At 36.3% G+C, this 140,656-nt stretch overlaps 2 protein-coding genes and 1 long non-coding RNA gene across 3 annotated transcripts; 1 reads left to right on the forward strand and 2 right to left on the reverse strand.

Annotated features, from left to right (window-relative positions):
* Window positions 1–500: 500 nt before the first annotated feature.
* On the reverse strand, window positions 501–18,484 carry LOC145673491 (uncharacterized). The gene is made up of 4 exons (XM_081743242.1): window positions 18,060–18,484; window positions 12,520–12,727; window positions 5,728–5,880; window positions 501–1,023 (listed from the first exon to the last, which is right to left on the reverse strand). Exons 1-4 carry the CDS (start codon window positions 18,231–18,233, stop codon window positions 731–733), a joined length of 828 nt encoding a protein of 275 aa, XP_081599368.1. The 5' UTR covers window positions 18,234–18,484; the 3' UTR covers window positions 501–730.
* A 32,926-nt stretch (window positions 18,485–51,410) lies between these two features.
* LOC145672828 (uncharacterized) lies at window positions 51,411–91,114 on the forward strand. Its single transcript, XM_081741976.1, has 3 exons — window positions 51,411–51,506; window positions 73,959–74,417; window positions 90,860–91,114. The coding sequence occupies exons 2-3, from the start codon at window positions 73,965–73,967 to the stop codon at window positions 90,941–90,943; spliced, it is 537 nt and encodes a 178-aa protein (XP_081598102.1). The 5' UTR covers window positions 51,411–51,506; window positions 73,959–73,964; the 3' UTR covers window positions 90,944–91,114.
* Window positions 91,115–91,542: 428 nt separating this feature from the next.
* LOC145672829 (uncharacterized) lies at window positions 91,543–121,519 on the reverse strand. Its single transcript, XR_014128684.1, has 3 exons — window positions 121,451–121,519; window positions 93,947–94,218; window positions 91,543–93,105 (listed from the first exon to the last, which is right to left on the reverse strand). It is a non-coding gene; the product is annotated as an uncharacterized LOC145672829 (long non-coding RNA).
* Window positions 121,520–140,656: the final 19,137 nt, after the last annotated feature.

Here is a 140,656-nt window from a genome sequence, read left to right on the forward strand (position 1 = left end):
ATTCATTTCACCAGCGATTATCTGCTTAATAATTTATTCCTATTTATTTATTTATTTATCCATAATTTTACAGCTTCCTCGGTGTAGACACAAGAAAAACAACATATAAGACATTCTCTTGTAACGCATACATAAAAATATTAACATAAGTTTTTGAAACAGATTGTTGGATCGTGATCAAAACAAAACTTCGAAGAAAAATATGAGGAAGGTGGAGAACATTAAAAACCATGTCGATCTAGATCGCAGTATCGAATCTTTTTTCAAAAAAAAATTCTATATTTTTATTCTCTTGTGCTTCGTGCTGAGAATAATACCGTTTCGATGTTCTCAGCATTACCTCGTTGCTGTTACATCTGTATATTCAAGAATGTAATACAAACGCACGTTGATATAAATATGGCATTGATTGCTATCATACTTTTAATATAATACCCTTGTAAGCTCGGAAATGCTGGTCATTTTACATGTAAAGATTCATATAATAATGTTTAGTATAGATATTTGGTGTAATATTATAAAGAAACGACAACCTCTAACATCATTACATGTCCTGTAATACTTAAAATTTACATTCACTCTTATTGGTTTCTCTCAATAAGTAATTGTTTTAGCGAAATGATGTGTTGGTTCATCGTTTAAGCACTCAATGCAGAAAATATATAACAAATGATGTGATGTTTTAATATTATAATATTTGTACATGTATGAGAAATCCTGTAGAAAAACTTCACTTATTTGAGTCAAGAAGTCTTTTTAGTTCAAATTCTGCTATCTGAGCTCTAGCCATAGCCTCGCGTGCTTTGGCCTCTGCCTGTCGTAACTCTGCAGCCTTGATTTTCATATTTATGTCTTGAAATAGGATCCTTTCTCGAAATTCTTGATCCAAGAGTTTCAGCCTTCTCTTTGCTTCCTGTTTCAAAAGTGGCAGAATTACTAAGTCACCTTTATCCTTACAACTTTCCTGACATTTTGATTTTGGTACAGAATCATGATCATATCTATCAAGAATTGAACTAACACCTGCAAAATAAATAATAGAAGTCAATTAATCACTGAAAGAAGAAAGCTTCTGCTATTCTGTATACAGATGCTAAATTTCTCTTTGAATATGGTATTCCACGCTCACAGCCGATATTTGACGCAACTGAGCCAGTACTCATTGTCAAACCCTCGATAAAGCCTGTGTCCGTAGATCTAATAGGCCAGGATGCAACACTTATACATAGTAGAGAGAATGCTTAGTTACTTAGGCGGAATTGGAACGTGCGTTATCATGCTGGAAAATAAAGCTCCCACAAAATTATGTGCAAATACGGACAGGGTTGAGAATATCATGAACTATGACATTAATATACTACTCTTAATGAAGACGAGACGAAAGGCCATATTACCCCGTCACGAGGGCTGTTGCGGCCCTCGACGAGTGCAAACACATGCTGGAATTTCAGTTCACTTGGATGCCTACAGACTTATACGCGGCAGTCACTCTGAGTCAGAAACGATTCTAATCGGTGAATACTACTGCTCTCCATTCGCTTCCCACTGGAATGTCTCTCAACACAACCGAAAGATGTTTTCAGTAATGAACAGGCTATGGGTAATCGTCTGAGACTAATATCGGAAAAACGACTTACTTCCACCTATCGATTATTTAGTGTTCACTTCTTCAGATGGGAAGGGGCTATGATTAAGCCCACCGTCAGTCACCATTTTGTCATTTTTTCCAAAGAGCCCCTTTGTCCAGATGCTCGCTGGGAAATCGCAAAAGACATGTCTGCTGTGGAAGCCCTTTTACTCCTATCGTGCACACAATCGCTGAACCACTGGTACACAAAGACCCACACGACCTCCGATGATTCAGAATAACAACCCTGCTTCCCGCAGCGCACCAAACGTTCACGTTCATAGTTACTTGGCTGCAAAATAGGCATTTCTAGTCGTTGTTCTAGCGTTCTAAACAGACTGACTCCAAACATCTATAGTTGTCATATTGCCCAACGATCTCCAAACTATTAACACACATTTTGAGGTGTGAGTTTCGACAGAATAATTTTATACGTTGTTTTTAAAAGCATTTCAATCAGTATGAAGATCGACACAATGATATGCTGTTATATCAATTTAAGTATATAAACTTAATCTGATCTGAGTGAAATTTACAGATTTTTGTTTTAATATCTCGCCACAACGGGCTTCGTAGAAGCTTGGCAAAGGTAGTGAATGTTGAGGGCATGTTATTTGTGGTTTAAAAGTTGTCACAGACAACACAACGAGTTGTATGTGTGAGTCCGTTGTGTGTGGATAACAGTATGTACGAGACGGCAGGGAGGCACCAGAAAATTCTGTTTTACAATTTAATGACATCGTATTGCTTGGAGCCGTGTGCTCGTTTCATGGAACTGACACTTGCATGGGTTGTAAATTTTAAGTGATCCACTGGTGGTCACACGATGAAAGAGAAAGGAATTCTATAGCAGACGTACCACTAGTGTCCCAGGGCACAGATCACCTTAGAGCACCTGGATAGACCAATCGTTCAGGCAAGTCGAATAAGGCGGTAAGCCTACAGTGCGATCAGAGGTACTACGGCCATCCCATATCAGTATATGAACGCTAAAATAAAATTTATTCTTGGAGCCAACCTACGCTTCTGTGTTAATCTCGCACATTACTTTTGACACCAGTCCATTGCAAAGTATAAATTCAAAGGTATCAGGAGAGATGTAATGGTGAGACGAATAAAGAGCAAAATATTCAGGAGAGGAGAGCAGTTTATGCCTTGTGCTTTTTCCTAGACATACAGTTGAGTGGATAAGACTCAGCCTTATGTTCGCAGTCGCCATACAGCCAAACGTATCGTTGTTTTATGGGTGCAATAAACTACACATTTTAAATGTTTCTGATGTCCCCCGTACATTCGTGACACCTTCAATTACGTCCTTCGATTCTAGATACTTTATGGCCTCCTCATATAGCTAGAATTCGCACTGCGGTGTACTCGGTACCTTGTCCTAATAGTTAGTATGTCTCTGAGATAGGCCTATCGAGGACGTGTGGAAGATTGTGAAATGGTGCCTGACCGTCACATGAGGTTCTACGACGTTTGTTGTCTAGGAACGCCACGATCTACACCGAGCATGGGATACCACATACCAAACTGGCACTCAGCATCTACGCGACTGGCTACATGTTGAGAAGCTAGGGTTGGTTACACGTGCAACTAAAGTAAGTACTGTATGCTTCCGAATACAGTGTATAAAATTATCAAGACGTTTTACGTATGAGATATTGTGATTACTAGCTTTTACCATCACTTTCTTATGTACCAAGCTTTTTGAAAAATTTTGAAAAGTTATGTTGATGCTCTCAAATAAGCTGTACAATTATATAAAATATCACAAAATAGGCGAAAACTCCGTTAAGATTTGATATCATACGATAATTGTTTCCTAGCTTACAAGAAATGTTCGCCAACTGTAAGATGCGTTGACACTAAGTAAGAAAATGTGGCTTTATAGATCTCTTCAAAATATATTTTTTCCGAAGCTGTAAATGTTAATGGTCATAAAGTGGAAAATTATGATGCATTAAAATGAAAGGATCGTGAACTAAGAACAGTCAAATTTTGTAGATAAATTAAACTATATTCAAATCTATTTTGCCCCTTAACTTATGATTTATTTTTGAAATGTCGGTAAAAATTAAAATATTTCTGTTATCGACAAAATGTTAATAGTTTATGTCAATGTATGTTATTTCTTATTGTGATTTTCAAAGTTATGCTTAGGAATGCCAGCATTAGTGCTTAAAAATAAGTCACTTTCAAATACGGAACGCTTTCGTTTTGTCAAAATGTTAATATAGAGTCTGAAAAATTATTCCTGATATGAAGATTTCACAGCAAATTACCGTCAAAAACTCTTAAAAGCTAAGCAGGAAAGTACAATATGAAAACAGCACATTTCACGCTATTTACAATGATTTGAGATAAAACACTTTAAAATCCCGAGAATATTCGCCGCTGAGAGTGCTCTAACTTTCTGATTCACTGCGCTCGGTCCACATCAACAAAATGAGAATTCTTCCAAACAATCGAGAAAAATAAATTCAGGAATACATCTAACACTGAGTTGTCGATAATTTACTTCCGCTCTTAACGTTTGAATTTAGTAACATCCAGCTCATTGTGAAACCGAACACCATTAGAATGGCACTATGCTTCCATCTTGAAGCTATAAACATAATTAGCGCTACCATACAACAAAACGTGCTAATTCGTGGTTTAAACAAAATTTACAGGATATTTCACAATATCCATATATTCTCTGAATTTTATTTATTTTTGTAAGATTTATAAACCCGAGATAAATGCGGATTTTAAATTAAGGTACTCCGTTCTTTGAGAAAAATGTTTGAAAACAGAGGATATATTACACTACATAAGCTATCTACAGGTGCTACCACCAACCCCAGTAAGAGTTGCAATCTGGTATGCTCTTTCAAAAAGTACTACGTTAAGTTATGACAAATTCAGAACGGTTCCATAATAATAAACGAAATATATATGCCTTACCTGAAAGAGAACTGTCAAGTTTGAAAGAGACACAAGAAGACAGATCGTTCACAGAATAATCATGATTACATAGTATACGAGAAAATCTGATTGGTTTTGATGAAAGTAATACCAAAGATTACCTTAGCTCTGCTTATAAAAATAGGGTGTCTAAACAACGTTGTCAAACGCAAAATTGTATTTCAGTAATTTTACTTCCAATTACTTCTTCGGAATATTCTAATTGAACACTACAATAAAGTACTTTGATATGACGAATGTATAGTTTGGAATGATAAAGTTTATATTATTTAATTTTTGTTAGTCTCAAACAGGGGCGTCATTTAGAGGGGGCAGGGAGGGGCAATTGCCCCCCTCTGAGTTTGAGATTTATATAGATTTTATCAATAGAATAGTAGTAAAGCAGTGAAAAACACGAGATTTTACTTATATCAAGGGGTCTTGCCCCCCCCCCCAAGCAAAATCTGAAATGACGCTCCTGGTCTCAAAGTGTGCAATATCCTTCGTATGATACATGTATTTTTTCTACTGCAACGCAGGCATTCTGAGTCAGTTGTAATTTGAGGTAATATCATTCCTGAGAACAAATTTCTACCGAGCTAGCAACATTTCCTTATATACATTTGTAATAACACTTCCGGTAGCCTGTGTAGTGCCAAAGTGTCTCAAATGTTGCTTATATACATTTCAAGATATTTTAATTCAATCGTCATGTTTAAAAAAAAGCAATAAATCCAAACACAAAAATGTGCAGAAAAGACTGTACAAGTGGTAAGAGTTTAATTTAATAACCACCATGTGCGTATTGGAACTTGAGAACTATACACTATACCACTCACGTGTAGAGTGGAACTTGGAAATAATGTAGGTGTTAATATGGTATAGGTTAACAAATACTCATTTTACCATTTTTGGTCTTCATTCCCTTCTTAAAACTGACGATTCAATTAACCTTTTTACCATTGTCTGGATTCACGATCTTCGAATTTTATTGCATCATAATTTTGATTTTTACTGCTATTAGCAACTACAACTTCGCAAAAGGCCACAACTGCAAGCGAGCTTTCCAGTTATTGTAACCTCTTTTACAAAGTATTCGTGTAAGTACAGTAATGCCGTCATATTTCAAATTTTTAAAGTTGAACACACACCTGATGTACTAGTATTTTCCTCTATTTCTCCAATATTTACTTCTGTAACTACATAATCTCCGTCCCCATCTTCATCATCCTCATCGTTACCATCCCCGTCATCTTCGTTGGATTCTGAATATGAGCTACGATCTGAAGGTTTCTTCGCAATGTCTGTAAGAATCCAAGGAGAAAAGTCAGTGATGTTTGTTACTGTAGTACATTCCGCCAACAATGAATACTGTAAAATCTAACTTAAAGCAAGGATACATTTTTAACAGCTTTATTTAACATGATAAAATCTAGAAGTAATGCAAGCGGAGCATTTTCTTGTAAATCGAGAACGGCTAATTAACCTTTTTTTTGTTTGTTTGTTTCATTTCAGATTTCCTTACTTTCCTCGGGAACCCTCATGCGCAATTGTCACAGAGTCCTCAGTATGGGACGTTCGGAAACTACAGATACGCCTTTCTTTGCAAATTTCACAATTGCCTTTCCTATTGTTATAATTTATGCGATAGAACTTAAGTTTTGCACGATTTCTGACGGTCATAATGCAGGAAAGAAACCACTTTCGGCTCTTATCCACGTAGACTTTCTTGTTTTGTTTCGTGCATAGTCACTAATTAGACGTTGTAATAGCAGTATCAAGTATATATCTATATCTATATCTATCTATCTATCTATCTATATATATATATATATATATATATATATATATATATATATATATATATATATATATACTTTCAAAAATTCAAAAAATAAAATACATTACTATTTATATATGATTTGAACAAAACTATAGTAAACAAACGAGTAGTGTAACAAAGAACATGTCAAAAAGTACACTTGTGAGTTCTTTGCTCATCGCAAGTGTCTCATGTAGTTGCATATATGGTCACTAGGTGGTGTATAAATCAAGATGGCGCTTTCTGGAACCGAGAAAGCTTTTTGTGTGGTGGAATTAAAAAAAGTCAAAGAGTGTAACGAATGCCCAACGAAAATTTAGGATGAAGATAGGGAGAATAGTACTAATCAGCAAGGCAATCTCCAACTGGCATAGGTTTATTGCAATGGGATCTTTGTGTGTGATAAAGAGAAGTGGTGGTGTAGGTGAGTGCAAGACCCATGACATGGGAGACAGACGCCCATGAAAACGAGTCTCAGAAAATCTACACACTGGTGCACGTTAGCTACAAATGACAAAAACTACTATGTGGAGTATTTTGAGTGAAAGAACAATTAAACACGAAACTGCATAGACTATACTTAAAGCGAAAGCGTATATTTTCAAGAAAGAGACACACGATTCCAGTTTTCTTGTGTATTGCAGCGGAAACAAGATGAGTTTGTGAATTTCATATTATTTATGACTAGGCAACTCTATACATATGGCAAAGTTAAAAGGCACAATTGTAGAGTTTGGGGAACAGAAAACGTTCATGACAGTGTTGAACACGAGCGAGATTCTACAAAGGCCAATATGTTTTGTCATGTCCCCTAGTAAATTTTATGAGCCTTTCTTCTTTGAAGAACTAAATGTAATAGAACATTTTTGTTCACTGAGATGTTGGAGAACTATCAAATACTGTTGTTTAATAGTGACTCTTGTAACTTTGTGTTTCAGTTAGATTAGGTTCATATAAATTTTCGCTGCGGTGTTAGCGCATATCTAATATAGATTAACCCAACTATTGGATTGGTCGTGATCCGGATCATGTATCCTAAAACGGCTTCTGTGTTTTCAGATATCATTACCTGAGATATTTTCTTGGAGTTTGTAAATGATTTTGTATACGCTTCTCCTGTTTCACACGATATTGCGGAAAATAGAAAGAGAATTAAACGTGCAACAACCACAGTCCTGGAGGACATGTTGGTTGTCTTTAGCAAGAGTTCGGTTATCGGGTTGACATTTCTCCTGTCACAGATAGCTTCATATACAATGATTTGTAAAGTGAATGCTATACAAAGGAAAGTGCAACTTCACAGTTGGAAATGATGCAGTTTGGTGCTTTGTAACGCTACTACTTTTTCTGCAATGAAGTTTGCTCAAACTTCATGTACCTCTGTATATACAGGGTTACATGAAGGTATATCTAGAAACGCACTTGCACCTTATAAACTAATAGATAACATAGCGTGAAACTTTGATAATAAAACAGACAAGGAAAACGTCTGACATTCTGCAATACCAAGAAATCGAAGGTACTGCAACCGAACATTAAGTTATATTTCTCAACTCTTATAGGCTAAAAAAAAATTCAATACCTCATTTATTATTAAGCATTACAAAATAAAGATACTACAATATTTCGAACATCCAAATTGTGGAGACCTCTAGAGCAATAATAACGAGAGTTAGACTAGGAGGCAATGTCATTCAAAGTATTCTTGTGTGCAATATAGTGATTATGGTGAGACGGGTTTCGAATAAATAGGAGTAAAGTTACAAAGGATTTTGAATCTCTTGTAGCTTTGTGCCTATTTATTTGAAATGTATTATATGCATATGATTCGATTCAATGGCACTTTGGATGTGCATTGCCCCGTCTGATTCACTTATGTTATTACTTATTAAGACGATTCCAAAATTTGAATGCTTCCGGTACTGTATCGCCTTAGCTCGTAACACGAAATAATAGATGTAATATCGTAAGTTTTCCTATAACATATAAATTTAAAATATATAATAACCTGACGCAGTTCAATTTAAAAATAACATCGTTGGTAACCCTGTTAACTTGGTTGCATTGCAGAATATGTACAATAAATTTCCCATGTAATTTCTATCATGAATAACTTCTGTGACTTTTACGTGCTAGTTTAAAAGTTAGAAGGGCGTTTTATAAGAAACTATCCACTTTGTAGTGGTTTCCATAATTTAGTAAGTAACGATGTTATGCTTTTTGATTCCTGTGGGAAAATTTTCATGCCACCTAATTTGCTTTAAGTCGCTTTGAGGTTTGTTGAAGAGTCGAAGGGTAGGTGGTAACCTTGGAGTTACGCTGCAGTAATACAAGTAATTGTAGTACAAGCATATCCAATAAAACTGAAGTACTGTATTGGATATACAAAGTGACAGTAAATTTGTTCTAATTATAAGCATAATTTTCTGAGAACTCACGGAATGAATGTGACTAAGCTTTATTCTCATTTATTTCATTAGTAAGGAAACTTTGAAACGAAAGGTAACTACTATTTCTTCAAGAACTATAACGAATCACTGCGTTTACATTCATTAAAAGAAGTAGGGCGAGTATTTTTCATCACTCAACTATAGGTTCGATTTATGCTCGGATCATCCTGCTGATTCATTTTAGTAATAAAGAACATTACATCCAGACAATGGCATGAATATAGTTTCATTCCCTTTTTAAATTCATAACAGAATTTTATGATACTATCCGTAGTTCCGCGTTCAATTATTTTGTAATGCAAATTTTAATATATATTTTGTTCATGTCATGCGTGCAAAAATTATCATTTATCCTAAAGCAAATACGAAAATATATTTACATCAAATAAACAGTGAATTTTCTATCGAACATATGTATGTAATTTTCTATCGAATGTTATACCTGGTATATTTTCTAAACTATTTTGACACTAACATGAAGTGTTTTCTTTATAGCAATGAAAATTTTTCCTTATATAAATGATAATTAAACTAATAATCACAATTTCATTTAAGCTAAAATTTTATACTGGAAAAGCGGATATCGGAAATAAATTTACAATAACAAACATATTCTTATTATTCTCAAATTTAGACTATTTTACTTTAAAAAATCAGAAAAACTTCATTTAACGCAAGTAAACGTACTCAAAACATTGAAACATCCCCATTTTTGTTTTCAATTTTTGCCATACCAATGACGTTTTGTCATTGATTTGCCAAAGGAGGTTGCAAGCTCATCCTACAATCTTAAAACTCTTCCTGTACAAACTTGTAGGCCTAATAATCGTGCCCAGACATGTCCTTTATATGTCACTTATTCTTAATCCAATTAAAACAATCAGTTTCATGTTTTCCAATAGTACTTTTGTTTCTTATTACTTCCAATGACTTATTTTATTTGTGGTTGGTTATCAGTTTTATTTAATTTTCAAGCTGAACTCCGTTCTTTAAATAATGTAAGAGTATACTACGGTGTAAGTTATTCAACATTACAATATAAATAAAAAAATAAAACAATGTGTTCAATGGTAACTTTGTGAAGTATTTAGTTCTAAAATAAATGACCGAGAGTAGCGTAAACATGAATTTTCCATGCAACTTTGAAAATTCATTACTTGGTTTATAATCAAATATTAAAGTTAAAAATTTAATTATAGTGTTCTCTTATATAGATGTATACTCTGTAAAAAGAAAAGAAAATATATATTTTTACTCCGTATCCCACCAGAGTTACCATACCTCAGATTTCGCAAATATTTCAAATTTTTTTAAAAAAGGTAGAAAGCACTTATCAATGTTGTTACTCTACCTATTGTGAGTCCAGTACCATTTATAATAATTAACTACCTCACTCTAACCTATGGAACGAAAGCTCTCCATTGACCTCTGTCCTTAACCATCTGGATCCAGTTTCTGCTTTGTACCCCTATTTCTGCAAGATCCATCCGAATATTATCCACTTATCTGCGCTTAGGTCTTCCTAAGGGACATTTTCCGATTAGACTCCCAGTAAAAACATTTTAAAAGCGTTCCTACTTTCTTCTATTGTGGCTACATGACCTACCCCCTGAGCCTCCTAGACTTGATAACCCTAAAAATGTTTGATAACTATATGAATTATATACAATAATAAATTAATAAACTTTGGCATTTCACCTCTTCATTACAAACTTCAGCTCTAAAGAGTAGAATTTCTTATATTTTTATATTAAGCTTAGGCAGTAATTTTCACCAATTAGGATTCAATTAAGTTTTTTTTTCATTCTAAGAGAAAATTGAAGAAGAAAAAATGGTGAAGAAACTGTTTTGAATTCTTCAGTCCTAAGGTACAGAAGATTACGCTGCAAAGTCACTTATTGCAACGCGCTGCTCAACACAACTGCTCAAAGCTCACAAACAGGTTGGAGTTACAATTTTGAAAAGCCAGTTTTGTGCTGGTAATATATACGGTAATAGCATATAAGGAAATTAAAAATGACCAAGAAACCCTACTTCATATGGATTAACCCGGTACTAATGTAAGTACATTTGGATGTTTGAATTAATATTGCTCGTAAGGGTCGAAGCTAGATGAGACGGGACTTACTGCTTAGAACGGCATCCCATTCACTACTACTTTCTATCGAGACAAGTACTTTCATCTGAAATAGAAATCGGGACCTACTCTCACGAAGTACTAATTTAGTCAGTTGTTCATGAACAACATGCAAATACATTTCAATACGTCATATTATCTGTATTAAGAAAACTTACAATCAAACGACAATTACTAGTTCCTCAAGATGTATCAGGAATTACAACTTCATTTACTCTTACTAACAGAAGTAGGGCGGGCATCTCTAATTGTATTCCTTGTCACATATGTGAATGAAGTGCAGTGCAAGTGAAGCAGTAATATGCAATGGAACATTATTATTATAAGGAGACCATAATTTAATTTTCTCATTAATTAGTTATTATACTTAATTCTTGTAAGTGCAAATGTAGTTATATAGATATGTTTTAATCATATTTCGTCTACTTAGAGCAAATAATTTTTAAGGAGATAAGAATTGTATTTGATTTGCACCGAACGGGAGGTAAATTCTGAGAGACAAACGCAACAGCAATAATATGTTACGCAACTTTGACATTTGATAAGCTCGGTTATATTTGTCTTCTGTAAATTTTGTATTGAAAGGCGGTGCATCAAGTTTAATATTTTAATTACTGAAGACACTAATTACCTTGCTTAGGAGTGCAAAGTTAATTCGCAAGTAAAATTTGCATACACAAGACTGGATTCGCTGATTCATTACATACTATTCAGCGTTAGTAGAACATGTGAGTCGAGTAAGTTCCAAACAATATGGATGAATATATGAAGCACAAAGTCGCGACGGTACCTCTCACGTCGTGTCGCGATCCAAACAGTAACAAAATAGCACGCAATTACTATTAGATATACATCTCAAAAACAAGGATCTAGACCCACCGAGAGGTTAGCAGTTTTAAAGTCTGGGGTATTTTACACACGAATCGATATTACACCTCCCAGCGTATTACTTCACCATCACCAAATATAGTAGTAAAGAAGAAGTCGTAGTTCAGTTTTGCTAACTCATAAATTAACATATCATCTGTAACTGGAATTTACTCAGGAATTCATATCTGTGGTAGATTTTTGTCTAGCTTTAAGAGTTTTCCTGATTTTCAATGGCTTTTTCTTAGTCTTTTTAGATCTCCCTGTTTAGGGCTGTGTTCAGCATCACCTACATTTCTCAATTTGAATAATAGGAGATTAACAATTATGGTGGGTGAGATAAGATTTATTTTTAGGATGGGGATCGATTAAGATGACTCTCACACTTCATTTTCATATATTTTCAATGTGGATGAACATATATTTTCAATGTTCTGTCACTCTGAATAATGTGCACAAGGAAACTTCCCCACTTTCCCTTCTTGACGGAAGCTACTCATTTTACTTTCCTCGCTCATCTTAAGCGTCCACATTAAATCTCTCATCTGTAGATTATTTCAGTTAAAAATAGATAATTATGACAGCTATCGTGGAAAACAGTTTTAAAATTATGCCAAATTTTTTCTAGTGTTATATCGTTTAAGATTGCATTGTACTTTATACTTACCATAATTTTGAATTGAAACAGTATCCCCATTTGATGTTGCTGGGAGGTTAACAACTAGATCTGGAACAAGAGTTTGTACTTCCTGGTCTAATGATGTGTCTGATGGTAGGACAGAATTTGTTGTTTCTGTTATTCTCTGACGAAGTTTTCTCCTCTTTTCATCGAACTTTAAATTCGACCACAGTTTCATTAACTGTTTTGTTTGTGCCTAAAAATACACAATATATAGGATCTAACTAGGCAATATTCAAATAAATTATGCAATACAAAGACTAGGCATTCGTTTAGGCCATCAAAACACTCGATACCGATACATAAAAGTAATTCATTTCATTTTTCAATTCGTTTCCACCAAATCCTAATAAACTATTATGACAAAGTTTGTTATAATAACTATTATAACAAACAAAATATAATATTATGTGGGGAATCTAATCTTGACTATAAAAATAAACATTAATCTAGTTTGTCTGTTATGAATAACATGAATGACGATGTCATTCCTACTTTGACACTCACCTCCGGGATTTAAAAAACAACGTTTCTCTTACCTACTCTCGTCAGAGCAAAAAACAAATTAAAAAAAAAAAAGTAATTCTTTTCGGGACTTCCTCGAATGGCCCAAGATTAACAGTGCTTAAAAGCAATTTTCTTGTGAAATTGATATATCACAATTATTATGGACGTACGGAAAGTTACAATTAATTTTATTCCAATTAGTCTGGATTTCGAAAAGAATGGAAAGTGAGTATATGTGAATTTCCCTTCTTAATGATACGGTACCTAACTCTTCTCTCTCCCGTTCTGTCCTGTATAGTCCGCTGAAGATGAGCAATTCAACGGAAGAAGAAAACAAAGAGACTACAATATAGACGTTTAAATAGGCAGGGTGTAGTTAAATATTGAAATGCCTTTCACTGGGGCTGCAGTTTACAATATCAGTTTCCGTATGTATAAATGTAATATTTGAGATACAGGAAACATATTCATCACCTAATTTACTCAAAATTTAGCTTCTTTGCAGTACAGAACTACAACAATCAAATATATTTAAGTGCGAATATTATAAAATGGTTAACATGGTGCTGTGCATACGAATATCTAATCATGATGCGTAATTAAGAATATCTTCAAGCGTCCTATCTCCGAATTATTCCAAGTTATAATTATCATATATGGCAAACAGCAGAAATAAGGAGCAAACTAAAGGTAGTGTCATTTGGGATTATATTGTTATTTAGCGTCCGTGACTCGAACTCGACAATTAATGGGGTTATACATAAAAAGATAGAAAAATATTAATGTGCAGTTGTGTAAAATTGTCAACAAATTCTCAATTTAGTGGTTCTGTAATGTACAGCAAGTTTTATATTTCAGTTATAACATGTTCCTTCCAATTTCCAATCAATATTTATTAATATTACTACATATTTTAGCGCCACTAAATATCATATTTGCTATGTTAAATATGTGAAATATATACATATATATGGGTGTTTCAAAGCAACACCGACAACGTTGGGAAGTGATTCCTGACACGACGATAAGACAAAGTATAGACCTGCCTGGGAGCAGAAATTCGTAATTCCGGAGCTATATGCTGCAGAAAACATCAAAGAATGAACTTTAAAGGTCTATAGTTCCAATACCATGGGAGCTACCTTAGTCGGGTCGACTTCACATAGAAACTGATGTGTGTCCTATCCAAATATTCATGTTTCTGAATCCTGCGGTACTTCCGCAAGAATTTTTATAGAGGTAATTGATGAATACTTCAAACTATATGCCCTAGCTAAACCCACTCTATAAAAATTGTTGCGCGAGTACACCAGCATTCTGAAACATGTATTTTTGGATAGTGCACATACCAGTTCCTAGCTGAAGTCTTGATCCGACTATTGTAGGTTCCATAATATTGGAGCTATGTACCTCTAAAGTCCTTTATTTTATGCTTTCAACAGCCTATAAATCCGAAATGACAGATTTCTGCACTCAGGTTGGTCTATACTTTTTGTTTTACCTTCATGTCACAAATTACCTCCCAAACGTTGTTTTTTGTTGTTTTGAAACACACTGTCTTTCACGTTTATATTTAGCAGTGTACAAGATATTAACTTCACCATTATTAACTTGCACTTGTACAAAAATGTGTTCTTGCAGCCAGCCAGTGACTATAGTTTCGTTATGTTCAGTGATTCGAACCACAGTCCTCTAATCATTAGGACAGTAAAGACTAATAAAACCCTTCTAAGCACCCCACTAAAACCAGCACTATTATATACGTACTGTCCCAAATAGCAACTAAAAATTACGGATGCACAAAACCGGTTTTTATTTTTAAAAACCGGAAACCGGTTTCTAAAAATACCGAAATCCCAAAACTGACATTTCGGTTTTCTCCAAAACCGGTTTGCTTTTTCACCGGAATCGGTTTTCTCCTAAACCTGTTTCGGTGGACTGGTTTCGGTGAAAACTTTTGGAAAACGCATAAAACTACTTCTCTGCAAACGGAATCGGTTTCCGGAGAACAACGAAACACTATTCTGGTCACAAATAGAACAAATTTTGGAAAAAGCCGATAACCGGTTTCGGTGAAAATCGAATCCGTTTTAAAGAGAACCGAAATCGGGTTTTTGTGCCCACCACTACTAAAAATAAAGTTTAAACGGTTAGCTAGTTCGAGCAATATATATTTTTACAACTACAGTTAAGAAAGAAGGTAGCATATTTCTGAAATTGTGGACATGGCTCAATTGAATTCAGATATTTACAGAGGCTCACAAAGATAATTAAGCAATGGATATGAAGGAATAAAAATATAAACAAATTCTTTCCGCGTATCCTTAATATTGCTTTATTTTTTCAAATAAATATAATCTAAGAAAAGGAAAAAAGCAGAGGGCGTGATCATACTTCAAATAAGAATACGACAAATTGTGTTATTTTATTCCAACATTAATTTCACTCAGGAAATGTATTTGTTTAATGTACGAGATACAAATTTAAGTAATTAACATACCATTAATTGCTATGTAACATACCTTGCTGCTTCAGAAATAGGATGTGATGTGTGATACCCAAACCATGAACGAAATACTATCTCGCCCCACATTTGGTTGTAGAGAGTTAGCATTTTTGTCTTACTGTACTAGCAAATAGTTTTACTTAGGACCCATCAAATAAGTTCATCCCAAACAATTGTGTTTTCTCTTTATTTTCCTTTTACCAGCTTTAGTGATCCTTTGAATCAGCTAACCAGATGGTCAGCGTTGATATAACATAATCTGAGTATCATTTATATAGCTTCAAAGAGAGCTGAAATGTCTGAAATGCCATAATCTTAAAGATGAGCTCAAACTTCTGGCACTTCTCTGGTCATTTTCTCTCACTGCAAAACTCTCTCTTCTGGTATTGTAACAATAAATAATTTGAGCCTGTCATTTACCTAATGTGTACACTTTACACACAAATGTATTATTCCAACTTTCGAGTGGTCAAAACTGTTACAATTCATTTTTCATCACTTCATTGGGCAATAATTGTTGCTTGTTTTCCATCTGGGGGTCAGTAGATAAAATACTTCAACATCATAATCTACTGGTGTAATAGTATCCTAATGGATTCCACACTGTTTATTATCTTGGCGAAAGCATAATCTTACGTGCAAATTTAAAACATTACTGAAAATTGATACGCTGTGAAGACAATTATTTTCAAATGTACTGCCTAATTTAAAGAGAAATACCCTGTAGCCTATAGTGGAGTAAGAAGGCACGATAAACACCCGCTGTCTTACGTCATAAAAACGATGTTTGCAGCTGTACTGTTCACTTCTATTACATATGCGTGCACGAGGAGCTGAAGTTTCTTGTGCTAATGGAAAGCTTAATTGTCAGAGATAGCGAAGACAAGCGGATAGTATTGAAGGTTACGGAACAAGAGGGCAGTATTGGCTGTTACTGGGTAGATAGAAACGTAAGGGCTTAATCTTCATCGTACATTTTTTCTGTACGTAACACACATTTCTTAATTATATGTATATGTTGATTTATGACCTACATAAATACGATTCTTAAACATTAGAGTTCATCCGTGAATTAATATATTCTACGTGTAACCATAAGCGGATCCGATATTCTTAGGATGGGCCATTTTGTTTAATCTCTTCTGATTTTTATGAGTTGCTACCGCGATGTGTATTTATCACGCTTTAGGCACAATGGATAAAGGCTGACTTAAATATGAGACTTATTTAAACATTTTAGTCATCACTATTAATTAACGTTCAATTTAGTTGTCTGTCGAAATTTCTCCTTTTGAAACATGTCCTGCGATGCTCTGTACTAAATTTTACGTGCAAATTTTCGAACTATACACGCAGATCACTTTATAGGCATTTGAATTACGTATGTTAAAGCCAGTGACCTAACCTTTTACTCTACTCGCCTGCCTATTCACTCTCTGAGTGTAATAGGTGCCAACAGTTTGTTATCCGTACGATTTAAATCTTGTAATATGAGCATATATAGGAAAATTAAATCTGTACCTATAATACGTGTATTGAAGGAACCAAACGAATTTTTGCCAAGGTTTAATATATGTGCTGGGCTATTGTGAATCTTTACGCAGAAAACACTACATTTCTTGTTATTATATATGTGCGTCTAATTCTGATATTTCTTACATTCGCCTAACTCAAAAGCATTAAAATGTAAGAATGTAGACATATATTAAGGGTACGCGATTTATTTAAGTAGACATATAACTACCCTCATGCATCGCAAAAAAAAATCCAATTTTCAAGGCAACCATTAAGTTCGTAAAATAAATTTTAATGAATTTCTGGAACGCTCCTTGAGGTGGGGTATATTATATATATATATATATATGTCGTAACTATGAACGAATTAAGTAAAATTCATACGTGAAGCTTATTTTGGTAAATGTTATCAGAAGGGGCCCAGAAGTACGTAAACAATACAAAACTTCCAAGAGAAATGGAAGATGCAAATACTTAGGTCTAACAGTCTAACATAACGTAACAGAATCTAACATAACACAAGCTTCTGAACTAATCTAAACTAACCTGATATTAATAGAAAGAAGCGAAATTCTATCATTGTTTTCAAAAATTATGCTGGACCCTTACACTAATATAATCTAACACAAACTACCGAAATTATAAATTGCGTACAGTTTTATTATATGGATTCATTGTAGTAGTAGTAGGAACCGGTTAGAAACCATGCAGGGTTTGTACATTTCACAATCTTGAGATTCGTATAGTAAAACTGCGCCATTCTTTTAAGAAAAAAATATCTGAACTCCTTTTGCTAAACATTGTTTCTTATTTTCAATGAAGATGTTTTGTTTCTCAGACAACATATTGCTGAATTTTCTTAACTTTACATTTATGTACAAATTAACATTTCTTATGTACCAGTAGTGTTACAAAAAGATCTTCAGCTTTATGAATTATTTCGCTATGAATACGCAAACAGCATCTTACATTATTCTTAATACCTAATTCATTCACTTACGTAGGCTTCTATTCTTGAATCAGCATTGAATTGCTCTGCTATTTTCTCCCAAGCTGCCCGTTTCTTTCGATTGGAAACAACATCGCTTTTTTTGTCTTCAATTACGGCGTAATTTTCTGCTACGAGTTTGATAACTAACTTTTTTTCGTATTTAGTGAACGGTCTCCTCGCCATGTTTCAAATAATGAAAACAAAACACTTCTCTGCCTCGAAGATTCTTCTTACGAAAGTCCGACTTAGATCAGTGTTCCTATGTAGTCAAACACTTATCATACATCCAAAGGGACATCATACATCCAAATTACTTGGAAAATGGAGGACATTTTAATAAATATATAATTCGTATATATTCATGTATCATTCAAATTTAATTATTTACGTAAATACTAGCAAATGAATTAGAGTATATTATAATATTACATCGTATAGAAATAACAACATTACGATGATATAAGTGATGCACACCTGAAACATTGTTAATATTTTGAACTGGAAAATACCGAACTGCAGTGATTAAGAATCAATCGATCAATGTTTTGCGCCAACACAACAAAAAAATCTCTATTTTCATTTCGTTAATAAACATAACAATTTTGCATTTATATGTTTCGTATTGCTTCACAAATTTTACGAAGTTCAATATATAATGAGAGTTGAGACGCGTTCATATTCTATAACGTTTAGTGTCAACGTAACGCAAAACCTGTTTTATTTTTTTGTAAAAGGCGTAGGAGTTTCATTTGATTTTTGTATGTTTTCTAGGCATTACTCGAGCAGATGTTTCTTTCAAATTTTGCCACATTTGTTACACGTTCAGGTTAGGTTAGAACTTCGTATTTCTTTTAGTAGAACATGCACTCAATAAGGAAATCCATTACTACTTGCAGATTGGCTTCAGGAGGGTCAGTATAAATACAATGTGGACGTATGGCATAAAATTGCAGTGCATAAAACACGAACTTACTTGTTCTAGTTGGCCATTAAAAGCACAAATGCTATCTAATTTAGTCAGGGCAGGAGCCTACGCGAGAGGTCCGAGCGGAAGCGAGAGGGTGCGTTCATAAGGAGCAGGCACGTCAGTGACAGTGGGTATAGGCACAAACGAGGATAGCTGAAGAGAACATTTACACATACATTACCTTCACTATCACTCAAAATTCATTTCAATATGCTATGTACTGATAGTAATTACTTATATTTGCACTCTCATTCCTTCACGAAAAATGTATCACACCATATTTTACCTACAAATTTTCTATTTGGTAGAAACGTCTGGTCGAGTGATCTCGTTTTGTATTGCGTTGCGCTGCAATTTTTGCGAAAGTTTTAATGGAAGAAGTGAGAAGAAAATTTGACAATCAATAAAAATGTTCACCAATGAAATGAAATCTTTGAGTTTTACGTCCCACGGTTATGCCGGTTAGGCTAAAGGAGACGGTGATTATGAGAGATGAGTGAAATGGTGGAATGAAGAAAGTGGGAGGAAACGGGAGAACCCCGAGAAAACCCACGAGCACGGTGTTTGTCCACCACAAAGTTCACTTGGCGGGGGCTGGGATCGAACCCGGGACCCCAAGCACCAGAGGTGAACGCTCTACCACTGAGCCACCGCGCCCCCAATGTTCACCAATGATACGCGGTTCAGGAATATATTTAGTTTTAAATATTGCGTTACTCCATTACCGAGTTTTAGATCTTTTTTCTCTTCTGGCACATTACGTCTTATTATAAAGAACAAATAAAACTATATACATAAAACGTTCTTAGTTTAGAATTAGCTCTAGGAGTAAATATCCTCCGGGGTTACGATATTCCCTCCCGGAGATATCTCCGATCGTTCTCAATGTCATATACCAGTATTCCAGCAGTAGGCTTCTCTTCCTTCTACTCCGTATAATGAAATTACAGCACATAAACAGGGGCGTCATTTGAGACTTCGCTTGAGGAGGGCAAGAGAACCATGGACATATGACTTTCACGTTTTGTATTAGCATATCAATAGACAATCGATTATAGTATATGCGTTCCTCAAACTCTTGGGGGGCAATTGCCCCCTCCTACCCCTCCTAAATGACGCCTCTGCACATAAAGATAGTTAATGAACGGTGCAGTCTTCGAAAATATAATTTCTGTACCCATTTTACCTAAACGTTTTACAAATTAACAGTTGTCTACTTGTTTGTCAGGCACCCCATTTCGTACTTACAGGATCTGATCTAGATTGCTGCGAACAACGCTTTCGCAGGAGGTGCCAAGTAAAGAGAGCGCCAAACTGGAAAATGAATTTTGTGTTTTAAATGTTGGCCGAAATATTTATTAAAGAAAATGTTATGAAAAAATTCCAAATAGCTTCAATTAAATATTGTGCAGACTAAGATACAGGTTAAATCAAAAGTAAAGGACAATGAAGTATCTTAGAGGTGTTTGCTGTAAAACACAACTTTACAATTTCATCGACTCGTACATCAATTGGCTCCAATGCCATTCTCACAAGTGATGGAGAATTTTCCGCGGCGCAGGGAGATTTAGGAAATATTTTTTTTAAAAGAGGGGGAAAAAGGAGATTGTACGAAAATGAGATAAAATGTAGGGAAATTTTGCTTTTCAGTTAAGCACCACGGCAGTATGAATAAAAAGAGTGGCCTTCTTTCCACAATCCAGCCCTGTGCATAAAATACATAGGCCTATATAACAGACTCTTAATTCCTCTCAGTGTAAATGAAAATGAAATCTTTGAGTTTTTCGTCCCACGTTTATGCCGGTTAGGCTAAAAGAGACGGTGATTATGAGTAATGAATAAAAAGGTGGAATGAAGAAAGTGGGAGGAAACGGGAGAACCCCGAGGAAATCCACGCACATGGTGTTTGTCCACCACAAAGTTCACTTGGTGTGGCAGTGTAAATGAAATGCACAATATTGAAGTTCAAGCGATTAGGCTTTTACTGTCCATTGTTCCAGGGAGGGGGAACAAATACTAAGTAAAGACGGGCGGTACAATTGGAATTTTCCATTATTTCTGAGGGAAATTAACTGAAGTTCCTAATATCAGTGGCTTACAATCGCTGCCTACTGCTTAATGTTCACTTTGTTTTGTCTGTTAGTCCATTTGTCATCATTCGTCAACATTTTTGATTCTATTCCGAGTCGTTTCGTTATTTATTTATTTATTTATAATGAGTGTTTTCACTTTTCAATAGTACTTTGTTTTTCATGTAGAGCTACTAATAATAGCCAACGAGAAAAAAACAAGTGAGCATTTTATCACAAAAGAAAACTACGAAACTTGAAAGAAGATGAGAGGCAAGTGAAGGATCAAAAAAGTTTCTTCCGACTTCTGGACAAAATTTCGAAAGTGATAATCATACAAATGTTGAGGCGGGAAAGTTGTCAGTACCTTACTGTGAACGAAACAGTTGCAAGTCTACAAGCTTATGAAACTGTAAGTTATGGGACGTTTCATGTCGAACAGATTTTTATAACAATTTGTGCACAGCTTTATTACAGTGAGAGGTGAAAAAATCCCAAATATTATTTCTCTCCTCCAGAAAGTATCCCCTTACAGGGCGTTAAAAATATCAAGAAAGGGCATTTTTGAGTTACAGTTTTTATTAAAAATTGTCATAAAATGGTTAATATGTGCACTAGAGACGTGGAGCAATCACCATTGGAAAGCTTAAAGATTACTCTACAAGTTATACTATGTTGAAGAAACTTGTACGATAAAAATAGCACTTCAAAAATTGAAATTAAAATTTGAATTTTGAATTTCGCATAGAAATGTCCCTGTGAATTTGTTCTAAATTGTCCAGATTGTAGTCTCATGTGAGTGTCACTTTGCTTCATAACACATTTGATAGAAATATTGTGAAAGGGAGGGAAATATATCCCTCCGTTTCATAATAAGTTCTGTAACAGCAATCCTGAAACAAAGGAATGCAAATAACACGTATCAATGTAGCAGACCCGTATCCATGGAGTCTAGGGGGCCGCCCGCCCTAAATTTTTGGCTGGCCCCCTATAACTTTCACGGTAGGCTTACAAATGAACTATAATATGGTGATATACTATTATATGGTTGCATCGGGCTCCCCCTAACTTCTACCGGGCTAGTGATGGGCAGTGGGAATATTCCCGGTGAGAAGGAATTTAAAACTGGGAATATTCCCGGGTTTTTTCCCTGGCCTATAAATTCCCGGGAAGGAATTTATTTTCATTTCTTTACTTTATCCTCCAAATTATAAGAACCATATGATTAATTACTTTATTTTAATATATTATGATTTACTTCTAGGTTTTAAAAAATTTTGAGGTTAAAAAATTTAAAATTATTTGCCTGTAGGGGAGAGGGGGGTACATTTGAACATCTGTTTTCGAATATTCGTTTTTGCTTCCAAACACCCAGTAAATTTCCTTATAGAACTGTAACAAAAGCTAAATATAATATACATTATATTTGCCATAAAATAGAGTACTTTGTTTGATCTTGTCATTCTGTGCAAGGGCGCAGGGGGTGTCGTTCAAATGTACCCCCTTGGGGGGTAGATTTAAACAAGCATGGGGTAGATTTGAACATACGTGGGGCAGTTTTGAACATACCATTATTTTACTACAATAATCGTTATTTTCAGGATGAATTCGTTTACGAACAACAAGGCTAATGTAACAAAGCAGCATTAACGGTTTAAGGCACAAGAATTAACCAATTGCGTATGGCAAGGAAATAATAATAATAGTAATAATTGCTGAAACATATATGCAGGCCCGTATTTGTATATTGTGCGCCTCTGTGCTCTAAATAATTTGCCTTCTCTTCGGAAACACATCTGAATTGAGTTGAATTCATAGTTTTTGGGGTCACTGAGATGAATAGTGACAGTTATAATCCAATTCAACTTCAAGGTCATACTCAACTCCCAAGTAAGGCGGGCGAGAGTTTAAAAGTAATCGAAAACGACAGACAAGAATTAGAAAGACCACACATAATATCAGCAGTTGGTACTGAACATTTGTCTTCATTGTCTGAGAACACAAACATGTTGCTGGTACTTATAACTTTCAGAAAAGCATAGGTAGAACAATGTTCAAATGTGCCCCCTAATTTTTGTTCAAAGCTGCCCCAACCGGCATGATCAAGCAGAATTTGATAATACCCAGATAGTACAAGCTATTGTGAAATACAAAGGGCAACATTGGATAAGTAAATTAATGTACTTGCTTCTGCAATGAATGGCAGATAATATCAAAACACAGGCTTCTGTCAAAAATCTTACAAAACTTCACAAAAATTCCAACTTTTCACCCCACAAATGTAACAAAGTACTGCTGTTCATCAACATTTACATTAAAATTGCAGATAACAGTTGACCGTCATGCAACGCAGTTTTACCAAACTAAAAATTTTGAAACCATCAGATATGCTATTATTTCTAGCCTGTTATCTTAAATGTTCAAAGGTACCCCCTGTTCAAATGTACCCCCCTCTCCCCTACTTTATATAACTAATAATATGATATTTTAAGTTCCATTTCCATTTGCACTAAAAAGTAGGGTAATTGTTAAATATTTGAGGCCAAAACTAGCAAAAAGTAGGATGATTTGCGGAAGAAATGAGTTGATAGTGATGTTCAAGTAGTCAAGAAAGTATCGAACGTATTTTTTAAGGCAGTAGGGGATTTATACAAAACGAAAAGGTAAGTGGAAGTGATTTATGTGAGAAAAGAAAGTCAATTGTTGGTAACGAAGATAGAAAACAACACGCCATGCGGGTCTCTAACCCGTCTTCATTCGCTGACGCTCGCTCCGCAATGCTGTCTGAATTTAATGCTGATAACGTAATTTAACGTATGAAACCATAAAACAACCGCATCGGAATAGAATATCGCAAAAAAGTAGGTGCAAAAGCTGGCCCCCAATGCTAAAGAACAGCCAAAATTAGCAAAGTACTAATTTACAAGTGATGAAAAGGAACCATTTTGTAAAGAAATTTAGAATTATGTACAAATAGAGATGAAGTACTATCAATAAACCCTGAACCACCATTAGTAATAGACGTCGGGCTGTCTCCTCTCTCTCACTCGAATTTCTGAAGAGGTACTCGGACTTATTTTACATGTGAATTAACGTATGGAATTTCAAGAAATAGGTAGAATGTAAGGTCATGTATGACAATGTTACGTGCTAAAATATAAAGATAAGTAAGTATCTTGCAAATTTTGTGAACATAAATATGTATGCGCAAATGTTGATAAATTGGTGAGACATGTATCTTCTAGCATTTATCCAATCTAATTGGCTTATAACATTTATAAATTTAATGTGTTTATAATATCTGTAATAGAGTCAAGTTGAGCAAATACACTTACATATAAATTTAAACCGTTACTATATAATTTTTTCGCACATATTTAATTGATAGAACATATTGTAAATAAATATGCATTTATGCGTACTCTCTAAATATAATAAAGTGTTAATAAAGTAATATAGTACCGTTCAGAATATATATTTTAAAGAGTCCTCTGTGGACAACAGTAATAATAGGCTATGCTGTGATATAAAAATTAATTCAACTTTGAAATCATAATATAGTAATAGAATGCAATTTTCTTTCTGATTGTACATAAATTCCCGGATAAATTCTCATTTTGGGAATATTCCCGAAAAATATCTTCCCGGGAATTTACCCATCACTATACTGGGCCCCCCTAAATTTTTGGGCTGGCTACCGGTGTCACAGGGATTTTTTACTCCTGGAAACTTTTACCTCCTGGAAAGTTTTACCCCCTGGAAATCTTTAGCCCCTTGTCGATTTCTGGTAATTTCAAAGGAAAAGTCAGAAGTTACATTAAAAATTCATATTATTGAATGTGATCTCTCACTGCATACACTCACTTTGGGCAAGATAGCTTTAAATCCGAAGATTTGGTAGGGGAGTAAAACTTTCCTAGGAAATTATTGCCCCCCTGTCGGTTATCGGTTACTTCAAAGACAACCTCAAATGTTACATTATAAATTGATAGTCACTTTGGGCAATATGGCTTTAAATCAGAAGATTTGGTAGGGGGTAAAAATTTGCTAGGAAATTATTACCCCCCTGTCGGTTACTGGTTACTTCAAAGAAAAAGTCAAATGTTTCATAATAAATTGATAGCACTCTGTAGTATCTCTTAACAGACACAGTCACTTTGGGCAAGATAGCTTTCCGAAAATTTGGTAGGGGTAAAAATTTCCTAGGAAATTATTACCCCCTTGTAAGTTATTGATTACTTCAAAGACAAACTCAAATGTTACATTATAAATTGATACCACTCCGTAATAGAATATCTTTTAACAGACATAGGCACTTTGGGCAAGATGGCTTTCAATCCGAAGATGTGGTAGGGGGGGGGTATAATTTCTTAGGAAATTATACCCCATGTCGATTTTTGGTTACTTCAAAGACATGAAATGTTACTATTACAATTATGTGTTGTTTGTTAGCGGAGGCAGTCACTTTGGTCAATATGACTTTATGTCCGAAAATTTGATAGTGGGTAATTTTTTCCTAAGATATTTATACCGCCTGTCGGTTCTTGGTTACTTCAAAGACAATATCAAATGTTACATTATATTGTGACATTAAAGTGACTGACTAACGAAACATATTACTATTTTTTCTTAATTTAACCCAGCGAAGCGGGTAGGCTACTTGATGCTAGTACTTTAATATAAATGAACTTGAAGTATATAAAATTCCCCTTAATGTAGGTATTATTGGACATTCACATAGTATTAATATATCATTTTTTACTGCCTTGCACGTTCACCATCACATATGAAGTAATCTGCAAACTGTCTCGTAGTGCATGCGCTTCTTTGGAATGAAGATTTCTTGATATTTATAACTTCACTTCTGGCCAGACTCCTTTCCATCTCCCGTGATTCAATGTTCTGTGGTCAGAAGTTCTTCTTCTATATTTATTCCGCATAAGTAATCTGTAGAAATTTCCCTATAGTACAGTATCAGAGGGGGATGTGTGGAAAAAAAATACCGGAGCTGATCTCTTTTGATTTGTGGAGTGGTTGATATGTCGTAAAGTTCATAGGTGGTGCATAACCAAGAAGGCGGCCAAATTCCAATATGGTCGCCGTTAGGTCATATAGTTTAGCGTTTCCTGCACATACAAATGCATTATATTCCCCCCCCAAAAAAAACCTCAGATATGCTGAATCAACCAGGGAGCAGCTCATATAATGATTGATTACATGGGCACCCTAATGGGAGGCGGGGGACGCTCGGGCCCCCCAGGCTTACGGAGGCGTAATATATTTTTATATACTACGATATTTTCTTTCTTTTGATCCGATCCTCCTGAACTGAAAATTTGTAATCCTCTTTTCCTTATGTGTTATATATATATATATATATATATATATATATATATATATATATATATATATATATATATATATATATATATATATATTTACATCAGCTAATGCTTCTGGCAACAAGTACTATTCGAAGCTTTCTTGCACCCACTGGAAAACGTGAAGTATATTAATATTTATTTGCATATATTGTTATTGTAGACTGTTCCCATAATGCCCACCGACTTCGATTTTACAAAATTTGAGAAATAAATTTCACTTTTTATTTAGTGGTCAATTTGAAGGCATTTTGTTATACTACCATTAAGAAACCCATATACATCATATTACGAATCAATCATTATGGAACAATCTCATGTGTGACACGCAGCAGTGGTACCAATCTTTGAAAGTTTCATTTACAACTTTTTTCTTTTTTCTTTTTTAACTAATTTTGTGAGTAATGGTGCATTCAGTATAAAGGTACAACAAGATATTCTCTTTCTCTCTCTCTGTCCCTGTGTGTGTGTGTGTGTGTGTGTGTGTGTGTGTGTGTGTGTGTGTGTGTGTGTGTGTGTGTGTGTGTGTGTGTGTGTTTGTTTGTTTGTTTCTAGTTTCCGGCGTAAGCGTGTGGATACTACCAGGTATACTTTCGTGTGTACAAATGCTACTGTGTGTGTGTGTGGCGCGGGTATATGAACTATTAATTGGGATCGCGTAGTGGAACTTATCAATATTAGTACGTACATACAAACGGCTGTTACTTCACACGATAACTTTGGACGAATGGGAATTTTTAAATTCTGCTTTTTGCAATAAATAAGTAGAGTGATTCCTCTCGAGGGAGTTCCCCTAAATGGTAGCCCCTACCATGTCCAATTAAATCACAAATTGCCGCAATCGTTTGTACATTGTTTGTACAGAAATGTACAGGCCAAATTTTCGTTTGTACACTATTAGGGGCGCCGCCAGAACGAAAACAAATTGGAGCTGTTTAACTGGTACCCCCCCCAACATGTTCTATTCAATCACTTAATTATCGCAATCGTTTGTACTTCGTTTGTACAGAAATGTGCACCCGAAATTTTCGTTTGTACATAATTAAGGGCGCCGCCAGAACAGAAAAAATGGGGGCTGTCTAAGTTGTAGCCCCCCCCCAAAACCAATTCAATGACAAGTTGTCGCATTCGTTTGTGCATCGTTTGTACAGAAATGTGCAGGCGAAATGTTTGTTTGAACAAACTTAGGGGCGCCGCCAGAACGAAAACAAAGTGGGGAGCTGTCTGAGTGGTAGCTCCCCCCACGATGTCCAATTGAATCACAAAGTATCGCAATCGTTTGTACATTGTTTGTACAGAAATGTGCAGACCAAATTTTCGTTTGTACACTATTAGGGGCGACGCCAGAACGAAAACAAATTGGGGGCTGTCTAGCTGGTAGCCCCCCACCAACATGTCCTATTCAATCACAAATTATAGCAATCGTTTGTACTTCGTTTGTACAGAAACGTGCAGGCGAAATTTTTGTTTGTACACAATTAGGGGCGCCGCCAGAACAGAAAAAAATGGGGGCTGTCTAAGTGGTAGCCCCCCCACCATGTCCAATTGAATCACAAATTGTCGCAATTGTTTGTACTTCATTTGTTCAGAAATGTGCAAGCGAAATGTATGTTTGCACGCAATTAGGGGCGCCGCCAGAACGAAAAAAATTGGGGGCTAACTAAGTGGTAGCCCCCGACCATGTCCTATTCAATCACAAATTGTCGCAATCGTTTGTACTTCGTTTGTACAGAAATGTGCACGCGAAATTTTCGTTTGTACATAATTAAGGGCGCCGCCAGAACAGAAAAAAATGGGGGCTGTCTAAGTGGTAGCCCCCCCTCACCATGTCCAATTCAATCACAAGTTGTCGCATTCTTTTGTGCATCGTTTGTACAGAAATGTGCAGGCGAAATGTTTGTTTGAACAAACTTAGGGGCGCCGCCAGAACGAAAACAAAGTGGGGGCTGTCTAAGTGGTAGCCCTTTCCCCACATCATATCCAATTGAATCACAAATTGTCACAATCGTTTGTACTTCGTTTGTACAGAAATGTGCAGGCAAATGTATGTTCGTACACAATCAGGGGCGCCGCTAGAACGAAAACAAAGTGGGGGACTGTCTAACTGGTAGCCCCCCACCAACATCTTCTATTCTATCACAAATTATCGCAATCGTTTCTACTTCGTGTGTACAGAAATGTGCAGGCAAAAGTTTCGTTTGTACACAATTAGGGGCGCCGCCAGAACAGAGAAAAGGGTGCTGTCTAAGTGGTAGCCCCCCCACCATGTCCAATTCAATCACAAATTATCGCAATTTTGTACTTCGTTTGTACAGAAACGAGCAGGCGAAATGTTTGTTTGTTCACAATTAGGGGCGCCGCCAGAACGAAAACAAAGTGGTGGCTGTCTAAATGGTAGCCCCCGACCATGTCCAATTCAATCAGAAATAGTCGCATTCGTTTGTACGTCGTTTGTACATAAATGTGCAGGCGAAATGTTTGTTTGTACACAATTAGGGACGCCGCCAGAACGGAAACAAAGTAGGGTGCTTTCTAAGTAATACCTCCCCACCATGTCCAATTGAATCACAAATTGTCGGAATCGTTTGTACTTCGTTTGTACAGAAACGAGCAGGCGAAATGTTTGTTTGTACACAATTAGGGGCGCCGCCAGAACGAAAACTAAGTGGGGCTGTCTAAGTGGTAGCCCCCGACCATGTCCAATTCAATCACAAATTGTCGCAATCGTTTGTACGTCGTTTTTACAGAAATGTTCTGGCAAAATTTTCGTTTGTACACAATTAGGGGCGCCGCCAGAACGAAAACAAACTGGGGGCTCTCTAAGTGGTAGCTTCCCACCAACATGTCCAATTGAATCACAAATTTTCGTAATCGTTTGTACATCGTTTGTACAGAAATATGCATGCGTAATTTTCCTTTGTACACAATTAATGGCGCCGCCAGAACGAAAACAAAGTGGGGCTGTCTAAATGGTAGCCCCCACCATATCCAATTCAATCACAAATTATATCAATCGCTTGTACATCATTTGCACAGAAATGTGCAGGCGAAATTTTCGTTTGTACTCTATTAGGGGCGCCGCCAGAACGAAAACAATGTGAGGGTTTGTATAAATGGTAGAAGCATTAAAAAAATGTGTCACATTTATGGAGTATTTTTCTAACAGGACTTTGTTCACACTATTGTGTGGTTTGGTTTGTTCACACTATCGTGTGATTCACTATATTGATCTTATCCTAACGATGATGGAATTAAATGTTTTTTTTATATATATATTTATATTTATACTTACAATCATTATTGCTGAGTTAGTTTTTCACTCCTCGGCTCTTATTATTAAACTTATTCATTATTTCTTACGTGAACTGAATCCTTATGAGAAAAATGTCTTTTTTTCTTTCTATCTTGCGCAGAAACCGTTATTCTCATCTCGTACAGGAAATTGATAAGTGGAAGATATAACAAATTCACAAAGTAGACTGTTAAAGGGAAAATTATAACACAGTATTTTGTTTTATTTGATCATCTTCATTAAACTCATTTTGCAGAAACTATAGAATGCATGGTGAAGTATTTTGGTGCATTCAGCATTCTGATTTACGAGTAGAGTTGCTAACTGGCCGGTATTTGCTGTAATTTTGATTAAGGCCGGTAACCGGTACAAACTTCTTATTAGACCCCTTCTGACCGGTATTTTGGAATCTGCAATCCAGAATATAACATTGAACATCGAAATTTTTCAACAGTGCCTTTACAAACACAAATTTCCGTTGTATTATACATTATCGATATTTTTTTAACGTATGGCAGTTTTTTTTATTTATTTAATAACAAATTTGATAACACTTATATTTTATTGTAAAAGAATTTTATTCATTTATTGAGAGTAGAAAATGACTTTTTAAAGCAATTTCCTTTGTTTGAAGTGAAGTTTATAGAATAAATTTCATTTTATGAATCAACTATTGTTACATAAAGATTAATATCCAGTATTATTCATCTGTTTCGATAATTTTAAACAAGTGGCAATTGCTGGTAAATACAATAACGATCAATACAGTCTTCAGTTTCTCATTTGTACAGATAATTTTGAGGGTGTGCCGGTAATTTTGTTTTCCTGAGTTGGCAACCTATTTACGAGGTTTTGTTTCAACTCTGCTACGTAGTGGCTCCGTACTGACACTCCGCATGCAAATAAGTATGTAAGGCTACCATACGCCCCAGTTTCTTAAAATTTGTCCCGGTGTGCAGAAATTTTCCTTCTTGTCCTGTTTTTTTCTTTATTATTATTATTAATTACATATCAAAATTTCTGAAAAGATAATAAAATCGACTTATTCCTTTTGCTTTCAATTCCGACAATACTATAGGAACAATTTCATTCTAATCTTTATTATTATTGCAATCGCTTTTTCCCCGGATATAACATGCAATGTTTAAATCCTCCTAAGTAACACTCTTATCACTAAAAGTAAGAATGTATACCCCGAGGTGGCAACAAATTCTTGTGACGTTGCAGACCAGCCCCGAAAACACTTTTTTTTTCTGCTTCAGAAAAACAATTATGCAAATTGCTTTCTTTTAGTTCGCATTTTAGGTTAACAAAAATAAATCAGCCTATTGAAATTTTGAAACAACTTCATAAATCTGGATATTTTTCTTTATAGACATGTAGAGCATGTAAAGGTGGTATGCGTAATAATATTGAAAATATAATTTTTGCCTAAATATTGTATGTTCACTGATTGCGTTTATATTGTATAACAGCTTCTAGCTTCTATAATAATTTTTAGCACTGTTGATTAAGTATGGACAGTGGCGTATTTACGATTTTGTTTCGGGAGGGGCTTTGCTAACTTCCGGGGGTGCTTTGCCTGAAAATATGAGAATTTTGCAAGATATTTCATATACTTTACTATAGTAAGTAAGATTTCGGTGGGGGGCTTGAGCCCGGAAGCCCTCCCCCTAAATACGCCACTGAGTATGGACTATATTAATACATTATTTTAAGTTGTATAACTAGTGCGATACTGTAGTAAAATTCGAAAGATAAAATTAATACAAAATGCAATATTTACTACTAATTTGTAAGATGTCCCGTTTTTTCTGTTTTCAAAAAGTATGGTAGCCTTAAAGTATGCTAAACCATACAAAATAAATTGTACTGTAAATAGTACCCCTCTGATAATGCTCTCAAACGGGTCGGGTTACGGGTCGGGTTGTCGGGTCGGGTCAGTCGGGTTAGCTCGTGTCGGGTCACTCGGGTCGGGTCGTCACATTCTTCACTTATTTTCTATACGGAATACTATAAAGAGCTTTGTTGTGGAATTCAATTCGAAGTTGGTGAATGAATGATAAATGTGACTAATTGAAGGTGAAATAGTAATAAAATTTTAATTTTACCCTATATTAACTAATTGGTATTGTAATTGTAATTAATATTACTACTGACTTTTTTCCTTTCTGCGTTTCTATGTCAAGTTAAATGTCACATTAAGTGAAATTGAAAGAAAATATCTAGTTAACGTCCCACGTTATGCACCAACGCTAAGAGAGACAGTGATGATGAGAAATAATTGAAGTCGTTGAATGAAGAAAGTGGGAGGAAATGGGAGAACACCGAGAAAACCCATGCACATGGGGTTTGTCCACCAGAAAACTTACTTGGTACGAGCTGGAATCAATACCCATGGACCTTCGGGTCAAACATCTACCTTTGGGCAGGACACATTATTATTATTATTATTATTATTATTATTATTATTATTATTATTATTATTATTATTATTATTATTATTATTATTATTATTATTATTATTATTATTATTATTATTATTATAACTTTAAAAGTGCCCAAGAAAGATCCGCCGCCTTTTCACCAACACCTTCGAACATTGGTATGTAACCTAAGACGTACCTGGAATATCAAAAATCGTCTCCATCAGCCTCGACGACCTTCTGAAAACGTTCTGGAAGGCCATGGATTCCATCGCAGTCGAACGTGGTGGGACGTGTAGTGAAGAAGGTATCAAGTGCATATTGAACCTCTACTAGCTGTTTGAATTGGCGTTCTCTAAGGTGATTGTCCAAGGAATGGAACAGGTGATAATCGGACGGTACAATGTCCGTGGAGTATGGCGGATCCAATAGTGTTTTCCATCCAAGGCGTAGAATGATGTACTGGGTCATTTTAGCCACGTGGGGCTTAGCGTTGCCTTGTAACAAGAGGACCCCTTTGCGATTCAGAACTGCTGGATCCAGACAGTACACAGTGACAGTACACAGTTGCATTGATGATCTGACCAGCTGGTAGCAGTTCCCGATGGACGATGCCTCGAGCAGTCCACAAAATGCACAGGAGAACCTTATTCTGGCGTAGTGCTGGCTTGGGCTGTTTTTGAACCGGTTCATGGGATGCTAACCAACAATGACGGCGCCGTGGAGCTTCGTACAGGACCCACTTCCCATCACATGTCAACACCCTGTTCAGAAATTGCTCCTTCCTCAGACGAGACACCAAAGAAACACAGGTGTCTGCTCGCGTTGCTTTGTGGCTCCAAGTCAAATCATGTAGGACCTATCAACCCAACTTGCAGTGCTTCCCAAGTTGATGGTGGTGGTGCCGAATGGTTTCTCCACTTACACTGAAAGGTAGTACCAGTTCCTCACATGTCTGTCTTCGCCTCAATTGCTGCCCGAAGATCTTTATTTTGAACATCTGTTTGTCTTCCGGCACGTGGTGCGTCTTCGAGTGTTTCGTCACCGTCCTTAAACCGTCATACCACTGCACTCTCCGCGTAGTCACGGCACCCTCACCAAAGGCCTGTCATATCTTCCGCTCCGCGGAGCAGCAATTTGAACTCGTACAGCAAACAAGCCCTTATGACGCTCTGTGAAGGCCCCATGTTCACTCAGTCCTTACGCACGTTCACGGTGTATCTGAACAGCCACAACCAAGTAGTATGTTGGATATACTTACTAGTGTTGCTCACGAGACCTGGTTTGGGGCATTCTCGTTTCGAAAATGTGTCGTGAAGGTAGTCTCGTCTGGAAAAGTGCATATGTTTCTATTGAAAGAGCTCTGTCTCATCTCGTACCCTTTCATGAAAATTCTGTCTCGTCTCGTCTCGTCCAACAACTGACCTTCACCTTATATCCATTCGCATTCAACTCACGGTGTGAGGGCCAATTGAACACAGACCTCCACAAAGAGACAGAACTTTCTTGGTCACTTTCAGATTATTATTATTATTATTATTATTATTATTATTATTATTATTATTATTATTATTATTATTATTATTGCTGGGGTAGTGATTTGACTTTCTCCGCAATAAAATACTTGCTAATTTTATATAACGTTGCAAATATCTTCTAGATAAATTAATCAAGAAAAAATAAAAGGTAATTCCCTACAGAATGATATTTCAGTGCAATTAGTTCCTTATGATTCTATCAGACAGCAACGCTGTTTTTAAATAGAAAAATCGGAATGTTAACGTGATGAAATTGTTTGTTACACAGCAAAAAATATTAAAAGAAGTTCTATATACATTCCTTACTAGAAAATAATGTTGTCTTCAAAACTTTTATTCTTTTAGCCTTCAGAACTCAGTCAAATTTTATTTTGACTTTTGAACTTGATTGCCTAAATTTTAACCTTGAAAATTTGGATGTGGAGTAAAATAAAGAAGGTTAGCAGGGTAGAGAGGAAAACGAATAAGGAAATGCTGAAAAAATGCAAGAGACGAGAGCAATATTAGACGATATAAGGAAGCGAAAAATGGACGGATCACAAGTTTTGATCTTGCTAAGGGATTGCATTCTGAGGGATGTAGTAAAGGGGGTGATATCAGGAGAGCGAGAGTGTGTAAGAAGGTTGGAATTGATAGATTGTAATAAGGAGGGTGGTACTTTATGTTGGGTTGCGAGGCAGATATTAGCGGGAAATCGCAAAAATGGAAGCTTCTTACCTAATTCACGGAAACTGGCCTGTTTATTAATGGGAGAACACTGAGGAGGATGAGGAGGATAATTATACTACAAGTAAAAAAAGCCGAAACAATGGTTTATGCATAAGAATTGGTCAGCATTTTTTTTCTGGTGGCAGTTTTGTAAAGTTCTAGCTCTCTCAAACTGGTTAGATTGTAAGGTCAAGTCACTCGGGTCGGTTCTCGGGTTAAGCCACCTCGGGTTGGTTCACTCGGGTCACTTTGGGTCGGGCCAATCGGGTCAGCTCGGGTCGTTTTGTCGGGTCGGGTCAGTCAATTTGGGTCACGGGTGGGGTCGGGTCGGTCTTCAACACATATAATTTCCACGAAAATTACAATATACCACGGTTTATACCTCATTGGACTTCCAATAAAACGTTTTCAATGATGTGTACACCATGTCACCATTTTTGTATGAGGGAATGTCTAGAGGGATTTTGTCGGAATTTGATGGAGTGTAGGTTCCTGTGTGTGTGTGTGTGTGTGTGTGTGTGTGTGAGTGTGTGTGTGTATGTATGTATGTGTGTGATACCTTACAGGATACAAGATGTCGAGGAAGTGTGTAAATAAACCGGACAATTTCTGTTATGTATGTGGGGAGCTGATATTTAAATCACAACGTCGATGTTTTACTCCACTTGTGAGGAAGTGTTATCAGTTATATTTTGGTTGCTGTGTAGGAGACCAGGATAAGAACTGGGTTCCTCACTACATTTGTTGTACTTGCGTGAAACGTCTGACTGGGTGGGCAAATGGTGGACGAAACATGAACTTCGCAGTACCGATGATCTGGAGGGAACTAAAAGATCATTCTTCAGACTGCTACTTTTGTATGACACAGATAAAAGAAATAAGCAGTAAATCTAACCACACAGTACAGTACCCTAATTTGCATCAGCAATTAGGCCAGTTCCACACAGTACAGAATTACCTGTACCGGTACCTCCTCCTCATCTTACGGTAAATGAGGATTACGTACTTGAGGCAACTATTGAAGTTCCAAATGAAGATGATGATCCTACTTATATAGGAAGCACATCTACATTGGATTCCCATCTGATAACTCCGGGTGAACTAAATGACCTCATACGGGATTTAAAACTCTCCAATACACAGACAGAACTTCTTGATTCTAAACTTAAGGCTGGAATCTGCTCCATCGTGACACTAAAGTGTGTATTTTTCGAAACCTTCATACAGAGTTTCAAAACTACTATTCTCAAGAAAATGATTTAGTGTATTGTAATAATGTCTGTGCTGTGATGGATAGACTTGGACATGCACATATAAGTACAGAGTGGAGATTGCTTATTGACTCTTTGAAAACTAGTTTTAAGGCTGTCCTTTTGCACAATAGCAACAAATTTCCTTCAGTGCCTTTGGCTTATGCAACTAATATGAAGGAAACTTATGAAAACATCGAAATAGTGTTAGAAAAAATTCAGTATGAGAAATACAAGTGGACCGTTTGCTGTGATTTACAAGTCATTTCTTTGTTAATGGGTTTGCAGCTTGGTTATACGAAATATTGTTGTTTCCTCTGCGAATGGGACAGCAGGAACAAAGCGGAACATTACATCAAGAAGGAATGGCCAACGCATGTATTAACTCCTGGACAGAAGAATGCTGTTTATTCCTCACTGGTGAGCCCTGATTAGATAATTCTACCTCCTCTTCACATAAAGTTGGGGCTCTTCAAAAACTTTGTTAGGACAATGGACAAAAGTAATGCAGGATCTTGTTACCTCAAGGAAAAAATTCCTCGGGTTAGTGACGCTAGGGATTTTTGTAGACCCCCAAATAAGATGTTTGATTCGTGACCAAAAATTTGAGGATCTCTTAACTCTGGTTGAGAAAGCAGCTTGGTGTCCATTTAAATGTTTAACAGAGTTTTTTTAGGAAACAAGAAAGCCACAAATTACCGTGAAATTGTGAGTGATTTCCGGCAATCATTCAATGAAATGGGTTGCAACATGTCCCTTAAAGTTCACTTTCTAGACTCCCACCTGCATTTCTTTCCTGAAAAGCTTGGTGCTGTTAGTGATGAGTATGGGGAACATTTTCATCAGGACATTCCCTCCATGGAGAAGAGGTACCAGTGACAGTGTAGTTCAAAAATGCTAGCTGATTACTGTTGGACACTTAAAAGAGATGTACCAGAAACCAAACACAGAAGAAAGTCGACAACTAAAACATATTAGTTGAGGTAAGTAAGTGTCCATTTATTAAGAAGATACCACTCACTTCTTTTGTATTATTTATTAAGTAGATATAAAATGGTGACACGGTGTATACATCATTGAAAATATGTTTTATTTCAAATCCAATAAGATAAAAAACGTGCTTATATTGTAATTTTCGTGGAAGTTATATGTGATTTTATCTGCACTAATGAATATTGTAAAATGAACAGTACACATAGCATATTTTTTATATAAATATGTTTATTTCTCTAGATAGAATAATGTTATTCTTATGAAACTTAGAGGGCTTACTAAGTATAAATTAGGCTAACATACAATATAATTTGTGCGTTTATATACCTAAGGTACCCAAGCTACAAGTATGAAAATGTTTTTTTTTAAAAAAAGAAAAAGAACAGAAATTTGAGGGGAAATTTTCCGAAAACACCTCTGTCACGGGAAAACTGAGGGTGATGGAGAAAAACTGATTGCAGATTCGAATTCTACGTGAAAAGTTCTATTAGAATCAGGCACTTTCTTCCGTGTGCCAGAGAAAAAGAATTTTTTTTCAACTAGTGCAATAGGAACCATTTTCAAACTCATCAACCGTTATTCAAACCGGTTAATGTTGATCGCAGATATTAAAAATACTCACATCCGTATATTATTTAATACAAACGAAAATTTTACCTGCACATTTCTGCACAAACGATGTATAAACGATCGCGACAATTTGTGGTTCAATCGAACATGGTGGGGCTAGCACTTAGACAACTCCCCTTTTTTTTCGTTCTGTCCACGCATCTGATAGCTTAGAAAAAAAATTTCGCCTGCGCATTACTGCTCAAACGATGTGCAAACAATTGAGATGATTTTCTTTTGAATCGGACGTAGGGGGTGCTACCAATTAGGTAGCCTATACTTTGTTATCGTTTTGGCGTTCCCGCAATTGTGTACAAACGAAAATTTCGCCTGCAAATTTCTGTACAAAACCGTAACAAACAAGTGCGACAGTTTGTGGTTGAATTCGACATGGTGAGAGGCCTATCAATTAGAGAGCCCATAGTTTGTTATCGTTTTGGCGGGGCCACATTTATATGCAAACGAAAATTTCAGCTGCACATTTATGTACAAAGGCGTACAAACAAGTGCGACAGTTTGTGGTTGAATTGAACATGGTGGGAGGGCTAACATTTAGACAGCCCCCCACTTTGTTTTCGTTCTGGCGGCGCCCCTAATTGTGTACAAACGAAAATCTCGCCTGCACATTTCTTTATAACTATATTCAAACGATTGCGACAATTTGTGATTCAATTGCACATGGTGGGAGGGCTACCATTTAGACCCCCCCTTTGTTTTCGTTCTGAGCTCGCCCCTAATTGTGTACAAACGAAAATTTTGCCTGCATATTTCTGTACAAACGATGTACAAACGATTGCGACAATTTGTGATTGAATTGAACATGGTGATTGGGCTATTACTTAGAAATCCCCCCACTTTGTTTTCGCCCTGGCGGCGCCCCTAATTATGTACAAACGAAAATTTTGCATGCACATTTCTGTACAAACGATGTAGAAACGATTGCGACAATTTGTGATTGAATTGGACATGGTGGGGGGCTATCACTTAAACAGCCCCCACTTTGTTTTCGTTCTGGCGGCGCCCTTAATTATGTACAAACAATAATTTAGCCTGCACATTTCTGTACAAACGATAGAGAAACGATTGTGACAATTTGTGATTGAATTGGACATGGTGGGGGGCTACCACTTAGACAGCCCCCCCTTTGTTTTCGTTCTGAGCTCGCCCCTAATTGTGTACAAACGAAAATTTTGCATGCATATTTCTGTACAAACGATGTACAAACGATTGTGACAATTTGTGATTGAATTGAACATGGTGATTGGGCTATCACTTAGAAAGCCTCCCACTTTGTTTTCGTTCTGGCGGCGCCCCTAATAGTGTACAAACAAAAATTTGGCCTGCACATTTCTGTACAAACAATGTACAAACGATTGCGATACTTTGTGATTCAATTGGACATCGTGGGGGGAGCTACCACTCAGACAGCTCCCCACTTTGTTTTCGTTCTGGCGGCGCCCCTAAGTTTGTTCAAACAAACATTTCGCCTGCACATTTCTGTACAAACGATGCACAAACGAATGCGACAACTTGTGATTGAATTGGACATGGTGGGGGGCTACCACTAAGACAGCCCCCATTTTTTCTGTTCTGGCGGCGCCCTTAATTATGTACAAACGAAAATTTCGCGTGCACATTTCTGTACAAACGAAGTACAAACTATTGCGACAATTTGTGATTGAATAGGACATGGTCGGGGGCTACCACTTAGACAGCCCCCAATTTTTTTCGTTCTGGCGGCGCCCCTAATAGTGTACAAACGAAAATTTTGCATGCATATTTCTGTACAAACGATGTACAAACGATTGTGACAATTTGTGATTGAATTGAACATGGTGATTGGGCTATCACTTAGAAAGCCTCCCACTTTGTTTTCGTTCTGGCGGCGCCCCTAATAGTGTACAAACGAAAATTTGGCCTGCACATTTCTGTACAAACAATGTACAAACGATTGCGATACTTTGTGATTCAATTGGACATCGTGGGGGGAGCTACCACTCAGACAGCTCCCCACTTTGTTTTCGTTCTGGCGGCGCCCCTAAGTTTGTTCAAACAAACATTTCGCCTGCACATTTCTGTACAAACGATGCACAAACGAATGCGACAACTTGTGATTGAATTGGACATGGTGGGGGGCTACCACTTAGACAGCCCCCATTTTTTCTGTTCTGGCGGCGCCCTTAATTATGTACAAACGAAAATTTCGCGTGCACATTTCTGTACAAACGAAGTACAAACTATTGCGACAATTTGTGATTGAATAGGACATGGTCGGGGGCTACCACTTAGACAGCCCCCAATTTTTTTCGTTCTGGCGGCGCCCCTAATTGTGTACAAACGAAAATTTCGCCTTCACATTTCTGTAGAAACGATGTACAAATGATTGCGACAATTTGTGCTTGAATAGGACTTGTTGGTGGGGGGCTACCATTAGACAGCCCCCACTTTGTTTTCGTTCTGACGGCGCCCTTAATTGTGTACAAACGAAAATTTCGCCTGCACATTTGTGTACAAACGATTGAGACCATTTCCGATTGAGTCTGATAAGGGGGGGGGGCTGTCTAAATAGACGTCTCCTTTTCACCTCTACTGTAATTAAATTCTTCCTCGAGAAAATCTGTAATCAACACTGTCAGTAGCTACGTCCTCGACTAATATACCTTAACAAGTACAGCTTTATTTTCGTATATTTTTCAACAGTTAACCAATTTAAAACTATCGCAAACAAGAATATGTAGTCAACTTCTTAAATACTTCGCTCGCCGAAACCCGTTCAGCGCGTGCAACAAGCAAAAACAACATGTTTGGCGTCTCACAAATGGAAAAGGGGGAAAAAAGAGAAGGAAAAGCAGCACGGCAGTGCCTTATCGCAGTCAGAGCTGACAACATAGTTTCGGTCGTCACTAACGCGAATAGACCTACTAGCGGTGTACAAGAGTTATACAGTTACAATATACGTCGTGCCACAGTAGCGCTACAGGCGGAATGTGCACGAACTACAAATGAATATGTTCCCTTACAAGCATCAGTCACTGTTGCACCCTCTTTACATTCTACACATCCTTTTTTCTCCCATTTTTTGACCTTGACAAGCAGAAGTACCAGGCTTTCCGAGTTCACAACCATAAACTGTTTGTGTACAGAGTACGTTTTCAGTTCTTCGAATGACTGTGCGCGCGAAGAACAAGGGTGATGATCGGGCTACCGTATACGGAAGTCAGTAACACCCGGTTGCAATAATAAATGTAAAATACAAATATAGAGCCTTGACAATGCCGTGAGGATGAATATATATATATATATATATATATATATATATATATATATATATATATGGGAGGTCGAGCCCTCTCACTGGAAAACTTTCTTCGTGCGCCCATGAGTGATTACGATTGAATAGTGAACCCAAACTAATATATTTTTTTTATCTTATTACCTTCAAGTTACCTCAGTGTGCTCGACAGATGTAAAACGGAAGTAAAAATATTTTACATAACATATGAGACAAGGCAAAGATTTTTAAAAGCATCATTTATTCTTCTATTCAGCACATATGGTTATAGCAATTTTATACATTTGTATACAACTTATAATTTGAACTTACTTTCAAGTTTTTGCTTTGTATTGTTTTAATTCACGGAACAAATGAATTTTTGAATTTTGTACTCATGTACAATACTGGCAGCACTTGACTTTACTACATCGGCACGATCACGTCGATTTAACACAAGTTATGCATTTACAAGGATCTGCGAGATCGGGAGGGTGTGGGGGCTGTATCATAAACAGGGGCTGCAGCACACTGCCTTCCATTTGAAACCCATAAGCTGTTGGATCTAGCACTTCCGGGAAAAGGATTCATCCAGTTGAACCAGTGGTGAGTCTGAAAAATACTGGGCAGTACGTGTAGCATGAAGCAGTGAGAAATGGCAGGTAGTGACGATAGCTCACAAGCAGCTGATTGTTTATGTACGATTTCCTCACGCCGACATTCATCAGTGCTGATCCCTTTTTTCTTCACAAGTTGAAGATATATAGTTTCCAGACGGCTGGTTTCGTCCTAATTGGGTTTAGTTGCTTTACACAGTATCGACATAGCGTGTTGCACATTAACAAGTGCTGCAGCTTTCAAAGCAGTCTGTTTTGTGGCAACCTTGCTAGTAATATCACAACCAGTGAAGGAGTGAAGAGCTGGAAGTATACTACTGATATTGCTTCCGAGACATTCGGCTGCTGTGTGAAGTGCTAAAAGGTGTTTATTTCTTCCGGAGCCAGTTTTCATCCACAACGATAAACAACCTGCTTGTTTTAATTCACGTCACACGTGAATGCCTATAACCAATACATCTGTATCTGGACTGTGGACGACGACAGCTTGGTGTGCCGGGTTTCGCACAGCATGCAGCGAATGAAGAAAGATCGCGTGTGGGCTTCAGCATGGTTACTGATCCGACGTTTGTCTAGTATCTTTCTCTCTGGGAATCTAACAATACAGTCAAGCCCGTTATCACCAACACCGCCTAGTACAAACGTTTTGCTTTCTTTCAAAGATATGTGCTGTAACCAGTATTCACTGAAAAATTGCATTAGAGACCATTTATTAGTGCTGCTGGTTAGAAAGCATCCCCACTGTTTGAAAAAAAAAATGTTGCAGCGCTATTTATGACGAGCTGTATTGGTTCAACTCCTTTAGCCCTTTTTTTCGGTTTCAATCATTTTTGGATAATTTATGTCATAACGATCAAACACGACATCTATGCGCGTAACATTATTGTTCTTGAATGGAGATGTCACAATCTGGAGGAGAAATTGAGCAAACTGTTCGAACGTTGGAAACTTCGATACACGCGACACACTTTGGATTAGCGCCATACTTTCAAATATGTGACAGGTTTCTGTATTGCCTGTCTGCTGAAGAAATATGTCGATACTGGACTGACAATTTGTGACATCTTCAACTGCATGCATTAAAAGGGTTTTGTTTGTCTTCTTCAAGGACTTGCACAAAGCCGATGGATACGACAGCAATTCATATTTTAGAAGAGTTCTCAGGTCATATTGCAGAGCAGTAGCGATGGATACTATTGAATGTATTGTCCTCGTATCACCTTTCATGTCCGATTTTAGCTTTATTCTTTTGCATACTGAGAAAATTATGCACAGGGACGCGCTTGATTTTATCAAAGAATTTAACATTCTCGGGTTTGGTTCACCTGAATTGGCTACATTTTATCATATATTTCAATCTCCAATGAGAGAGCAAAAAGCCTTCCCTGTGCTCATCCAACCGAGAAATGTCTTTGGAAGAAATCAGATAAGGAATTTTGCAGGTGTCCACTCAGCCGTGGACCCAACACCTCTCGTTATCTTTCGATCAAAGTTTTCCTAAGTGATTCCTTGTCACGCATTAAAAATAACAGAAAATCACTAACTAGTTCGTTTTTAAAATACTGGTTCCATCTCGCAGGTAGTGAGGTACATTAAGGCACAATTATACGTATTATATTCCTTCTTTAATTTTCTTAATACTGACCATTGGGAATAGTTTCTACAAGTATACAAATGTATTACCGTTCAAGTTAGACTTTTATGTTCTGTTTCTTAGTCCGATTGAAAGTTTAACTTCTCTTTTCAGCACTGACGATATATGTGAGACGGGACCTTAGTGGAATCCGAACCACTACTCAGGTTTGCATTTTCCTGGTTAACAATTTTAGACATCCAAACTATACTATGCATAAATATCGGAAGTCGTATAGAAAGGTTATGTCCGTCCGTCTGTCATTTCAACGTTGATCTGCATTGGAACAAAAACGATAATATATAGCAGTGATCGAAACGATAATACGTATATACTAGTAGCTCCCGGGGACATTTTCAGTAGATCACGTTAACGCTCTGGTTGCTAATCTTGATTTTATTTATTTATTTATTTATTTATTTTTCCTGTTTTGACTTGCAATATGGAGAGTATCTCCTATAAGTTCTACAGTTGTCATATGTATATAAATGCAAATTGTAATTACAACTTATTACACCATTTGAATTACTAAATTAAAAGAAACATCACATGTTAAATTTGTTACATCATTACATCATATTCATTCATCGTTATCATTTGCAAATTCCTGAACTGAATAATATGCTTCCTTCACTGAGCTGACGCAACAAAGATAAGAGTTTTTTTTTTTTTTTTTTTTTTTTTTGTTTAAAAAAAGTCGGTAGTTCTTTTGGTTATAGCTCATAGTAGGATTTAAAAACGGTAGGTCAGAAGCTTCATATCCTTGGCGACCACTGATATATAGCGACAAGCTTTTTTTTTTTTATTTAAAGAATTGATTTAGGTTTTCAAGAAAATATGTCATTTTTGCTTTTAACATTCCGCTAAAACCAGAAATGGTTGAAGTTTACTAGTACTTCTGGTTTCAATATTGATTTTCATAGAGCAACGACGGTAAGAGATATCGAGAATCGTTTTCCTGTAATCGATTAAGCGTACCAGAAATATGTTCCATCTACTCTGTTAACTCTATTCAAATCTGAAGTGGTTAAAATCAACAATTTCTGATTTCGACGTTGATAGCCATAGAATAAAAACCGTAATAAATAGGACGTGCGTTTTTGGAAATCGATTCAGTGTTTCAAGGTATCGAAGGATTTGCACTTGTAGCAATCTTAGAAACCGGAAGTGGTTATTTTTCCTAGTTCTTCCGGTTTTAATTCGATCACCATAGATTAGAAGCGGCAAAATATCATGAGTAATGCCTCTCTAATACAGGGTCCTGATTTCAAGAGGGCAGAGGAGCAATTGTTTTCCGTTAAGTTTGAGAAACACTTTTTTTTTAAAAAAAAAAAAAGAATTGTATACTAATATATTAACAAAGAAAGTCAAACTCTTGTTGGTGGACATTCTTGCCTTCTTGACAAAATCTGAAATGACTCTATTGTTTTCACATGGATTCAATGTTCCGAGAATAAGTTTTATATGCATTGAAACCAGAAGTGGATGAAATCTACTTTTCTGATTTCAGCGCTGATCATCATACTGAAAATCAATGATAACAAGAAACAGGTTTTCATATATATGAATTGAGTGCCACCAGAATAGCTTTTATCTCCGACTTTACTTCTACTCGTATATTGCAGGGGGCGCGGTGGCTCAGTGGTAGAGCGTTCACCTCCGGTGCTTGGGGTCCCTGGTTCGATCCCAGCTCGCGCTGTGCGAACTTTGTGGTGGACAAACACCGTGCTCGTGGTTTTTTTCGGGGTTCTCCCGTTTCCTCCCACTTTCATCATTTCACTCATCTCTCATCATCACCGTCTCCTTTAGCCTAACCGGCATATTCGTGGGTCGTAAAACTTAAAGATTTCATTTCATTTTTTTTTTCGTATATTGCAATCTGAAATGTTAGAAATATACTATTACTTCATGTTGTAATATTGATTGCGATAGAGCGATAGAAGGTGACTTACTATTTTTATCTGGATTCAGTATCCTAAGAATAGATTTTATGTCAGATGTATTATTCTGCTTAAACCCGAATTAGTAGAAAGTAGTAGAACTTTCGGGTTTCAATATTGATTTGTATACGGTAATAATTGTAAGACATAGCAAGAAACTGTTTTATACCTATATTGAGCGTCACATGAACAAGTTTCATCTCTCACTATGCCGAAATTGCGGCCGGAAGTTGCACATCTGTTTCAATATTGCATTCTTATAGTTTAGAAGTTTAGTATGGCTTCACAACTATGAAATGAAACTCCTTTGTCCAGAACTGTATCCGGTTGAATTGGTAGGTACACTCATGTCCAAAATGATTGTCGCAAATGTATAACTGTCTTCTTGTAAGAATATATTTTGATAATGATTTTGCAGGGTACTTTTAATACTGACACTATGTGTATAATCGGGAAATGTATATTTGTGGTAAATTTCATAGGAAAAGAATTATAAATACGAAAATTAGAATGAGTAAAACAAAATATTACTAAATGGAGAAGAAAGTTTTATTTTCATATTATTGTTCCTATTTATTGCTCTTTTGACATGAAATTTGACACATACATGTCTTTGCCGATTATACACATACTAACATTATAAGAAATACCGGGCGAATTCGTTATCAAATTATATTCCTACAACAACATATCTATAGACATGCGATATCATTTTGGACATGAGTGTACATAGTTCATCATACAATGGGAAATTTCTCGTGACGGGGAACAAATGCTTCAATTATGATGTGCCCATTAACCCCATCACTAAATTAAAGAATAAATCAAGAATCATATTATAAGTGGCAGACCCATGGTGGAAAGACTACAAGGTGGTTGCATGCGCATGTCGCCTAAAGCGCTGTCGTGGCTGTGACGTCATGTGGTTTGCAAGAGAGAACGGGAAAAGGCACGGCTCTAAGTGACAAGTGGAAATTCTTTGTTACTTTGTTCTTTTAAATGATATCGAGAATGCCTAACTGTGCAGTGTACGGCTGTAATTATTATTACAGAAAAACTAAGGGAACTAATATAAAATACTTTAGATTTCCTCAAAAAGAGGGGGAAAGTCTTCAGAAATGGATTTTAGCTTGCAGGCGACAGGACAAAATAAACCTAAAACATGGTAAGTTTTACATAAAAGTAATAAATAAATGCAATGCTAAATGAAATTATAAAATTGCGATTTCATTATCTAGTTTCTTTTTAGTATTAATAGTATGTAATAATAGTATAAAGGGCTACAGTAGCTTGTGTTGATTCTGCATACAAAAATCCAATAATACGATTTAAAAAGACGAACTTTGAGACAAGACCCAGATTCGAAATCATGAGGGAGGGGAACCGACATAAGATATTGAGACCAAATTTTCCCCACAGAGGCTGACATGTAACTCGAGAAGGGAGGCATGATGATCTAGGAGGCTTACAGGCCCGTAGTCAGGGGGGGCTAGGGCGGGCTCAGCCCCCCCCTAAATTTTTTGCAGCCCCCTTACTAAAATCATAGTTCGAATTAACGGGGAATGCCGGGGAAATTCCCCTGCGGTAAAAATTTATATCCGGCTCGTATCACAGAAGTATCCCTGTCTGTGATAAATTTTCGCCTTCTACATTTACAGCAACAATACATAAACATCACCCTCTCGTTCGAAAGTTTAATTCGAACACTGACTGAAATGTTGGAAGAAATTGTATTTCCAAATGTACTTTAGAGTGCTAAATTAAAATTTACTTTTATTATCCTCATTTAAAGTATTGGCCTATTTATACGCTACGCTTCTTTGAATTGCTAATATTTCTTTGAGCGTGAGACTGTTTTAAAGCTTCATGTGCAAACGACCCTCGCTGCAGGAGGAAAATAATTTATGGTTATTCTATCGGCAAACATGAATTTGTGTTCACTTTTTCCTGTCCTTTTTTGGAATTTGCAACTGAAAACATCCTTTTGCTGTGAGTCATTGGCTTTCGGTCAATATGCGAGAGATTGACAGTATCCCTCAAAGGGGGGTCGCAACTCTCGCTCTAAATCACACAGGCGATTTTGACTACGTTTTGTCACGTGATAACGGAGTAAGAAAAGTATCCTTTTCTGAATTGTATTTACTCTTGTTCTGTTGAGTTGAACATGGTTGTAATTGAAAGTTGATCGATGCTGGTTTCTGAAGATGCACCGAAGTTGAATTGAAGAATGAGAATTGTAGTGTAGCAGCAATTTGATTATTTGTTAAATAACTTGGAATATGTAAGCAATATTGTTAATATATCTTTAAGCTAAAGATAAGTTCGATTCACTTAATCTTTATCGGGGATGAATTATTAGATACTTATATTAAAATAATTTAATAATTGTTGCCAATCTTTGGTGCCAGAATCAAATGTTCATGCAGATCATCAGACGTAAGCGTAATCATCCAAAGTTACTATTTTGTAAAAGAATACCTTGCAGTTTTCTGGTATGTAAACAAAAAATGCAGCGGACTAAACGGAGGTAGTAGCTGCACTTATACGAAAAACAGAATTTTCAATTAAAAATATAACCTTATTGGATGATAATATGTATAATTCTTTATAAATTTGAAATTTGACCTTTGAATTAAAACAGGGTGCGTTGGGGAGTTTAGCGTCTCTCTTCAGCAAGGAGGCTATATAGACACGGGACTTATAGCTTAAAGTAACATCCAAATCACTATCGGTTTGACTCCGAGGACTCCCAGTACGGTTTGAACCCGAAGCCAGACGCGCCGAAGGCAAGCGCTGTACCCACGAGGCTACGAGGTAGCCCACAAAAGTAACAATTTGTTAATGTAGTTTCATTTTGAAGAAGAGATATCTTCAATAGAAATAAGTAAATAGCTGTTTAAATCATTAACTCTTAACTTAAACTTTTTTAGTACCTACGAAAGCAACTGATCTGGAATTCTTATTTGTACAATGTAAAGAAGAATTTCATGTATATTTTGATATGAACTGTACTATACAAAGAAAATTTAATGAACTGTTACTTCTCTTATCAATTTCGTTTCGAGAAAGAAGGTAACTGCGCTAGAACAGGGAACTTTTTTGGAGTTATTTCATATTTGAATGCTCGAGTACCAAAACATAACAGATTACTTTTACTTAAACATGACTTTAGTAGCAATCCTCCTAAATGATTGTTAATAGTATGTTCCAAAGAGTCTAGAGCAGTGGTTCTCAAATTGGAGTCCGCGGACCCCGGGGTTCCGCGTGACCTGCCTATGGGATCCACGACGTCTAAAAATTGAAATGTGTTGTGATAAAATGGAACTCATGGCTTTTATGCCAAAAGTATTTTTTCAGTTAGTAAAAAGAGAGCAATTAGAAATTATACGTTTGTAAATTTGAATATTTTCTTTACTAAATTTCTACCCTGAAGCCGGTCAACTGTTATATAGGACTACTTCAGGTGAGAGAAATTCCTTCTTTGTTAGGGCATTTTCTAAAAAGGGGTTGTACATTAACTGCACCGTGCCGATCTTGTTTTGTTGAGTTACAACAAGGACATCACCAGAAACCTCGATCTGGACTCAATTATTCTAAGATTGGCAGCATCCAAAACAAGGAGACTTATACTGTGATTGTGTTGTTAGTGATTGTTCAAATGTTCAACTTGTTTCTACTATAGTGTGCCAACATGAGGAATGTATATATGCGTGTTGTGTTCGTGTTTCTTAATCTTACGAAATTTATAAATTTGTAGATAGCAAAAACCCATAAACAAATCATTATTTCTTTCGAACATCACCATAAAAAACTGATCAAAAAATGTTTAGAAGTACAAGTGTAAAATAAAGCGCGTGATATTTGAAGAAATATAAAGTTTCATATTTAAGGAGATGTAAATAATAATACAGGTAAGATGTTAATTTCATTTTTCCAATATGCATATATTTGTTTAGGCCACATGCATTTCAAAATATTGATTTAAGATTTTGAGACCCTTCTCTGTAGAATCTCCTTGAAGGTAGTATTAAATGTCATTACTCTCTACATGTCATTTCTTCAAGTTTCACAAATATTTTTTTAGTCGATCAAAAATTAAAAAACGTATTTCCTGTACTAATTCTTTGGAAATTTTAATGATTGGTTCGTTCGGCCAACTATTTTTTAAAAAAATATTTTTTTATTTCCTAGAAGATGAGAAAACGGAAAAAAATTGTTGCCATAATAAATAAATAAAAAGGAAACACATAGTATTCTAGCTTTCAGGTACAGTTGTACTAACGCTATAGGGGAAAATTTTAATAATAATTCCTTCACGCTGTAGTTTTAGTTTTAAGAGCATAAGAAATTACTCATCATCATACACGGAGACAGACATTATATATATATATATATATATATATATATATATATATATATATATATATATATATATATATATATAATGTCTGTCTCTGTGTGTGTGTGTGTGTGCCCACCCTAATTTACATTTAGCCCCCCCTAAATTTGGAGGCTGGCTACGGGCCTGGAGGCTTACCTTCCTCGAGTTACGCAAATGGAGAGCATTGAACGCGTTAAAATAGTTCAGGTCCCATTTCATTCTGGAGGTCTGCATTCCCTGTAGCCTCGGTGCTACAACGGGACGTTGCACTTCAAATTAACTAATGAATGGAAGGTTCGTAATAACGATTAACGGTTACAAAGATATATAACAATGTATCAGATCAAGAGAATAAAGTATCCACCTATCATGTCAGGGCGACATTGTCGGGACATTTTTACACTCAGATTTTGAAATTTTTGTTCATTTTAATCATAACTTTGGATAATTACATATACATATTTAGGGGCGCTCTCCAGAATTACAAAATTAAGAACGACTGCAGTAAATTTAAAAATATGGTAGATTCTCAACCAATCAAGGAAGCACGGTGTCTCAGTGGCAGAAGGCTCACTTCTGGTGCAAGGGATACTGGTCCGCTTCTCGGTCAAATGAGTTTGTGCTGGCCAACATCGTGTCCGTGAGTTTCTCGGGGTACTCCCGCATTCTCATTCCACCAAATTCCACATAATAATTCATTTGCATTTATCTTTTGTCTTCTTTAGTCCACGGGACAGAAAAGAGAAAACTTATCAAGAAAATTAAGAAAATTATGTAATTTTATGGTTTATATGTTTTCTAGTCTAGCTGTAACATCCGTACATCGTCTTCACCTACGCCTAGTACTTTGTTTCTTGCTTGAAATAGTCAAGTTGCAATTTCTTGGTTTGAGATGTTTTGTATATATTTATTTCTATATATTTTTAGAACACAATAGTATATGTAAGGTTCTATTTTGTACAAATGTTTAATAATACAATTTGTTGTGGCGTAAATTTTGACACTAATATTCAGAGAACTCTCACCAAACCTTTTGTTTAAATACGAATTCTATAAATAAGCGATCAGCGATTTCAAATAAGATGCTTTTTTTTTTATAAATAAAAAATAAAAACGATGTTTAAAATATTAAATACGTGCGTCCCTGCTCAATAAAGTTTTTAACCTCCCACGTGGGAGCAACCTCTTAAAAGAAACTGTCCAAGCATAACGAAAATATACGTACGTTCATTTTTGTGTACGAAAACCATGAATTCTCCCTTGAGATATTCTCAAAATTTATATGGGGTCATCAGTAAAGAATTCTCTTTCAAGTAAAGTAATAATAATAGTAAATCAAAACCGATCAATGTGTTACGAAAATATACTTGAGCATACATAAATATATAATAATGAAATGCATTAACGACACAGTGTGTTATAGATTATTCAGGCCTATACATACTCGAGTGTATTACTTCAGATGTTTAAAAAAGAAAAGAAAGGAAAAGCAGAAAACGTAGTGAGTAATATTGGCTTGTTCAAGCTTCAAAGTTGTTTAATATGAACTGATATTGCTGTTTCTTTTGCTATTGTAAATATCTTCCTTTGAATTCACTTAGCTTAAGCATTGTTTACATTACGTTTATATAATTATTGTTTGTACTAAAATTTTTACTTCGTTGAAGATCACTATAAATAGAAGAGAAGTTTGCGTGTGAGATACCAGCGAGCAACCGCTTGTTAAAAGTTCCTCTGACTCTCGCTGGCCACGTCTGCGACCAAGATGACGTCATGCGCCAGAGCGACAAGAATGTAGCACTGCATTGCATCCACCTTGTAGTCTTTCCACCATGATCCCGGCCAACTTAGCATATACTGTATATACAAACTTCTACGTCATAAATTGGTTGCCCATGATGGTTGGGTCTTTACACAATGAGGTCGTGCTGTTTTCAACCGCACTTGACTGCTTAATGGAAAATTCGTAAACCTACAAGGCCCGGGTTCGATTCCCGGCGAGAGCTCATGTGGTTCGGATTCCACGCTAATCCGTAGGTCCACGTCTCATATAGCCTGGGTGCTGAACGGGACGTTAAACTCAATATCAACTCAACTCAACTCGTAAACCTACAAGTAGCACGTTTTCGAGAATACTATAGTACTGATCTACAGTTAAGATAAAAACCAAACCAATAATTTAGTACTGATCAGCGTTCAAAGTTTTAAAACGTTAAAACTATACTTATATAGACAAACAATAGATTATTTCTTTAAGTAGACATTATTATAAAGTGATTGTTGTATGTTACTTGTATCCACATTAATAATTATATTGTGAAAACACTTCAAATATATGGTAATTTCTTGAAACTTCAGTTTATCAATGGTTACATTCAGCGGTAAGTTATTTGAATCTAAGAAGTGTTAGAAAATAAAAGAAAAAAGCTTTCCAATTTCAAATATAACTGTTAATTCTCGTGTACATTTATGTTATCCTAGTCTTAGTGAATGTTATTATATTCTCCTGTAAATTTACAGAAGCGACATTTTGTTAATTTTATTGAAAAATTATTGATTTAATTTAGTCACTTTGTTCCATGTATGTCCCACGTTATGAACATTATTGGTTATTACTGGCAGTGGGTGTATTTAGGGGGGTGGCTATCGGGCTCAAGCCCCCTCCCCGAAATATTTTTTTTATATTCACAACTTCATTAAAGTTTGTCGGCACACTAAGGGAAAAATATAAGATTATTCACATGTTATGCATAGCCCCTCCCGAAGCAAAATTCTAAATACGCCACTGATTACTGGTATCTTAAATGTGAAATGTGTAAATTTTGATTGACTCAAGACTTCGTTCATGTTTTGTATAGTTTTAAAACTGCTAATTTTCTTGTCTTACGATTGTCATACTTTTCATAAATACTAGTGACAATTTCTTTATGTTACCGCGTTTACTAGCGGTTAACAAATAAATAAAGCAAAATTTGTTATGGCAGATTTAATCTCTTAGGCCCTTTTTAGACGTTATGATAAATCATCAAGGGTAGAGATTTTTTTATCATATGCAGGTGAGATATTTTCTATTTACACACAGCGATATTTTCCGTAGATATCTCTAGCACATGGTCAATAGGGTCTGACATCTTTCGGAGATTATGCGAACTACTTCAGAAACTTTGAGTGTCTCCTAGACAAACAAAAGATGACCACGCTGTTTGTGAGTGTGTGTGTGTGTGTGTGTATGTGTGAGCACCGTGTCAGTCAGAAAAGGACAATTCCTGTTTCTCGCTAATTTGTTCCCGCCGTAGTGAGATAAAGACCTTGGAATGGAAGACAGGGATGCTGCAACTTTCAGCTTTATCACGTCTGTGGCAATGGTATCATTGTATTTATGTTTAAAAAAGAAAAGAAATCGAAAAGTCTGGGTAAAAGATTGGATTAGAAGACGATACGGACATGGGATTCATGCTAACCTCGTACAGGTAATCAGGACTGAAGACAGTATAATGTACACGAACTATTTTAGAATGCCGGATAAATTATTTGAAGAATTACTTGAAATGATAAAGCCAAAAATTGAAAAGAGAAACACGGTTATAAGAACCATGTGTCCGTAGTATACGATTTCCTGACGTGCTTACAAATGCAGTATACGAGTAAGCTACTGCGTGGAAAGCAGGATCATAAGTTATTGTGGAAGAAGTAGGGAAAATATATGCTTTTTTTTATGAATAAAGAAAACATTATTGAAACTTAAAGGTCACCTATTACAATTTTAACTTTTAAAATATTACTTCTCATTAAGATTTTTTCGTTCGTGATACCCGCGGCATTTTCCATTGTCATTTTGTGTTCGAGTTGGTTTGCTGAAGTGGGCAGAAAATATACAGGTAACTTGTATGTGTGATTTTATGCTATAAAAAGAGTCCAATTTATTTTATAAAAACGCAAAAATTTTTGATTATATTCCGGTGATGACAAAACAACAAAGTTATATCCTCAATCTGGTACACTGACAGACGATATTCATTTACACTAGATTCAAGATTTTTTAAAAAAATCAAAACATTCTTCTACAATAATGACAAATTCCACATTAATTGTAAAGCATATTTACCTTCTTCCCGTACGTCCCTGCGAAGAATATTTATCGTAAATTACATGAATTTTGAAAGGGTGGCTGTAGCCCAATATCAGTCACTGGTACATGCTAAAAGCATCGGAATATTAATTTTGTATCATTTGTGATTAATCTAACGCTTCCTGAAATTTCCAAAATAAAATTTGAAATTTTTATAAAGATCCACCAAATTATACTTCGCCCCCTCTGCCCCCCTAAGATGGTGCTTTACCAAAATATCATTCCAGATTTGAAAAACGCATACTTTTTTGCTACAGTGACGCCAAATTTCACATCAATTAACAAAAAATACCTTCTTGTTGTATGTCCCTACTAAGGATATTTATGGATTTTTTTATATTTTTGAGAGGGGGCTATAGCCCCATATAAGTCCCTGGCACATGCAAGGAGCATTGGAGCATTAATTATGTGTCATTCGTGATTAACCTGACGCTTAATGGCACACCGAAAATAAATTTTGGGATTTTGGTAACACATCACCCATTACCTTTTTACGCCCCTTGCCCCCAAAAGGGGGGCCTTCCCAAAATAATGTTTGAGACAGCTTTATTAACTTTGTTAATGAGTGTTTTTGCATTTTGTAACAAATACAATTCATTTGCCCCAAAATCTTTACGAATAATTATTGGAGAAAACTGCTTCCAAAATTTAACATTGAATCTCCCATAAGGAAAATGAACTTTTGTGTTTACACCCCCAAAAGGGGGGCTAAACAGAAATTTTCTCTTATTTCCTTTAGAAATTCAAACAATTAAGATATTTCTCAATAAGAGTGCCAAATTTTACATTAATAGTGTGAAAACTTCATATTCTCCCAATGCTGTGGAAAATTGCATGAATTATGGAACAGTATATATATATATATATATATATATATATATATATATATATATATATATATATATATACAGGGTGTCCGAGAAGTCCTTCCCTGATTACAGAAATTGATAACTCAGGCTAGAAATAAGATAGAAATATGAAACTGGTGTTGAATTGTTTACAAACTATAAAAGTTTTGGTCACATCAGTACACTTCCACATGAGCACCCTTGGTAGCACGTAGCACATCTAGGCGATATTCAATTTCCATCCACACATTAGCCAACATCACTGAAGGGATATATGCAACGACTGTGGTTATTCGTTGCTGCAGGGTCTCAAGATCTGGTACACGTGTTCGGTAGACCTCATCCTTGACATAACCCCATAAAAATAAGTCTAATGGGGTTATGTCAGGAGAGCGTGGAGACCAAGATAGAGCGTGGAGACGGACGTACTACAAACCTAAAACAAAAAAATTGAGACTTGGTAAAACAGAACAAACCTAACACAGACAAAAACTTTTATAGTTTGTAAACAATTCAACACCAGTTTCATATTTCTATCTTATTTCTAGCCTGAGTTATCAATTTCTGTAATCAGGGAAGGACTTCTCGGACACCCTGTATATATATATATATATATATATATATATATATATATATATATATATATATATATATATTGCAAAATTTTTTTCCCGACCTTAATTTTCAAGATACAGGATTGAAATATTGCACACGTATTGTCTACATAACTACGTTTAAAGAAAAGAAAAAAACATATCCCTACCTGAACCCAAGCCCGGGCCAGAAGGACGCAATAATTTGGAAAAAATCGAAAAATCTCCCGGTTTTCCTCGATTTTTTACAGTTTCTGGTGTATAATACGGACAAATGAGTGGTACTGTTGAAAATGATGCTCTATCAGTGGCGGATCCAGGATATGATAAAGAAAGGGACTAAATCGTAGTTTGTAGCTTTATCCAGTGTAAATCAGAATTGAACCCCATTTTATCCAGTGTATACCTGAGCGTCAAGGCTGGGCTAGAGCCCCTATAGCCCCTCCTTCCAGTGTGCGAATTAAATAATCTATATTCGGGGGAGATAAAATTAGGCCAAAGGACATAGTCTGAAGGTTCAAATTTCAAAATGAGACAATAAATGCCCTACCCCCCATATATATATATATATATATATATATATATATATATATATATATATATATATATATATATATATATGTCTGTGTGTGTGTGAGAGTGAGTGACATCTGTAATAAATAAGAGATTTATTAATTTAATAAATCTACCGACAATAACTATGCACATATATATTGTCTGACATACACACACCCCACTAAACCTTTCTGAACGTGTTTTAATGTTGTACTCACTCTTGTCCCCATAGCTCTCTAAGGTTTATTTAGTTAATAATTCGGCTCGAGCGATAGCCATGATCACAAGCATATGTTAATTTTTCCACTCATATTGAAAGCTTCCACTTTGCATTAATACATACAGGTTGCGAAAAGAAATCTACTTCAGTCTTGTGAAAATCACTAAAATTATCAGTTAAACCGGACATTTTTTTTTTAAGAAAATCTAGATATTAGCCTATCAAATAAGAAATGGATTGTTGCTGGTCCCGATTTCTCACATCAAGGTCAAATCGAAGGCCAAATATTTAAAATCTCTCAATTCAAATTTCGAGCTTGTGCTTCTACTTCCAGCTAAAGCTGTGCTCATCACGACTTTTTTTTTTCTCCAAATATCGATTCCCGTGATGGGCACAGAAAGTCAACACTTAAAAATTACTTTACTGTTAGGTTGAAGATGAGTTGATTCACTATGGGCTACGTTACTCAAATAAAGTAAAACATTGAAGTTTTTCAGATAACATTATTAGCGTGGACAGCAAAATGTACAGCGAAAAGATGGAAAAATGAAGGGTTAACTTTTAAAAAAACCCGCTCCAGTTGAAATGCTTATACAGACACGGACAATGACACGGAGAACCAGTCGTATTAACAAATGCTGAAACAAATCTTGAATTATTCGCTTATTCACCTAAAAATCACCTTCATTAACATGTCTGCTCACTACGAGCGTATCCCCCAGCGCGTACGTTAACATATACTTACGAGAGAATACCTATATCTCAGATTTTGAGTACAGTTTCAAAAGTTCATTTCCGTAAACTGTAAAAGCAGTGATTATTATGCTAATTATCACAAATTAAATGCAACTTTTGAGTTGCATACACACAACCTACTAGGGAATGAAGACCATGTGCTAACAAAGAGTACACTGGAAAATGAAATAACATGTTATAACAAAAATTAAAATAAGATGATAATCGATGCAAATGTAGAGGATGAATATGACATATCCGAACTTCGCCAAGTATGGTAGAAGAAGCTATTTGTTTACTTCTTCTTGGCCAACAGCTAAGAACATTTATAAATCTATATGTGGCTTTGTTATACGCAATTAGTACATTCAAATTCACAAACGATGACGAACTGAAGGGTACGAAGGTACATTTGCAACTAACAACCGTAGTCATAATAATATAGTTCAACTAAACAACATTGAAAATAGTGGGTAATTAGGTGGTAAGTAGAAATGACCAAAAACGAACAGTTTACATCGATCATTTCGAAATACAGCTAGAAGATTAAATTTACAAGAAATAACAAAAATCAGTGAAATTTGGAGTTATACTAAGCATAGTTTGAGGGGGAAAGCGAGCATCCCCGGTGGGGATACTTCAGCTGACTTCTTTGGGGGAGGGAACAAAATGTGATTGAGGGGGAAAATTCCCCTCACCCCCCGGTAATTCGCACCCTGCCTCCTTCGATCCGCCACTGTGCTGAAGAAAATGAAGTATAAACTATGATCCTACGATAAATAATCCCATGATCTTAACATATTTCAGATTCTATCGAGAATCAAATTCATGGTGTATATTTCAAGGCGAAGTTTCCCTATCTGATCAAGAAACTGGTATTTCAGCATATAGGGGCAAACATTTTTGTTAACTTCATATCACCTGCATTTCATTGCTGTTTTATTTTATTATAAATTATTGCTTAATTCCATTATAGAATTGTTCATAATATTTGTCTAATTATCTTCGACATTTTCAAGTATAAATGTACTTTTTTTTCATTTCTTTATATAACGAAATGTAATGCCATAGTGACCTTTTGCACTATGCTCTCTGTTTCGTTCAGAGCTAAAGGTGACTATTTTATTTCTAAACGAAAAATAAAATTAGTTATATTTAGTTCCAGAATTAAAGATGATGGATGCCAATGTGCGGACCACACACAAAACAACTTAAATCCATCTTCTTGACCATAGCTAATTATGGACTATAATTGAAGAGCATTCAATTTATTTTTGAGCTGTAAACTTATTAATAGTAAAATCTAGAACAGTTTTACGCTTGTAAAATTCTACTTCATTTTGTTCGCTTGACAATAAATATATAAATAAATACTAGCAGAATATCGAATCACACCTTTAACTGTAACAATATTTTCCTCTTTACTGGAGTCCTATCTGATCGATGAAAAAATAAAAATAAAAAAGTAGTAAAACGAAAACTCGAACACTGGTCGCGGGAATGAGAATTTGCACGGACCCAATGAGCTACGGAATAAGACACAAATCATACTATATATATGGCAATAACCCTAAGCTTCACGCTGTGAAAGAACGTTGTCTTTTTTTTTTTTTTTTTTTTTTTTTTTTGTAAAGAAGGAATTCAAACCTTATAAAACGTTATGACAAGTGCCTCAATTTGAATGGTGAATATGTTGAAAAGTAATGTAATGTGATATTTTTCCCATGTGTATAATAAACATTTTGTATCTGCGAGTGTGTGCCATTGATATCAAACGGCAGTCCTTTTCCGAATTGACCTCATAGTATTTAGTACATTGATCTTAATTTCAATGTGATTGATTACTCAAGCGACTCTCCAAAACCAGAACTGGAAGTCAATTTATCTTGACATAAATTTGATTTCTGCAGCCACACAAACAAATGGCACAACCGAACAGTGGCGTCTAAAAGCTTGGGCTCTCCCGTAGACAGCGTGGAGTGGGACCCCTTCTCTACGTCCCACTTCACAATTTTGAGCTCCCTGATGGTGTGGGCCCCCCACAATGCGGGGTCCGCAAACCCCTTATTTACGCCCCTGCAACCGAATACTGGAGCTACGATAAGCGCATTAATTAGATTAATAATGCTGTGAGTTATAATGTAGATAGATATAGATATAATCTATTTAAAACAAAACATTTTACTTGATTTTTCATTTCCGAAGTTTAGAATTTTGCAGTATTAGTTTCTCAATGAATAACTGCAAATTAGAACATTAACTTTGAGCATAGAAATGAACTATGACTATTCATTTCTATGAACTATGAACTATGTAAAGCTCTTCAAGCGTTGTGAGATAAAGTTGTAAAATAACCACCAGCAGTGTTTTGTCTAATTCTGTTAATTTTGAGGAGAATCTAACACTCTAGGGGATATTCATGACTTTTTAACTTTTGTTGCAGGTATTTTCAAAAATCTTTAGAGGAATTCTACAACTTGGGGGGGGGGGGGTCGTTTAGAAGACACTGCACTGTAATATATTTGCAAATTGGGTAGGCTATAAGCAATGGCAATAAATTTTTATTTATAAGTTATTTTATACTAGATGGAAAATCAATCTAACAAATCTGTTTAATTTGAATTATCTGTATTATCTGGGGAATCAAAAATATTATATAAAATCATGATAATTATTATTTACAACCGTTGTCAATCCAATGTTTGATAAAGATCTTTCAACATTTCTCCAGAACATTCCATCTTGGGCAACCCTCTTTCAAATCATTCCTCAGTGCTTCTTAATTTGACCATACCATACGGTATCAGGGCCTCTTCTAGGTCACTTCTTATCATTTACACAGAAAATAACAGAAGAACATATTATTCAGAGTGGTCAAAAGAGCAGGAAATATTTCAGCCCAAACTAATGGAGGAAGTGGCCAGTGGACATCTTGACAGAGGACGAAATGGCAGGTGGATATAATGATGGTTTATAATTACAAGTACATTGTTATTTAATTGAATTTTACATTATAAAATTTCTAATTTACTGTATGCGCTCATTTAATCATTGTATATATATCTACATCTATATCTATATCTATATCTATCTATCTATCTATCTATCTATATATCTATATATATATATATATATATATATATATATATATATATATATATATATATATATATATATATATATTATGACATGAAATTGCATGAATTATGGAACAGTATATTATATAATGTTATTACATATAATCTTAGAAGTTCTAGGGAGATTAACCCGACTAACATAATGGTTAACGCGGTGACTTTTGGTTCAAATATTTTAATACGATATTTAAAATAAAATACAATTTATATAGAAGTAAAGTAAGTATGAAATAACTATACATAAATTCAAAATTCGAAATTTTAATTATGAAGTATCTATATACAATTTTGGAATTCGAAATTGATTATAATAACATGAGATAAGCACTAAAGCGCTTGATTGACAAACCAGAGTAAGAACCGAAAATAAAACAATATTGAATAGGTTTACAACAGGAGTGGCTAGGCTTTCTAAGGTTTGAGGGCTACTTCTCATTTCCGAATTCTCTAGTGATCTACTAATCAAAATATAGATTAATAATGAGGACGTGATGGACAGTAAAGAAGAAGTAAATACGAACAATAAAATTAAGATTAAATATTTTTTTTAGAAACCCAATTAATTCGTTTTTATTTTCTCAGAAACGTTCATTTGTTATCAGAAACTAGAAATCAGTCCATCGAGACTGATTGATACAGATAGTGTGACACAGACCACCGCGGGCTACCTCTCACGATTGCCGGTAGGCTAGAGACCATGGTTGATGTGTTGGCCATCTCTGGTTGGTTATAATGACTTGTTTCGAAGACATGAAAAGGGTTTCAATCAAGGACGTGTCGCTTCTGATGTATGTGGTCCAGGTTTCAATTCCCGGTGCTAGTCGGTTTTATCTCATTTTAAACTATGGATCTACCTTTGCTTTAGCCGAGGTTAAACTTCAGATATCAAAGCAAACCAAATTGAAGCGGTTAATTTGTTGTAGCTTTCGTAGTTTGGAAGTCTCCTCGCATTTCATAAACAGAAACCGGGGAAAAGATATTTCTTTCCTTTTTGTCAACAGAACAAACCACTGGACGACAGGTATAAGCAAATTCTTAACAAAACCTGTTTTTAACCAGATATTTCCCGCTTTCCTTCCAAGAAGCTGGCAGCCAAGGAGGGTTGGAAGCGGTGACCTATTCATTCCTTTGTTTCTCTACGGGGGGCTATACCTGGCTTGCATGCGATAAGTTGAACATGTCGAACCACCGCCTCCTCGATTCACTTACCTGCCTGTTCATTCTTTTCAAAAACCATTGTCTCCCGCGTGAACGCTTGTTTTCTAATTTCGACGCTAGAGTGCAGCACGTACTATCCATTTTTGTGAGTAAATCTTTATGGTTTGCATAGGAATTACCACACTTTTCCAATAGTTTAGAAAAGAAAATGGTCTTATATTGTTGGGTATCATTCTGCAAAGCAAGAAAAGGCAAGTTGGAATACAATGGAGTGTTATTTCATGAAATACCATCCGATAATGAACTATGTAAGAAAATTAATAGGGGTATACATGAGGGATACTAGATTTTCCGTTTTTTCCTCAAGCCTTTGGCAGTTGCATATACGAAACTCTCTAAGTCAATGAACTAACTGTATACTCCACATTTAATGAGTTCAACAATGGGGTATAATGACGAGGAGTTATAAAATGAAAAAGATATCCAGTATTAGACTTCCAAACTATACTATGTATAAGTATTGGCAGTCTTATAGAACGGCTATGTCCTTCGGTTGACAGGTATCAGAGCAAAAACGGCAAGAGCTATCGACATGCAGTTTTCGGGAATCGATTCAGTGTCCCAGGAATATTTTCCATCTCCTTGGACTACCTTATACTTAAGCCGAAAGTGGTTGCAAATGACCACTTTCGGTTTCAACAGTAAAGCTTATAACTCAAAACGGCGATAGATAGCCACAAACTGTTTTCGGAAATTGATTCATGGTCTCAGGGAAATAACCCATCTGCATCCCTATATCTTAGTAAAACTGGAAGTTGAAGAAATTCAGTACTGCGTCCAGTTTCAATGTTGATTTTCATATAGCAAAACCGGGAAGAAATTTTGCGAAAGGTTTCTCAGTAATCGATTCAGTCCCAAGAATGTACTCCATGTCTTCAATATAGTATCCAATTTGCATAGCTTTGAAGTCTACTGTAGTTTCACTGTCTGAAACGATACTCACTTGTATATTTTGGATATTGTTGCTCTCGAGACAAGATTTAAGCTACTTCATCTCAAGACTTCATTGCTATATTGTGAGACAGCTTTGTCATCTCGTTTCTCATAGACAGTTGCTTTTTCGTATCGTGGGCAACACTAATTTTAATACTAAAACAATGTACAATTTGGCTTAGAGCAAAAACAATCTATATAACATGTTGTGGTGTGGTTTGCGATAGCCCAAAGTCTGGAAAGTGTATTAGAAAAGGTACAATTCTTTGTGTTCCACATTTGTATTAGTAATGACTAGTGTTGGAGTTTAAACTTCCTTATTATATATAGGGTGGCCCAAAAGTAGGTATACAGTAACTTACTGATCAACCCATTGCTTTTTATATCATTTCTTATTGCTATCCATAAGGTAGACTTAGTTTCTTTATTATTTATTCTTAATGTCTTTGTACTTATATCTTAAGCTCGGAACAGCCGAAACAAATGAACCTATAAGCTAGAATGATATACCTGATCGATGCAGGGGTGTAGGCGTATACCTACTTTTGAGCCACCCTGTATAATTATAGTTAATGGCACCGATTTCTCAGTAAATTTGGGAGGGAGGGCATTCAGATGCAGAAGACATATATGAGGATTTTAAGACAATATGCATTCAAATTATATCAAATATCGCATATTCATAAGTACAATGCGGGGGGCCGGGGCCCCCTCTCCCAGGATCGGCACCCTTGCTTATAGCATCGGAGTTCCTTCACACGAGAGCTTAAAATTATATATATTCTATTTAGGCCAATATATGATTGTGCGTATTCTTTCATATTTGTGCCTCAGCCGTAACATCAACAAATGTGTTTCTATTTGAACATTTTTTTTTTTTTTTTTGTACTTCTCTTCAATGACTACCGTATATTATATCTACGCAAACCATTTAGATTTCTTTACATTCTTTCTATTAACATGTATTGTATACGTACAAATGTCAAACTGCAACGCTACAGGATTGACTGTCAAACGGTAGGATGCCATGGTAGGACCTGCCATCTAGTGGCGAATTCGTGATGAAACGTACACGCATTTTTTGGCTGATTGAGCAGGCAGCTAGAGGGAGCGGACGACGGATGTAGAAGGCAGTGTGTCGAATTTATCGCATCGTATCATATGCAGGAGAGATATCATGAGATAAACTAATTTAGACGTAATGATTTCTGAAATTTATCTCTACCCTTGATGATTTATCATAACGTCTAAACGGCCTCTTAGAAGACAACCTAACAAATTTCCCCTTGCTTTCGCAATGTTCTCTGTACTTTAGTACAAACAGAACATGGCACCTATTAGCCGATGTAAAGAATTACTAAGCTCTATTCAGCTTAAAGCAATGAATGGAAAGTAAGCAACAACTTACTACGATGAATGTTAGATGTCGCGAAAGAGCGTTGGAATGCAGGGCTCTTCATGCTTCCGAAACAAGTGTCAGGTTTACTGTTAAGAACTGTAAGCCAAAGCTTTTTGCTAAATCACTTTCTTTGCAGCAGAAAGTAGGACGGGAATAAATGTTAATGGTCGCTTAATAACAGTGGCGTATCCTGAAAATTTATTCAGGTTTACAGCAGGTTGTATAGGATATTTGAACTATACATCATTTCTCACCATAGGGGTGTGTATTTCTGAGCACCTTAACTGTATAGTTGCACAAGTAGGCCTATTGTATATGCTAATTACAACTTAGTTTGTGTTTGGCCCGGTCACAGATAGATAAAGGACCACGTACATTTTGTCTCAGTGTAGATCGCTCTCCTCTGGTTAGGGTTCCTGGTTTGATCCCGCCGCCAAGTGGGCTCTGTGCTGGACCGGCACTAGGTGTGATTTTTCAGGATTTTCCCATTTCCCCTTCATCAGCTTCATCGTAATCATCAGCTTCACCGTGTCGTTTAGGGTCCGTGCATAATCGTTGTACATTAAACACAAAAATAAATCAATAAAATGAAATACTATTTTTATACTGATAGACGCAATAAAATAGTTAATAACTTATCATAAACAGGGAAGTCTGTTTCCTTTTACTTTCTTGTAATCACTTGTAATTATTTGAACACAAACCCCAATCTCCTGGTCTATTTTGTATAGTTCATCTGATTTGATTTAGGGCTCCTCCGTGGCTAAGCGGTTAGCATACGCGCCTTTGGCGTGGGAGGCCCGGGCTCGATTCCCAGAGGGAGCTCATGTGGTTCGGACTCCACGTTAATCAGTAGGTCCACGTCTCATCTAGCCTCGCTGCTGAACGGGACGCTAAACGCAACTCACCTCTGATTTGATTTGATTCGATTTTGAGTTTAGCGTCCCTTTCAGGAGCGAGGCTATATGAGTTGTGAACGTACAGCTTATGTGGGATCTGAACTACATGAGCTCCTGCCAGGAATTCAACCCGGGTCTCCCATTGTAAAGTTCGGAACAACATCATCATAAAATTCGAAGCGTACATTTTGTCTCATTTCACACCGTATTTGTTTTTCAATGGAAATCAGAGCTAAAGAGTTGAGTCTTTTTTGCCCTTGTGTGAATTGACAGTAATCTTGATTGATTTTAGGAAGAAGGAATGCTCTACCGAGGTTGTGGTGAATCGCAATCACAATCTACGATGCACTTTGAAAATCCACATTTTTCTTCAGGACAAACAAGCGTACTTAAATTCAACATTAATGCTTCTGCACATTATTGCAAAGCTCACTACTTCACCGCACAAGCAAAACTGATGCTTACAATCGCAAATGCTACTCTACTGTACTGTAATGTTTCTTTGTTGTTCTCTCTTCGTTTCGCAACTTGACCCTTCCGTCTCCATTAAACGAATTGGAAGGGTTTTAATATAATTTTTATTTGAAATCTTGTATTTTCCAATACCTAAGTGCGTACCTAGATGGATGGTATTAGAAGAGAGACCCCACACAATATTTTCAAATCTGTACTTTTAACTAGGGTAACCAGACGCCCTGCATACACAAGACTGTCCTATATTCTACAATCTATTTTCTTACTCTGTATAAAGGTTGCATAAGATCCATATTTGTCCACCATTTGCTTAATACGAGGTCCGCCCAGAAAGAACTGAACTTTCCATTAAAATGGTTATCTCCACTGTTAATACTTCCTCTACTGCTGGAACACACTTTTTGTAATAGCCTGGAAATTACGTAACGAATTTGCGCATTCAAAATTGCAACCTCTCAAGGTGGACTTGATCTTGGGGAACAGAAAGAAGTCAACAGTTGCTAAATCAGGCGAGCAGGATGGTTGAGGAACAATAGTCGTATTATTCATCACCAAAACTCTATAATGAAGAGGGCTGCATTGCTATAAGCATTGCATGGTGCAACAGCCATGTTCAATTTTTCCAAGCTTTTGGTTTCTTCTTTTCTAGAGGGTACTTCAAACGTTTCATTATATCCAAACAACATTATTTATTTAAAGTTTGACCACGTGGAATGTATTCATATTGAATAATACCACAAAAATCAAAGAAAACAATAAACACAATTTCAACGTTTGAGCGATTTTGATAGTCTTTCTGGTGTCGCGGCAAAGATTTTCCCACACATTGGAAAGACTGCCTTTGTTTAATAACGTCATTGTCATAGACCACGGCGAACTCCATGAAGGCGGGAACCTTCCCTCCACTCTTCGAGAATCGTGTGACGTACCGGTCCGTCTTCGAACTTGACTTACACACGGCGAGTGAAGTTCGCCGTGACTTACAGCATGCAGCAGCACGGAAATACAGGAGTTTTTTTAAATATTTTTTCTTGTTGATATTTTGTTGTAGAGGAGAGTATGGACTGGTGCAATGATTCTATTATTTGTACTTTACTGTTTTACACTTTGTAACACAGAGAAATAATGCTTTGAAAACGTTAACAAATTATTTAACATTAGCATAATAAATTTTTATATAAAATAGAAACAATGTATTGCAGTGTTTTCAGCTTCCTTGTTTTGTCTCCTGCCTTCACTGATAAAAGGTCATTGCGCTTTTTCTTGTAGTTTGATAGTAAGATTGTGCTCAACACACTAATAAATTTACTTGCCATTTTGCTCACTTCACAACCACAAACACTACATTTAACTGCAAAAATTGCGCTAGTAGTCTCGTCTGCACTAATTCTCCTAACTATTAAACTACATAATAGCTTGTGTTGCTTCTCACAAGTTTGAAGGAAGGAATGTTCATGGATTTGGGACACAAGCGAACTCATTATTTTGAAACCAATTTTTCCAACACAGAAGAAAATCGGATGTAACTGATAATCCTCCTCGGTTGATGTTTTCAAAGTACCCGTCACATTGTTCTTCTTTAACAACAAGCTCTGAACACTGCGCGCAAGTTAATCTTGTATTAAGTTTAAATTCTGCGTATCCATAAACATATAGCAGTGTCAACTGACTAACTTCTTGTATGTCAACACCATCAATGTCTTCATATGAATCGTTTATAATATTGTCTGTATCTTCTAGTTCTTCACAAAAGTCGTCGATAATCAACTTCATGGAATTAAAATTAAACTTTATCATACTATACCTTGCAGACTTTATTCCCAGCACATTCTTCGCTCTGATTTTTCTTTCGGCTTTTAATATTTGGATGACGTTAACATTATAATTTCTCCTGCTAAATTGTCTGTACATGATAAAATGATTTTCTAACTTATCTGTCTGAAATTTCCCAGGTAAGACATATTTTGCTTTCAAAACTGTCAAAGAAAACTTTATTATAGTTAAAAGAAATTTCGTGCTCTGAATTAAAGTTTTCCCTGTATCATTGGTCAAAGAGCCTCCCTTCAGATGTGCTCATTGTTTCATCCAATTACTGACCCATGTGATCAAATCCTCAAGGAATTGCAATCGATCATCATCAACAGAGCAAAATAGGTAAGCAAATTTCTTCATTCTACGAAGACCACAAACACTACTTTTTGTGTTTACAATGAACCACCATTTCCAAATAATGCCAATGAACTCTGCTGTATCTTGAAAGCCGAAAGTAGTCATTGCTGTCCTAGTGCTTTCATCGAACGCATTTAATGCAAGTGATACCTGCTGTCTCTCCAGATTAGTAGGATACGCCGTTAAACTATAAGTTTAATTAAAACCCTTTCTTCAAAATGTTGCATTTTTCATTTTTATAAACTGTTCTCAGATTATTAAATTCAGCCCTCTTCAAAGATTCTACATTACAGGTTTCAATTTTGGATGGGAACTTAGGAAACATGAAAGTCTTACACTGGTCCTTCTGGTTTATCCAATTGTTTCTAATATTCTTTAGTATATGAACAGTGTCATACATATAGTAGATTGGGTGGTCAATATTTGGGACGAACAAATGCATTCATCGTCTGAATCTTCAGCTAATATTGGAAACATATTCTGATTGACTTCGTTATAGTCAGAAATAACACTTTAAAATTGCATTCTTCTAACATACATGTAACTCGTTTAGTAATATCGGCCATTTGTGATCCTCAGATTGCTTTTACTGGATGTAAAGAGACTACATGTTCAAAGGAAGAGAATGCGGAAGATTCCAAATAAGTTAAAACAGTCTTAGCTTCTGTAAAATCACCATGATTTCGTGCAAAACCAGTTATTTTTCCAGACCTATAGTCTATTCCCTCATGAACATATATTCCGTCCAATTGTAAAATAACCCATCTTTCTAGTTCCGTTAATGTTTTCCCGATAGTCTTCATGAAACGGTTATTCTCGCTTTCGGAATTTGGAGAAATGTGCAATGACGCTGTGAGTCTTTCCAAATATTTAGTATGCGATAACGTTAGAAGTTTGTTTGCTCTTAAAGCTTCATAACACTTTCTAGATTACATGTAAATTATGAAAGCCGTGAGAATCATGCGAGGGGAGTAGTTTTTCTTCGAAGTGAAAAGCAACGAAATTTGTTCCGATAAAAATTCCAATCTTTCGGGTAGAGTTTCATCGTCTCTTAATAAAGTGTCTTTTAAATTTTGAATCTTGGATTTTAAACCTTTTTCCACTAATTCTATAGAAGGAAGTTCACTTTTGTCAATGAAATTATTCATTATTTCCTTTAAGAGCTCCATTTCTTAAGCAACAACTCAGATCCAAGAATACCACTTAATTCTTGATATCTAATTGGATTGTCATTCAAATATGCAGAAACCTTTAAATCCCTTTCTATGTTTAAATAATGCTCAACTATCATAGAAATATAATTTACAGCGTACACAAGTTTATCATTCAAGATTTTGTACACAACAGCTCTACTTTCGACTGCAGTTTTGACAGCTTGTAATCAATTCCCTCCACTAATTGTTCGTAAGTTAATATTGTATCTTCTATTGATTGTTTTCTTAAGACCTCGTTTTCAGCTAATTGGTTTCGTTTTTCAATTTCTAAAGCTCTGTTATCGGGATTTTTTCTTTTTAACTTTTAATTACGGAGCCTTTTTAAAAAATAAAGCTTGGGATACGGCGCCAATTTCTGCAGTTGCCTAGTATGTCTCCTGAATAAAACACATGCAAGTGCATATATGTGATACCCAGAAAGTTAAAAAACAATTAGGTTTAGTGGGCAAACTGCAAGGTATCTATAAATAGTTACTTCGTATCCCAAGCCTTATTTTTAGGTAACTAAACATAGTTACTTCGTGTCCTAAAGGTTAAAAGTGGCTTTTTTGATAGATATGAAGGGAGACTACTAAAAATAGTCGGCACAGACCTAGCTTTCAAACGTGGTTTGTCATATACAAAATGGTGCAACTTGACGTAAGAAATTTCACGTAAAACGCAATCAGCTTCAAAATTTTTCACACACACACACAACACTTGACACGGTAGGGCTCCAGTTTTTTCGTGGAATAGTACGGGTCCACACTTCATGTAACGCCAGGGGTGTAGCCAAGGGGGGGCCCATCGGGGCCAGGCCCCCCAAATGGTTTCCTGCCCTCCCCCAAATGACCAGCTTTTAAAACATCATAGTAAAATTATCTCGCTTCATTCATTTAAAAGTAACAAAGTTTATTGACAATTAATAATTTATGGTAAAATATTGTTTTTCCATACCGATCGAAAAATAGTATAGCATCTCTTCCTTATAACGTTCGAAAAATAGGATATTTTTTTGTGACAGCAGATTACACAATTTACTGCGCTATATATTTGACAGTTTGAGGACAAACGTTTTAACAAGGTATTACAAATACAACCATAAAACAAAGGTACTAAACTGATTTGTAAGTACAGTATATTTTTATATGCTTTAACAAGTGTTTTAAAAGACACAGAGGATGAAAAATTTGGTGAGAAACAATGCTTTTATTCAATTTGGATTTCATTCGCTCTCTCTTTTATTTCTACTCAGTGTAATAAAATAATTATGTTTTTTTTTTGAGTCTCGAATAATAAATAAACATTTTTTTCAGGAAACCGTAAAGAAATTAAGTGAAATTTCAAAGAAAATCAATCTTGTGTAGATAGGTTCTGTATACAAGGTCTTAAATTTAAATATAAAGGTAACCAAGAAAAGTTTTGTTGCTTTTTCATCCACCACTTTCGAACATCGATATGTCACCTAACCTGGAAGATCAAAAATAGTCCCCATCAGCATCGACGACCTGAAAACGTTCTGGAAGGCCATGGAATCCATCGCGGTAGAACGTGGTGGGCCGTGAAACGAAGAAAGTATCAGGTGCATTTTGGACTTTTACTAGGGATTTGAACTTGCGTCCTCTAAGGTGATTGTCCAAAGAATGGAACAAGTGATAATCGGACCCGGGGAATATAGTGGTTGCAATATTGTTTCCCATCCAAGGCGAAAAATGGTGTCCTGAGTCATCCTAGCCACGTGGGACTTAGCATTTTGCCCCGTAAACGAGGACCCATTTGCAATTCAGAAGTGATGGCTCCAGAGTTTTGAGTTTTTGTTGAGCATAGCTCAACTTCTGACACTACACGGTTGCACTGATACTCTGACCAGCTGGTAGCAGTTCCTGATGCACGATGCACCAAACACATAGAAGGACCTTCTTCTGGTACAGTGCTGGTTTCGGCTGTTTTGAAATCGGTTCATGGGATGCTAACCAATGATGACGGCACCGTGGAGCTTCGTATAGGACACACTTTTTTATCACATGTCAACGCCCTGTCCAGAAATGGCTCCGAAACAGTAAATAAACACAGGCGACTGCCGCGTTGCCTTCTGGCCCGGAGCCAAATATGAGACCCATCGACCAAACTTGTAGTGCTTCACAAGTTGATGGATGTGCTGCCGAGTGGTTTCTCCATACACTGAATTGTAGTCCCAGTTCTTCTTTGTACATGTGTTGGTCTTTTGGCACGTGATGTTTTCGGGTGTTTCGTCATCGTCCTTAAACTTGTTAAACTCGTCACGACACCCTCACCAAAGGCCTGGCATATCTTCTGTCCCGCTACAGCGGCGTTTGACCTCCATTTGAACTCGTTCAGCATACATGCTCTTATGACGCTCTGTGGATGTTCCATGTTCCCTCTGTCTTTACGCAAGTTCACGGTGTGTCTGAATTGCCACAACCAGGTAGTATGTTGGATATACCCACACCAACAACTGACGTTCGCCTTATCTCCACTCGCATTCAACTCACGGTGTGAGGTCCAATTGAACACAGATCTCCACGAAAAGGGACAGAACGTTCTTGGTTACCTTTATAGTTATGCACGAAAGTATAGCGTTTGGTCCTGGGCAGTAGTTCTTGATTAAGCATAATAAAAACTATCTTGAATATAATTTATGGATAATAATAATAATAATAATAATAATAATAATAATAATAATAATAATAATAATAATAATAATAATAATAATAATAATAATAATAATAATAAGCTAAAATAGTGTTTTTAGTTTTCCAGAAGGAAACCAAAATTTTCCTTTCTTTCAGGCCTCAAAAACACTAGCAGCAACACATTTTTTTTGCTTTGTACGTTGTAGCTGCCCCCCCCTCAAAAACGACGGGCCCCCCTACACAGACCTGCTGGCTACACCCCTGTGTAACGCATACTCTTTAGGAAATGAAAAACACGACACGTATTCACAAACAATGCCTTTTATCGAATAATTACTTTTGCAGCTCGAAACACACCCCGGCATTTTTGGAATGGTCAGTGATCCCTGTCCGCGTGACTTATGCTGCTCGACCGTCCCCCAAAAAGGACCGGTGACGTCACACCTCCCTCTACCAAGGTTCCCGCCTTCAGTCGAGTTCGCCGTGCATAAACCTAAGTTTCGTAACGTGTTATGACGTTCCTAAAGAAGCTATCGTCTTCGTATGCAATATTCGAAAGATTTTCTCACGCCCCCAGATTTTCAAACGTGTTTCTTTTTCATTCGTTTGTTAGCAACTATGAAATGAATTTTGCAGCTTTCGATGCATGCTCAGTTTTCTATTAAGGTTGCATGGCAGGGTGATTTATTGATTTCCACTTGCTTATCTATTTTGTGGATGGTTAAACTGTGATTTTTCCATACAACATTTCGCATTATTTGAATGTTAACTTCATTACGATTTTGATGGATGTCCAGTTTTGCTTCGTCTTTGATGAATGCACTTCGTGTTTGAAACGCTGAAACCACTCATAACATTCAGTTCGGCTTATACATTCTTCCCAGTTACACGTCCTGTAATATTTTCAAAATTTCTGTAAATGTCTTGCCCAATTTCAAACCAAATATGATGCACAGACGCTGGTGTTCCAGGATCTTCATTTTCGTTATGCCACAAAATCGCTAGGAGCACATAAAACAACCTCATTCCAACGCACGCATTCACACAATGACTCAAGGTAGGATAATCATTTACTGTGAATTGCTTTAAGAGACACACTATGCGTTGCTGACAAGCAGGAAGTAAAGGTTATGGAATATCGGGATTAAGTTTAACTCCTTTCCTGTCCCACACCATCATATCAGATGAAGCCAGTATGTTCAGTTAGTTGGGGAAATTATCACACAATTATTATTTTAAAATAAACGTTGTTTTGTCCAATGATTTGTTTTCCTAGTTCAGGTTATAAAACGAGTCCCACATGGCTCACGTTCAAGATCCAGTCAATGCTGTTATTCCAGTAACACTCATTTGATGATAGTAGAATCAATCTGTTTACAAGCGTGCCGGATGAGGGCTACCATAGGCTGCACACCAACAATCTTTCGGAGTGTCTCCAGACATAAAAGTGAGCTTCGCGAGGGCCACTCAACTTTCCTGTAAAGCCTATCCACATCTGCAGATAATTCAAATACATAATAGATATTTGGAAGGAATTCAAGCTTTTTAAGCTTCCCCAAGTTTATTACTAACTGCAGAGTATGGTTGCCATATTTCAAAAACGAAAATCCGGAACGCTACTAAATTACGAGAATCTTTGAAATGCTTAAAATGAAAAGTGTTATATACTTATTTACTTTCTCCCATTAGAGAGAGTTATTCAAATATTACGTAATCACATTTTTAGTCATTTTAGTAAACCTTCTTCTCCCTAGTTAAGCAGAGGTAAGGAGATGATTTACCCCCTCCCCCTGGTAAAAAATGTTTCTTTAAATTTGTCAGGATCTGTTATGTTTCGTGGCTTTCAGAGTCTGTATTAGCTCATTCAAGGTACAATGTTACCTTTCACACGTTTTATCTCTTAATGTTTTTTTTTTTTTTTTTTTTTTTTTTTTTTTTTTTTTTTAAAGAACGGTTAATTCATTGGCAATGTGTTCTGGCGGCTTTTGTTGTCTTCAAAGAACTTCTTTGGCTAAAGTTTTATTTTAATTTAAATATTTTGTCCCTGGCCCAATGGAACGAATGCTTCGTTCAATGTCAAAGTAGTTAAATCGTAAACTTAATTAAATCCTTGTTTTATGTATTCAAGTTTTTTCTTTCAACTTTTGAATTCCCATACTTGGAAGTTGAAGAAAATAATTATACACCTAATCCTGTGAAAAAAGGAAACTATAATGTCCTCTTCCTTTCTTCTTCGCTGGAACCCGGGACAGGTAAGCGTCCCAAAAAATATTTTTGAAACGCAGATCTCGGTTCCGTGACGGCCCCGGATTTTCCGGGACGAATGGTAACCCTACGAACAACAATTACTGATGCTCAGCTACCTTGGGATGAGCTAATGAATATAGTTTTTATGGATATGTAGATTGTCCAGTGTGTTGGAAAGCACGTACATAAAATTTCAAATTGTACTGGTTCTTGGGGGTTATACTATTTGAGAATTATACGAAACATTTAATGTTCTGTTCGAAAACAAATTACGAAGAATCTCGAATGAAAGACATTTCAGTTTAAAGAATTTTTTTGAAGTAAATTTAGAAGCAAGTAAGGAAGGATTGAAGGTGGAAAGGCAGAACAATAAAAACAAATCATTCAAATACTTGCACATCGATACTTAGTCCTCCGTACTAATTTTTCTGAGCCTGCAATATCTTGTACTCAAACAGTTTGAGCTGTGATTTTTTTTTTTTTTTAATGTTATGTATCGCAGCAGAAAAGATTAAACCAGATTCAGAAGAAACAATCAATTTCAGCCCCAAAATATCTGCTTTGTCATTGTTCTGTAAAGTCTTTTACATTAATGCGATCTATGTGACAATTAATCAAAAGAAATCTGCGCATCACCGACAGTGCTGTCAATTTGGAAAAAGTAGCTAAATCTAGGACAATCGACTTGTAGATTAACGACACAACTAATTTTTGGATTGGCGACTCTTTTGGTTATTTTTAAATTACAATTTGGGGACTGACTTATAAATCTATCAACTTTCGTACTGTAAACAGTTTTGTTATGATTTTTGTTTATTTGAGACATTGCAAGCGTAGAAAGTTTGGCAAATATACAGCGTGTGGTCGTGTTTCAAGAATTCTGCTTGGTTTTCTGTTACCCTATGACGGAGAACAATTTCAATCCTCAATGTCGTTTAGTTTGCAGAGCTTCCGTTGGGAGGCACATAATAATATAATATTACCGACAGGAAGCAGATTACCTGTGGAAAAGTGACTTAATATGTAGGAGTGTAGTATTTTTCTTCATGAATTCGTAAGTTTCGAGCATTCTATCTAAATTCATTTTAATTTCATGAAATTAAATTAATCATAAAGTCAATAAAAATGTAGGCCTGTATGATGTACAAATATACGGAAATCAACAAAAAACATTCAGAGACTTTTCATCCCAAATTGGTCATTTCATCTTTCGTTTAGAGACTTTTTCAGTCAACACTTTGGCAATACTGATCACAGTAGGCTAATGTTTCTAAGTAACTAATAGAATGAGTCGTCCTTCACTTAGAGACATTTTTCACTTACCTGGAAAATACTAAAACCGACGAAGTTATAATTGATAAGGAATATTCTCACAAAAGAGCTATATGACTCTAGTGTCAAGAAGTATGTAAATAGTTCATCTCTTTCAGGTAACAATGGTATCCCTTGCTGTCAAACGATTTTGCCTAAGTTCTCAAATGAAAAGGTGCGTTTCCCAGAAAATATGGAAAGATCTACATCCACCAGTGAGAAAATCTTTGCCTCTAATTCAACCTCAGCTTCTACAGAACAAAATGCGTTTGGCTCAAACAACTCCGAGTCCTTTACAATACTGTATCTGGCGTATAAACTACGATTCGCCGCCAGATTACCCTCAAGGAAAGTTTCAAGTGACTCTGGATATGCAAGGCTTCAATCCCAACGAGATAGTTGTCAGAGTTTCAGAAAACGTCATCACTGTAGAGGCCAGTCATGAGGAATCAAAACAAGACGCGTCAGAATCTATACAGTTTCAACAGCAGTTTATCTTCCCATTTGACGTTGATCCAAATTCACTGTCGTATTCCACGTCATCAGATGGGAAACTAACTATTTCAGCTGAAATGAAGGTACGCTAAGTAATAAATATTGATTATCCCTTTTGAGATTTCCATGTTTTAGATAAATTTTAGACTTTCAGTCAAGCAGCTATTGCGTCGAGACTATTTATCGTAGAATCATGGCTCATACCTCATTTTGTTCGGAATGAAGCAGTGTTTCCAACTGTATTAGTAAAATTTCACTTATATGTACCTAAGGCAATAAAATTCCCGCCCAAAATAGGGAAAAGTATATTTTTTAAAAAAGTCCCCGTTTCCTGCGAATTTCTTCTCTCCGGCACACGACACGGACATGCGAATGTTACCAAAAAACTTTGGTTCATTCCGAACAAAACGAGGTATGAACCATGATCCTGGGATAAATAGTTTTGGTGTTAAAATTCATTTCCTATTTTTTGCTGAACCATTTTTTCCTAATAACTACTAATCTATTGTTATTCAATAAGGTCTAGTGTTAAGACTCTTTATCGTAGGATCATAGTTCGTAACTCATTGTGTTTGTAATGAAGCAATGTTTCCAACTGTACCACTCAAATTTCAATATTATGTACCAGAAGTGGAAAAATCCCGCTCAAATTCGGAAAAAGATTTTTCAGGAAAAATCACTTTTTGGGGAATTTGTTCCCCCAGGTACATGCTAGCGCCACGTTAGTAGTACAGTTTGAAACGTAGCTTCATTACAAACAAAATGAGGTACGAACCATGATCTTACAATAAACACTTTTGATGCTTAGGGCTTATGGAATAACAATACATTAGTAATTATTACCCAAAAATGGGGAAGGAAATTTAGTAAATCAGTTCTAGCACCAAGACTATTTATTCTAGAATTATGGCTTGTACCCAGTGGCGTATTTACGATTTTGCTTCGGGGAGGGCTTTGCCTGAAAATGTGAAAATTCTGGAAGATATTTCATATACTTTACTATAGTAAGATTTCAGGGGGGCTTAAGCCCGGAAGCCCCCCTAAATACGCCACTGCTTGTACCTAATTTTGTTCGTAATGAAGCAGCATTTCCAATCGTAGCAGTTGTATGTCCCTATCGTGTACCTGAGGGGAGGAATTCCCGCCCAAAATGTACAAAGAAGTAGCGAGAAATTCAATTTTTCAAAAATTCCTTTTTTCAGAAATTTATCTCCTCAGGTACATGACAGCGCAACAGTAGTAATACCGTTGGAAACGCTGCATCATTACGAATAAAACGAGATAAGAACCATGATCCTACGACAAATAGTGATGACATTGTATCTACTTTACTAAGCACATTGACTAAAAATGTGTAATAAGGGAAAAATTCAGGAAATTTTTGAAAAATCTCTATTTACCCTACGATCATGGTTCGTACCTCGTTTATCTCTGGATGATGCTAGGTTTTAAACGGTACCACTTACCTGTCCCTATCATGTACCTGAGGGGAGGAATTTCCGAAAAAGGAAAAATCCCCTTTTATCCACTTTGGTCTGGATATTCCCGCTCCTGGTACATAATAGGGAAATTTGAGTTATACAGCTGGAAATATTCCTTCATTGCGAACACAACGAGGTAAGGACAATGATCCTAGGATTAATAGCGATGTGTCAGGATTTTTTTAAAAAAAGCTCTAAAATTTACCCTTTTTCCTTTGTCCTTCGTCCATGTTTGTGACGTCATTGCTCCCAGGAATCGCACGCGTGACTGCAAAATGCCCATGAAACATATTCTTTGATGCTTCCCCGCTTGAATGAGTGCAAAAACCCCCGTGTGAAAAGCTTTACTAGAGAATTATAAAGCAAATTCCGAAGGTCGACGCCATGGTACATATCTGTACCAAAAGTCCCCAAAAGGGTTATAACTGTAAGTTTTATCTATCTCTTAAGTTTTCTTAGTGAAATATACCTTATAGGCAGCAACGCAATTGGGCTAGTTATCGCCCGGAAAAAAAATGAAATGAAATCTTTAAGTTTTACGTCCCACGATTATGCCGGTTAGGCTAAAGGAGACGGTGATTATGAGAAATGAATGAAATGGTGGAATGAAGAAAGTGGGAGGAAACGGGAGAACCCCGAGAAAACCTACAAACACGGTGTTTGTCCACCACAAAGTCCACACGGCGCGAGTTGGGATCCAAGCAGGGACCCCAAGCACCGGAGGTGAACGCTCTACCACTGAGCCAGTGCACTTAATGGAAAATCTGGAAATGAACTGAAAAATGTAAACTTTAACGTCTCAGGCTTATGCCTTTTAGGTTCGAGGAGACTAATATCTATCTAAGAAATTGTAAAATGAGAATATGAGAAGAAAGAGGAGAACATTCTGGATGGTCACGGACTTGATGTTATCTACCACAAACTTACATGATCTGGGATCGAATGCGGGACCCTTACACCAGTGATGAGTGCTCTATCACTTGTTTTCTTTTTCGTTTTTGATAACTACTAGATGGAACAAAGTTACGAACACAGAAACAAGAGGATAATTAAAAAATACCCATGCTCGTCAGAAGGCACTCATATCAGAATGGGTTTCGCCTCACGATCGTCAGACTAACGTCTCACAAGGTACATTCGTGAAGTGTCCCCTCGGGATTCGTGTAAAATTGATTCAAATACAAAGTTCTCCGCAGTCCAATGTGTATTGTACTAATTTTAGCGACCCATACCGGGAATATGCATATTTATGGACCTTCATAAATTCAGAATTCAATCGCACGCTACTATAACACAGAACAAAATTACTTTTAGTTTCTTTAGATGTAACTGGACATGAATGTGGGCATATGCAAAGCAAATTGGATCAAGTACTGCTTCTCTGACACATGTCACTCACCCCGGTCGACATCTTGAGTCCTCCATATTGGATTCCACTTTTAGTTTTTGAAATGGGAATAGGTGCATGTGATATACCAAATTTATGTACAATTTTCTCGGAAATTCATTGGTGTAGTCAGTTTTACCGCAGCTTGCACCGTTTGGAAGGTGTTGCATGTTAAATTCCTCCAGGCACTTTGCGAATAGACAGTGCAGAGCGATATCAGTTCCGCTTACATTTTGATGTTGACAAATCAAAAATATTTCTAACTGAAAAAACTGTAGGTATAAACGAACTTTTTACAACATTGATGTCATAATCTTATTACATTTCTTTGAGTGATTGTTATTACTTCCATGTATTAGGTTCAAAATGCCTAATGTAAATCCAGATATGACAGATTTAGATGAAGAGCTACGATTTCCGTATCGACGTCTGTGTGTCTGTATGTATGTACGTTCAGAGAATATTTCGTCAACGATAAATCACATAAATCGTTACATATACATACGGGGCTCTGCACGTCTTTCTATTTGGTTCAATATTCGTGAAGTCCCTGACATTTAACATGTAATACTTTCCAAACAGTACAAGCTACGGTGAAATTCTTTACACCGATGAATTTCCGAGAAAATTGTATAAGAATTTGATGTATCACTTGCACCTATTCCGATTTGAAAAAGCGAAAGTTGAATCGAAAATGGTGGATCCAAGATGACGGCTGGAGTGTGTAGCATGTGTCATTGAAGCAATACTTGCAGGGGTGTAGCCAAGGGGGGGCCCATCGGGGCCAGGACCCCCCAAATGGTTTCCTGCCCTCCCCCAAATGACCAGCTTTTAAAACATCATAGTAAAATTATCTCGCTTCATTCATTTAAAAGTAACAAAGTTTATTGACAATTAATAAATTATGGTAAAATAGTATGGAGAAATATTGTTTTTCCATACCGATCGAAAAATAGTATAGTATCTCTTCCTTATACCGGTCGAAAAATAGGATACTTTTTTGTGACGGCAGATTACACAATTTACTGCGATTTATATTTGACAGTTTGAAGACAAACGTTTTAACAAGGTACTACAAATACAGCCATAAAACAAAGGTACTAAACTGATTTGTAAGTACAGTTTATTTTTATATGCTTTAACAAGTGTTTTAAAAGACATAGACGATGGAAAATTTGGTGAGAAACAATGCTTTTATTGAATTTGGATTTAATTCGCTCTCTCTTTTATTTCTACTCAGTGTAATAAAATTATGTTTTTTTTTTTAGTCACGAATAATAAGTAAATATTTTTGTCAGAAATTAAGTGATATTTCAAAGAAAATCAATCTTGTGTAGATAGGTTCTGTATACAAGGTCTTAAAATATAAAAGTAACCAAGAAAAGTTTTGTTGCTTTTTCACCCTCCAACTTCGAATATCGATATGTCACCTAACCTGGAAGATCAAAAATGGTCCCCATCAGCATCGACGACCTTCTGAAGACGTTCTGGAAGGCCATTTAATCCATCACGGTAGAACTTGTTGGGCCGTGAAACGAAGAAAGTATCAGGTGCATTTTGGACTTTTACTAGGGGTTTGAACTGGCGTCCTTTAAGGTGATTTTCCAAAGAATGGAACAAGTGATAATCGGACCCGGGGAATATAGTGGTTGTAATATTGTTTCCCATCGAAGGCGAAAAATGGTGTCCTGAGTCATCCTAGCCACGTGGGACTTAGCGTTGTCCCGTAAACGAGGACCCATTTGCAATTCAGAAGTGATGGCTCCAGAGTTTTGAGTTTTTCTTGAGCACAGCTCAACTGCTGACACTACACGGTAGTAGTAATGGCGTTACTTTACCGCACTCTTAATAATCCAATTTGGGTCCCCATGCACCATAGTGAATGAATTAGGGATGCTTTGGCCCGGGATTACGTCACCTATTGAAATTTTGCTTATGCTTATTCAGGGGCCATGCACGCTGGTACGAATGAATCAGAGGTACCTTGGCCAGGCTATGACGTCATTGAATTGGGAATATTGGATCAGAGGTCATGATGATTCTTTAAAATTACTAAAAATATGATCTTGATGATTCATTATGTTATGAAATAATACAGGTTTACGAATGCTTTCGTTCCCTTTTATGGCATAAAATTTGGAGATTGTTATATCTTTGATGAGATGGACTAACACGGGTGCAAATAAAATCTTTAGTTTTACGTCCCACGATTATGCCGGTTAGGCTAAAGGCCCATACAGCAGAGGTGAACGCTCTACCACTGAGCCACCGCACCTCTACTGGTATGAATGAATTAGAGGTAGTTGGTTCGAGCTAATATGTTCGTTTGACGTCACTGAACTGTGATTTTTAGCTTGGAGCTTATGATGGCTTGTTTCGTTCCCTTTTATGGGTATAAAATTACCAAAACAAGGTTTGATCTCTTTCTTGATGACCTATTACATTATGAATTAGTAGACCCCAGTAATAGTATAAATTAGTATTAATATGAAACTCGAAAACTTTGGAGTTCCTTTGTGGCTAACCGGTTAGCGTATGCGCCTTTAACGTGGGAGACCAGGGTTCGATTCCCGGAAGGAGCTCATGCGGTTCGGATTGTTATCCCTTTGATGAGATGGACTAACACTGGTGCAAATGGAAATCTTTAGTTTTACGTCCCACGATTGGGCTAAAGGAGACGGTGACGATGAGAAAGGAATGAAAGTGTGGGAGAAAATTGGAGCATAATGTTGTCCACCACAAAACTATTTTTCGCGGGGTTTGAACCAGGGACCCCATACAGCAGAGGTGAACGCTCTACCACTGAGCCACCACGTCCCTTATTAGTGCGAATGAAGTAGAAGTATTTGGATTGAGGTAATGTGATTGTTTGATGTCGGGGTGACCTTATTTCACTTTTGGGACCCCCCACATGGACCATAGTGAATGAGTTAGAGATGTTTCGGCCCGGGATTGCATTACCTATTGAAATTTTTGCTTATGTTTACTCAGGGGGCAGAGATCACTCAGGACACATAAGATCACATTGATTTACATCAGGAGTTGGGGGGGGAATGGAGGGGAGTATCGCACCTCGTACTCTTTGATGAGTATAAAAATATTAAAATTTGGGCGTTTTTAACTTATCCTATTATCTTTCACGAGACATTTTTCGTTATATAATAGAGTACAATGATTTACTTTTTGGGAGTTATCGTTCCCTTTGGAGCCTTATTACGTTATATGGAGACATATTTAAAATTATTCCATTAAATTTGATAAGTACTTTGTGATCCATTTTGTTCCGCTTCAGGGGTGAACATGGATACCTTGCAATCGTCCCGAGTTCAATTCTTGGTGCTAGTTTAGGAAATGTTGAATTTAATGTCCCCGCCGATGATGAGAAATGATGAAATGAGAAAACATCATAAACTTACTTGCTTGCGGATTGAAGCAGAGACCAAGTAAGTTTAGGAAAACAAAACGCTGAGCCACCATACTCCATTGAGAAGTTCAGTTTGTTGATTACTATGTAATGGTCCCGAGTTCGATTTTTTGTGTTAGTTTCAGGAAATGTTGAGTTTAACGTCCCCTTGAAACGATGATGAAAAATGATAGGAGGAAACATGAACTTACTTCGTTGTGGATTGAAGCAGGAACCTCATACGTTAGAGACAAGCGCTGAGTCACCGTACTCCATTCAGTGCGAACAGTTTCGCGTATGAAAAGAACATGTACAGGTTATGTTACATTATACATTTCAGTGCGAGCAATTTTCACACTAGGTTTATGTTTCATATAGAAAGATAGAAGATCTGTGTTGTCATCTTTTTACTTCGTGTGCGACTTTGACCTTGAAGAAAACCTTGCTGACTCAGTGCAAAGCATTGACGTATACACATAATCTTATTGTTTAGTTGGCTGTATTTAGAGATGAATCAGACATTTAAGGTTGCTGGTTCGAATCTAGTTGTGTTCGCTGTAACTCAGTGTTTGAGCGATACTTACCGAAATTTTCCAGTGTTGCCAACACTATCAGAATGAATCGATTCATTTAGTCGGAGCAGTTTCGTGACGAAAACTGATTTTTGTTTTGCACACAAATTTTTTTCTGAAACAGAATTTTGTTTGTACATAAAATTTTTTTCTGAAACAGTTTTTGTTTTGTACACAAAAAAATTTCTGAAACAGAATTTTGTTTTCGTACAAAAATTTTTTTCTGAAAACATTTTCTTTCGTACACAAAAATTTTCTGAATCAGTTTTTTTTTCGTACACAAAAAAATTTTCTGAAACAGAATTTTATTTTGTACACAAATTTTTTTTTATTTCGTACATGAAAAAAAAAGTTTTGAAACAAAAATTTAGTTTGATTTTTTTTCCCGTAAAACATTGATTTATTTTACCGGTAAACTGATTCAGAAAAAAGAAATTGAAATCGCAGTACAGGAAAAGAATTTGATTTTAGAATGTGAAATAAAACACAGAATCATGTTTCTGTACATTTATTTTTAGCAAGTGACATAGAATACAGAATTTCTTTTTCTTCAAAGGAAGACGTGTCCGTGACGGGTACAAATTCTGTAAAGAGAAAATAAAACATATGAATATACATGATAATATTTATTTTGTTTCCTGTGAAAGAAGAAAAACAGATTATTAACATCGAACTAACTGATCAAAAGAGAGTGAGGTGAGAAAAGAAACGCAAATGTGACGTACCTGAATTCCTTTTTTTTCTCCACTGGTTTCTGCAAGGTGATGTCATCTGAGTTTTGTTTCCGCTGTGGCCTCGTTGAAGCATGCCCCGTGTTGCGGTTGATTCTTTGCCCCGTCTTTGGGAAGTGATGTTGGTGGAATTAGGGAAAAATATGGCTGTTATTCTGTTCTGGCTTTTTTATACCCATAGGGCAATGTCTCGTATGTGTCTGGTATTAATCGGCGTTTTTTATAGTTGAAACTGTACTTCTTTTCTTCAGGTTTTGTGACAAGATGATGATCGTGGGTTCTGTAAATTTTGTGCGGCGTGCTAATGGAGATTTTTTCACTCGATTGATTTATGATCATTTGCTCCAGACTATTGAAATTTAACTTTTGACTTGCAGTATAATTGAGTGTGAATCCACGAATTTTGCATACATAACTGGTTGACTTCGTGTCGGGGTCGTAGATTTCCAAGGCGTATTGTTTTGGGCCACCAGACACGAATTTTTTAATGTATGCTTTTGGTCCAATTGATTCCAGTTCATTTGACATTGAACCAAGAAATACTTCTGGTTCTATTGTGGGCTGTGATGGTCGCTGCGTGAATATCACGGAATCTGTATCGAAATATAGTACTCTTTCTTGCAGCAATTCTAAATATTTGTAGAGTTCCAGACGAGCTTGACACGTTGTAAATGCTCCAAGGACAACATTAGCATTGTGATTTTGTACTGGAACATCATCTTCATACTGCCAATAAAGGTATAACAACGAATCGTTAACAGGTAAAATTTGGTTGACTTTTATATCTGGAGCAGTTAATTTCTGATACAGTTCTTTGGGGTCGTTAATGATGGTCGTTTGGCTGAAATTGTCTCTTATAGCGAGTCGTCCCCAGAAGGCATTCAAACAGAGTTTTGCAAGACTACGACGTGCTGAATTTGAAATTATATTTGCTGCATCCAAAGTTATGCCTTCACGTTGTTGTACCACTTGAATATACTGCTGCTTTTCTTCTTCGGTGACACAATTGGCAGGCCAACCAGAAGCTTCCAGCTTAGATTTCAAAAATGTGTTAATGTATTCGCTGAATAATCCGCCAGTTTTGGTTTCTGGATCATATACGGTGATGTCGTAATCCCAAATTTCGTAAATTTCAATGACTTGATACCCAAGTTCAATGGCTTTTTGAATTTCATAGGACACCCACGTTCCTGTTAGACTTCGTTCAGTGTCGGTATGTGTACATTCAGAATCTTGATTTAATGCTGTGGCACAGGCAGTACAAAGTGGAAACAACAACTTCTTATTTGAGCGAAATGGCAGCACTGGATGAAACACATTTCTGCTAGGCAAAATCTTCAACTTGACCAATCCGTTGACATCTTGAATGTCGGGCATTTCTGGATTTCCCTGTAGATATATTCGTGGATGTCCTATTGGATACCGTCCACATTTATTCACATAAGGATACAGGGAAACGATATCCAAGAATTTTATTTCTTCGCCTTCATTTTCATTTGCGACGTGGTACAATTTAATGGCATTAACACGGCCACCATAGAAACTGTCTCTTGGATTTAATGGTGTCTTATTAGTATAAGGATGTGTGCTTAAAGAAGAGGCCAATGCTGGATTGGATTTTAACACTTGACGAAATTCACATTCCCACATTTCATGTACTTTATATCCCATGGATCGTAATAATTTGATTTTACGCTGTGTTCTCTCGTAGCGATAGTTCATCGTTTCTTCGGAGTTCTCATAAATGGGCTGATCACGGCCTGTAGGGACACATAGAGGACAGCCGTGAATTCTGGAACCTTGAAATTCATACACGTGTTCCTCTTTAGTGTCAGGATCTTTGTAGTAGCCGTCCAGATGAAAACCAGCAACATAAACTTCTTTTCCTCTCGCAGCATGCAGAATTTGATGACCCTGTTTTTCCTCCATGTAGGCAAGCCACTGCAAAGCAATCCGTGACTGATTGTTTCTGTGACGATATCCTCGTGCAGGGAGAATGCTAATAGTATTGGGTTTTAAGAAATTTCGTCGAAATACTAAATTGCACGCACTCGCCAAAGTGATAGTCTCCAGGAAAGGATTGACGTGAGTTTCTTGTTCAAAAGTGGTCATGAAAGATATACAAGCCATTCGAAGTACGTTGACGTCCTGGACACAATAGTTCATCAATTCTTCTTGGAAAATAAACGTATCGTTCTGGTGTTCGTTGTACCATGTCATGAATTTTTCTCGTTCATCCACTTTCATTTCATCTGCACCATAATAATGGATGTCCGGTAATTTTCCCACATACGTTTGATTTGCAGCAGTATTAATAAAGTGTGGAAAATATCCTTTGGTCGCTGGTAAATGAAATGCCTTGGATAATTTACTTAAAGCCATTGGCATGAAATTTAAGGAGTCAATAAACGATAAGTGATTCACTTTCATGCTTAAAATTTTTGCTCCGTTCAAGATCAAAGTAGGTTTCAATTCATGTTCTTCCACTAAGGATTTAAGAATAAAATGACCATCATATCCCTTAGAGTTATGTGCCAAAGATACAATAAGTTTGATGTTGGGTCGTGGTTGACGTAAATACGCAAGAAAGGCATTGATCGGATCATCTTGAAAAATATGTTCCCGCTGTCCACAAACTTCACACGGATGATGTATATCTTCATCTTGAACACAGTTGTAACATACTTGTTGGGCCACCAGTAAATTGGGCTTATGAATGAACGTGTCTTCATCAAAGAAAGTATCCTGTGTGGCTTCGATATCATAGAAGACAATCATAGCCTTCTTGGCATGTAACACTGATGGAACTCCAGGTTTTAATTGAGTCGTATCAGGCTTCATGTAGCATTGGTGGGTAGACGTTACGTGTTTATGGCACACATTACAAAAATAATCTGTACAATCATGTTTTCTTTCCCCTGTATGGACAAACGAATAAATGCGTAGACATTTGGCACACTGTTTCACCATCTTGCATATTGGTTGACCTTTATGGTATGGTACAGTTAGATGATTTGTATAGCATGTTTCACCATAAAATTCACGATTGCATTCTAGGCACTGCTTCTCCGTATTGGTCTTACTGCATGGCGGTTTTTGCAAACATTTCTCACACATGGCCGAACAGTTCTTAACGTGTCTATTAAGATGATCATATTTTTTGTGGCATGCTACACATTAATACACAGTAGAAAAAACGGCCGTTAATGACGTGATGATGTCATAATGAGAATTGATGCACATTAAATTGATTGGAATCTTGTCTTCGCCACCAGGCCCTTCATACAGAATATCTTCTCCGGAAAAGCTAGTGTATACGGTAAGTTTATAATTTGTCAAGTAACGTTGCAATTGTCGCAATTCTTCCACAGATCCCCCATGCTCTAAATTCACTGATGATCTGGACAAAAGTTCATGTACACCAGGGAGAACAACACACTTTCTTTGGTCCTGATATTGCCTGTACAGTTTCTTGTTCGTATCCTTATATTTTTTTAAACCAATAGCAATCACAATCGCATAAACCAAACATTTCTTGTCGGTGTTTTTTACACGTAGAATGCCTTTCTTGCATTTTAATAATTCGTCGTTTGATAAAAGACCTCGACGCACCAATCCAAATCCACGGGGCACATCCACATGATGAAAATGTACAATGAACGGTTCGTTCATGAGAAAACTATCGTTACTTTGAAGGATGCGATCAAAGGAAGCCTATAAAGTTTCCAGTGTCAGATTACTTGCACGCCGAAAAGATAAATAAAACGGTTTGTTCTTCTCATCATGAGATAAAATCGATAATCCAACCATCGATAATTCGTTGACATTTTCCAATAAGTAATCCAACATCTGTTGAAAAGAAGTCTGAACCCATTCAACAATATCTGTGTCACTGGTCGGAGCATTAATTTGAATTTCCAGCATTCGTCCTTCGAGATTAAAACGCCGATAATGTCTATTGATTTCTCGCAAGACAGTAAAGCCAGAAGTAGCCATATTCAAATAGGAAAAAAGGCAAGGTAAGCAGAAAAGGAATAGGCAAAGAAAACAAATATCTAAAACGAAAAAAAAGCACGAATTAAAATTGAATTCAGAGATCACTAACACGTTTAATGTTATCAAAATGACTACACGATCAATCCTAAAAGAATTATCTTATCTCAAATAGTTCTACTGTTAAAAATTTTTATTGTCATACTGGAAATCAAACCTGGGACCAATATGTAACTGACCTAACTTTCTGTAGTGATAAAAAGAATGAATGAAATTGTTTTCCAACTCAGCTGAGAGAATCATTGTAGTAAGCATTTTCCCCTGACACTGAACTTTAAAACGTATAACGAACATGAAACGAAAACAAAATCTCTTGCGCTTGCTTTTCTCGAGCTAAGGCAAGAAAGACTCGAATTCGTTTCTCGGCGGGAGATCAGATCCCACATTAAACTGTAGGTCCACGTCTCACGTTGTAGGGAACAAATTCGTGCGTAGTTTCTTTGTTTACGTTAATGGTAACTTTCAGAAACTGAGCTAAGTGGTTAGCGTTACGCACCTCTGGCCCGGGTTCAACACCCAGTATGCGCTCAGATTCAACATTAAGCTGTATTCCTAGCCCCACTACTGAAGGGACGCTAAAATCAAAATCAACAAATGATATCATTTTCTCGTGCTTACTTCTAATGTGTGGGATGTGGCCCGGGTTCAACACCCAGTATGCGCTCAAATTCAACATTAAGCTGTATTCCCCCACTACTGAAGGGACGCTAAACCAAAATCAATAAATTTCTTGTGCTTACTTCTAATGTGTGGGATTCCCGGTCAAGTAAGTGAGGGTTATTCTTCCATTTGCTAAATATTTCATGCTAAAATAAAATCAGTGATAACAATGTTATCCACATTTCAAAAGCACTTCATTGATATTAAGAAAACGCGGTTGATACTTACCTCAAATTCAAGGAACGAAGTAAAGTCACGCTGTCACTAGAGGTACACTTTCGTTCATTCACGATCTTCGTGGAAGTAGGACTTGAAAATGAAAATGGATTTTTTATTTAGGCCAGAAACGTGTTCAACTATAAAGTGACATCACTATCAGCCAATCAAAAACGAGGAAAATGAATAAATGACATCACGGAGAACCAATGAAAACACAGAATTCATCATGTATCATGAGCCGAAACGTGATGTAACAATCGATCGTAACGTCTTTTCTCCTTACTCATCAATCGTTACGACATCTAGTATCGCGATTCTGATCATGACATCATACCGTTGACTCGTTAGTTTATTACGACATTCAAATTAACACATCTAAAAATCTGATTCATTTTCCTTAAACTTGATTGAAAAATGTAACACTCATCGATATGTTATGAAACTGTCTTTGACATAAATGTAAAGTTGAGCTTTAAAAGTCCGTCAGCTGAGAAAAATGCTGATGTAGTACTCTTCGTAAAAGCACATGCTGCAATTTCACAATAACAAACTTCTATGCTTAACAACGAGGAGAAATGTGTAATGTAACATAATCTGATCATGTTCTTTTTCATACGCAAAACTACTCGCACTGAAGTTGGCATGGTGGCTCAGCGTTTTTTTTTCCTGATGTGTGAGGTCTCTGCTTCAATCCGCAAGCAAGTAAGTTTATGATGTTTTCTCATTTCATCATTTCTCATCATCGGCGGGGACATTAAATTCAACATTTCCTAAACCAGCACCAAGAATTGAACTCGGGACGATTGCAAGGTATCCATGTTCACCCCTGAAGCGGAACAAAATGGATCACAAAGTACTTATCAAATTTAATGGAATAATTTTAAATATGTCTCCATATAACGTAATAAGGCTCCAAAGGGAACGATAACTCCCAAAAAGTAAATCATTGTACTCTATTATATAACGAAAAATGTCTCGTGAAAGATAATAGGATAAGTTAAAAACGTCCAAATTTTAATATTTTTATACTCATCAAAGAGTACGAGGTGCGATACTCCCCTCCATTCCCCCCCAAACTCCTGATGTAAATCAATGTGATCTTATGTGTCCTGAGTGATCTCTGCCCCCTGAGTAAACATAAGCAAAAATTTCAATAGGTAATGCAATCCCGGGCCAAAACATCTCTAACTCATTCACTATGGTCCATGTGGGGGTCCCAAAAGTGAAATAAGGTCACCCCGACATCAAACAATCACATTACCTCAATCCAAATACCTCTACTTCATTCGCACTAATAAGGGACGTGGTGGCTCAGTGGTAGAGCGTTCACCTCTGCTGTATGGGGCCCCTGGTTCAAACCCCGCGAAAAATAGTTTTGTGGTGGACAACATTATGCTCCAATTTTCTCCCACACTTTCATTCCTTTCTCATCGTCACCGTCTCCTTTAGCCCAATCGTGGGACGTAAAACTAAAGATTTCCATTTGCACCAGTGTTAGTCCATCTCATCAAAGGGATAACAATCCGAACCGCATGAGCTCCTTCCGGGAATCGAACCCTGGTCTCCCACGTTAAAGGCGCATACGCTAACCGGTTAGCCACAAAGGAACTCCAAAGTTTTCGAGTTTCATATTAATACTAATTTATACTATTACTGGGGTCTACTAATTCATAATGTAATAGGTCATCAAGAAAGAGATCAAACCTTGTTTTGGTAATTTTATACCCATAAAAGGGAACGAAACAAGCCATCATAAGCTCCAAGCTAAAAATCACAGTTCAGTGACGTCAAACGAACATATTAGCTCGAACCAACTACCTCTAATTCATTCATACCAGTAGAGGTGCGGTGGCTCAGTGGTAGAGCGTTCACCTCTGCTGTATGGGCCTTTAGCCTAACCGGCATAATCGTGGGACGTAAAACTAAAGATTTCATTTGCACCCGTGTTAGTCCATCTCATCAAAGATATAACAATCTCCAAATTTTATGCCATAAAAGGGAACGAAAGCATTCGTAAACCTGTATTATTTCATAACATAATGAATCAAGATCATATTTTTAGTAATTTTAAAGAATCATCATGACCTCTGATCCAATATTCCCAATTCAATGACGTCATAGCCTGGCCAAGGTACCTCTGATTCATTCGTACCAGCGTGCATGGCCCCTGAATAAGCATAAGCAAAATTTCAATAGGTGACGTAATCCCGGGCCAAAGCATCCCTAATTCATTCACTATGGTGCATGGGGACCCAAATTGGATTATTAAGAGTGCGGTAAAGTAACGCCATTACTACTACGGTTGCATTGATACTCTGACAAGCTGGTAGCAGTTCCCGATGCACGATGCACCAAACACACAGAAAGGACGTTCTTCTGGTATAGTGCTGGTTTCGGCTGTTTTGAAATCGGTTCATGGATGCTAACCAATGATAAGGGCGCCGTGGAACTTCGTATAGGACACACTTTTTATCACATGTCAACGCCCTGTCGAGAAATGGCTCCGAAACAGTAAATAAACACTGCCGCGTTGCTTTCTGGCCCGGAGTCAAAATATGATAGACCCATCGACCCAACTTGTAGTGCTTCACAAGTTGATGGATGTGCTGCCGAATGGTTTCCCCACACACTGAATTGTAGTCCCAGTTCCTCTTTGTACATGTGTTGGTCTTCTGGCACGTGGTGTTTTCGGGTGTTTCGTCATCGTCCTTAAACTTGTTAAACCATCGCTGCAATGTCCGCGTCGTCACGACACCCTCACCAAAGGCCTGGCATATCTTCTGTCCCGCTCCATTTTAACTCGTTCAGCATACATGCTCTTATGACGCTCTGTGGATGTCCCATGTTCCCTCTGTCTTTACGCAAGTTCACGGTGTGTCTGAATTCCCACAACCAGGTAGTATGTTGGATATACCCACACCAACAACTGACATTCGCCTTATCTCCACTCGCATTCAACTCACGGTGTGAGGTCCAATTGAACACTGACCTCCCACGAAAAGGGACAGAACTTTCTTGGTTACATTTATAGTTATGCACAAAAGTATAGATTTTGGTCCCGGGCAGTAGTTCTTGATTAAGCATAATAAAAACTATCTTGAATATAATTTATGGATAATAATAATAATAATAATAATAATAATAATAATAATAATAATAATAATAATAATAATAATAATAATAATAAGTTAAAATAGTGTTTTTAGTTTTCCGGAAGGAAACCAAAATTTCCTTTTTTTCAGGCCTCAAAAACACTAGCAACAACATATTTTTTTGGCTTTGTACACTGTAGCTGGCGCCCCTCAAAAACGACGGCCCCCCCTACACAAACCTGCTGGCTACACCCCTGAATACTTGATCCAATTTGCTTTGCATATGACCACATTCATGTCCAGTTGCATTTAAAGAACCTAAAGGCAATTTGTGCCTGAGCGTTATAGTAGTGTGCGATTGAATTCCGGATATATGAAGGTTCATAATTACCGTATGAACCGCCAAAATTAATACAATACATATTGTGCCGCGGAGAACTTTGTTTTTGAATCAATTTTACACGAATCCCGAGGGGACACTTCGCGAATGTACCTTGTCAGACGACTCGACTCTACCACACTGGCACCACTGACTGCAAGTAACAGTCCCGTTGCATCCGATAACCTATACTTTATGATAAAATCACAGTTCCATTACTCATTCATGCGCAACCATAGTACCAATTATCATTACCTCATTTGATCAAATTTTCCTGCTATATTTAAACAAACTTGTTCAATCTAACGTAATTGTCTATCTTCAACAACAACAAAAGATAACAAGGTGACATTTAAAGGAAAAACAGACTAAAGTAAACATTTGAATGTGGGATGAACAGATAGACAGTAATAGAACAATGTGTAAGTGTTCTCGGAAACAAAAGTAATCAGTAAATAATTATTTAGATTTATATGTTACTATTTAATTTTCGTGTTACTTTCATATTTGTTTTTAATGCAATCTTAAGGCAAATTTTTCTCCCACAGAAGTCTGGTTCACCACATATTGACTCTGGAAAATTAAATATTGTGTTCGATTCAAACATAAAGGGAAAGAAAGATGGATCATAAGGAATGTGTACAAATTAATTTAAATGCATAAGGAGGTAAAACAGATATTGAGATCAATGATATTAAACATTCACTATGACTAATAATATTGTGACAATTACAATTTAGTTTGTCGAATGTGAAAATTGTAATTTAATTATCATATGAAATAAGAAAACATATTAAATATCGATTTCGCAATAAATTATTATATATAAATTCATATATTTTTATTTTATGTATTTTGGTTCCTTCGCAATATACCAGTAATGGGTCGTATAAATAAAAACGAGCACTTGCTTCTGAGCATTTGCTCATGAGCAAGCTGAGTATCGAGCACCTGCTCTTTGTTTTGGTATAAATAAAACTTTCCTCTACTCGTTCAGCAAATGCTCCGAGACAAGTAGCAAGTGCACTGTTAAAAATGATTTATTCAAAAATGAATACATTTTACTACTAAAAAAAAAATGAGTAAATTTGTCTCAATTTTGAGGAGAAAATAACTCAAAAAATGAGAATGAGGAAATTTAGTTGCATATTTGAGTCAGAGACTGGTTCTCAAAAACGAGTAATAATGTAGTCTTAAAAAATATTGTTTTATGACATGGGCCGATATTAGATTAGGGGAAAAATGACATGTCATGTTTTCAAAAAATTTTTTTTTCATTTCTTCAAGCAAAGATACATCAGATAATAGTACATAGTTTTACGATACCTGTCAGTATAGGACAGCGCTGGAACACGGTCTATTTCAGAGAAATTATTCATTTTTCAGAAGTACTTGCAAATTTTTGTCATTACCGTCACATTTACATTTTTCTTTGCCATAATTGATGTATTGCAATTTTCTTTTATTTCTCATACTTGCTAGATCTATTGTAATATATTGAACAGTAATATAAACAATTTCAGTGAAAAACAAACTAAAAATACTAATTTAGTACTGATAACTGTGCAAGTACGGTAATCGAGCACAAAAGTAACACCAAAATATCTATATATCATACAATTAAGTAACAATTTAGTATAATTATTGCGTAATACCAAAAATATGCGTTAGTTGTGTACATTTAGAACCTTGCTGTAGCTGATACCTGTTTACTTTACACATTAACTACAAATTATTGGTCCGTTGTGGGAATGACATCAGTGTTGCGGTAATGACACAATGTTGTGGTAATGGCATAATGCTATGTAGTGATGACAAACATAAATAAACAACAATCCAACAGTTGATGTACACCACAAATTGTAATACAAAAGTCTTTCCACAGAATTGGATCAATTTGAACATGTCCTCTTATCCTGCTTAGATGCTGAGGTTCAAATATGTTGAAACCTACAATATCGTCTCTTTCATACCACAAAATATCAGGCTTTGGAGGTCAAAAGAATCTATTTTTGCCAACAGACTTCATGCACTGAACTTTGTAATTATGTTCTCCATCATTTTTTACTGTACTTAAATATGATTTGTTCATGTATACTCATGTCCCAAACGTCTATAACTGTCTTCTTGTAAGAATATAAACCTAATTTGATAATGATTTTGCAGGATACTTTTAATACTGATACTATGTGTGTAATCGGGAAATGTATACTTGTGGTAAATTTAATAGGAAAAGAATTATAAATATGAAAATTATAATGAGTAAAACAAAAGGTTGGTATATGGACAAGAAAGTTTTATTTTCATTTTATTGTTCGTATTTACTGCTCTTTTGACATGAAATTTGTCACATACATATCTTTGCTGATTATACACATACTAACATTGTAAGAAATACCGGGCGGAATTCCTTATCAAATTATATTCCTACAACAACATATTTATAGACATACGACAATAATTTTGGACATGAGTGTACATGACTATGCACAAAGAGCCATTAAGTGTTCAGCTTCAATTGTTCTCAAGGATGTCGTCCCTTTCATTATCGGTGTTAGTTCCCTCTCACGGTGACCTGAAAACATGATGTTCTAGTTTCTTTCAGAAGTTTTGATTAGTTTTGTCTTTTTTTTATTATTATTATTATTATTGTTCGTTCATATCATTCTTGTTACCTTCCAGCTTTTCTCTTCTGTGCCTTCTATTTTTCTCCAATTCTTTAATTCTTTTATATGCAGTGGATCTTTCTCTCCTCACATGTTGTCTTCCGCGTGTTCCCTGCGAACACTCGACCCTGAAAAAAAAAAAAGGAACGAAATTGCAGTTATAATCTAAATAATGCGCATAGAACAAATTTAATATCTGACTTCTTTTATCTCAAAATATACTTTCCTGTCATCAGTTTTTCTTTTTCAAAAATGAGAATTAGTGAACTATAAGAATATTGCATGTCTTCCTGTGGCTATTACATAATTGAAGACTCGCTGTAGATAAAAATGTAAGTGCCAAAAACAATATTTGTTGTAGCAGTAGAGACAAAGGACAGTAAATTGTGCCCAAGCGTCAAAAAAAAGAAAATACTATTTCTTAGAAATACAACCTAGCATATAAGAAAGTGAAGCTGTGTATGGAAATCTAACTAAGGCATAAATGTATTAAAAAATAAGTGAAACAATTTCAATGTAACACTTACATTGTTTTCTACAGCAAGTTTTCAATTATTGTAAATTCTGAGTTATCCTGTTTCATTGGTCCATGAATATATTGAACAACTCAAATATAATATTATTTAATGGTCATTATCTTATCAGGCGTATTCTAAACATCTACATTATTTTCGTAATGGATAGCGGTGAAGTCATAATTGTTCGGGTACTCACCACTCTGGAACTTGTTCTCAGGAGAAGGTTAATGGTTTTCCATGCCTTGACGCCAGATAGAATGTCCTTTCCTTTCGTTACCTTATCTAAAGGCGCATATAACCTCGGTGTTGGTCCCCATGTCTTGTTCTTTCTGCCCTTCCCAAAGAAAACGACCAAAATCACTAAACGATAACAGAACAAGGAAAGCTAAACGGCAGTAGACATATCCTAAGTTATTACCTATATTTTTCTATCATAGGCTATATAACTTACGTTCATTCTGATGGAGGAGATGCTGGTGGAGTTTCTCTGATAATATTTGAAAAACATTTGTCTTTGCTTCTTTTCATTCTTTGGTTCTCTCTCCACTGTTTTCGTTGTCCTTTTTCCTCTCTTTTAGCTTCTTACTGCTCCTTTCTTTGTATCTTTCTCTACCCCATCTTGAAGTACTTTTGCCATTTTATTGAATCTTCCTTTAATTTTGCTCTATAACAAGCAGCTCGCCTTTCAACAGCCAATGCTTGACGTGGCATAGTACAGCAAGTCTGTGAGAAACCATTAATACACTTTAAGAAATTATTACGAAATTAGTGAATAACCTTACATAAGTATATTAATTAAAACTAAACAGCAAAATTCTAATTTAAAAATAAACTTATTTAATCTACCACCTAATGAATGAAATGTTTCAAATTTAACATTACGCTGTGATAGCACAAGATGGAGCTAGGTAGGGCTTAAGCCCCTAAGATGTTAAGACGCAAGTTTACAGATAAAATAAATAAGACATCGAAAGTAGGGAGCCTAACATCTGTAATATATCAACCAGAAAACATTAAAAATATTGTCTTATTTATTTTATCTGTAAACTTGCGTCTTAACATCTTAGGGGCTTAAGCCCTACCTAGCTCCATCTTGTGCTATCACAGCGTAATGTTAAATTTGAAACATTTCATTCATTAGGGGGTTACATGCGTAGGATCGACACTGCGTAGCGTCGAAACTGCGTACGATCGAAACTGCGTACGACCGAAACTGCGTACGATCGAAACTGCGTACGATCGAAACTAAAACCGGCGTAGGATCGAAAACAGATAAGGTCATATGATCGAACAATAAAAAAAACAATTATTTTATAATCACAGAATATTAAGTAATAGTATTTTTTTGAAGTTATATAGGGAAAAACCGGAGTAGGATCAAAACTGTATACGACCGAAACTGCGTAGCGTCGAAACTGCGTAGGATCGAAACTGCGTAGCGTTAAAACTGCGTAGGATCGAAACTGCGTACGATCGAAACTGCGTACGGTCGAAACTGCGTAGGGTCGAAACTGCGTAGCGTCGAAACTGCGTAGGATCGAAACTGCGTACGGTCGAAACTGCGTACGATCGAAACTGCATAGAAACGAAACTGATAAATAAAATAGTGACAAATATAATTAAATAATCATACAGGGGTGTACCCAGGAAGTTTTTCTTGGGGGACTATGACTTATTCAGGAGGACCAAAAAAGCTAAGTCTTGTCTCAGCAGGGAGAAAGGAGAAGCCTCCTCCAAAAGCCACTACTTCTGATCAAGTTGGCAAATTCCTGGTTCAGAAGATTGCCGTTAAGTTCAATTGACTTAGCTTAACATTTTCTTAGTTACCTAGTTGCTGTGAATTGTCACTTCTTTTATAGACTTTGCAGGTGGCACAATCGAAGGTTCATGTAATTAGTTCAAGTTTTTGCTAGTTTGGGCTTCGTCCCAAATTTACTAACTTCCAGGGTTGTTTTGTTTAAAACAAAATATTTAAAACAAATGATTAAAACTTTTTTTTAAAACAATTGATTTTGTTTAAAACAAATTTTGTTTATGTTTTAAACATTTTGTTTTAAACACGTGTATTTTGAAGACTTGTCTTAAACATATGTTTATTTGCATTTTATTTTATGTTCGTAAAAAAAAAAAATCTTCCAGAGCAAGAGAACTGTCCAAACGTGCTCCCCAATCAGAAGACTATTTTCTTCCCATGTGAATGGTTTGATTTCTCGTGGCTACAGCAGGTCAATGTGGTGATCTACAATTTATTTTGTCTCTTTTCCCCCTTATTTTTAACGTATATTGTATTGTTTAAATGCTTCTCAGTTAACTTGCGAGAAAGTGTCGTAGTCGAAGGTTGGACTACTTATAGAACTGATATTAAAAAATAAATAAAATAATTATCACGGAAACAAACTGTTGTGTTGTATTCATTGCGACGTTGAGGTTCTGAAATTAAAACATCGCAAGCATTCGTTTGTACAGTACATGTTAGTTCTGTCTCCGTACAACATGGAATCGTTTAACATGGGTTGGTTATACGTGAAGAAAAGAAGGACATGATTTGGTACAAATTTATTAGAGTAACTCAAACTCAATCAGGTAAGTAAACGATCAAACGAGTTTGTTGCAAAACGTGTAAGAAAGAAATGGGTGGTTTAGTTCCAAGAACGAAAATCATTATGAAAAAGGCAATGCTTGGTAAAAATGGAAACCCAAACATATGGTAAAAATGTTGATCCGAAAATTGCTTCTGATGAATCTAAAGTCAGTGGTGTGGCTGAGATGCAACTGGAAACTTCAGGTAACAATTAATTTTGTATCAACAATATCTTTTTCATTATATTATGAAAATTTTATTTCGTACCTCTTCCCCACCACAGTTCTAAATTTTCTTTGAAACTTTACAACTTGGCATAGCTTGTATGAAGAGACCATGTGAGAAACGCAAGGTATGGCAGTCGATCGTGTAACTAACCAAGTGTGATACTTATTATAACGTTAGTGCTGAACGTCAAGGTCTGGGACAATTTGATCTCAATTTATTTGTTTGTATGTATGTACCACGCTACAGGGTGCAATACAGTGAAACCTCCCTTAATGGACACCTCTATAATACGGACAGAGTTTTTTGTCCCGGCAAAATTATATGTTCTCTTACGGAACAAAACCCTCTCTTTAACGGACACTCTTAGATACGGACGCGGACAGTCCTTTCCCCCCCAAACGTTTCAATAACCCCTTCATAACGGACAGGAATTTTTCTCGATTCTGCGATATATTACAGGAGACAGAAAAGTCTTCTCCCCACAAGTGTATCTATCATGAGTCTAGACCTGGTGAACCATCAAACAGAACAGCTTCAAGCTGAACTTGAAATACTTCTTTGTTTATGCCCGCAATAAACTGTTTTCTGATGGAAATCCTAGAAAAACTTCAATAAGTAATAACACTCGTGCAGGGTCAGTCGTAAGGCCAAGAATTCCATGCAAAAGATCTTCCCTTCCCTAACAAATTTAGTCCTTTTTCATCTGGGCCTTGCATCTTTCCCGACAATTTCTTAAATAACAAAATATTGTTTGTTTTACAACAATATTTTCAACGAGCAATGTTTCCTCTCTTACTTTTTTGGAAAAGCAACATTTTTCTTTTACGTATGATACTGGAACAAGTCTGGGTTTGGGGTTTTCCCGGCTTCCTTTTCACTTTTACCAAGAGGATATTATTTGTGATTGGGACTGGGTCAATAAACATATGCACTTCAAATAACTTGCCTTTTCATCCATTCCGCGAAAGAACGAATATATTAACACATTCTCCAGTAATAATAATATTCAACAGAAATGAATTTCTCTCTCATCCCTCCCAGTAATTCAAATACGTACTAACTAGAGTATTTTTCATATGGAATTTTCCGTATCTACGCTCATACATAATGCATTTTCCTATATATTACTGCATACAATTACCATTGTGAGAAATTAAATTTCTGTAACCTCTCTGTAACGGACACCTCTCAATAGCGGACAAAAATTCATGTCCCGTTGGTGTCCGTTATTTAGAGGTTTCACTGTATTCAGTCTTTTAACATTAATTTTTGAGGATAGAGACACGAGGCGTCGGAATTTGCTGTATAGATTTTGACTGCGATCCCACGTAAAATTTCAAAATTAGTGGGTCAGATCCCACTTTAAACAAAAAGCCCTGTCTCATATAGCCTTGCTACTGATGCAAGTTGTAATCAATCAAACTAAACAAACTAATTTTATATGTTTCGAACAAACTTGGGTTGCAGGATAAATTTGGCTTCAACTCAACATTTAGAGCACAAGGGACCCAAGTTCATTTTCAGAAAGGTTCACTTTTGCTCAGCAAACGTAATATCTTCGTAGCATAGGGTATGAAATAAATGAAACAAAAACCACGGGAAAGCGTGTGGACTAGAGTTTCATAGGACAACCGCTAGACAAGGGCGTTGACGGAATGGGGAGGAGAGCTAATTTTCCCTTCCCCCTCCTTGCTCATACATTTAAGATATTAACATTATACTTGTATTGTGTATGTTGCAGCGTTGGAATGATTAACAAGTCAAGCTCCGAATGTCATAGTCAATGATGCGTAATTACGTTACATAAATGTAGAATGTGTCCAAAAGAATACATCGACGTAAAATGTCATATTTTCATAACCACGAATCCGAGATGAAAGAAAGAAAAACTACCTGAAAAAAAGGAATCTGGAATTTTGTATGATTGCCGCTAGATAGGGGTGTTCGTTTAGAAGTCATCCGTCTTCTACCCTGAATTTCAGATTTTTGGGACAGTAATGCAGATTTAGAAACATTTCGCTTAGCAAAGTCCAACATTTAAAAATGGAAGTCCTTGCACCGAATAAATACGGATTTTGATCATTGGCCGTAAGGAGCTATAGGCCTATATTGCTTTCTTGTATATATATATATATATATATATATATATATATATATATATATATATATATATATATATATATATATATATTACCCAAGGATTTCAAAGGTGGCTCTACTTTCGAGTTTCGGGCCTGCTTAAAATTCAGGAAATTGGACCTAAGCAACTTCCCAGTTTTAATCATCTGTATGTTCTTCGTATTTATTCGGTGTAATTACCTCAGGCTTATTCTGTTGGACTTTGCTTATCAAAAGATTTCTAAAACTGTCTTACCGTCCCCAAAATCTGAAATGCCGGGTGCGGATGAGGGTGGTTGCCCTCCTGTTCCACTGACGCCCCTACTAGCGGTTGTCATATGAAACTATCCCACGCCTTTTCGCATGGTTTTAGTTACATTTGTTTTGGATTCTTGACTGCGAAGTATTATTTTTTGAAATAGAATTCATTTGCTGAGGAAAACTGAAGTTTATTGAAAATGGATTTGGATCTATTGTGCTCTGAACGCCCCAAATATTACCTTTCGTCAATAAATTTTTGACTCAAAAAACAACCAATTACATAGACTTGCAGAAAATATAAAGTTAGCACAATATGAAGTGTGCTTCAAACATTACTTTTCGAAAACGTAGCCCTATTATTATAAAATAATTTTATTAGCACCAGTGTTATGAAATAGTAATCAAATTTTGCAACAAAAATCTCACCCGCCTCCACGAAACGCTAGCTTAGCCCCTAAAGGCATAACTACAAAACTTTTAGAAGCGGTAACACGAAATGATTTTCTTTATGGTTAAAATAACCGCACAACAGCATTTCTGGTAAAATTCTAGCCCTCATGTAACATGACACCATTTGCATTTGAAATTTCGAATACTAAGCACAGATGTTCGCCATGATGCTTGATAGCACCATCTGATGTGTCAGACCACTTCCAAGTTTCATCATTCTCTCTCAACCCGTTCTCAACGCACAAGGATGGTGAGGACTTTTGTTTTGCCATGTATATTGATAGATTGTGTGAAACCTCTATAGTTGGTAAATTTTAAAATCTACCTTAAAAGCTTACTATATCCAAGAAAATACTTACTGTATGAGAGTCACTGGCAAGAGGGTGTAATAAAAGGGGTCGTTATATGAAATAAGTTGAGAATTACTAATCTATACGGAAATGTTCTGTACCCAACACTGTGTAGTCTTAAAGAGAATAAAATAAATGAAAAGATCGGTTGAAAGAGCAAAAAGTCTTAATAAATACGTGATTACACGATTTTGAAATATGTTTAAAATCATATTTTAAACTGTTCAAAATGTTTAAAACATGTACTTTTTCGTGTGTGTTTTAAAACATCTGTAAAACATTTTAAACACTTTTTTCATGTTTTAAACACGCGCTTTGTTCTTTTTTTTTAAAAAAACTGTATTTTTTCCAACCCTGCTAACTTTTGACCAAGTTGGAAAATTAGAATGCGTTGTTGCCAATATTTACTTAAAATACTTCCGTTTCTTTCAATTGACATTTGGATTAGCATTTTCTTACTTACCCAGTTGCTGGATTTTCAATTTCTTTATGAACTTGACAATTGGCACAATTGAATGTTTATATAATCAGTTTAGTTTTAAGTAGGTGGGAATTTGTCGCCAGATACAAAATTTCTCATCCTACGGCCTCGCGCCTCATAAACCTACTAACATATCAAAATTCCTAGTTTTTATTTCGATTTCAATTACGGTACCTAAAATATGAGATTTTGTACATCCAAAAAGTCTATTTAAATTACACAGTTTTTTGTCTCTTTAAAGCTGCTAAAAATGGAAAAATATTCACTTTTGGAAATTTTCTATATAGTCCCAGGAGGCTAAAAACTTTGCCAAATTTAATCGTTGTAGTTCTACTGGAAGTGCCTATACTGTAAAAAATCGTTGTATTATTTCAACGACATGCCTATGTGTTAGCACGATTGTGTTAAAATATAACACAAACAAGTGGTTAGAACAACTCACTCTCCGTTTGGAGTTGTGTGTCAAATGCCGCTAGTTGAAATGACACACAGCCTGTGTGTTAAATTAACACAAGTGTAGAATCTTCGGTGTTGTTTTCTGCATGATTGCCAAATATGTTGGGTATCTAATTATAAAGGCTTATGAACTGAAGCTACAGGCAAACACAGTAGAAAGAAATACTTAAACAAATCCAAGTATACGCAAAATTTCAAAATACAAACCGCGCGATGTGTTTTCAATTGTTTTACAAAATGTTTCTGAAGAAACCATAACAGCACAAGATGTGCTAGGCATGTACCATTTAGGTGTTCTAAAATCATCTCCCACAGTTGATGCATTTATTGCTTCTTTTTCAAAGCGGTTGTGTACTAGAAGCAACAAACGCATCAACTTTATTAGATGGCAACTGGCGCCGATCATTTGAAAGTGAATATGGAAGAACTATAAAATGAAGTAAATAGACAGTCGTCATTTTGTTATAAAATTAGGTCTACAAGGCGAGCAGATTTTATCCCGAACGGTTATCGTCGAATATACGCGGGTTAAAGGAGCACTCTGATTAGCCAAATTCAAAAGACCTTAAGAATTTATCCCTTTACAAGCGACGGTTTCTTCATCGCATCCGTGGCCAAGTCGGAAGAGCACGCGGCTCCTAATTGAAAGGTTGGTGGTTCCTGCCCCTCCCTTCTACAATTTTTCGGTGGCTTGATGAATTCAGAAGAGGCCGGACATAGCTTAAAGATGAAGAGAGAGCTGGACGTCCGGCAACAGCTGTGTCAGATGAAAACATTGCCGATGTGAAACAAATGATTCGAGAAAATCCTCGAACAACTTTCAAGGATATTGAATCTACAGTGAACGTTGGATCGCCAGCCAGAACAAAAATTCTTCATGATCATCTTCGGCTCAGGAAGGTTTCATCTCGTTGGGTGCCTCACACTTTGACTGAACAGCAGAAACGCATGCGTGTGCAATGGTGTGAAGAAATGCTTGCAAGATTTGATGGAGGCAATTCTCGACACGTCTCTGACATTGTTACTGGTGATGAGACTTGGATCTATCAATTTCACCCTGAAAAAAAACGCCAGTCTACAGTTTGGATATTTCCAGACGAAAATCCACCCACGAAAGTGAAGCGACCGCGATGTGGGGGAAGAAGATGGTCGCAACTTTCTTCTCCAAATCTGGCCATGTTGCAACTGTTCCACTTGAAGAACAAAGGACTGTTACTGTTCAGTGGCACAACACTGTTTGCCTAACAAAAGTGTCTAAGAACTTCCATCCAGAAACTTCCAGAAGCTTCGGGAACGGCGTCCAAGAACTAGATTGCGTGGGATCCTGCTTCATCATGACAACGCGTCCGCACACACGTCCAACATCACAATTCAGTTTTTAGAATCTACGGAGGTCAAACTTATGACATCCGCCGTATAGCTTTGACCTCGCCCCGTGTGATTTTTTTCTGTTCCCCAGGATCAAAGATCGCATGCGTGGGAAGAGATTTTGCAGCCCTGAAGAAGCTGTAGTGGCTTACGAGAATGAACTTTCAAAACTTGAAGAAAAATACTGTCAACAGTGCTTCCAAGAGTGGTTTTCAAGGATGCAAAAGTGTATACAGTGTAATGGTGAATACTTTGAGAAAATGTAAGTGTTAAATTGATTTTAAGTATGTAAGTTATTTCACATCTCAAAACTTTCGTAGTGACCTTCATATATTAGGGTGGGACGAAAAAATATTTTTTTCTTTGTTTGAAACGCTATACTGCGGAAAACTTGGCCCTATGGTAGATAAATAAAATGCAAAAGAAATATGTCTCTTCTTTTATGTCTGGCGGTAGCGTAACGACCCTAAACCTTGAAAAAAATATACGATTTTCGTAACTTTTCCAATACATGGAGAAAATTCAGATAACTTCTATAACAAGTTCCTATAGTCATATTTCAATAGAGAAAATTATAGAAAAGGTAAATAAATGTATAAGGAATACATTTTACAATTTATTAGCAGCGTATTACACTTAAAAAAGACAAATTTCCATTGAAATAGACCTTTTTCCTGATTGTGTAATACTTAAGTTTGTAATGAAATACAGTCTTTTACTTTTCTTTAGTTTCTTTTGTTAGTTTGAAAAATGATTTGTTTGAAAACTTGGCATTAAATATCTTATAAAACCATCCTTGGAATTGAAACCGACAACTTTTTGTGACGCCTCAGTTACCAGCTACACGCATCGTTCTAATGCTTTGGTGTGACACGGGAATTTATCAAAGTTCCACTCAGCCTCTGTTTCACCTGATTGGACCTTAGACCAAATCTCGTGATCGGTAAATTTCCGCAGCAAAGGCTGAGGTGAAAGTGTAACAGTGTTCCAGTGAATCATTTCGGTGTAGTCTCTAGCTAGGAAATTGATCTTAGGTAGTTGGAAACTCCTTATTGACTTCCTCTTAGAAGTTAAGTTTCTAGCCTTTGTAATTCTTCTGAACCCTAAGTCTGTTATCCCTTACGTGATCCGGGGTTTTCGGGGTATTTTTCAGACTTTCAATCAAGCAGCAACTGCATCGCCTCTACTTATCCTAGGATCATGGCTCATACCTAATTCTCTTCAGAATGAAGCTGGCTTTCAAATGGTATCACTTGCATGCCCATATAATTTACCAGAAGAGGGAAAATTGATGCGAAAGGGAAAATTTCGGAGGAAGAACTTTTTTAACACTTTGGGCCCCTCTCGAGCGGCCCTGTGTGAACGTAGAGATCTCAAAAAAATCTGATAAATAGTACTTGGTAGACTGAATGTGTGTGCCAGATTTCAAGTTTCTATCTTGAATACTAAGGGTGGGAGAAATTTTATCAAGAATCCCCACAATGCCCCAAATTACCGCAAAAGACCATGATCTCAGGTAAAAAACAGAGGCGTCATTTAGGGGGGGCAGGGAGGGGCATTTGCCCCCCCTGAGTTTGGGATGTATATAGATTTTATCTATAGAATAGTAGTAAATCAATGGAAAACGCGAAATTTTACTTATATCAAGGGGTCTTGCCCCCCCAAGCAAAATCTGAAACGACGCTCCTGGTAAAAAATTTCCTAAGACATCCCTAATTACCCTAGGGTCATGTTTCGCCCATCATTCTCTTCAGAATAGAACTGCCTTTCAGACCATATGACTCACATGTCTCCATCATGTATCTAAGGCGGGAAAATCTCGAAGAAAGGGATTTTTTGGTCTAATTATCCCTTTTTTCAACATTTAGCCCCTCTTAACCCCGTGTTTTAACGCAGAAATCTGAAAAAAAATCTGGTAAATACTACTCGGTGGGCTGAATGTTTGTGAACAATTTCAATCTTCTACGTGCAAAAATAACCACGCCAAAAAAAAAAAAAAATACCGAAAATGTCCAATATTCCTTTATACAGAAGTATATTTTTACAAAAATTCCCTGAGACATCCCTAATTACCCTAGAGACATATTTCGCCCATCATTCTCTTAGAATAGAACTGCCTTTCAGACGGTATGAGGCACGTGTCTCCATCATGTATCTAAGGCGGGAAAATCCCGAAGAAAAAGATTTTCTGGTAAAAATATCCTTTTTTTAAACTCTTTGCCCCTCTGGATCCCCCCTGTTTTAACGCAGAAATCTGAAAAAATATCTGGTAAATACTACTCGGTAGACTGAATGTTTGTGCAAAATTTCAATCTTCTACGTGCAAAAATAAGCCCGCCAAAAAATAATGAACATAGGCTTAATAAGAGAAAATATCTATATATATAAAAGAGAACGTACAAAATCCTTTGTCCGCTCATCACGCTAATACGGCTGAACCAATTTCTTTCATTTTTGGGGGGTTATTAGGATTTGGACCCTAGATGGTTTTTATCATATCACTTTAATTTTTAATTACCAGTGTCTTGAGATAATTGACCATTCAAGTGTCCATAACGTACAAATCCTTTGTTATTAGTTCATCATAGGTAAAAATAAACGTATTTATATGCAACCCGCATGACCGTGTCACTCGGCGGGTTAACATAAATGACAGGCGATATACAGCGGAAAATAGCTTGAATCTTCTGTTTAAAATTTTTTAATTGATTTGCTTATTTTTACAGACACTTTTACAATATGCCAGCACCGGGATGACCGCAGCGAAGCGGGGCGGGTTAACATAAATGACAGGCGATATAATGTTAAGATTTACTGCAATCTTCTATGGTTTTTATCATATCACTTGAAAGCGAAAAAGTAAAAATTATCTAAGTAACAAATTTTATTGCGTTCCGGGGTGACCGCAGCGAAGCGGGGTGAACGCTGCTAGTATATTTTAAAATTATGACGTCATCTCCTCCTATGTCTGGACGCAGGAAGGTGTGAAACCATACGTAAGGTCTTGTACAATGCCCCAGGACTTGAAAAACAAAACAAAAATTGGCAACGTCTTGAGCGGTCATTCACCTACCTCCTCCTCAATAAGAAAAAATGTGACAATAAGCCTATACCAGATTCAGTTGGTAAGTGCTACTCTGCAACAGGGTCTCAAACAGAGGGGAGTAAAGAGGGACTGGCCCCCCTAAATTTTTCATGTCCCCTCCAGACCTCAATACAAAATGCACAATTTAGATATTTGTAAGAGAATTTTTAATGACTTAGCCCCTCCTAACATATTCATGGACCCCAAAGCTCTGTGGCTGGTCTCGAGCCTGCTCTGCAAGTGGTGTATCAACGGGCGGACGTTAGAAGGGTGTAGTCAAAACGTTTTTAGAAATGAAGAGATCGATCGAAGTAAGAATTATATATTTTTTAGACTGAGTCTAGTGTTATGCAGGAACGCATTTGGCGCTAGCTTAATTTTTGTAAAGTATATTTTTATTTACGTAAATTCATTGAGCGGAACAGGGCTCATAGCGAGTCACTTTTTTAACCCTTTCACAGAGGAAGTCGACTTTTGTCGACAGAACCAAATTTCCTTAACATGCGAATGTCGACTATAGTCGACGTGTTAAAATTTGTTTGTCCGTATCTTGGCTTTGTCGAGAGTAGTCGCCAAAGTTGTACCGTTCATTTTTGTTTGTGTTCTATTGTTTTCGATAAACAATAGAAATCACACAGAAAACCTTTGGCGACTACAATCGACAAACCCAAGATACAGACAAATTTTAACACGTCGACTATAATCGACATTCGCAGGTTAGGGAAATTTTTTTCCGTCGCCTTCCACAGTGAAAGGGTTAAACTAAAATTTACTTTTTTCAAGTTCCTCACTAAAAGTTACTTTTTTTTTTTCAAATTTGTCACTAAAAGTTACTTTTTTTGAGAGGTAAAGTGACTTTTTCGTGTGATTTATGTTTCGCATTGGCAGTTTTCTAAGAAAAAAAAATAAAAACAAATGGAAAAAAGCAGAAACTGGTTACTCATTACTCTTCTGAAAGCTTCAGTACTTGCTGCCACATGTGAAATAGTTTTATTCTCACTTCAGCTTCTATTCTTTCTAAAGCACAGTGGACGGTTGGTGAATGCTTAAGCTCTCAAAGTGAGGTTGAGAGCTCTTCTGTGTCTATTCTTCCTTCTATCATAATAATCTTTTAGTTTTCTCTCGTAATAGTTAATGCCCCATTCAACGTTGTGCGTGTGTGTTTGTGTGGTTCATCATGTTCATCTTGAGCTATGCTTCTTGTATGTTCTTCTTAAGAGTAGGTGATGAATTCGAATATTTCACGTTTTTGAGAACTCTTAATGCGAAGTTAAATATAATGTCTGGGATGAAGGAATTCGGAAATAGGCCAGAACTGGTTTCACTTACTCAGAAGCTTTTTACATCTGCTAAGTCTGCTTACCGTAACTACAAAGCATACTTTGAAAACCTAAGAAAGGAGGAAGCTCAAAAAGAAGAAGTAAAGAAGAAACAAAAGAACGAACAAAGAGAGAGGTGTTGGAGAAATTGACAAAGGAAAAAGAGGCATGATGAGATTTTAGTCACTTTTTCGTGTGCTTTTGGCCATTTTTGGTTACTTTTCAACTATTTACAAGAGATCAGACCACTATGAGCCCTGGGATTATTAAAATTAGGGTATATTAAAGAAGACAAAACAAACAGATACAACATATTTGTAAATTGAAAAACTGAATTTCTGGAAAATAACTAAATCAATGAATAATTGCTTATGAAAGATATTCAGAGCCAATAACGTAGCTAGGAAGGGGCAGGAACAGAGATTAAGAGAGCAAATAATATTACAACAATTAACGTTAATAACAGCGTTAGAATATTAAAATAATGAAATTGGAACTATGTACAGTATTAATTACTAAACGAATGTGATTTCAGCATGGGACGAGGGAATTTTTTCCCAATTAATATTAAAAAAAAATAACCCACTAAAACTTGCTGGGGTGAATAAATTGAAATAATAGCAGAATTTTGCAAAATAATTAGACTACAATAATTCGTATGTAATGAATTCACATGTAACTACTGGGTAAAATAGTGGAGGTTAATTCCTAATACAGTGAAACCTCTCTTAACCGGCATCTCTCAATAGTGGACATCTTCGTAAGAGGACAAACTTTCTTATTCTTCCATGCCATAAATATGTGTGGTGTTGTGTTATAAAAAAGAGAGAACCCTTCCTTTTAGGGACACCTCTCATTTACGGACAAATAATCCGTTCCATCGGTGTCTGTTTTGAGAGGTTTCACTGTATTACTTAGTTTAATAATAATAATAATAATAATAATAATAATAATAATAATAATAATAATAATAATAATAATAATAATAATAATAATAATAATAATAATAATAAATGCTCAAATGTGTGAACTTACTTTATTGAACCTACCACTGCGAAGAGCTGATATTATTATTATTATTATTATTATTATTATTATTATTATTATTATTAGTAGTAGTAGTAGTAGTAGTAGTAGTAGTAGTAGTAGTATTGCAATAGTTGCGTAACAAAATATACTGTTTTCTTGTTTGAGTTTGTTTAAAAGTTATATCACTATTCTGAGAGCACACCCCCTTTTATTTTGAACCCCCCCAAGTAAACATTTCTGGCGTACTTACTGTCTTCAGGCAAATCACTGCCTACCTCTTTTGACAGGAGAGTTTCTGCATTTGTATATTTTGAACAAGATGGCTGTGAAAATAAATTAACATTGAACTGAGTTCTTTTATGTTCAAACAAATTCCTTCCATGTCTTTGGGTAATCTCTTTTGTACCGTTACACTTCCAATATTACCTGTGCCAATATTTCTTTCGGGGTATACAAGAATTTAATTCAATGATGGATATTTTTTTTTTCAGTTTTTCACAGTTATAGATAATGGACACAGGGAATTCACAGACCTCAGTATTAGTGACCTTTTGGCTATTGCAGTCAAATGTTATTATGCACTTACATGCAAAGACATCAAACAGTAAAAAACATTTTCTTTTGAAATGTTCAACTCTCCTTTTGAACCTTTCCTTATCCCGCTTAAACTACTTCATAAGATTATGATAACTTACCTGGTATGCATTTATTAACTGAACAGTTCTGTAAGACGTTGCTGTTGGTATTGAAACTTTATCAAACACAGATTCAACTTGTCTGCCACAATATTCGAAACTTAAGAAAAACTAACTGACCTGCTGTTTGTTTTCACTACTAAGTTGTAATGTTAATGAAAGAAAACGCTTAAGAAGATCTTCATAAGTTGGAAGTTTATTCAATGATAACTCTTTTGGGTTGCCAAATAACGGGCAGTAAAACTGGCTGCGAGTAATTTTCTTGTAAACAGCCACGACACAGTGGTTAATATAATGAAATCACTAAACAGTTTGTAGGTTTCAATCAGTCATATATTTCAAAATGTCATTTTTTGTATATAAAAAAGCATTTTTATAAGTGTAATACGCTACTAATAAATTGTGAAATGTATTCCTTTTCCATTTATTTATCTTTTCTATAATTTTCTCTATTGATATATTACTATAGGTACTTGTTATAGAAGTTATTTGAATTTTCTCAATGTATTCAAAAAGTTATGAAAATCGTATATTTTTTCAAAGTCTAGGGTCGTTGCGTACCGTCATACGTAAACAAGAAAATATATTTCTTTTGCATTTTATTTATCTACCATAGAGGCAAGTTTTCCGCAGTGTAGCGTTTAAAAGAAAAAATATTTTTTCGGTGCACCCATATATAGAAAAATATATACAGTATGGCACTACATTCATTGTACAAAAGCAGAGGAGTTATTCCTGAGAGTAAAACAAACAAAAACGTTCCAATAAACATAGGGCGAAAACCCCATCATTTACGTGTTATAGGCTGCCAAAAACATGAAAAAATGAATTTTAAAGGTCCATAGCTCCAAAACTATAGGACCTACCGCAGTCGGGTCAAGACTTAACTTAGGAACTAGTATGTGCCCTATCCAAAAATGCGTGTGTCAGAATCCTGAGGTGCTTCCACAACAATTTTTATAGAGGGAGTTTAACTACGGGCCTATGATATAAAGTATTCTCCAACTACCTCCATAAAAATTGTTGCGTGAGTACCTTAGGAATCTAAAACATGTATTTTTCGATAGAGCACATACTAGTTCCTTAGTGAAGTCTTGACTCGACAACAGTAGATCCCATAGTTTTGGAGTTATGGACCTTTAGAATTCATTTTTTCATGTTTTTGGCAGCCTTTAACACGTAAAGAAGGAACGGCCATTTCGCCCCGCTGCTACAACCGTCAGCGTCTTGTATCGTGTTTACTGTAGTTTTTCTTCCAGTGGTCGACGGGATTGCAATGATTGTTAGTGACTGAATAGGTAATTATTACTCCTTGTTGCACATTTCATGAGGACTTACGTAACACAAATGAACATACTAATACATACATAAAATAAGCTATAAAATTGTATTAGTTTAGCGATGCCACGTTTTTCATACACGATACATGTGGGGTGAAACCCGATTAGCATGTACACCTGGTCTTACCCCACCATTAGGGTACTTCCGGGTGATTTGCTTTTTTGTGAAAAACATATATGCAAAACAATAGACAGAACCTATCACATTTTTGTAGTATTCACGAATTATAAGTCAAGAGTAATTGTTCTGATCATCATTACATTTTGTTGCCAATCTTGACTTTGGCAACACATCAAACCTTAGTTACCCATTTCTACCCCACTTTCCCCTATATAAAAATTACTTTAATATCCTTTTTCATTCATACATTACAATATACGTCGCAATTTCCTTCATATACTACTTCATAATATATATAATATATAAAGCCTGCCTTTTTTGTTTCCATGATAATACGGGACACCTTCGATCTCTTCCCCCACTTAAAGAACTTTACAACGCAATACATTTTTTGGAAACATCTGTGAAGGGTTTTTGGAAATTCGATGGGGAAGAGGGGGAGGAAGTGGGGTTCTAAAAATTTCAAAAAATTGAGCGTATCTCCAAATCACTTATCATGCCAACAGACGTATAGTCAGGCATAACCAGATTGTTCAAATTATTGAAAGACATTGCGCGTTAAGAGGCTATCAGACGGGTAAAGAGCTAGAGTTTGATATTGAGAATGTACAATTGAAACAACACCTAATTGTTGAGAATAACTGTGTTAGTATGTAATTGACATTATCATTACGTTTGAAGGAAATGACATGGATGTAAGGGCAAAAGAAGAGAAAATAACTAAGTATGAAAGACTTAAACATTAGGTCCATGATAACAAGCGATTTGAGGTTCTCCCCTTGGTCATAGGATCCAGGGGAGCTAAAACACATGTTTGCAAGAAACGTGTTTACAAAACTTGGGGTGCCTAAATTCACCCAAAAGAAAATTGCTTTTGCTGCTTTGAAGTCTAACAATTGAAATGTTAAATTGCCATTTTCATTATGTTAGTGAATGTATATTTTATGTGGATTTTTTTAAAAAATTAAGGGACATTTCAATTTATTTTACTTTAATACGTATTTGAATTATGAGTAGGGATGCGCACGAGACAAGATTTGTGGCTGTCTCGTCTCGAAAATGTGCTGTAAAAGTGATGTCTCGACTCGAAAAATGTATATTTCTCTATTAGAAGAACCGTGTCTCGACTCGAATATTGTAAGGAAAATCCTGTCTCGACTCGTCTCGTGCGCATCGCTAATTATGAGCAATGATGCCGAATATAATTGGCTATGGTAAATATTGTAAATATGTTTTTTTACACTGCAAATATGGTTAATTATATTGTAAATTTTTTTATTTTTTTAATTGACTGGTTTTGTGAACAATATTTTATTAATGTGGTGAATGTAATGCTTTTTTAAATGAGAAAAGGAAATATGAATTGCACAACTTTTATGTGGAATTTGTGTGTGAGAGGAATACTTTGTACATTTTGAAAATTATTGACAGGCTTTTCAACATTACATTTTGATCGGGAAGAAAAATGTCATTTTCAAAATTTCTCGCAACTAGGACTACGTTATTTTAGGAAATATTGGTAACTTTAACAATAATTATTATACGTCCAGAACGGTTTGAATTATCAAATTGCTGTAAACAGTATTATGATCCTCACAACCTTTAAAAAGAATCTACGTAATTAGACATGGTACGTATCTAAGCACTATTTTTTTTCCGAAATAGTCCTTGGAAATGCAATTTTCAATTCCTTGCAACTGTTCTGTCCGTCTTACTTCAGTTATTAGTATTGTAGAGGCCTCCAAAATTTTCACGTTCCTGAATATTGGTGATGCTGTAGCGTCCTCGGTTTGCAATAATGAACAACAAGTTTGGTTTGGTTTGTTTTTGCTTTGAATGTAGATTTGAAATTTATAATAACCTGACGTAGTGCCATTAAAAAAATAACTTTGTGATGGGTTGGCAACACTGTTAATTTGGTGGTATTGAAGAGTATGCCAGAAAATGTCACCCTGCTGATATTTGTATGTGCAAAATCCCAGCGTTATATATCTATTCGCATAAAAGTTATAAAGGCGTATCAAGATGAATAGTTCACCCCATATCCGAACACAAAGATGCCGCCTGTCGACAAACACAGACTTTTACGTGGGAATGGCTGACCCCACGATTTTTGTGTCCAATAATTTATATAACCTACATGGTTTCATTTAGATTCTTCCGTCCGAGTCCAGATACATCCCTTGTTAGTAAAATTAATTTTCAAGCTTATAAGAGTAAATGGTACTTAAGATGCATTAAAGTGCTTTTTTCGTGATTTTCGGTGATGCAGCGATGTGGATAAATATTTTTTGTACGATGCCGCTGGTGTGCCATCTTTATATTTGTCATGTCGGTGCTACTATATTGGACTTAAAAAATGTTTTTTTTTTAAAATAAATTGAAGAGGGGGTATTTTGAGATATTCAAGGTCAAAGGTTAAGGCGTTGATGAAACTTGATATATAAGCTCCTTTCTACTAACTTTATTAAAGATATCTTAGTCTGGAAGAAAACGTAGACTATATAGACTTTTTGGTGCGCATCTTGCGGGGAGGGGAGAAAGAGGGGAAGGAAAAGGTTAAAAACGGAAAAGGGGGTAAGAAGTAATGAAAAATTATAATATCTTACGAGGTGGGGTGATGTATAGAATACTTTCTCTTTCAGCAGCGACTCTACGTGGATCTACCCCACCGCAGATCGAACTCGGGAGAATATCTGTCGAGACACTTATGTTAGGAAGATTAAACTTAATATATGAGTTCCTTCTAGGTAAATTCATCAAGGACATAATAGTCTGGAAAAGACTGTAGTAGGCCTATATTTAATTTTATTGGGTGCGGATCCTAGGGCGGGGTTCAATGGGGAGTGGTTTAAACTTTGTCAAAAATAAAATATTTCAGGAAGGAGAAATTAAGTTCAAGTATACCTTGAGACCTTCCTATAACTATATTTCCCTGTGCACACCGGGCATTTCAGCTAATATTTCATAAATGAATGTCATTGCTCACATGTGTTTAGTTTAAATATTACCATTCGATATTGATGCTGGCTTTCTGTTTTCTGGTTCAATGCCGTGTACAGGCCTGCCGAATAAAGTTCCGTTCAATTTTGTTATGTCTCATGATGGAGACATATTTCTGAGCCTACATTTACTTACCTAATAATGACCTAACCACAATTTGTAAATAGAAAATGCACTAGAGAGAGTTTGCGAGAAGATCGTTTCTATTACTCAACACATCCCGTTTAAATATGTCATATACCTAGGCAGTGGCGTACCGAAGAGGGGGGTTTGTAACCCCTCCCATTGAGTCCTTTATATACTACAGGTCAGTTCATCCAAGATGGTTTACAGAGCTGATAACGAGCACAGCGTAGGAGAAGGAACCAGAAGTCAGTAGCCCGTAAATCCAGTAGTGAGTCACGTACACCGCCAAAATTTAACGTGAGCCCCCCCCCCCCAAGTTTCTGGGCTGGTCCAGAGAATGAATGGCCTACATAGTACTGTCTACGGGAGGGATAGGCTACCAAATTTCAGCTTTCGTTCTCCCATAGTTAATGTGATATAGGCGCCGAAAATTTGGGGGCTAACTTCACCAGAGCCTCCCAACTTTCTGGGCTAGTCGAGATAAAGATCGATGAGCTAACAAATTTAATCTTTTGGGCCAATATAGTTAATAAGGTGTGAAAACCAAAGTTTTGGGGCGTTAACTTAACGTGAGCCCTTAACTTTTTGGGCAAGTTGAGATAATGGGTGTACCAGGTACTAAACTTCATGGGCCTTCCAACCCATTATTATTTAGCATTTGGGGCACTCAAGGAACACAGATACAGGGTCTCCAAATGTGAAAATGAAAATGCAATCTTTAAGTTTTATGTCCGACTGTCATCCTGGGTAGACTAAAGGAGACGCAGATTATGAGAATAAGTTGAATGGTGAAATGAAAGAGTTGTGGGAAAGGGAAACTCCGAGAAAACCCTCACACACGGTGTTTGTTCACCACAAACCCCACTTTGCGCAAGTTGGTATAGAACCATGGGGCCCCGCATCATGTGTGAACCCTCTGCCACTAAGCCACTGCGGCCCAGAAGTCCTCGAGACGAGACACATAGGCGTATACGGTACCTAACGTGTAATTTGTTCGTAGCGGGAATTTCTGTTATGGTATAGTTAATTACATACAATGAAAAACCGAAAATGTGATGTGGACAATCGCGACCGAAAATGTAATGTGGACAATCTCGAACAAGCAATAAACAATCTGCGTGATTTCGGAAAATAGGTTCTGCCAGATTTACGCTTATCGACTGTAATCGTTTATTTATTTATTTATTTATTTATTTATTTGGGAGGGAAGCAAAGTATAATACATTTCAGTCATTACACATGCAAAGAGATGTTTTATGGTAATTGTTTTTTGCTGAAATATAACTTCGGTATCTTTTATACGTGTTTAGGAGCTGAGATTATTATCTAATAATTATAAGGAAGATACAAGTTTTTTTTTTCTTAGGAAGTTACAAGTTTTTCACCTTCGTACAACAATTCATGTTTAATAGGCGCAGGGGTGTAGCCAAAAGGGGGCCCATCGGGGCCAGGCCCCCCAAATGGTTTCCTGGCCCCCCCAAATGACCAGCTTTTAAAACATCATAGTAAAATTATCTCGCTTCATTCATTTAAAAGTAACAACGTTTATTGACAATTAATAATTTATGGTAAAATAGTATGGAGAAATATTGTTTTTCCATACCGATCGAAAAATAGTATAGTATCTCTTCCTTATACCGATCGAAAAATAGGATATTTTTGTGACACCTGATTACACAATTTACTGCGATTTATATTTGACAGTTTGAAGACAAACGTCTTACCAAGGTACTACAAATACAGCCATAAAATAAAGGTACTAAACTGATTTGTAAGTACAGTATATTTTTATATGCCTTAACGAGTGTTTTTAAAAGACATAGAGGATGGAAAATTAGGTGAGAAACAATCCTTTTATTCAATTTGGATTTCATTCGCTCTCTTTTATTTCTACTCAGTGTAATAAAATAATTATCTGTTTTTTTAAGTCACGAATAATAAATAAATATTTTTGTCAGGAAACCATAAAGAAATTAAGTGAAATTTCAAAGAAAATCAATCTTGTGTAGATAGGTTCTGTATACAAGGTCTTAAATTTAAATATAAAGGGATCCAAGAAAAGTTTTGTTGCTTTTTCACCTACCACCTTCGAACATCGATATGTCACCTAACCTGGAAGATCAAAAATAGTCCCCATCAGCATCGACGACCTTCTGAAAACGTTCTGGAAGGCCATGGAATCCATCGCGGTAGAACTTGGTGGGCCGTGAAACGAAGAAAGTATCAGGTGCATTTTGGACTTTTACTAGGGAGTTGAACTGGCGTCCTCTAAGGTGATTGTCCAAAGAATGGAACAGGTGATAATCGGACGGTGCAATACCCGGGGAATATAGTGGTTGCAATATTGTTTCCCATCCAAGGCGGAAAATGGTAACCTGAGTCATCCTAGCCACGTGGGACTTAGCGTTGTCCCGTAAACGAGGACCCATTTGCAATTCAGAAGTGATGGCTTCAGAGTTTTGAGTTTTTGTTGATCACAGCTCAACTGCTGAAAGTACACAGTTGCATTGGTACACTGACCAGCTGGTAGCAGTTCCCGATGCATGATGCACCAAACACACAGAAGGACCTTGTCCTGGTACAGTGCTGGTTTCTGCTGTTTTGAAATCGGTTCATGGGATGCTAACCAATGATGACGGCGCCGTGGAGCTTCGTATAGGACCCACTTTTTATCACATGTCAACACCCTGCCCAGAAATGGCTCCGAAACAGTAAATAAACACAGGCGATTGCCGCGTTGCCTTCTGGCCCGGAGTCAAAATATGAGACCCATCGACCCAACTTGTAGTGCTTTACAAGTTGATGGATGTGCTTCCGAATAGTTTCACCACATACTGAATTGTAGTCCCAGTTCCTCTTTGTACATGTGTTGGTCTTCTGGCACGTGGTGTTTTCGGGTGTTTCGTCATCGTTCTTTAACTTATTAAACCATCCCTGCAATGTCCGCGTCGTCACGACACCCTCACCAAAGACCTGGCGTATCTTCTGTCCCGCTACAGGGGCGTTTGACTTCCATTTGAAGTCGTTCAGCATACATGCTCTTATGACGCTCTGTGGATGTCCCATGTTCCCTCTGTCTTTACGCAAGTTCACGGTGTTTCTGAATTGCCATAACCAGGTAGTATGTTGGATACACCCACACCAACAACTGACGTTCGCCTTATCTCCACTCGCATTCAACTCACAATGTGAGGTCCAATTGAACACAGACCTCCACGAAAAGGGACAGAACTTTCTTGGTTACCTTTATAGTTATGCACAAAAGTATAGCGTTTGGTCCCGGGCAGTAGTTCTTGATTAAGCATAATAAAAACTATCTTGAAAATAATTTATGGATAATAATAATAATAAGCTAAAATATTGTTTTTAGTCTTCCAGAAGGAAACCAAAATTTTCCTTTCTTTCAGGCCTCAAAAACACTAGCAGCAACAGTTTTTTTTGGCTTTGTACATTGTAGCTGGCCCCCCTCACAAACGGCGGGCCCCTCCTACACAAACCTGCTGGCTACACCCCTGAATAGGCGTATAGAAGGGGCTCATGCCCAAAACATTGGGACTGCATTTCTGGGACCCCATGGTGGGGACCCGGTTCCTGACCACCACTGTGCTGAGGGGAATCGGATCTTTCCAACGTCACCATCTGTATGCAACAACTCCTTGCTTAAACGAGAAATAGAGTGGACTCGAGCCCAACATTTCGGAACCACATTTTCTGGAGCTTCGAGGCCAGGGCCCGATTTCTGACATTACCGCTTTCGTTAATCGACCCTGACCTTTCAAACGCTAACACTATAGTACAACACCATGTTAAATAGGCAAATAAAAGAGACCTCAACCAGGCCCGTAGTCAGGGGGGGGCTAGGGCGGGCTCAGCCCCCCCTAAATTTTTTGCAGCCCCCTTACTAAAATCATAGTTCGAATTAACGGGGAATGCCGGGGAAATTCCCCTGCGGTAAAAATTTATATCCGGCTCGTATCACAGAAGTATCCCTGTCTGTGATAAATTTTCGCCTTCTACATTTACAGCAACAATACATAAACATCACCCTCTCGTTCGAAAGTTTAATTCGAACACTGACTGAAATGTTGGAAGAAATTGTATTTCCAAATGTACTTTAGAGTGCTAAATTAAAATTTACTTTTATTATCCTCATTTAAAGTATTGGCCTATTTATACGCTACGCTTCTTTGAATTGCTAATATTTCTTTGAGCGTGAGACTGTTTTAAAGCTTCATGTGCAAACGACCCTCGCTGCAGGAGGAAAATAATTTATGGTTATTCTATCGGCAAACATGAATTTGTGTTCACTTTTTCCTGTCCTTTTTTGGAATTTGCAACTGAAAACATCCTTTTGCTGTGAGTCATTGGCTTTCGGTCAATATGCGAGAGATTGACAGTATCCCTCAAAGGGGGGTCGCAACTCTCGCTCTAAATCACACAGGCGATTTTGACTACGTTTTGTCACGTGATAACGGAGTAAGAAAAGTATCCTTTTCTGAATTGTATTTACTCTTGTTCTGTTGAGTTGAACATGGTTGTAATTGAAAGTTGATCGATGCTGGTTTCTGAAGATGCACCGAAGTTGAATTGAAGAATGAGAATTGTAGTGTAGCAGCAATTTGATTATTTGTTAAATAACTTGGAATATGTAAGCAATATTGTTAATATATCTTTAAGCTAAAGATAAGTTCGATTCACTTAATCTTTATCGGGGATGAATTATTAGATACTTATATTAAAATAATTTAATAATTGTTGCCAATCTTTGGTGCCAGAATCAAATGTTCATGCAGATCATCAGACGTAAGCGTAATCATCCAAAGTTACTATTTTGTAAAAGAATACCTTGCAGTTTTCTGGTATGTAAACAAAAAATGCAGCGGACTAAACGGAGGTAGTAGCTGCACTTATACGAAAAACAGAATTTTCAATTAAAAATATAACCTTATTGGATGATAATATGTATAATTCTTTATAAATTTGAAATTTGACCTTTGAATTAAAACAGGGTGCGTTGGGGAGTTTAGCGTCTCTCTTCAGCAAGGAGGCTATATAGACACGGGACTTATAGCTTAAAGTAACATCCAAATCACTATCGGTTTGACTCCGAGGACTCCCAGTACGGTTTGAACCCGAAGCCAGACGCGCCGAAGGCAAGCGCTGTACCCACGAGACTACGAGGTAGCCCACAAAAGTAACAATTTGTTAATGTAGTTTCATTTTGAAGAAGAGATATCTTCAATAGAAATAAGTAAATAGCTGTTTAAATCATTAACTCTTAACTTAAACTTTTTTAGTACCTACGAAAGCAACTGATCTGGAATTCTTATTTGTACAATGTAAAGAAGAATTTCATGTATATTTTGATATGAACTGTACTATACAAAGAAAATTTAATGAACTGTTACTTCTCTTATGAATTTCGTTTCGAGAAAGAAGGTAACTGCGCTAGAACAGGGAACTTTTTTGGAGTTATTTCATATTTGAATGCTCGAGTACCAAAACATAACAGATTACTTTTACTTAAACATGACTTTAGTAGCAATCCTCCTAAATGATTGTTAATAGTATGTTCCAAAGAGTCTAGAGCAGTGGTTCTCAAACTAGAGTCCGCGGACCCCGGGGTTCCGCGTGACCTGCCTATGGGATCCACGACGTCTAAAAATTGAAATGTGTTGTGATAAAATGGAACTCATGGCTTTTATGCCAAAAGTATTTTTTCAGTTAGTAAAAAGAGAGCAATTAGAAATTATACGTTTGTAAATTTGAATATTTTCTTTACTAAATTTCTACCCTGAAGCCGGTCAACTGTTATATAGGACTACTTCAGGTGAGAGAAATTCCTTCTTTGTTAGGGCATTTTCTAAAAAGGGGTTGTACATTAACTGCACCGTGCCTATCTTGTTTTGTTGAGTTACAACAAGGACATCACCAGAAACCTCGATCTGGACTCAATTATTCTAAGATTGGCAGCATCCAAAACAAGGAGACTTATACTGTGATTGTGTTGTTAGTGATTGTTCAAATGTTCAACTTGTTTCTACTATAGTGTGCCAACATGAGGAATGTATATATGCGTGTTGTGTTCGTGTTTCTTAATCTTACGAAATTTATAAATTTGTAGATAGCAAAAACCCATAAACAAATCATTATTTCTTTCGAACATCACCATAAAAAACTGATCAAAAAATGTTTAGAAGTACAAGTGTAAAATAAAGCGCGTGATATTTGAAGAAATATAAAGTTTCATATTTAAGGAGATGTAAATAATAATACAGGTAAGATGTTAATTTCATTTTTCCAATATGCATATATTTGTTTAGGCCACATGCATTTCAAAATATTGATTTAAGATTTTGAGACCCTTCTCTGTAGAATCTCCTTGAAGGTAGTATTAAATGTCATTACTCTCTACATGTCATTTCTTCAAGTTTCACAAATATTTTTTTAGTCGATCAAAAATTAAAAAACGTATTTCCTGTACTAATTCTTTGGAAATTTTAATGATTGGTTCGTTCGGCCAACTATCTTTTAAAAAAATATTTTTTTATTTCCTAGAAGATGAGAAAACGGAAAAAAATTGTTGCCATAATAAATAAATAAAAAGGAAACACATAGTATTCTAGCTTTCAGGTACAGTTGTACTAACGCTATAGGGGAAAATTTTAATAATAATTCCTTCACGCTGTAGTTTTAGTTTTAAGAGCATAAGAAATTACTCATCATCATACACGGAGACAGACATTATATATATATATATATATATATATATATATATATATATATATAATGTCTGTCTCTGTGTGTGTGTGTGTGTGCCCACCCTAATTTACATTTAGCCCCCCCTAAATTTGGAGGCTGGCTACGGGCCTGACCTCAACCCAAACTTTTGGGATCTCATTTCTGGAGTCTCAGGTCCCGGAGCTTTCCAACACCACAATATATATCCAATAACTCCATGCTTAAAAGAAAAATAGAATGAAGCCAAGCTCAAAATTTCGGGACACCATTTTTGGACGTTTGAGACAAGGGCCCAATTTCTGACGTTAACACTGTGCTCAGACGACCCGAACATTTCCAACTTCACCACAAACATACAATTCCATGTTTAATAGGCGTATAGAAAGAACCCGCGCCCAAAACTTCGGGACCCCATTTTTCTGGAGCCTCATGGCTGGGGCCCGGTTTCTGATATCACCACTGTGCTCGGGAGACCCGGACTTTTCCAATGCCACCATCTGCATCCACTAACTCCATGTCTAACACGGCTTCCCCATTGTAGGAGGATTTTGATGAATTTTCTGCAGGTTCTTTACAACTATTTACAACGTTTCAAACTATTCATAAGAAATGAAATTTCAATACATTAGAAACTATGTTCTTTTAAAATGTTCAAAATGGATGAGAGCATTGATTTCCAGTAATAATTGTAAACTTTCGTAATTTTATTCTCTATTTGAATAGTAGTTTAATTTCGAATCTTTTACGGTTAAAAATATTTTTGTGAAATGTAACGGAATACATTGAAATGCTCCTACTCCCACGGGTACGTGTTCCAATTATAAATCGATTTAAAGGTTCAGTGTACAAATGAGAAACTCCCAAAGCGAAGTACAATATTGTAACGTTGTTGACATACATATGAATAACTGGTGATTAGGTCGTTAAGCTGTACATAAAATCATATAAATTTTCATTCATATTACGCAGACAAGTGCACACAGAAGAGCATATGAATCTTTATCTGACTTTTGTTTCTCTAACTTTCTGACAGCCTTTAGAAATAATATCTTTACAATCGAAATATTCGTTAAACATTATTATTATTCTTATCCTTCAATATTCATCATACATCATATTCTTCATTACTTTAAATTCTTCATATTACATAACTATTTTACATTATATTCCGTCGAAGCTGTTTCAAAGTTAGTATTACACTTCTGACATAGTCATCATTACAAATCATAATTGATTCTCAATCCATACGCCTGTAACTTGTCCATCCTACCTGCAGTGTGGATCCTACGCAGTTTCGATCCTACGCAATTTCGACGCTACGCAGTTTCGACCGTACGCAGTTTCGACGCTACGCAGTTTCGACCGTACGGAGTTTCGATCCTACGCAGTTTCGATCGTACGCAGTTTCGACGCTACGCAGTTTCGATCCTACGCAGTTTCGACCGTACGCAGTTTCGATCCTACGCAGTTTAGGTCGTGTGGAGTCCATGAATATAACCCTAATTTATAGCTGCACAGGTTAAACAAATTAAAGAGAGAGAAAAAATATATATTTTTTGAGCGCATGATTAAAACTTAAATTATTTCAGGGCAACTGCGTAGGATCGAAACTGCGTACGGTCGAAACTGCGTAGCGTCGAAACTGCGTAGGATCGAAACTGCGTAGGATCGAAACAGGTTTTGAGCTGAATTTTTCGATCGTACGCAGTTTCGATGCTACGCAGTGTCGATCCTACGCCGCATTCCCGCATCGCCTATTTAATTTTGGTACTGTTACTGAATCTAGGACTTGTTGTCAAATTCCTAGTTAATTCATACACGCCGTAATTGGCAGTTTAAATAGCATAAATCCTAGTAGCTTACTTCGCTCTAGTATAAAGATGTGATCTGCAAAATTTGTATATTTTATTAAGAAAAAGCATACCATAAATAATTATGTTATACAGTAGAAACACGTTCATGTACTTCAATAGCCATCATCGCACTTCTATGTCATTACCGCAACAGAAATGTATGTTGCGGTAATGACAGAACCACAATAAATCACTATTGCCATTGTTCATTGTTAAATGACGGTCATGAGGTAAGTTGGACAAACATAATACATCGCAGCATAATGCAACTTTGTAAAAAGGTTTATGATTACAAAAGTCCTTAAAACAAAACACACGTTGTGGTAATGACGTTGAATAAATATACTCACCCAAACGTAGAAGTTTGAAGCACAATAAATCTTCAGTAATATACATTACACATAAACTGTCGCGTACATCACACACAACTAGGATGTTAAATCGTTCTTCAATTGTTACTTCTTCAATGCTGCCAGTTCCAAGTTGCTAAATAATTCAATTATCAACTTTCTGCGGTAATGACATACTAAGCTGGAGACATAGATTTTAGAAACAATAAAATAAATAGAATTGAAGGTGGAATATTTTATTCATCGGAATAATGAGGAGCAATGTATATTCTCTTGAATGTGTCGATTATTTAAAAAAATAAAATATTGGAAAGTGACACAAACAGTTATGTATTTTGACAACTTGTTAGTGAGGACGCGTTACGGTAATGACATTTAAGTAAAAACTTAATTTTAAAAAATACAAAGAATAGATGCTAATGCAAAAACCATATTGTAACGGTCGTAAAAGTTCATGAGGAATATCAGGAAGACAAATATAACATGTATTTGTTCAAAATACAATGAAAGCTTAATGGGACACGATTTTACTTCTAATCAAATATTCACCCACATAGATATATAATTGAATATCGTGAGATATAAAAGACAGTTTGCAAATGCAAGACTATGGAAAACAAGTACGAACAAGCTAACATAAGAGCACAAAAGTCCTTTATAATCCTGAACTATATGTTCTCATTCTGGCTGATGGAGGAACTACTTAGCGGATGGATAAAGAGAAAGTTAGAAGCAACATGGACAACAAGTGTTGTTTACTAATCATAGAGGATTTCGCAGGTAAGTACTTCTAGCAACATGAATTTAGTTTTAAGTGTGAACTCAACATTGCTTGTGTGCGATCATTGTAATCGATTGACGGTTAATCACGACAATGCATTATTTTCCTTCGAAAATCATGAGTAATGCTTCTAGGTATGGTTCCCAGATAGAATGCCCGGAAGCCTCACTCTATGCTTCTGGGCATTCTATATCTTAGACAAAGTTGTTGTGTTAATGATATGCGACTTTCCAGTATAGGGCCTATTCAGTAAATTGTTTACTTTTTTATTTTATTTATTTATTTATTTATTTTTAATGAATTGGGACGTGCAGGTTTACTTTTGGCACAGCACTCTAAATAACTGTTGAAAAATACAATTCTTTTAATAATTTCCTTCTTCTTGTCTCCTAAAAGATTTGTGGTGGGTGACATGAAAAAACTCACTTGCGGGAAGGTTCTAGATTACTGGTCCCCATGTAGGTTAGTAGCTGGGTTGGTTTCTTTCTCTACTAAAGTTTATACATTTAATCTACACAGTATTGCCGAGCGAGCGTTAGAGAGTGAAGGCGGGTTAGAGCTCTGCATGGCACGTTGTTTTCTGTCTTTATTATTGCTCAGTGGGAAGGGGGACCAGTAATCTAGAACCTTGCCCTCACTTGCAGGCCCGTATCCACGCGGGGGGTCTAGGGGGTCGGGCTCCTAAATTTTTACTGCCTGCCTAAAATGTTCACGGTAGGCTTGCAAATGAACTATAATATGGTTGCCCCCCCCCCTACATTTTTGGGCTGGCTACTGGCCTGCTCACTTGCACAGATAAAATTTCAAGGGACTACCAGAAGTATTACTTGAAAAATTGCAATTCCTTTACGATTGCCATATAAATACGGATTCAGTATCCGTTGCATAAAAGCTACAATGTAAAAAAACACAGGCATTACTCGAGCAGACTGTTCTATCAAGTTTTGACACATTTCTTACATTCTCAGGTTGGGTTAAAGTTCTTTTTTTTTTTTAGCAGCACTAAATAAGAAGCTCCAGTACTACATACAGATTAACTTCAGAAGGGCTCGATGTAAATACAGTGTGGACGTATGGCATAAACACGAACGAACTTGTGCTAGGTGGCAATAAAAGCATGAATGCTATCTAACCGAGTCAGTGCAGGACGAACCTGGTAGTACTGTTCGTAGGTTTCTTTAAGAAAATTTCCCTCGACTGACACAAACTTTTCACTTTATCAAATTTTCCGTTGTTTGTTGAGTGTCCAATACCTATGACAGAAGTTATGTAATAATTTTAATTTAGCTATATTAAGGGAACTACCACCAGTGGCGTCATTGAGGGGGCAGGGAGGGGTAATTGCACCCCCTCAGATTGAGATTTATATAGATTTTTTGAGTAGAATAGTAGTCAGAGCAAAACGCAAAATTTTACTTATATCAAGGGGTCTTGCCCTCCCACAAGAAAAATCTGAAATGACGCTTCTGCTACCAACCATATTTGTTTTATTCATTTGCTTTTTCCTTCTATTTTTACGTTTACTTTTTTTTTTTTTTTTTTTTTTTTTTTTTTTTTTTTACAAAAGTATACACACAGCCAACAAAATGAAATATAGTGAAATCTTTCAGTTTAACATCTCATGATTATTCCTTTAGGTTAAGGGAGACTATGATTAAAGCAAGTGAATGATGATGGAAGAATGAGAAAGTGTGAGGAAACGGGAGTACCTCGAGAAAATCAACGTACACAATGTTGCTTATCACAAACTTGCTTGGGTGAAAATCGTACCAAGGAAACCATGCACCTGAGGTAAGCGCTCCCCACTGAGCCACCGTGCACCCCACCAGCTAACAATGGGTGCAAATTATGCTACTTGCAGCACACACAAACTATTGCAATTGCATTGGTTTATTTCTGAATAACAAAGAACAATTTAAGTAGTGATATTTGTTAATCAGTCAACTAGAGAATTCCCCTGAATTTTTCACGTTTTATCGAAAAATTCCCTTTTTTCCTTTTTGCTAAATTTACCTATGAAATTTCCCTAGACTAGGGAACTTTCCCTCAAACTACGAACACTACGGTGGCTGTTTCAGCTGAATTACTTATTGTTTAACACGGGTGTTGGTTTCGTTACTCATTGGGAAGTGTGGGAGTCTGAAATGAAGGTATGCGAGTTGCACAGAAGGTTAGTTTTTTCGAGTTTCATGTCAATTCCTTCATTGTACCTATTTTTGTATTATTATTCATACGTCTCATCCATCACTGTCTCCCTTTACCGTCTGGTTAGATTCTTTGGCTTGGTGCAGTTCAACCTGGTTAATGTCTTGTCCGTACAATGCTGGGACTTTATACTGGTACATTTCAGTCAGGATATGAATCTGACAGTACAGTGCTTTTGAATTCGTCTTACCAAGGGCCGAGGTGGTGCATAGTGTTCTTCGTTCGATCCCAACTTCCGCCAAGTGAACTTTGTAGTAGACAAACACCGTGTGCGTGGATTTTCTCAGAGTTCTCCCGTTTCCTCCCACTTCTTAATTCCCCCATTTCCTTTATTTCTCAAGTGACAAATTCATCTCTCATTCCCCCTGCGTACACATGAAAGAAAAGCACGTTGTTTAAGGGATACAGCTTTTTTTCAAGCTTTTTTTAAATTTTCAACTACTACCTTCGTTTTCCCTGTAATGGAATCGACAATTAAAAATCTGCCTTGACAAGATTCAATACTTATGACTACTATGTACTATTCTACTCCTCCTCCCCCCCGCAATTTCCTTGTACACGCCCCTGGATGGAAAAGGACTAGCCCCCAAAATCCAATTCTATCAATCAGTATCATATTTAGTTATTACTTCAATTAAACAAAAGTAGGTTTCGGAAGAAACCAATAAACTTCTGATTTTCTTTCCCTTCAAAACAAGAAATAACCATTCTCATATACAGCTTTACAAAACACACGACCTCACTGTTTCGGGACTTCGGCCTTCAAGACTTCAACCTCTGTAGCATACAGAGTATAAATGTAAGGCATTATACTAAAACTTTGATTTCATTTGTTTCATTTGAATGTTTGCAACGATATGATTTGGCAGGGTTTTTAATAGTAACGAAATACTTCTGGCATTTATCATTTATTCTGTCTTTTATAGTAGTCAGTATCCTAATCCAAACAATTTCGGTAGCCCTTACTACCTTTCTCATTAGAGTTGGGAATTTTACAAGCAAAGCATACATGCAAAACTCTACGATGACATCGTGAGAGGTGTAATATTTTCCATGTGAGTTATTCGTGCAGCTGAGAAGGTAGCAAACGCTACCGAAATGTCACGAATATAATACTCAATAGTAAAGAACACGAAGTAAACTGAAAATATTTCGAGGTTTTGAAGAACAAGTTTACACGTTTAGCTCGAAAGTTTAGTCTTATTTCAGTGTTTTATCTGATACCAAATTAATATAAAACTAAATATTATTAGGTAAAAATTTATCATACTAATTTTGGGAATATCTGACTTATTAGCTGTACGTACAACCAGTAACAACACGATCTGCCTGGTTTTATCATAGTTTCCCTGAACAAGAGTCTAATTGCTACTTCACATTATTCATGTATGAGCATTTCTAACATTGCAGTAAAACATTATGACAATGAACTACTTTGGAACTTCATGACTAGAAAAAGGTAAAATATATTATTTAATAGAATATATTTGTATAACAATTAAATCTTTATATTTCAGATCGATGCTGAATTTAAAAATTTGTTCGGCGCGACAGAGTCTGTTTTCAATGTCATCTGTTTGGCAGTGATAATTTTCTTTACGGTTTCGCTAGAGAAAGTTCTTGGTGAGTAAGATCAAGTTTTCGTGTATATTTATCATATTTCAGGTTGCATGTATAAATATGTACACAAGAGTCTATTTGTCATCAACACAACCCTACTTCTGGTAAAGCACCCATTTGTTTTTGTTTTTTTTTCTTTCTTTACATTATCTTTTTATAGTGTCTTTTCACAAACATTGTTTTATTGTTATAATTCAATCGCAGCAAATAATAGCTTTTATATGCTTTACTTTGAGAAGTAAAAATAAGTCAGTATATTGAAACACGTAATACCTTTTAAATAAACGTACATGAACTCAAAATTGCACATCTTTGGCTTATTATCTTCACGTCTTAAGACAGTGATGGGCAAAGCATGGCCCGCGGATTAGATGTAGCTCCTTAAACGTTTCCACCCAGCCCACGACGTGATTCATTACCTGACGAATATAACTTCACTTCTGAGAATCAGTGGATTATACTTCCAGCCAAATTATGAGAAATGTTTAAAAATGCATTCACAATACCATTTATCACATTCTCCTTCATGATCTTTCGAGTATTAATAGAGCTTGGTTTTACAAGTGATACAATCACTGTTGTTCTTTTTTAAAATTATATTGGCCCACCTATATTTTTTTCCGTTTTTCTTTGGCCTGCGGCCCAAAATGTTTCCCCATCATTGTGGTAAGGAATATAACAATTGTCTAGGGCTTTAGAAAGCATTACACTTTAAGTAAAACCCTATTTCAACTCATGGAAGTAGTTTTTGAATAATTTAGTGTGATTTACATTGTACTTCAAAAATATTTTGGCAGACAATAGCAATATCTACGAATTCCAAATATTATTATATACTGACTTAGTCATATTTTCTCTCTATAGCAATCAATTGCGCACTACATTTGCTTCCATTTCTACTACCACAAGGTGTAATCACACCTAAGAAAGGAGCTAAAATAGTAAGGAGAAGGGCGGCACCTTACAGGAGCCACGAATATGTCATTGCAGAGCTACAGGTAAGTCGTGTCAGGCGTCTCATTGGACACATAATTTTTGTATACCTTCCTGATTAGGAATATGTCCATTATCGTTCAATTGTAGTCATAGTTTCGTAATTACAGAGTTAATACATTTACTTTCCAGGTTATACGTTTTGGAAATATCTTAATAGAAGGATGGTTTTATAAATAATTTGATTTGCATACTAATGGATGGTTCTAACGTCATCTGTATATGTAGCAGGGTTGGCAAAAACCATGGTTTTTATTGAAAAAACAAAAAAACGGTTCTTTTGGTTTAAACCAGGTTTATTTGGTTTAAATAATTTGCTCTATATATTCATATCATATATGGACAGAAATAAGTTTGTTTCGCCTTGATGTTATTATGCGACAGCCGGGTTATGCTAGAAGGGGTCACATAAGCGGAATAAAAACTGCTTCTCGAGTTACATCCGAGAGAAATTGTCCTCCATTTGAACTCGGAACCAGGACTAATTGGCCACAAATGTGATACATCTGCCGACTCACTCACGAAGGAATTCTGATAAAAATACGTTGTACTGCTCTTTACATGCTTCTTAATATAACTCTCAAGAGTCATTTCAGAAGGACAAAAAGATAAACAGTTGCACAAGTGAAACCATTATACTGAATTACATATGGACAATTTCAAAGTACTACGGAGTACAGAAGAACTAATTTAATTCAAGTTAGTTAACAATGACTTTTATTGGTCCAAATTAAAGAAATACAACGACTTAATTTGCATATCACAAAGATACGAACTATTTGAGTCCACTTTGGCTCAGACTCATTTATACATAAATAGATATCGAAGATACTTCTCATTTCACTAAATGCCTCTCGTGGGGTCTGTATGACCCTCCCCCCCCACACACAAAGTACGGCATTTCGATGTATTTTATCAATAGTAAACAAAACAATATTTAGAATGTTTCTTTGATTGCAATTACATAACAATAATAACTACAAAAAAAAAATCACAAACAAACATTTATAAACTTACATAAAAAAAGTTGTTTTTGTAGTATAATCTTTTTGAGTAATGAATTGGGAATTTAGGTCTGAATACACTCTGTAAAGAAAAAATAGCGACACCTCAATTCTCACGCTAACTTACACAGAAAACCACAATTGCAGCCCGTTAGAAGAGGAATAGAAGGAAATGAAGAGTGGGATAGTTCATTTGCGTTATCTGTGACACCTGTGGTGTACGACATCGCTTGCCAATTATTTGTGTATCAGTAATATTTTTGCTAGATGGCACTGAGTGCGTCTCGCAAATTATTGTAGTCAGAATTCTACATTGCATTTGTGATGTGTAGGCTGAGCTAAATAGCATTTATGATTGTTCTTTGCTTTCTCATTGTTTGGATAGTGTCAAGTGGCAAAATTGTTGTTGTGGAGCGTTGTTTGTGTGTGATATTGTTGCTACATGTGGACTGTAAGCAAATAAGATGGGTAAGAAATGTGACTTGATGCCATGTGAACAAGACATAACTCTTGCTTTGCGCAGCTAAGGCAAATCCCTAAGGGAATAGATGGAATACTGAAAATCCATCATTCTACGGCAGGAAAAGTAATTCACAATTGGAAACAGCATAACAAATCGTCCCTTCGTCTTCGTCAACAGTGTGAAAGAAAAAAAGAAAGCATCACCCAGAGCAGATTGCTAAATGAAATCAATAGCACTGCAGATTTAAGGAGTGATTTTTCCGCAAAACCCCTTCTGTAGTTTGACATGATCTTGGAACTGCAGTTACTCGTACAACTGTTTTGTCTTGACTGTATGAAGAGGATATTACAAAGAAGAAACCGCGTAGAAAGTCGAAACTGACAAAACACCGAGGACTTCAACATGTAGTTTTGTGAGTCGGTATGCAACTTGGACAGATGACAACTGCAAGCATGTCGTTTTCTTCGTTGAAAAGAAGTTTAGAATAGTGGGAAACGATGGTGGTGTGAAGTTGTGGATACGAACAAGCAAGGAACTTGACAAGGATTTTGTTTAAGGGATGCAAATATTCAGTTACTGAGTGATGGTATGGGCTTGGTTCACCGTTAAAGACGTCAGAGCGACGGATATATGAAAAGGATCGTTTGATGCACGAAAATATCTTCAAATTCTGGTACATAAAGTTCTTACAACAGCTAAAGATGACTTTTCTGAAGAAAATTTGGACGACTACCTGTTCCAGGACGATAATGCTTCATGTCACCGAGCGAAAATCGTTAATACGTGGTTCAAGAATATGACTCTTTAGATACTTATGTGACCTACAAACTCACCTGACATGAATCCAGTTGAAAATTTGTGGATCAATATGAGCAGAAGATTCAATAGACAACTATCTCAAATAGAATGGAATTCAAGGAACAGATAATCCGGGTGTTATTCCGTGAAATCGAGGTTGAATTTTGCAATAGCCTTATTACCAAAGGGCTCCGATGATTCGCTGCACTCCAGAAGCCCATGGTGCACATACAAAATATTAGCTTGGTGTACGGTACTCCCCGATGTTTGCACAAAATATGTCTTACCCTTAAGAAATTCCATTTCTTGTTTTCTGCTATTGTTGTTGATCTTTTTCAGTTTCATGTATAACTCTCCTATAAACGATTTTGCTCAAAACACACATAGCTACTTATATATACATATAAATTCACTAAATTCATGTCAAAAGCTTGAAACTTTGGTGCAAATATTAAGAAAGAACTGCTCATTAGGAATATGCATTGTAATATTATCAGGAATTCATGTAAAAAGTCATATTGATTAAAGTATATTGCGAAAACCATATCCGAGCAAGTGTCGCTATTTTTTCTTTACAGAGTGTATAATACGAATAATATACGGGAGCGAAACGTGATAACCCACAAATGTGTGTTCATCAAGATTTTACAAACACTTACACTTTTACGAACATTTTCGTTTTTTGGTTTAAACCAGTTGGTTCTTTTGAAAAAACCAGCTGGTTTAAACCTTGGTCTAAACCAGCCAACTCTGATATGTAGTCATTAAGTTTCCTTTCTATGAATAATCTGTATTCTCAAGCAGTGGCGTAACTAACAGGCTCCCGGTACTTAAGTTTCGGAGTATAACTTTATAATATTTGGATGTTAAAAGCACTTTGCAGAGTTCCTCCGTGGCTAAGCGGTTACCGAATGCGCCCTTGGCGCGGGAGACCCGGGTTCGATTCCCGGCGGGAGCTCATGCGGTTCGGATTCCACGTTAATCAGTAGGTCCACGTCTCACATAGCCTCGCTGCTGAAAGGGACGCTAAACTGAAATTCAACTCCATTCAAAAGCACTTTGCAGGTTTCATATTACTGCAAGAGTACTCTACTTAGAGGAAAAAGAAATCACGGAACCAGCTATAATGGATTTAGTGAATTCTACTCGGAAAATGTATCGCCTTTTGTTGCAACAACTAACAAGTTTCCGATGAGTAGTGAAGAAACAATTTAGTGAAATTTTAACTTGGAATTAATTAGCCAATTATTTAGTCGTAGATAACTTCCTATGTTAGTAGTGTTCTGAATTTGTGTACTTCTTTGCAACTGTATCTCACTTTGCCTCTGACGAAGCCAATCTTGAGCGATCATTCAGTACACTAAAAGCCATCAAACTTTATATTCGTAGAACAAGGTCAAAGATGAAATTAAGCTCAGCCCCGTAACATGGGCTTTTTTTTTTGGAAGACCAAACATTAATTAGCCCTCCAAAAATATGCCAAGTTGAGGCCCCCTAGAATAATGATGGCATTTGAAGTGAAATCCTTACTAAACGTGTTCGATACTTCTTGGGGCGCCAGTTGATGGTTTACTAAAGTAAGATCCAGATTACATATATGCTACATCTTAAAGGAATGTATTTCGTTCAGATAGTGGGGCAGCAGAAACACCTTAAATTATTTGCAATACTTTTGAAAATACTACGGTGCTTCACAAGTTAACTAAATGAGACAATATTTCACCCAGTTGAAAGCCTTACTAAATATATACATTGCCTGGGGCTCTAATAGGACACGTTTTACTGAATGAGGCTCGGAACACATTTTCGTTTCATTTTTTTTCTGTTATGTGGTAAACCTATTCCAAGCTTTATTTATAAGTTCCTGTTCATATCACATCATACAAAGCAACAAAGTTTTAACTCAAATGAATCCTATCAAACAACTGGAAGCTTAATTGAGAGGGCAGTTTCCCCATTCCCCCGCGAAAGTTACGGCATTGGTTGAGCCCTTTGCCAATCCTGAGCACCGAAAGCGAAGAATGGCATCACGTTGATATTGAGAAAGTAGTCAGCGAATTACTCTGCGAAAAAAAAAACGCCGGTTTAGAAATATGTGAGCAAGTTCCACAAGTTTTGACGAGTTTTCATATGTTAGTTGTAACGTGAACGTTAGGAAGAAATTATTTCTGCTCTTGCCTTTGAGGTGAGCGGTCCCAGGACGACTCCTGGTGCGGACACTCGGCCGAAAGAGTGTAACAGCTTTTTCAGACCTGCCATCTTGAGTGAAGTCTTTCTTGGGTTTCGTTCATTCATACCATTCAAATGCCGGGATGGAGGTACCTAATATAATGGTCCCAGGCTGCTTCCTTCCTTTCCCAATCCTTTCTTCCTTCCCTTTCATCGTATAGTGGGCTCGCTGAGGGACGTCATCCTTCATACGGGATGGGCTAACGTGGCCTTAGATGCCGACAACCCAGAAATCTAATTCCTAATTCCTAGAAATTATTTCTTTTAAGAAACTTTTTAGTCCCATATAATTGCTTAATAATAATAATAATGTGCAATTTTTGTATATTAGCAAGTAGTGTCTGACTAGATGGAAAAATAACTCTACTACTGTATAAATTGTACGTGTGCCATGAACGTAGAAACAGGAAGAGCCCTTTTGACATTTTCGCGGATGGAGGGGAGCATGCATTCTTAGTTACGCTACTGTTCTCAAAGCATTCTAGTAATTTGTTTAACAATTGCTAAAAAAGTAGAAATCGAATAACGGTGAAATTTTATATAAATTAGAATTTGTGGTGTGATTCATTCTTTCTTTCTTTCTTTTTTTTTCCTGGAAGGGAAACAGTGAAGGAAACTGATCAGAGGATTTTACTTATGTTGGTGACTCATAGCCTTTCTTAAAACTGTTCGACTTTGATTAAATGTATTAAGTGTGGCAGAACAAGCATTGATTCAGGAAGCTCCGCTAAAAGACGCCACTTATGTTGTTTTTTTCCGTCACACATAAGCAGAAATGACTAATTTTCAGGTTTATTGTTTCCTTGTCTTGCATAGATGAAACAGATCGAAATGTTTTTGGTTACCTTTCAATTTCCTTATTTTTATAATCTTATTTCAATTGATATTAATCCTTCCAGAACGTGACAACCCTACTATTATTATAAAGATCGCCATAGACGAGTCAAGTCTTAAGTCTTTCATTTGATGTTTATTAGGATCACGCAAGTGGGATATATATAATATTGTAATGTTAGTAACATAGGTGTTCATTTTACTCCGACCTCACTCACCTTCATTCTCACAGTGAATTGGCCCTCGCCCTCACCTTCGAAGAGAGTTGACCATCGCTCTCGCGTTCGTGTTGGGAATTTGTCCTCGCTCTAGCCCTGACAGTGACAGTTGGCCCTCGCCCTCGCTGTCCAAGCTTGTCATCGCCCTCGCGTCATTATGGTTGAGAGAGAATTTGAGGGTGAGGATGCCCTCGAGAGGGCCATCCTCGCAAGGGTAAACACCTCTGGCTTAGTACGTCCGTTACACCGCTCAATAACTCTTCAACAAAAGATAATTTTAAAATTGTTTTCTGCAATCAACAGCTAGATAATTATCTCGGAGGAGTTCGTTAATAGATGTGATCCACCTACTTGTAGTGATAGAAATAAACCATTTCCGGTTAACGTTGATCATTATAGAGCATAGACAGTAATCTCATATTGTATATTTTTTAATCGATTAAGCGTCCCTAGAATATATTCCATTTCCACTCTAATCACTCTGCTAAAACACTAAATGGTAGATCTACTACAACTTCTGGTTTCAATATTAATTGAAGAAATATTGCGTAATTCTCTTTACTGTCTTTACCAGAGTCTATATTATCGTATTCCAATTGATACTAATTCAAATTAGAACGTAGCAACACTAATATTATTCGAGATATCGCCATACACGAATAAGATTTATAAGTATTTCATTTTATTTTTATTTCTATTGTCACTAATTACACAATCTCTTTGTTTCCAGGGAGATGAAGGCATATACACATTTATAGCAAATGAAAAACTTCTGGGAGGATCTCGAACATAGCCGTTTATATTGTCCATTAGCAGTCGACACAGACTGTTTTCCAACGAATGCATACATCTGTCATAGTACTTTGTAGGCATATTCAGAGGGTTCATGTATCCTCATTGACTTATGTAAGTTGTTATAAAAATTGTGCTCATGTATAGACTTAATCTATTATTTGACAAATAAAAAATACAATGTACAAACATATTTTCCTTTAATCAAAATGAAACAAATATATATACATTTAAGTTTGTGTGTGTGTGTGTGTGTGTGTGTAACGTCGCATGATTATGTTTCAAGGCTAAAGGAGAAGGCAATGATAATGAAGTGATGCAATGAAGAAAGTAGGAGGAAACGAGAATACATCGAGAAAACCAGTGCACATAAAATTTGTCCACCATATCAGGCTTACTTGTTTAAAACTACGCAAACCAACATAATAAGTTACAAGGAGCTTGTGTGTTGATTAAATTAAAATTCTCATCTATGCTATTTATGGAAACAACAGGTCTCAGCATAAAAATGTAACCTTGTAGATTCAAAATTAAGTAAAAAAGTACTTTAACAATTAGATTAGATTAGTATTCAAAAATAGGAATGGGAGTATTTATTCTGCTGCCTTGCAAGCACAGGGAAAATTCCCCAAACTTACAAAGGTAGATGAATTTCACACTGCACTAAAAAATTTATAGTAAGTACGCCTTCTACACATTAATATTGATGTTAGACATTTTCATCTTCAAAGCTGGGAAATAGAAGTAATTTCTGAAGTACTCGTATTTTTCAAAAACTGATTTCTATTTTCCAACTTTTAAGAGGAAAATGTTTTAAGTTCAATATTAATGTGTAGAAGGCGTACTTACTATAAATTGTCCAGTGCAGTGTGAGAGTAATCTTCCTATCTAGTTCCTGGAAACCTTCCCTGTGTCAGCAAGGCAGCAGAATAAGTACTTTTTTCTCATTTTTGAATAATAATAAAATCTAATTTTTGAGTACTTTTTTACTCATTTTTTTTTAAAAAAAAACCCTTCTCATTTTTTAGAAGAGTTTTTCTTAAATTTGAGAGGAAATATTCTCAATTTTTGGGAACGTGTGTTTCTCAGTTTTGCGGCTATCTGAGCATTTCGAATACTTTTCTACTCACTTTTGAGTATACATGTTCTCAATTGTGAGGAGAGCGTTACTAGTTTTTGAACAAAGAGTTTCTCAATGTTGATTACATTCATCTCATTTCACGGTTAACTTTCTCATTTTTGAAAAAATACGTTCTCGTTATTTTTGAGAAAATAGCAGTTTCTCATTTTATTTAAGAATATTTTATCTCGCTTTTAAGAGAATTTTTACTCAAAAGTGAGTAAAATTTACTCAAATTTGAGTACATATTGTTCTTATATTTTGAACACCCACACTTTCTCACTTTTGAGAACAATGTATTCGGAGCTATTCTGAGAACACAATGTTCTCAAATTTGAGTCAATTTTACTCATTTTTAAGTAAGTATTTTTAACAGTGTGTTCAATGAACTTACTGCCTTGTCTGCTTTCTACAATAGAGGGAAGAAGACTTTAATTTCAAACATTAAAAAATGTTTTTAATTAAAGCCGTCTTGGAGATACAAATTCCAAAATATTTAGCAAGATATACAAGGCATTTATGCATAAAACTATTTTTAAGATGTTTAACCACTTGAATGAGAAACAGACGCTACATTAGTAAATCTCAGGAACCCTTTGCAACATTTGTAGCTTATACAAGATCGAAAACAATGAAATATTTGTGTGCAATCTACCAAACCAAGGTTTCTCAACCTAGGGGTCGCGACACCTTCGCGAAGATAAGCGGAAGAGAGAAATAGAATTAGAATCTAATACTGGAAAATATTTTTAGATATTATTTTGAATTGTGTTCTGAAAGGTATATTTTTATTCTAACACATACTGTTAAGAGCAACAAAACGTCGATCTACTAAACATTTTGAACAGGTGTAGAGTTGATTAAAAATCAATTTAAATGAAAGAAGTATGATATAAAACTAATGAGAACTGCATATTGAAATACCAGGAAAAAAACAATGCAGCAAAACCTGCATACTGAAATACAATTAAAATTTGAATTTTTATATTGTTAAATTTGGTACGTTGTGCATGTGTTCACTATCACCAAAAAGTGTTAAAACCAAGTTGTTTACATTTAGAATTTATGAAACAATAAAATTCCACACACCAAAAATCTACCTTCATTATGGCCAACTTGCTAGAAAAGAGACTATTCGCTCACACACATTGGTACCTCATTAAATTTAAAGTGGCGGCCTGTCGAAAATTAAAATACTCAATAACTTTTTAAACAACTGTCCAACTTTCTTTAAAACAAAATTAGAAATCACTTGATTTTTTTATTATATGACCCAAAATTAAGGGAGTTATGAAATTTTAATATTTTCAAACGGTCTCCATTTTGAAACAGTATGACGGAGCGGATTCGATATTTGTAATATGAATGAACTGACCAAATTTGGTTTTAATCCATTCGCTTTTCGGGAAGTTACTGTATCCACTATATACAAGAAATGGATTCTACTATTATTATAGAAATAGATGGATATCGTGAGATCTCCGCAATAGGTATATTAAAAATCCTACACAAGCTTATTACAAACCAGAAGTTATAAGGGGGTAACTGGCAAAAGGATGTGATAAAATGGAAGGTCGTAATAGGAATTTCATTGAGAACCACTGTACTGCACCAATAGCATTCGGAAATGTACAGGATGAGCCAAAAGTAGGTATACAGTCCTATAAAATATGACATTTTAGTTTATTGAGATAATTAGTTTATTTGCTTCTGTTTGTTCCAAGCTTAAGGTATGAGTGAAAATATATTAAAAGCAAATAATAAAGTAAGTCACTGCTTGTATGAATAACAATAAATAAATTATATAAAATATCATGAGGCAATCAGTATGGGACTGTATACCTACTTTTAGACTACCCTGTATATCGTTAGAACTATTCATTCTTAGCTTCCTGAAGAGCAGCAGATGTAGGAAAGTGTATCCATAATTTTGCTTTCTGCTTAATAGCCTGTGCAGCTTCCCAGAAGACATTTGACATGGTAGGCTGAGTAAATTCAGTATTTTTTCTGCAACACCCACCTGAAAACCAGGATCTCCTACGTACCTAAAAAAAATCATCTTTTCATAATTCGTCAGAGCACCACCTCGTCTTTCAGTTGAATCGGGGAGGAAGAGTTGAGCAAGCCATTTGACATTTTCATCTTAAATTTGTACAATTCTTTATAGTTAAGAATATCAGAGTTCCTTCTCAATTTATATCCTCCACTCTTTTCTTGGGAATCGCGATAAACTCGGTCATTTCGCTTTTAACAACTTTTGTTAAGTTGAGCAAGGTATTGAGGAACCTCAATAATTCTTAAGGACTTGCTCCAAAGAAGCATTTGCCCGGTTTTATTTATACCAAATCTAGAACAGTTGCTCACCACCCAAGGACAATGAATATTTGCTCACGAGTAGCTTCAGTAGAATTATTTTTATTTATACGAAACTGAGCACTTGCTCCGAATTTGAATTTTAAGCACTTGCTCACATTTATTTATACGGCCTAATGTTTCAGAAACTGCACATTTCTTAAGTGTATAACTAATGGGCCGTATAAATAAATGTGAGCAAGTGCTTAAAACTCACAAATTCGGAGCAAATGCTCAGTTTCGTATAAACAAAAATAATTCTGCTCAAGCTACTCGTAAGCAAACGTTCATTGTCCTTGGGTGGTGAGCAACTGTTCTAGATTTGGTATAAATAAAACTGAAGAAATGTTAATTTTTTGAGCAAGTGCTTCAGATTTTTTTAAGGTTCGTCAGTACCTTGCTCAGCTTACTCAACAAAAGTTGTTAAAAGTGAAATGGTCGAGTTTATGGCGATTCCCGAAACAAGATGTAAAGAATATAAATTTCGAAGGGATTCTGATGTTCTTAACTATAAATAATTGTAGAGATTTAAGCAGGAAAATGTTAAATGGCTTGCAGGGCAATCCAAATTAAATCGACCAATTTCCAGGTCAAAGATTGCTGACAAAATTTATTTATTTTTGATTTTTTCTAACCTAAGATTGTACTACATTCAGGGAGTTGAAAACGGTTATTCATTTACTTTTTAGCCGCACAGGTTTTGTCGTAGCGGCCATTTTGTATGGGCGCGTGAGCATATTTCGAACTTTTTAGTGCATTCCGTTAAACGGTAACTTTTTAAGTTTTAAAGATAATGAGCTCAAACCAAAACCATATGAAAGTTAATGAAATGGACAACATTCTGTGTTCTGTGCACATTAAGACGTACTTTAGAACGCCCAGAAAAGAAACTCTGAACATTGAGGTTGGAAACCTGTAAATGACCATTTTGGAATGTACATTTTGAAACGAAATAAAGAAGACTCACCTTCAATTCCTTTTCAACATAGAGACTAGATAGTAAACAACGTCCCAAACACGTTTCAGGTCTAAGAACCATATACTTGATTTTTTGGAAATTTTTAAACATTGCGAATTTTTTAAAATCTTGTATTTTCACCATGAAATATCTTTGGAAGGACACAAGTTAAAAATCCCAAATTTGCACGAGATAGACGGTAGTGGTGCAGTAACGAGTAAAATTGCATCACTGAGAATAGAGTAGGTTCTAAATTGTTGCAGTGACGTGAAATTCGCGATTTGAAGAGCTGAACAGATGTATAGATTTTGTGTTTATATAGTATCCCATGGATTTAATTTATATGTTTCATCAGAAGAAGTGCAGTCAAATAGCAAGAAACTCGAGATTTGCTACTTGTAAAAGAATTATCAATACCAGATCCTATCATAAATTTGTATACAGATTTGACGGAAACACAAATCACATGCTATGAATATTCACAATCAAATGAATTTACTGATTGCAGTACTTCCAGAATATAACATGTTGTCATTTGCACCTAATGATACCGTAGCCTGTATTTATGACGAGAAATGGTGCATTGGGAGAATCGAAGACATCAGTTAGGAAAATAACGATATTTTTTGTCACTTTTTCCATCTCCATGGCCTAAGAACCTCTTTTAAACTATCTACGAATGACTAAGGCTCTCCGGAAACTAACACCCACAGAGTTCATAACTCCTACAGGTCGTACTTTAAATATCAGTGTCAAACTCTGTACACAAATTAGTGAACTATTTACTGACGTCTTAACAGCAGCGCAATAGGCAGAAAAGGAATAACATATGAGTTTCGCTTTTTGTACAAGATATGATTCATAAATTATGCACATTTTACCCATTTAACATTACTGTCGTGTTATTTTGTCTTTTGCTATAAAGTTTATATCCACGCCTTATGGCGCTTCTTGATATTAAGTCACAGTGAAGAAATACCTTATAAGTCAGAAACTACTCAAGTTTCAGTAAAGCAATTTTACTTGTTACTGCATAATTGTCGTCTGTTTTGTGCAAATTTAAGATTTTTAACTTGTGTCTTTCCGGAGATATTTGATGGTGAAAATACACGATCTTCGAAAATTCGCAATGTTTAAAAATTTCCAAAAAATCAAGTATATTGTACCCGGCGCCTCCATCATGTAAAACTTTGTCCCATATAGGTTTAGGTAGAGCGTTAATAAAAAGAGTGTCCGGAATCGACTCCCACTGCCGACTTTTATTATAAAACTTTTCCACTATAAAATTATTTCATAAAATACTGTACAAATAATTTCTCTAATATATAAGGTTAGTTATAGGTAGTCTTTGACCGTAAAGTTGCAGACAGGATGTCTACAGAGCCCCGTAGCAGGCTAAACAGAGGGGAGTTAAGGATCCAATGCTCCGTAGCAAGCAGAGGAGGGTTAAGTGGCCAACAGAGCCCCGTAGCAGGTTAAGTGGCTGTGGTTAGGATTCCCAGTCAGAGCTCCGTAGCAGGCTAAGCCAGGAGATAGGATAAGCGTAGTCCAGTAGCAGACTAGAGGCCTGGACTTAGGTTAATCCTAATGTTCTGTGCCAAACAGTAGGAGGGTCACCATGAAACTGGTACAGAATTGCCGTCGTCCAGCCAATATATAGGATTCCTTGGGTGACGGTGGCGCTGCTGCTCCGTGGTAGGGGCTAGAAGCCATCGTCTGCAAGTGATTGTAGATCCATCTGGTGTGAAATCCTCTTGCCAAACCACGTGGTGGTGTTTGTAAACACTGGTGTGGAATTGTTCGTTTTTATCACTTCACGTGGGACATTACAATATGGTTCTCTGATCTGAAACTTGTTTGAGACTTTGCTTGCTATCTAGTCTCTGTGTTGACAAAAGAATTGAAGGTGAGTCTTATTTATTTCGTTTCAAAATGTACATTCCAAATTGGCCATTTCTAGATTTCCAACCTCAATGTTCAGTTTCTTTTCTGGACGTTCTAAAGTACGTCTTAATGTGCACAGAACACAGAATGTTGTCCATTCCATTAACTTTCATATGGTTTTAGTTTGAACTCATTATCTTTAAAACCTAAAAAACTACAGCGTTTAACAGAATGCATTAAAAAGTTCAAAATATGCTCAGGCGCCTATAAAAAATGGCCGCTACGGCAAAACCTGTGCGGCTAAAAAAAATGAATACCCGTTTTCAACTCCCTGAATGTGGTACAAACCTTGGTAAAAAATTAATAAAGAACTAAATTTTGTCACTAACCATCATTGGTCGATTTCATTTGGATCGACCCTTGCGCAATACTACCTTACCGAATCAACTGAAACACGAGGTGGTGCTCTGAGGAATTTTAAAAAGATTATTTTTTTTAGGTACTTAGGAGATCCTGATTTTCAGGTGGGTGTTGTAGAAGATCAGTACCATGCAATGAGGGGGACAAGTGGGGCGACGGCCCGGGCGCCGAAGTAAGTGGGCGTGAAATTCAGGAGGAAAAAAGAAAAGAAAGTAAGAAATGGAGAATTAAATACGGGGCTTCCGCCGTATACTCTCGACCCGGGCGCTGATTTTCCACGGCACGGCACTGCAGAAGATACTGGCGTTACCGGTACTTAGCCTACCGTGTCAAATGTCTTCTGGGAAGTTGCACAGGCAATTAACAAAGCAAAATAATGGATACAGTTTCCTACAACTGCTGCTCTTCAGAAAGCCAAGAATGAATGGTCCCAACGGTATACATTCCCGGATGCTATTGGTCCAGTAGATTGCACACATATAGTAATAAAGAAGCCGAAAATCCATGAGGATGAATATATAAATCAAAAATGGAT

Source organism: Thermobia domestica, chromosome 16 (assembly GCF_964235325.1).
Source record: "Thermobia domestica chromosome 16, izTheDome1.hap1.1, whole genome shotgun sequence".
Lineage (NCBI taxonomy): Eukaryota > Metazoa > Arthropoda > Insecta > Zygentoma > Lepismatidae > Thermobia > Thermobia domestica.

Excerpts from the sequence above, each read along its gene's own strand:
- LOC145673491 (XM_081743242.1), bottom strand. The coding sequence starts at position 18,233 with ATGGCGAGGAGACCGTTCACTAAATACGAAAAAAAGTTAGTTATCAAA. Across the intron at positions 12,728-18,059 it reads ATTCAAGAATAGAAGCCTAC|GCACAAACAAAACAGTTAAT; the intron begins GTAAGTGAATGA and ends GTGTATTTTTAG. Across the intron at positions 5,881-12,519 it reads TGTTTCAATTCAAAATTATG|ACATTGCGAAGAAACCTTCA; the intron begins GTAAGTATAAAG and ends GGATTCTTACAG.
- LOC145672828 (XM_081741976.1), top strand. The coding sequence starts at position 73,965 with ATGGTATCCCTTGCTGTCAAACGATTTTGCCTAAGTTCTCAAATGAAA. Across the intron at positions 74,418-90,859 it reads CTATTTCAGCTGAAATGAAG|AAGTCTGGTTCACCACATAT; the intron begins GTACGCTAAGTA and ends TTTCTCCCACAG.